Source organism: Pongo abelii, chromosome 20 (assembly GCF_028885655.2).
Source record: "Pongo abelii isolate AG06213 chromosome 20, NHGRI_mPonAbe1-v2.0_pri, whole genome shotgun sequence".
NCBI lineage: Eukaryota > Metazoa > Chordata > Mammalia > Primates > Hominidae > Pongo > Pongo abelii.
In genome coordinates, this window is record NC_072005.2 from 18,156,190 (window position 1) to 18,295,228 (window position 139,039).

General features: G+C 53.8%; 4 protein-coding genes and 1 pseudogene across 12 annotated transcripts in view; 4 read left to right on the forward strand and 1 right to left on the reverse strand.

Annotated features, from left to right (window-relative positions):
• The first annotated feature begins 2,780 nt into the window (after nucleotides 1–2,780).
• Nucleotides 2,781–14,863, forward strand: CCDC124 (coiled-coil domain containing 124). The gene is made up of 5 exons (XM_002828909.5): nucleotides 2,781–3,110; nucleotides 7,272–7,441; nucleotides 13,536–13,725; nucleotides 14,139–14,253; nucleotides 14,386–14,863. The coding sequence occupies exons 2-5, from the start codon at nucleotides 7,283–7,285 to the stop codon at nucleotides 14,591–14,593; spliced, it is 672 nt and encodes a 223-aa protein (XP_002828955.1). The 5' UTR covers nucleotides 2,781–3,110; nucleotides 7,272–7,282; the 3' UTR covers nucleotides 14,594–14,863.
• Nucleotides 14,864–21,900: 7,037 nt separating this feature from the next.
• KCNN1 (potassium calcium-activated channel subfamily N member 1) lies at nucleotides 21,901–71,037 on the forward strand. Of its 7 annotated transcripts, none has more exons than XM_054538750.2 (11): nucleotides 21,901–22,273; nucleotides 25,422–25,542; nucleotides 35,125–35,635; nucleotides 44,429–44,911; nucleotides 45,830–45,925; nucleotides 52,065–52,483; nucleotides 55,687–55,828; nucleotides 58,703–58,813; nucleotides 59,991–60,118; nucleotides 63,753–63,822; nucleotides 68,417–71,037. In XM_054538750.2, the coding sequence occupies exons 3-11, from the start codon at nucleotides 35,561–35,563 to the stop codon at nucleotides 68,669–68,671; spliced, it is 1,779 nt and encodes a 592-aa protein (XP_054394725.1). In that variant the 5' UTR covers nucleotides 21,901–22,273; nucleotides 25,422–25,542; nucleotides 35,125–35,560; the 3' UTR covers nucleotides 68,672–71,037. The 7 variants fall into 7 exon arrangements, 6 of the variants coding, with proteins under 6 accessions (XP_054394725.1, XP_024093625.1, XP_054394724.1 ...); XR_008516190.1 differs by lacking the exon at nucleotides 21,901–22,273 and adding an exon at nucleotides 23,095–23,203 and having other exon boundaries at nucleotides 59,991–60,093; nucleotides 68,417–68,549; XM_054538749.2 differs by lacking the exon at nucleotides 21,901–22,273 and adding an exon at nucleotides 23,095–23,203.
• Nucleotides 71,038–71,185: 148 nt separating this feature from the next.
• On the forward strand, nucleotides 71,186–82,763 carry ARRDC2 (arrestin domain containing 2). Of its 2 annotated transcripts, none has more exons than XM_024237859.3 (8): nucleotides 71,186–71,863; nucleotides 77,362–77,428; nucleotides 77,622–77,769; nucleotides 78,239–78,341; nucleotides 78,429–78,685; nucleotides 78,842–79,004; nucleotides 79,218–79,375; nucleotides 81,574–82,763. In XM_024237859.3, exons 1-8 carry the CDS (start codon nucleotides 71,605–71,607, stop codon nucleotides 81,625–81,627), a joined length of 1,209 nt encoding a protein of 402 aa, XP_024093627.1. In that variant the 5' UTR covers nucleotides 71,186–71,604; the 3' UTR covers nucleotides 81,628–82,763. The 2 variants fall into 2 exon arrangements, with proteins under 2 accessions (XP_024093627.1, XP_024093626.3); XM_024237858.3 differs by lacking the exon at nucleotides 71,186–71,863 and adding an exon at nucleotides 74,232–77,234.
• An 8,315-nt stretch (nucleotides 82,764–91,078) lies between these two features.
• Nucleotides 91,079–106,802, forward strand: LOC112130099 (NAD(P)H-hydrate epimerase-like; annotated as a pseudogene).
• Nucleotides 106,803–124,962: 18,160 nt separating this feature from the next.
• Nucleotides 124,963–139,039, reverse strand: part of IL12RB1 (interleukin 12 receptor subunit beta 1) — a 28,355-nt gene continuing 14,278 nt past the window's right edge. The window contains exons 1-8 of one of the 2 annotated variants that reach the window (XM_063719347.1): nucleotides 138,063–138,453; nucleotides 135,469–135,636; nucleotides 134,319–134,456; nucleotides 132,486–132,641; nucleotides 129,808–129,942; nucleotides 128,135–128,231; nucleotides 127,076–127,151; nucleotides 124,963–126,040 (exon numbers count right to left, since the gene is read on the reverse strand). In XM_063719347.1, the coding sequence (XP_063575417.1) occupies nucleotides 125,597–126,040; nucleotides 127,076–127,151; nucleotides 128,135–128,231; nucleotides 129,808–129,942; nucleotides 132,486–132,641; nucleotides 134,319–134,456; nucleotides 135,469–135,636; nucleotides 138,063–138,222 (1,374 nt within the window). In that variant the 5' untranslated portion in view covers nucleotides 138,223–138,453 and the 3' untranslated portion in view covers nucleotides 124,963–125,596. Of the gene's footprint in view, nucleotides 126,041–127,075; nucleotides 127,152–128,134; nucleotides 128,232–129,807; nucleotides 129,943–132,485; nucleotides 132,642–134,318; nucleotides 134,457–135,468; nucleotides 135,637–136,481; nucleotides 137,256–138,062; nucleotides 138,454–139,039 lie in introns of those variants that run through there. The other variant, XM_024237241.3, reaches the window with a different exon arrangement.

A 139,039-nucleotide genomic window follows, 5' to 3' on the forward strand; every position in this document is an offset into this window, starting at 1 on the left:
CTAGGGCAACTGTGGGGTGATCTGAGTTCAAGGGAGTGAGATTCTGCCCTGGATTGCATGCAAACAGCTAGTGGGGACAATTCTCTAAGTATTTTCATCATCTTTTGTTTTTTGTTTTTGTTTTTTGTTTTTTTTTGAGATGGAGTCTTGCTCTGTCCCCCAGGCTGGAGTACAGTGGCGTGATCTCCGCTCACCGCAAGCTCCGCCTCCCGGGTTCACGCCATTCTCCTGCCTCAGCCTCCTGAGTAGCTGGGACTACAGGTGCCCGCCACCACACCCGGCTAATTTTTTGTATTTTTAGTAGAAATGGGGTTTTACTATGTTAGCCACGATGGTCTCAATCTCCCGACTTCGTGATCTGCCTGCCTCGGCCTCCCAAAGTGCTGGGATTACAGGCGTGAGCCACCGCGCCCGGCCTTTAATAATCTTTTTACCTAGAAGGCAGGGGAACCTGCTGGGAATTGGCGAAAACTAGCAGTCACACCCTTTGGCCAGGAGATAGGGAGGTTTGGCCATTTTTGTGGTTTGGACAATGCTCTTGTATTCTCCTGTGCTAAGACTCGATTACGGAAGGGTTTTGTTTTTCTATGGCCAAGTGTCACTGGTCTGAGTGTCCCTGTCTGATGTGGACATTCCGTGAAATTGGTTTGGTGAATCAAAAAACTCCACAGCTTAGCTGTGACTGCCAGGCCAACTGCTAGCTGACTGTGGTCCAGGGCTACTTTTTTATTCCTCACTTTATATTCACCTCCTTACCTTTGCATATGCTGTTCCCTCTGCCCAGAAGACCTTTCCCTCTCTTTTTCACTCAGCTTTTTCCTTCTCAAGCTTCAGAGCTCTGCTTAAATGCCACCACCTCTGAGAAGCTCTCTTTGATCACCCAGGCTGTGGGCCTCCACAACCCTATTTCAACCCCAGGCACATCTTTTAGTCACAATTAGGAGCATTATTTTATTATTATTATTATTATTACTTTTGAGACAGAGTCTTACTCGGTCACCCAGGCTGCAGTGAGTGGTGTGATCTCAGCTCACTGCAACCTCCGCCTCCCAGGTTAAAGCGATTCTCCTGCCTCAGCCTCCCAAGTAGCTGGGATTACAGGCGCATGCCACCACGCCTCGGTAATTTTTAGATGGGGTTTCACCATGGTATACAGGCTGGTCTTGAACTCCTGACCTCAAGTGATCTGCCCGCCTCAGTCTCCTGAAGTGCTGGGATTACAGGCATGAGCCACCACACCTGGCCTTTATTATTATTTATTTATTTATTTATTTAGAGATGGAGTTATGCTCTGTAGCCCAGGCGGGAGTGCAATGGCACGATCTCGGCTCATTGCATTCTCTGCCTCCTGGGGTCAAGTGATTCTCCTGCCTCAGCCTCCCAAGTAGCTGGGATAACAGGCATGCGCCACCACGCCCAACTAATTTTTGTGTTTTTAGTAGAAACAGGGTTTCGCCATGTTGGTCACAGCGGTCTCAAACTCCAGACCTCAGGTGATCTGCCTGGCTTGGCCTCCCAAAGTGCTAGGATTACAGGTGTGAGCCACCATGCCTGGCCTTTATTAGTATTTTTTAAGAGACAGGCTCCTTCGCCCAGGCTGGCTGGAGTGCAGTGGCGCTATCATAGCTCACTGCACCCTCCAATTTCTGGGCTCAAGTGAGTCTCTTGAATGGGAGGATGAGCATGCCACCATGCTCAGCTAATGTTTTTATTTTCTGTAGAGATGGGGTCTCATAATGTTGCCCAGGCTACTCAAACACCTGGCCTCAAGCGATCCTCCCACCTTAGCCTTCCAAAGGGTTGGGATCACAGGCATGAGCCACTGCGACCAGCCAGGATAATAATCTTTCATGTGATTTTCTGACTTTAAGCCCCCTGCAACCAGAGACCTTTCTGTCTCATGCCTGAAGGAAAGGAAGGAATTGGCCACGGAAAAACCTGGGAAATTCCTGGGGGAACTCCCTGAGGCAAGACTGCGCCTGGCAATTTGTAAGAAGGGGGCTGGTGCGACCTGAGCAAAGAGCTAACGGGAGGATGAGGGAAGGCAAGGGAGATGGGGTGGGAGGTGGGAGGAGTCTTGTGGGACAATGGGAACCCGGGGGAGGCGTTAGACCAGGGGAGGTGCATCGCGCACTGGGATTTAGGTCCCAGCAAGGTCGCTGGGGGGATGCCTTTTAGGGAATGGACTCTGTGGTCAACTACTCCTACCTGAACTGCCCCCAAAGCATTTGCTTTTCCCTCTCCACAGTCAGGACCAGTGTGACCTTAGACCCCTAATACTGCCATTTTTACTGTTGAGGACACTGAGAAGTAGTAAATGCAGAAAATCTAAAGTATAGTGCCTAAGACAAATTGGCGCCTCGAACCTAATTTCTAAATAAAATTGATAAATAATACTGCAGAAGTGGGGAGCAGGTCAGCAATCCAGGAAGAGGCACTGGCAGGAGCAAGAGACGGAATTTGAGCCTACTCGCGGTTATGAGCCTACTCGCGGTTACATTTTGGCCAAACTCAATTCCTGGTCTCTCTGAGCCTTGGTTTCCCTACCTGGACTGCGCGGTGTGTGTTAATTTCTCTGCCCCATTTATCTCCCCTCTCCTAGCCCCGCCCCAGCGTCACCAGTGGGACGCAGAGACTCAGGACTAGGAAGGCACTTTTAAAGCGCTAAGGGATTGCGAAGAGCTACAGAGAGGCTTCCTCAGGGCTCTGCTGGGTCCACCTCCCCTCATGGACCGCGGGCGCGCTCTAGCGGCCGGGCCGCTCCAGGCTGAAGCCGCCCGACCACGTGTGTAGTCGCAGCTGCCATCTTTCATCCGGGCATCGGCCATCTTGGTAAAGGCAGTGTTCTAGATTTTCGCCTCTGCCCGCCCCTCTTGGTTCATCAATATATTAAATGAGCGTAGGGAATGAGGGCGTATTAAGTGTCCTCTTTTTGAAGAGACAAAGAAGTGGCCGACTACCCTGGCTTGGGTCCGAGGCCCAGCCATCTTTTTCTTTACCAAAATGGCGGCGGTACCGAGGCGCAATGAGTGCGCGCCGCCAGGAGCTCAGCGCGCAGGCCCCGTGATGACGTCACGGAGGCGCGACCGGGCCGGCGCTGGGGTAAGAAGGTAGGAGCGTCTGCGGCGCGGGCGGAACCCGGGTTCGGGGAGCAGAGGCGCGGGGCGGGGGCTGCTTGGCCTGGGACCATCCCCTGGGAAGGCTGGAGGAGGGGTGCTGGGAGGCGGGAGCACTTCCGGCGTCCAGTCTGAACCGCACCTAGTTGGGGGTGATGCCCATTTCCAGACTAGACGATTGAAGCCCGACGCAACAGCATAGTGTTCGAGGCCACCTGGCCCCGGACTGCCCCAGGGCAGCTTCTGGTCTCGAGAGGGACAGAGTTGGGTGCGGACGCCTCCGGCCTCTTGTAGGGGGATTAGTGGTGGGGGACCTCAAAAGGGATAGCCGGGAGGGCTGCTTGGAGGAGGCATTGTTGAATTTTGTATTCTGTTATTTTACCTTCACATCCGTGGGGTCTTAATCCCCGTGGGTCTTGATTCGCTTCTAAGTGTGCCCCTCGCCCAGCCTGAGCCACTCCCTGGGTCCCGCCTGGGCTCCCAGCTCCTGCCATCTGGGGAGTCCACCTCCTTACTAACCCTAGAGGGCTTGTGTGACCCATAGATTGGGCCTCCCGGCTCTAACGCCCTCCACACCTTCCCATCTCCCTGGAATACAAATCGTCCCCTTTTCCAGCCTACCTCCTGCATCCCGCGTGCAGGCTGCGCTCTCCCCCACTCATTCAGACTTTTCCTTAGATGTCTCCTTTAGGAAGCCCTTTGACCCAGGCTGGGTCAGAAGCCCTCTCCGGGCTTTCCCAGCGCCCTGCGTGTCCTTATTAGGACTCTGATTGCATGTATTGGCTCTTCTCTGGGAGTCCCATGCAGGCAGGAAGCTCATTTGTGCCACCTCTTTCCCCAGCATCGCACATGTATTAGGTGCCCAGTACATATTTGTTGAATGACGTGTGTGCAAGTGAGTGAGTGTTTACCACACAGAGAAAAGTGTCTGTATTTCCACCTTGGGCTGTCATAACTAATGCCACAGACTGGGTGGCTTAAACAGCAGAAATTGCCAGGCACTGTGGCTCACGCCTGTAATCCAGGCACTTTGAGAGGCCGAGGCAAGCGGATCACTTGAGGTCAAGAGTTTGAGACCAGCCTGGCCAACATAGTGAAACCCCGTCTCTACTAAAAATACAAAAATCAGATAGGCATGGTGGCACATGCCTGTAGTCCCTGCTACAGGGGAGGCTGAGGTGGGAGAATCACTTGAACCCGGGAGGCGGAGGTTGCAGTGAGCTGAGATCATGCCACTGCACTTCAGCCTGAGTGAAAGAGCAAGACTCCATCTGAAAATAAAATAAGAAGAGTGCTGAAGTCTCATGCCCTAGATGGCACAGCGCTGGCATCCTCAGTTAGCACCCTGGTGGAGTGCTGTTAATTTCTCAGATGGTAGCCTTCCCCCCCTTCACCTGAAAACAGGCTTTTGAGATAAGGCTCCAGGCTCAGCCCTGTGTGACCTGGCCAGAGACCTCGGCTTCCCCTCCTTAGAATGGGGATAAATGACAGTCTGCACATTTGTTTTGGGGACATTTCATTGATTTGGTCCTTGTAAAGCACTTCGCCAAGGGCTAGACATTTGGTAAATGGTGGCGCCTACCATTTGTGTGTGCCTTGTCATTTCCTGGCTTCCCACGTGGGCCTCACACCAGGTAGGGACCAGGTGCCCAGGGGCCCGCAGCTTTAGGATTATTATAACATCTCCCAGCGATGCAGGCCCCAAGCCATCAGGAGCAATTTATAGTGGCTTTATTGTTCACCGAGCTCTAGGAAATTTAGGGACTGAAGCCTCCCAGGTGGTAGACAGGGGAGGGGCCCCACACAGACCGCCACATGGTCACAGAAGCATGACTTGTAAGAGACCTAATGGGGCCAGGTGTGGTGGCTCACGACTGTAATCCCAGCACTTTGGGAGGCCAAGGTGGGTGGATCACCTGAGATCAGGAGTTCGAGACCAGCCTGTCCAACATGGTGAAACCCCATCTCTATAAAAATACAAAAATTAGCCGGGCGTGGTGGCGGGTGCCTGTAATCCCAGCTGCTTGGGAGGCTGAAGCAGGAGAATTGCTTGAACCGGGTGGGTGGAGGTTGCAGTGAGCGGAGATTGTGCCACTGCATTCCAGACTGGGTGAAAGAGCGAAACTCCGTCTCAAAACAAAGCCCCAATGTGGAAACAGCCCAAATGTCTAGCTGTGGACAAATGGATAAACAAAATGTGGCGTATCCATGCAGTGGAGGAATATTCAGCCATAAAAAGGAAAGAAGGGCCAGGGGCAGTGGCTCAGGCCTGTAATCCCAGCACTTTGGAAGGCTGAGGCGGGAGGATCACTTGAGCCCAGGAGTTCAAGGCCAGCCTGGGCAACATAGTCAGACCCTGCCTTAAAAAAAAAAAAAAAAGCTAGGCATGGTGGCCTGCACCTATAGTCCCAGCTACTTAGGAGGCTCAGGTGGGAGGATCGCTTGAGCCCAGGAGGTCAAGGCTGCAGTAAAGCCGAGATTTCGCCACTACACTCCAGCCTGGGCGACAGAGTGAGACCCTGTCTCCAAAATAAATAAATAAATGTACTCTCACACTGTGTGGCCTTTTGTGTCTGGCTTCTTTCACTCAGTATTGTGTTGTTGAGGTTCAACCACATTGTATCATGTACGTATTGGTGCCTTGTTTCCTTGTTGTTTTCTTTTTTCTTTTAAGAGACAGGGTCTTGTTCTGTTGCCCAGGCTGGAGTGCAGTGGCACAATCATAGCTCACTGTGGCCTCAACCTCCTACGCTCAGGCGATCCTTCCACCTCAGCCTCCTAAGTAGCTGGAACTACAGGCACAAGCCACTGTGCCTAATTATTTTTTATTTTGTAGAGATGGACTCTTGCTATGTTGCCCAGGCTGGTCTTGAACTTCTGGCCTCAAGCAGTCCTCCTGCCTCAGCCTCCCAAAGCACGGGGATTACAAACGTGAGCGATCGCACCTGGCCTGTGATTCCATTGATATGGACTGAAATATCCAGAACAGGGAAAGCCATAGAGGCACAAAGCAGATTGGTGGTTACCAGGGGCTAGGGGAAGAGGAATAGGGAGAGACTGCTGATGGTGATGTGGCCGCTTTTGGCGGGGTGCAAGTGTTCTAGAACTAGACAGAGGTGGTATTTGCACAACGCTGTGAATATACTTAAACACTGAATTGTACACCTTTTTTTCTTTTGAGATGGAGTCTCGCTCTGTCACCTAGGCTGGTGTGCAGTGGTGTGATCTCAGCTCATTGCAACCTCCGCTTCCCGGGTCCAAGTGATTCTCCTGCCTCAGCCTCCTGAGTAGCTGGGATTATAGGCATGCGCCACCACACCCAGTTTTTTTTTTTTTTTTTTGAGAGGGAGTCTCACTCTGCCGCCCAGGCTGGAGTGCAGTTGCACAATCTCGGCTCACTGCAACCTCTGCCTCCCAGGTTCCAGTGGCTTTCCTGCCTCAGCCTCCCGAGTAGCTGGGATTAAAGGCGTCCGCCAACACACCCAGCAATTTTTATTTATTTTTAGTTGACACAGGGTTTCACCATGTTGACCAGGCTGGTTTTGAACTCCTGACCTCAGGTGATCTGCCCACCTTGGCCTCCCAAAGTGCTAGGATTACAGGCGTGAGCTACCATGCCTGGCCGGAATTGTACACCTTTAAATTGATTCTTTTTCCTTTCATTGAGACAGAGTCAGAGTCACTCTGTCGCCCAGGCTGGAGTGCAGTGGCACGATCTTGGCTCACTTCAACCTCCACCTCCCGGGTTCAAGCGATTCTCCTGCCTCAGCCTCCTGACTGGCTGGGAATACAGGTGCACACCACCATGCCCAGCTAGTTTTTGCGTTTTTAGTGGAGATGGGGTTTTGCCGTGTTGGCCAGGCTAGTCTAGAACTCCTGACCGTAAGTGATCCGCCCGCCTCGGCCTCCCAAAGTGCTGGGATTACGGGTGTGAGCCACCAGACCTGGCCTAAATGAGCTCATTTGGTGTCATGATGTGAATTTTGCCTTAATAAACTTTTACAAGGAGAGCGCTAACTCCAAAGCCCTTGTTTTATACAGAGAAGGCCACGGAGGCCCCAAGAGGGTCCTGGCTGCCCAGGTGTGAGTCTGGGGGTGCTGAGTGCCGATGTCCCCACCGGCCCCTGCTCCCCTGTCCCCATCCTCTTCCCGCAGCCTGCTGAGGGATGCCCAAGAAGTTCCAGGGTGAGAACACCAAGTCGGCAGCGGCCCGGGCACGGAGGGCAGAGGCCAAGGCGGCCGCTGATGCCAAGAAGCAGAAGGAGCTGGAGGATGCCTACTGGAAGGACGACGACAAACACGTCATGAGGAAGGAGCAGCGCAAGGTGCGTGCACTCCGAGTCCCCACGGCCCACGTGCCCTGTGGCCAAGGCCAGTGGTCCTTATGTCAATGTGGGTGAATAGCAAGAGGCCCCTCTAAGCTTTGGTCTGAAAGGCCAGGAGAGACCAGGCGCTGTGGCTCACGCCTGTCATCCCAGTACTTTGGGAGGCCGAGGCAGGCAGATCACCTGAGGTCAGGAGTTCAAGACCAGCCTGGCCAACATGGTGAAACCCCGTCTCTACTAAAGATACAAAAATTAACTGCGTGGTGGTGCACACTTATAGTCCCAGCTACTCTGGAGGCTGAAGCAGGAGAATTGCTTGAACTGGGAGGTGCAGGTTGCAGTGAGCCGAGGTCTCCCCGCTGCACTCCAGCATGGTCAAGAGAGTGAGATTCCATCTCAAAAAAAAAAGAGGCCGGGCGCAGTGCCTTATACCTGTAATCCCAGCACTTTGGGAGGCTAAGGTGGGCGTATCACCTGAGGTCAGGAGTTCAAGACCAGCCTGGCCAAAATGGTGAAACCCTGACTCTACTCAAAATACAAAAATTAGCCAGGCGTGGTGGCAGGCTCCTGTAATCCCAGCTACTCGGGAGGCTGAGGCAGGAGAATTTCTTGAACCCGGGAGGCGGAGGTTGCAATGAGCTGAGATCGTGCTGTTGCACTCCAGCCTGGGCAACAGAGTGAGACACTATCTCAGAAAACAAAAAGCAAAATGCCAGGAGGCACTGGAGATGGCAGAGGGGAGGGAGGCAGAGGAAATGGTGTGTGGAAAGGCCCTGGGGTGGCACGGTCTTGCTTGTTTGTGGACAGTGAGGCTGTCATTGCTCTCTGTGGACGTTTCTCTCCTTTGAGTAATGTCAGGATTAGGCTAGATGGTCATTCTCACCGTGGAGCTACTCTGCCCCTGAGGACGCTTGGCAACACCTGGAGATGTGTTTGGTTGTCATAACTCGGGGAGAGGGGGTGTTGCTGGCATCTAGAAGGTGGAGACCAGAGATGCTGACACCCTAGAATGCACAGGACGCCCCCACAGCAAAGAATGAGCCAGCCCCAGATGTCAGCCGTGCTGAGGCTGAGAAACGCTGTGATCAGGCCCCCATTTCCAACCTGTTGACCCAGGTCCACAGGTTCTTCTAGGTGTTTATTTTATTTTTGTTGTTGTTGAGACGGAGTCTCCCTCTGTTGCCCAGGCTGGAGTGCAATGGCGCGATCTCAGCTCACCGCAACCTTTGCCTCCCGGGTTCAAGTGATTATCCTGCCTCAGCCTCCTGAGTAGCTGGAATTACGGGCATGTGCCACCATGCCCAGCTAATTTTGCATTTTTAGTAGAGATGGGGTTTCTCCAGGTTGGTCAGGCTGGTCTCGATCTCCCAACCTCAGGTGATCCGCCTGCCTTGGCCTCCCAAAGTGCTGAGATCACAGTCATGAGCCAATGTGCCTGGCCCAGGTGTTTATTTTTTAAAAGCCGTGGTTTGGTGTGGTAGCTCATGCCTGTAATCTCAGTACTTTGGGAGGCTGAGGTGAGAGGATTGCTTGAGGCCAGGAGCTCGAGGTCAGACTGGGCAACATAGCAAGACCCCATCTCCACAAAACATGTAAAAATTAGCCATGCATGGTAGTGTGTGCCTGTGGTCCCAGCTACTTTGGAGGCTGAGGTGAGAGGATCACTTGAGCCTGGGAGTTCAGGGCTGCAGTAAACTATGATCGTGCTACTGTACTCCAGCCTGCGTAACAGAATGAGACTGTGACTCAAGATGGATCAAAAAGCCCAGGGCCAAGCCCCGTGCTTCATTGGTGTCTGGGTTGTGGTTTAGGGCTGATGCTGACCTGCTTGGCCCACTAGGTGGCGCCAGTGACCCATGCTAGCCACAGCTCCTAGTTTCCACACCCTGGTTAGCTGAGACACCCGCCCTCTAGGCAACCCCCCAGCTTAGGGGCTGCTATCCTGACAACATGCCCAGTTCTTGGGAGGAATCTGGACATTTCCACCTGTTTTACCCATCATCTTTTTTTTTTTTTTTTTTTTTAAAGACGGTCTTGCTCTGTCGCCCAGACTGGAGTGCAGTGGCATGATCACAGCTCAGTGCAGTCTTGACCTCCTGAACTCAAGCAAGTCTCCTGCCTCAGCCTCCCAAGTAGCTGGGACTATAGGCGTGCACCACCACGGCCAGCTATTGTTTGTATTTTGTGTAGGGGGTGGGGGTCATCTCACTGTGTTGCCCAAGTTGGTCTCAAACTCCTGGGCTCAAGCAATCCTCCCCCCTCAGCCTCCCAAAGTGCTGGGATTACAGGCATGAGCCACTGCGCCTGGCCTCCCATTGTCTTTCTGTGAAGGGGTAGATCCTGCCTTGTTTTTAGCACACATTCAATGTCCCTAGCTTTCTTCCAGCCGCACCCCTACCCACCCTGCTGCACTGGGTCCATGGAGATATTTATAGTTTGGGGGTTGGGGGGTCATCAAAATTTTGACACTATAGGAAAGTTGAAAACTCAAAAGGAAAAACAATGTTTGTCAAAGATCCAGTATCCATCCGGGTGCGGTGGCTCACGCCTGTCATCCCAGGACTTTGGGAGGCCGAGGCAGGCGGATCACCTGAGGTCAGGAGTTCGAGACCATCCTGGCCAACATGGTGAAACCCCATCTCTACTAAAAATAAAAAAATTAGCTGGGCGTGGTGGTGCGCACCTGTAGTCCCAGCAACTCGGGAGGCTGAAGCACAAGAATCACTTTTACCTGGGAGGTGGAGGTTGCAGTGAGCCGGGATTGCGCCACCGTACTCCAGTCTGGGCGACAAAGCAAGAGTCAGTCTCAAAAAAATAAAATAAAATAAAAAACAAAAAGATCCAGTATCCAGACAGAATTCAGAGACCTTTCCGCCCATAGTGTCAGGATCATTGGACTAGTCCTCCCTGTGGCCTGCATCTTGGCCACTGGGGTTGGCCCCATCCTCTGGATGAGGAAATTGAGGCAGAGAAGGCAGAAAGCCCAGATCATGTGGCTATGAGGAAGAGCTGGAGCCAGACTGGCACCTTCTCGTTTGTTAAGAGGCTTTTTTTTTTTTTTTTTTTTGAGGCAGAGTTTCACTCTGTCACAGAGGCTGGAGTGCAGTGGCGCGACCTCGGCTCACTGCAACCTCTGCCTCCCAGGTTCAAACAACTCTCCTGCCTCAGCCTCCCAAGTAGCTGGGATTACAGGTGTGTGCCACCATGCCAGGCTAATTTTTGCATTTTTAGTAGAGATGGGGTTTCACCATGTTGGTCAGGCTGGTCTAAAACCCCTGGCTCCAAGTGATCTGTCCACCTCGGCCTCCCAAAGTGCTGGGATTACAGGTGTGAGCCACTGTACCTGGCCTTGTTTTTTTTTTTAAGAGAGTCTCTCTCTGTCGCCCAGGCTGGAGTACAGTGGCGTGATCTCAGTTCACTGCAACCTCCGCCTCCTAGGTCCAAGCGATTCTTTTGCTTCAGCCTCCCAAGTAGCTGGGATTACAGGCATGGCACCACGCCTGGATAATTTTTGTATTTTTAGTAGAGATGGGGTTTCACCATGTTGGCCAGGCTGGTCTCCAACTCCTTACCTCAAGTGATCCGCCCACCTCGGCCTCCCAAAGTGCTGGAATTACATGCGTGAGCCACCGCCTCTGGCCTGTTAAGAGGTTTGATTAAGGGACAGCGAAGCGTGCCTGTCCTAGGAGTGTGGGTCAGAAAGCACGTACCTCTGAGCACACCTGTATTGCATGCATCCGGGACAAGGTATGGAGCAGGTTGGACAGGCAATTGGGGCCAGGTGGTGAATAGCTTAGACTTCACTTAGGGGCCAGACAGCAAGCCACTAGACCCTATCATTGAGCACGAAGGCTACCACTGACAGTAGGTTAGCAAATAGGTGTGGCTGCGTGCCCATTAAACTTTACCACAGGGGCCGGGCATGGTGGCTCACACCTGTAATCCCAACACTTTGGGAGGCCAAGGCAGGTGGATTACGAGGTCAGGCGTTCGAGACCAGCCTGGCCAACATAGTGAAACCCCATTTCTACTAAAAATACAAAAAATTAGCCGGGCGTGGTGGCAGGCGTGTGTAATCCCAGCTACTCCGGAGGCTGAGGCAGGAGAATCGATTGAACCTGGGAGGCGGAGGTTGCACCACTGCAGTCCAGCCTGGGCAACAGTGCAAGATTCCGCCGAAAAAAAAAAAAAAAAAAAAAGGGCCGGGCACGGTGGCTCATTCCTGTAATCCCAGCACTTTGGGAGGCCGAGGTGGGCGGGTCACAAGGTCAGGAGATCGAGACCATCCTGGCTAACACGGTGAAACCCCATCTCTACTAAAAATACAAAAAATTAGCCGGGCATGGTGGCGGGCACCTGTAGTCCCAGCTACTCAGGAGGCTGAGGCAGGAGAATGGCTTGAACCCGGGAGGAGGAGCTTGTGGTGAGCCGAGATGGCACCATTGCACTCCAGCCTGGGCAACAGAGCAAGACTCCGTCTCAAAAAAACAAACGAACGAAAAAAACACAAAAAACCTTTACCAAAGCAGGCAGTTGGCTAGTTGGCTATAGTTTGTCAACCCCTGCTCTCTAGAACATTCTCAGCCCCTGTGAGTTTCCCTCATACCCCTCCTGGTCAGTCCCCCACCAGTGATACCTCTCCTCACTTCAAACATCATGCATTGGCCAGGCACAGTGGCTCACACCTGTAATTCCAGCACTTTGGGAGGCCAAGGCAGGCAGATCACTTGAGGTCAGGAGTTCGAGACCAGCCTGGGCAACATGGTGAAACCCCATCTCTACTAAAATTACAAAAGATTAGCCAGGCATGGTGGTGGGCACCTGCAATCCCAGCTATTTGGGAGGCTGAGGCAGGAGAATTGCTTGAACTCGGGAGGCAGAGGTTGCAGTGAGCCGAGATCGCACCACTGCACTCCAGCCTGGGCGACTGAGAGAGACTTTGTCTCAGACAAAAAAAAAAAAGTACCCTGTCTAAGGCAGAATGTGTGTGTGACATGCATCGGTCGGGGAGCCTCGGGATGTTGCCTCTGACCGAGGGGGAAACTGAGGCTCCTCAGCACAGCAATGGGAGCCCAGTTTGTGTGCTCCAACAGCCTTGACTTTAACCACTCCCTCCACTTTCCTGCTGTGCAGGTGGGGGTGGGGGTCAGGCCCTGGCAGTGTCCTTAGGTGCGTCCACCCGTATTCTGCGACATTCCCTTCTGTCAAATCTATCTGGAGATGCAGTGGTAGTGTCCCAGGGGGACACTGCAGGTGTGGGGATCGTCCCTGGGAAGGCTGAAGGTGTGAGAGTCAGATGGTGGAGTCTCAGGCAGTGAGGGGGCAGGCAGGGGTGTCCGAGACCAGGGCCCTGCGGGAGTGCCAGGCAGCGGGCAGAGTACTGCCATGAGCCTCCAGCAGCACTGTATATAAACCATGGGCTCGCTCGGCCCCCTGGGGTCCGTGCAGGCCAAGGCAAGGGCAAGTCCCGTAGCCCAGATGTCCTTCATCCAGCCAGCATCAGGGCTTCCCTGGGCGGCCGATGTGGAATCAGTTTCAGCCTCAGTGACCCACCGCAGGGAAACCTGGACAGTGCTGCCCGACTCATAAGGGCAGAGCCCCTGCCCTAGCCTGAAACCGGTCCAGGCCTCCCACGGCTCTTAGAATCCAACACGAACCCCTCCCTGGCCCCCAGAGGCTCCGCATGGCCCAGCCGTCTCCCTCCCGACCTCTTCCCCCTCCCGCTTCACTCCCACTCCAGCCTCCAAGCTGTTCCTGTTATAACAAATGGCTCCTGCCTCGGCGCCTTTGCACTGGTACCCCTGCTGCTAAGGACGCTCCTGTTCCCCAGCTCTCCCCATTGGCCGGCCCTCTTCGGACCTAGGAGCGTCACTTCTCCTTCAAGAGCCACCCACCTGCCCTGTCCAAGGTTCCCCTGTTGGCCTCACATCCCCCGCCCAGGGCAGCACCGGGACCTATCTTGTTCCTGGCATGTCCCCTGCACCCAGCACAGAGCCTAAATCCTCGTTGGCTGAGATGAAAACTCGAACCCCAGGCTAGTGGGTGGCGCGGGGGTGTGGGGTCCTCTGCCTGACCGTGCACGCGGCCCCCGCAGGAGGAGAAGGAGAAGCGGCGCCTCGACCAGCTGGAACGTAAGAAGGAGACGCAGCGCCTGCTGGAGGAGGAAGACTCCAAGCTCAAGGGCGGCAAGGCGCCGCGGGTGGCCACGTCCAGCAAGGTCACCCGGGCCCAGATCGAAGACACGCTGCGCCGAGACCATCAGCTCAGGGAGGCCCCGGACACAGGTCGGGGGGCATCCCGCTCTGGAGCTGCACTTTTGCCCACTGCAGAGGCTGGACCTTGAGTCCATTAGCCCCCTCCTGGCCCCTAGAGAAGCTGCCGGGGCTCCACGTGGTGCAGGGTGGGTGGGTAGGCCGCCTCCTGGTAGGCCCGGCCGTGAGCAGACAACCTCAGGGCTTGTGCCCCCCGGGGTCCTCTTGTTTGCAGGGCTGCCGGAAAGTAAGGCAGAGAACTGGGCGCCGGGAGGGTAGGACCTGTCCCAAGAGGGCTTATCAGCTCAAGTCGCGATTCCATCCCCCCTCATCTCTCCCGCCTTCCTCCCGCCCCTAGCTTCTCTTGCCAGTCTCTATCTCATCTCCTTGGAACTGTGCATCTTTGCTTATCTCTCTCTGTCTCTGTCACCCACCCACCCGCCCAGCCGAGAAAGCCAAGAGCCATCTGGAGGTGCCGCTGGAGGAGAACGTGAACCGCCGCGTGCTGGAGGAGGGCAGCGTGGAGGCGCGCACCATCGAGGACGCCATTGCGGTGCTCAGGTAACGGGGCGGGGCCTGGGGCTTCCCAGGGGTGGAGCTGGTCCTCGGGGGCGGGGCTACCGGGGGGGCGGGGCCGGGCTTTTCGGGGCGAGGCTGAGCCCAAGGTCCCCTGACGCTCATGTCCACCTCCAGCGTGGCGGAGGAGGCGGCCGACCGGCACCCAGAAAGACGCATGCGGGCAGCCTTCACAGCCTTTGAGGAAGCCCAGCTGCCGCGGCTCAAACAAGAGAACCCCAACATGCGGCTGTCGCAGCTGAAACAGCTGCTCAAGAAGGAGTGGCTCCGCTCTCCTGACAACCCCATGAACCAGCGGGCCGTGCCCTTCAATGCCCCCAAGTGAGCCCAGAACTTGGGGAGCCAGTTCACCCACGGGTGGTCCAGGTTACGACTCTGCACGCCTTTAGGCCAAGTCAGCTGCGAGGGTCACAGAGCGTTCTGGGGGCCAAGGCGCCGGGCCCCGGGGCCATGCTCTTATCACCAGCCACCCGTCCTCCCGCCAGAGGGTCCCTGCCCCGAGTGACACCCCATCCCCTCCCATCCCCCAGCGCGTGTGTGTAGAGCCTCAGGGCTGAGTGCCCAATAAAGGTGGCGGCAAGGCTGCGGTGAGGCACTTGAAGCCTAAGTGAGTGGGTGGGGAGAGGCGGGCGGAGAGCGGGGAGAAGGAACAGCTTTGGGGACCTGCTGTGAACCGCACTGGGATCATAGCTAGAAAAGACAAGAGCCCCCAACAGCGCGCTCCTTCCTGCTGCCAGCTGTGCCTCATCGGCTCCTGCCAGTACCCCTCCTTGGCTGTCCCGCTTGTCCAGTGAGGGACCTGCTCCACTGTCCCCTGCACACGCTCAGAGAGGTGGAGGTGGAGGCGCTGGCCACACTTCAGGGGCAGAACCAGAGAAGAGCTGGAGCCTGTCTGCCTCCTGAGATTCCAGTTCAGGGTGGGCCCTAGGACTTGATTGGGGGTACTATGCTGTGTTTGGGGTCAGGAAATGCTGGGTGCTCTGCTGTTATTCCTACAGGGGAGGCATCTGGGCCAAATCCTTCTGTGCTGAATCCTGGGCAGGCTTCCCAGTGGAGGATTTCTTCCTTAGTGGGGGATGAGTCAGATCTCATTGCAGAGGGAGGAGGAAGGCACTGGGCCGGGAAAGGCCTGGAGGCTGCAGTGAACAGGTGGATCGGAGTGGGTGTGAGCAAGGGTCCCGTCGGAGACTGCACATCTGGGAAGGGTGGAGTGGGATTTGAACCTAGTTCTGGCTTCCTAGAACTTAGCCAGCCCGGAAGAATAGAGGAAGGGCATCTGGGAGATGGGCCTGTGGGGCTGTGTGCGCTGAGCAAATTGCTTGGACTCATGAGGGCAGGCAGGGGATGGAGGTGCCCCCAGAAGTTGCAGTGGTCAGGGCCGGGTGCGGTGGCTCATTCCTGTAATCCCAGCACTTTGGGAGTCCAAGGTGGGCAGATCACCTGAGGTCAGGAGTTCGAGACAAGCCTGGCCAACATGGTAAAACCCCATCTCTACTAAAAATACAAAAATTAGCTGGGTGTGGTGACACATGCTTATAATCCCAGCTACTGGGGAGGCTGAAGCACAAGAATTGATTGAACCTGGGAGGCAGAGGCTGCAGGGAGTCAAGATCACAGCACTGCACTCCAACCTGGGCAACAGAGCAAGACTGGCAACAACAACAACAAAAGTTGCAGTGGTCAGATCATCTGCAGCACTTACCCAGTGGGCTTGGGTAGAGGTTGGAGCAGCCCCCGGTGCAGGAAATGGTCATCAAGGCCCCACTGTGTGCCTGGCCTTGGACAGCCCTGCTGTCCAAGGTCATCCATAACAGTTGGGGGGACTGAGGCACAAGGGTAGAGGGTAGGGTTGAAGGCCTTACCAGGCCACTGCTATGGCTCTTGCCCAGGTGATACCCACTTCTTATGCCCACAGGGCTGTCCCCTGACTCCCCATTACCCTCTCAGTTCAGTACTTCCAGCCTCCTTACTCTTGGCTTCTCAAGCCTCCAACACAGCAGGCTTGATCCCTCCACCAACAACGCCATCCTGCCGGGCGCAGTGGCTCATGCCTGTAATCCCAGCATTTTGGGAGGCCAAGGAGGGCGGATCACCTGAGCTCAGGAGTTCGACACTAGCCTGGGAAACATGGTGAAACCCTGTCTCCACTAAAAATACAAAAAGTTAGACGGGCATGGCGGCAAGTGCCTGTAGTCCCAGCTACTCGGGAGGCTGAGGCAGGAGAACCGCTTGAACCTGGGAGGTGGAGGTTGCAGTGAGCCACTGCACTCCAGCCTGGGCAACAGAGCGAGACTCCATCTCAAAAAAAAAAAAAAAAAAATCACTGTCCTCCCAGATCACAAGGCTTAGGTGCATGCAGGTCCCCACAGAGGTCCTCAGCTCTGTGTAGTCAGGGCTGGAGGGCTGGGCAGGCTGGAAGGGGCTAGGCTCTGCCCAGAGGTGGGAGATAGAATGTATCATGGAGGACGGGACTTTCAGGATGCATAGGAGCTCTCCACACAGACAAGGGACAGAAAAGTCGAAGAAATCACACGTGCAAAGGTCTGGAAGTCACATTGAACGCTTCCTGTTCAATGGAGGGTAAAAGGTGCCAGGAATAACTAGGTACAGGTGAGGCACCGTGGCTCACGCCTATCTATAATCTCAGGACTTTGGGAGGCCACAGTGGAAGGATCTTTTGAATCCAACAGTTTGAGACCAGCCTGGGCAAGAAAGCAAGACTTTGTCTCTATAGAAAAAGTTTAAAATTAGGGCGTGATGGCATGCGCCTGTGGTCCCACCTTCTTCGGAGGCCGAGGTGGGAGAATCCCTTGAGGTTGAGTTAGGGGTTGCAGTGAGGAGGTTGCAGTGAGCCATAACTGTGCCACTGCACTGCAGCCTGGGCGACGGAGCGAGACCCCGTCTCTAAAAAATAAACTGGGTACAGCTGAAGTTAACATAAAAACTAACCAACATATGTTGGGCACTAGCTTAGTTTGGAGGTCCCCCAAGAACCAACCCTGAGACAGTGACTGTAGGAAATGTGGGATATCTGGGAGAAACCTTTGGTGAGGGTTAGGGAAAGGAGAGGAAGGTAAGGCATCCTGCAGGGGGCACCAACGAGCAGAGTCCCCCACGTGGGAGGAGACAGGCACTGGCACCACTGGGTGCCAGGCCTTGGCCAAACAGGTGGCAGCCCCTCACTGAGCCCTGGGGACAGCCCCTATGAGATATTGATCATCTTTGTATATAAGAAAACTAAGGCTGGGCACAGTGGCTCACGCCTGTAATCCCAACACTTTGGGAGGCCCAGGTGGGTGGATCACCTGAGGTCGGGAGTTCGAGACCGGCCTGACCAACATGGAGAAACCCCGTCTCTACTAAAAATACAAAATTAGCCAGGCGTGGTGGTGCATCCCTGTAATCCCAGCTACTCGGGAGCCTGAGGCAGGAGAATCGCTTGAACCCGGGAGGCAGAGGTTGCAGTGAGCCGAGATCACGCCACTGTACTCCAGCCTGGGCGACAGAGAGAGACTCCATCTTAAAAAAAAAAAAAAAAAGCCAGGTGTGGTGGTGGGCGTCTGTGATCCCAGCTACTTTGGAGGCTGAGGCAGGAGAGTCACTTGAACCCAGGAGGCAGAGTGAGCCGAGTCCACACCATCGCACTCCAGCCTGGGCAAGGAGAGCAAAACTCTGTCTTAAAAAAAAAAAAAAAAAAAAGAGAGAAAGAAAACTGTCACCTGCCTGTGTCACATAGCCGGGAAGCACCCAGAGCCGCCGGGAACGCAGCAGGGGTACTTTTGGGGCCCAGAATCGGGGCTGAAGATGCCAGCCAGGAAATGAATGGAATAGCCCATCTAGCTCCCCACAAATGGAGGCCTGGGTTCGAATCCCGCCTCTGACTCTTCTGAGACCTTAGACAAGGTTCTGAATGATCTAAGCCTCAGTTTCTCCTGTAAAATAGGACTAAAAACCGCGCCCAACCCCAGGCTATCTGGAGAATCAAGGAGATGGTACCTGGGAAGGGTACGTGGGGAAGGGCTTGGCCCACATGACCATGTTAGGGTCTTTGTGGCTGGGGATGAGAGAAGGTCGGGGACCAATGGTAATCGATCCGAGGGAAGAAGCCGACGGGAGGGCCAGCCAGCCACGACTGGGCACACAGGGCCTCGGACGCCAGGCAAAGGAGTGGGGCTTCACCCCAGGACGGTGGGGAGCCCCGGTGGGGTTATGAGTAGGGCAGGGAGCGGATCAGAACGGCGCGCGGCAGGCTCTTCCGGGCGCCTGCAGAGGGACAAGAGTGAGGATGAAACTCAGGACAGGAGCTGAGAGGGTAGTCGTCAGCCCTCGGGCACAAAGACAAGGTGATGACGTTTGTTCCCTGTTACAGAAAGGCCCTTACTCGCTTCTGCCCCTAGCCCCGACCCCGGCCCCGGCCCCGCCCCCGCCCCCGCCCCGCCCCCGCGGAATCCCGGGCCCGCGCGTGCGCACTGGCAGCAGGGAATCCCCAGCTCCGCCGCAGAGAGCGGGAGGGGGCGTGAGAGGGGAGTTCCGTGCGCGCCCAGCCGGCCCCGCGTGCGTTGCCAGGACGACCGGGCGGGGACGCGGGGCCGCCGGTCGCTCACTGCGCCTGCGCGGGGGTGCTCGCCATTTGCGCCGGGGCTTTCCCGTCGCGCGCCCGCCGAAGAGGGGATGCCGCGCCCAGCGCGCATGCGTTGGCCCCACCCGACCCCCCCCTACCCCGCCCCCAACCCACTCACCCTGAGGGCCGGGGAATCCTCACCCGCCGCAGTGCGCATGGGGGCGGGGCGGGGAAACCGGCTCAAACCGGAGTGGGGTTTGCCGAGGAGGTGGCGGGGGAGGGAGCGAGAGCGGGGTCTTCCCGAGGTTCCCACTCCGGCCCCCGCCGTTGCCTTAGCAACCGGGCGCGCGGGCCGCAGTGCGCGGGCGGCGGCGGCCTCGGGGAAGCCGGGTGGCTCTGCGCCTGCGCGGGGCTCCGCGCCTGCAGCCGGGGTTCCCCCTCGAGCACCGGGGGGACGGCGGGGGAGTAGAGGATGGGCGTGGGGGAGCGGGTGCTGGGGAGGAAGAGACCGTGGGGGAAGAGACGGCGCGGCAGGAGAGAAGGGGAGGAGGGGTGGGTGCCGAGGAGGGGGCGGTGGGGGAAAACGCAATGGGTAGGGACTGTAGGGAGGGGTGCAGGGAGAGGCGAGCCTGGGGATGTGCGCCAGGGAGGGGGTGACGGCGGAGAGCGTAGAGGGAGGGGGACGACAAAGGCGGAGGGGAATGGGAGGGGGAGCTTAGGGAGTAGACAAGGGATATGGACAAGGAGAGGGGTACATTGGGGCAGTGGGGGCGATGGGAGGGGGCGCTGGGGGACACCTTAGGCACCAGCAGTCTCCCGCCCAGCAGATTGGTCTGCGAGGGTGAGGGTTGCTGTGCCAGAAAGTCAGGATCTTCGAGTCCGAGCTTAAGGTTTCCAGACTTAGAAAATAATAATAATAATAATAAAAAATTACAGGTCGCCCACTTAAACTTGACTTTCAGATAAACGAGCAATTTTTTATTATAAGTATGTCCCATTCTGTGTCCTCTACTTTATCCCGCAGCCCTAATCTTGGCTATTGTCGTCCCCCCAACCCCCAATTTACACACCACCTGTCCCTATCCTTTGCGAAAGCTGTGCGGACCCTCGTGGAAGACGCCTTTGTCTCCCGCCTGCCTAGCGCCCCACAGCCCGGCATGTGGGGTGTACCCCCGGCCACCGCCATCCCCTCCCCCAGCCATCTGCTGTCCTCCTGGCCTTGAACAACAGCCTGAAGTCGAGTCCGGGCTAGGCAGGGGAAAGCGCAAAGGTGCAGCACGCACCCTCGGGGATTTTCTAAGCGCTCCTCACCTCCCACGACCTCCAAACCCTCCGCTATGGGCCTGGCCCTGCCGATGCCGCATCGCCCCGCGGGTCCCAGACACCCGCACCTTCTCCTTCTCCAGGAACCTCCAGGGCTCTGCTTTCGGGCAGCCTCCCTCACTCTCTGGGCACAAAAGCACACAGGCACGTAGTAGGTGCTCATGAAAAAAAACATTTGAGGGTGATTTTATGGAGGCAAGTGCAGGTGAGGGAGTGTTGCATTTCTCGACACGGACAACTGCGTCCTCATCCCTTGGGGACATATACCCTCTCTGGGCCTTTGTCCCCTCCAACAAAGCAATTTCCCTTTTATCCTTCCCTTTGGTTTCAAAAAGTGTAAGATAACAAAACACTTTGTTTTGTTATCAAAACAAAATCAAAGGGGGAAAGGTCAGCCCCCCAGGGGTCCCTGGCCCTGGGCTGCCCCCAGCGTCTCCCCCAACACTTCCCCAACTTGCCACGTTCGCTCCTTTTACTTATTCGCCATCGGAACAGTGGAACATTTGCGCCTCCGGCCTGGCTTCTGCTCAACCGGCCAGGAGCTCGATCCCTGCGGATCATTTTCCCCAGGGGCATATTATTCCGGAAACGGGCTGAGCGGTCCCGGGTTGGGGACACGTCGGCTCCTGTGTTTTTAGTTTCGCTGGCCTAGGTGACGCCCCTGCAGAAGACGGCTGTGGATCTGCTGTGCCGTGTCTTGGAGGCATTTCTAGGGCGGCTAGCTGGGCAGAGGGTGGTGCTGTCCCTTTATTTGGAACTAGGTAGCTCCTGGGGTGGTGCTGGGTCGGGAGCGGCCCTCTCCTCCCATCAGCCAGGACCAAGTTGCACCTGGCCCCTCATTCCCAGGGGCGGAGAGAGGAGAAGAGAAGATGAAAGAGCAAGCAAGTTCATACCAGGGGTTGAGGGCAGTGAGAACAGTAAACCAGGGCGACGTGCCCAGAGAAGGGGCGACTCTAGGGAAGAGGCGACCTTGGATGGAGCCCTGAAGACCACGGGTGGGAACAGGGGGTAAGGAGAGCCAGGGAAGGGCGATCCTGGCCCAAGAAACCGCAGATGCAAAGGCTCTGAGGCTGAACCGGTTAGGGGGAGACGCTGGGCGTGTCCAGAATCTGGTGGGCGGTCCAGGGAGACCGCGGAGGGATTGGAACAAAGGGTGGGCGTTGGGGGGGCAGACCGCGCCGGCCTGTGAGGAGTCAGGGTGCTCCTCTTGGTTCAAGAAGAGAAGGGAGGTGGGGGGAGGGCGATCATGCGGGACAGGGACGTGACCTGTCACACGGGTGAGGACTGAAGTCTGTGGCTGCGTCAGGGAGAAGGACTGTGGCGGGGACAGGAGGAGTCGCGGGACTGGGGAGGGTTTTCGGGCTCCACTGGGCGACTTGGGGTCCACAGGGCGTGGGGGAATCCCCTGATCATGGGTGTCCTTGTCACCTCTGCAGCCTGACTCTCCTTCACCGTGTCTGACTAAAGCATGGGTCGCAGCCTTCCCCAACAGGGGCGAGAAGTCTCCCCCGGGGATGGTGCTGGGTGGCACCCCTTGTCCTCGGCTCCTGCGAACCCACCGGCTCTCTGCCTCCACGGTGCAGACCCGAAGGCCTCCTCCCCTTTGTTCTTTTTCCCTCCACACGGTCACGGTCACACCGGCGGCTCCCTCTGAGCGCATCTCACACACAATGGGGGTGGGGGGTGCGCTCCCAATTTCCCCTCCCCTCAGTATCGGCGTCCCCGAGCCCCGCCCGCGCCACGGAATCCCGGCCTCCAGACCCCGCCCGGGAAGCTCGTTACCTTTCCAGAGAGGCTCCCCGCCGGGGGGCTGGGGAGGGGGGAGGGCTATTTTTGGAATGAATGGAAGAAAAGAGAGGAAAAAAAACAAAAAACAAAAACCAGAATGGAGGTTTGTAGAAGCCTCCCCGCTTCCAAGAGGAACCCCCCTCCCTGTCCCCCGCCCCAGACCAAGGCTGAAGGTGGGTGGGGGTTCAGAGACGGGGCGGGGCAGGGGACTTCGGGGAGGAACACGGTGGTCTGAGCTGGAGCCACGCTTTCTGTTGGAGGGGGCAGCTGAAGGAGAACAGTAAGACATATCCGGCGGCCCCACGGACTCGGAGAGCTGGAGGGACCCCGGAGGTGGGCACTTGTCCAGTCGCTAAAGGGAAACTGAGGCTCAGAAAGGGGCTTGGCAGGGCCGAGGTCATGGGAAGGGCTTGCCCCTGGACTTCTCCCTCCCATCGCCTACCGAGCCAGACCCCGGGAGCCACATTGTTCTAAGGTGGCAGAGTGACCTTCACAACTCTGCCACCCAAGCCCGGGCCAGTCAGGCTCAAGGGGTCCCTAATCGCGCAGGTTGGGGGGAGGGTGTCACCAGCCCAACAATGAAATAGAGAAGTTTTCTGTGGTTTGGTTCTGGCCACCCAGGCTTCCCCTTCCTAGCTGGGACCTTCCAGCCCGGTCAACGTCGCCAGCTGCCCGAAGCCTCTGGGTCCCCCGATCCTCCCCAGTGGCGTGGTGGGGAGGCTTTAATTGTCTGCCTTCCTCTCTCCCTGACTCTCTTCTTTCCTGGAGCTGGGAGAGCGGCCCCCCAGAGTGAGGGGAGCAGCCCTGTTCCGTGCTGCTGGGACACTGGGCCCTAGCCAGGGGCTTCCGCTCTCCGGGCCTCAGTTTCCCCGTCTGTAAGATGAGCACCTTGGGCCAGAGGCGGCAGAGGGTCCTCCCGTCTCTTTGACCGTTTTCTAAGATTTGCTGTCACGCCCCTGGTTGGAGGGGGGGAGAGTGGGCTTTGGCGAGAGACCTGGAGGGGGATTCCATCCCTGCTCTAGAGGAGACGCCTTGCAGGGGGGAGGGCCCGGGCTGTGGCCGCGACGGGCTGCCTCCCTCGGCCTGCGGGGTCCGCGCCCCCTCCCCGGGCGGCGGGGCGGGGCCCAGGTCGGCGGGGAGGGGGTCGGCTCTGCGGCGGCGCGCGCACACCCTCCCGGCTCACACGCCCTTGCCCGGCCGTGCACTTGTCTTCGCGCTCGGGCAGGGCGCAGGGACTCCGGCTGCGGCGGCCGACTCCGGCCGGTGAGTGGCAGTGGGGGGCACGGCGGGGAGCGTTCGGTCCCGGCGGCGGTCCCCTTCTCTTTGGTGGGCGGATTGGTCAAAGCTTGCCGGACTCCGGGAATTCAAAGGGGAGCTGCGGGAGGAGGGGGGCATCCCTTCTTCAACCCCTGCCTCCAACACCGATCCCGGGAGTCAGCTCCTGACCCCACCCCCATGCCCTGTGAGGAGGGGGTTCCTGCTTCCAGGTCTGGGGATGCGCAGACATCCCCCTCCTTCCGCGAGGTGAAGGTGGGGACATGGGGATCCTCCACGCCTGCACCCTCCTCAGTGGTGGGGGGAAAGGAGCGCTGGTTCCCGTTGCCCCCTCCTCCCTCTCTGTCCCCTCAGGTTTCTCCCTTTCTCCTTGCGTGGTGGCGGGGATTCCCTGTGTTGGCCCCGCTGCGCAGTGGAGGGAACCCCCCACCTGCCAGCCTACTGTGCGCTGGGCTCCGGGCTCCTGTTCTTTTCCCTAAGCTCCCTCCCTTCCCCCCTCCCCTCTCCCGGACAGGAGGAGGGGCCGAGGCCCAGAGAGGGTTACCACTTGCCCAAGGTCACCCAGCTGGGCTGGGGCAGAGCAGGTTTCTGGTCAGATCCACGAATCCCGGGACCCAGCTGGTGAGGTCAGCTCTGGGATCCCCTGCCCCCGCCGCCGTTTAACCCTGAGCGTGGCGTGCCAGGGCCCCAGAACTGGGGGGATTCCTTACTTTCTCCAAGTTTCTCCTCCGGCTAGAGACCCAGACAGGACTGAGCCAACAAGCCCCGGCCTCGCTCTCTTCCGGGGCTCCCAGATCTCACCTCTTATTGTCCCCCCTGTGCCCCCCCCCCAGCCTCCTCAGGCTGCCCAAGACCTCATCAAAGGAAATCCCTGGGGGGAGGGGGCTTATAGATGGGGAAGTCAAAGCTTCTGGAGCCACAGAGGAGAGAATTTTTACTCCGACGCGGCAACCTGCTGAGTGACCTTGGACAAGGCCCTGCCCTCCCAAGGCTAGGGTCAGCACCAAGCCCTCCAGGCTGGAACAGGTGGCCCCTGAGCCATCCAGGGTGACCATTGCCCGGATCCCAGGTCCTGGTGAGAGAAAGGGCAGCTGGGGGTTTCCCCTTCAGTCCTGTTCTGGGGTCTGGCATTGCCCCTGCCCACCATGGGGGTGTCCTTTTCTGCCCCCTTCTCCAGAATCGGACTTGGGTACCGTGTGCTTCCATAAGCCGTCTGCAGACAGCGCTAAATAGATGGAGGGAGTACCCCAAGGGAGCTACAGGCCCCTAGGGCAGCTTCAGAGCTGGGGAGCAAGAGTTCAGCTGGTCTGCCAAGCGAGGTAGTTCACAACTGTAATCCCAACGCTTTGGAAGGGCGAGGCAAGCTCAGGAGTTCGAGACCAGCCTGGGCAACGTACTGAAACCCTGTCTCTACAAAAAATAAAAAAAATTAGCCAGGCGTAGTGGTGCACACTTGTAGTCCAAGCTACTTGGGGGCCGAAGGTGGGAGGATTGCTTGAGCCCAGGAAGTCAAGGCTGCAGTGAGCCATGTTCATGTGACTGCACTCCAGCCTGGGTGACAAAATGTCACCTCCCTGAATGTCACCCACCTAGATCTCCCCATGGTAAAGGAACTAGGGGCAATGTGAGGGGGTGAGCAGGAACAGCATTGGGAAAGACAAAGCATTCAGTGTCTAGCGTCCGGAGCCCAGTGAAAGGAGGAGTAGCCTTAGGTAGGGGACATGGAAGAGGTGGGGCTAGCCCAGGGCCCCATTGGAGCGATAAAGCCACTGATCTTAAGCTTCCTGAAAGCTTAGGAGATGACCCAGCTCAGCAACACCAAGTCGGAGCGCAGATCTGCTCTAAAGACCATTGTATGTAATAGGCTGAAGCAGGTGGGTCCCCTTTGGCCAGGAGTTCGAGTCCAGCCTGGCCAACACAGCAAAACCCCATCTCTACTAAAAATACAAAAAGTAGCCGGGCATGGTGGCAGGCACTTGTAATCCCAGATACTTGGGAGGCTGAGGCAGAAGAATTGTTTGAACCTTGGAGGCAGCAGTTGCAGTGAGCTGAGATCATATCACTACACTCCAGCCTGGGTGACAGAGCAAGACTCTGTCTCAAAAAAATAAAAAATAAAAAAGACCATTGTAGTCCGGGAGCTGTCTGCACCCTACTGTTTTGGGTCCCCCGCCTCCACCCCGCACCCCCTGTCTGATCATTACAGATCTCAAAGGGACAGGAAAGGCAGCAGCAACCACCCTCTCTCCCAGTCAAGTGGTCACCAGCAGGACTGAAGGGGACAGCCCCTTTGCAGTGGCTCGGCGAGGAGACCCCTGCACCCTAGGGTGAGTGAGTCCCAGACTTGGGTCACCTTTGGGGATGGGGGTTGCTCAGGGGATGGATAGAAAAATTGGTAACTGGGCAGGCTAGGTGGCTCATGCCTGTAATCCCAGCACTTTGGGAGCTGAGACAGGTGGATCACTTGAGGTCAGGAGTTCGAGGCCAGTTTGGCCAACATGGCGAAACCCCGTCTCTACAAAAAATACAAAAATTACCCGGGGATGGTGGTGGGCACCTGTAATCTTAGCTACTTGGGAGGCTGAGGCAGGAGGACCACTTGAATCCAGAAGGCAGAGGTTGCAGTGAGCCAAGATCGCGCCACTGCACTCCAGCCTGGGTGACAGAGCAAAGCTCTGTTTCAAAAAAAAAAAAAAGGTGACCTGAGGAAAAAGTGCCAGCTTTTGAAATAATAACAAACTGGGTACAGTGGCGTGCACCTGTGGTCCTAGCTACTCGGAAGACTAAGGTGGGAGTATCAAGAGTCCAGGAGTTCGAGGCTGCAGTGAGCTATGATCATGCTTGTGAATGGCCACTGCACTCCAGCCTAGGCAACAGAGCGAGACCCCCATCTCTTTAATTAAAAAAAAAAAAAAAAAAAAGGCCAGGCGTGGTGGCTTACGCTTGTAATCACATCACTTTGGGAGGCCAAGGCAGGCAGATCACCTGAGGTCAGGAGTTCGAGACCAGCCTGGCCAACAGGGTGAAACCCCCATCTCTACTAAAAATACAAAATTAGCCAGGCATGGTGCTGCATGCCTGTAATCCCAGCTACTTGGGAGGCTAAGGCAGAAGAATCGCTTGAACCCAGGAGGTGGAAGTTGCAGTGAGCCGAGATTGCGCCATTGCACTCCAGCCTGGGCAACAAGAGTGAAACTCCATCTCCAAAAAAAAAAAGAAAGCAAAATAATAATAATAAAATTATTATTATATCATATATATCATGATGATGATAGCAAGGACTATGCTTTCTAGAGCCTCTGGGGAGTTACTGTCCACTTTCTTTGATCACTGGAGTTGGGGAACCTATTCAGAGAGGCCAGATGACCTAGAAGTGGGGTGTTGAGCCAGGTTGGAAGAGCTCTGTCCCACCACTCCCGCCCCCTACCCCCCACACACAGCCTCTACCTCCCGGCTCTCGTGGTCTCGCTGGAGACAGCCCCCAGGGTAGGCCAGCTCTGTGGAAGGCAGCTCCTGTGCTCCTTTCTCCAGTGAACTTTTTTTTTTTTTAGTTTTGTTTTGTTTTGTTTGTTTGTTTTGAGATGGAGTCTGACTCTGTCGCCCAGGCTGGAGCGCAGTGGCATGATCTTGGCTCATTGCAACCTCTGCCCCCCACCCCCTGGGTTCAAGCGATTCTCCTGCTTCAGCCTCCCAAGTAGCTGGGATTACAGGCATGCGCCACCACGCCCAGCTAATTTTTGTATTTTCAGTAGAGACAGAGTTTCACCATGTTGGCCAGGCTAGTCTCAAACTCCTGACCTCAGGTGATCCACCTGTCTTGGCCTCCCAAAGTGCTGGGATTACAGGCGTGAGCCACTGAGCCAGGCCTCCTTGGTGAACATTGACTGACATCCAGGGTCAGCACTAAGCTGCCCATGGGGGTGTGGAGAAAACAGAGGTGGTGGTCATTTAGTCAGTCAACAAACACCGAGCAAGCTAGCTACTGTCTGCCAGGCCCTAGGCTGGATGCTGGGATGCAATAAGGACAAAGGCCAGCCCAGGTCAGCCCTTGTGGAATTTCATGGGGCATCAATTAAGCAAGTGTTTTGTGCTGGATACAGTGGCTGATGCCTGTGATCCCAGAACTTGGGAGGCCAAGACAGGAGGATCACTTGAGCTCAGGAGCTTGAGACCAGCCTGGGCAATGTAGCAAGACCCCATCTCTACAATTTTTTTTTTTTTTTTTAATTAACCAGTGGGATGGTGCATGCGTGTGGTCCCAGTTACTCTGGAAGCTGAGATGGGGGGATCACTTGAGCCCAAGAGGTCGAGGATACAGTGGGCTATGATTGCACCAGTGTACTGTAGTCTGTAGACTCAGAAAGAAAGCGAGAAAGAGAAAGGGGGTGGGGTGTGGTGGCTCATGCCTGTAATCCCAGCACTTTGGGAGGCCGAAGTGGGCAGATAATGAGGTCTGGAGATAGAGACCATCCTGCGTGGTGAAACCCCATCTCTACTAAATACAAAAAATTAGCCAGGGGTGATGTCGAGAGTGCCTGTAATCCTAGCTACTCAGGAGGCTGAGGCAGGCAGGAGAATCGCTTGAACCAGGGAGTTGGAAGTTGCAGTGAGCCGAAATCGCGGCACTGCACTCCAGCCTGGCAACAGAGCGAGACTCCGAGACTCTGTCTCAAAAAAAAAAAAAAAAAACAGAGAAAGGGAGGGAGGGAGGAAGGAAGGAAGGAAGGAAAGGATGGAGGGAGAGAGAGAGAGAAAAAAAAGGAGAGGAGAGGAGAGAGGAGGAGAGGGGAGGGGAGGGGACGGTGGGGAAGGGGAAAGGGAAAAGGAAAGGGGAAAGGCAAAGGGAGAAAAGAGAGAGAGGGAGGGTGGGAGGGAGGGAGAGAGAAAAAAAGAAGGAAGGAAAGAAGGAAGGAAGGAAGAAAAGAAAGAAGAAAGAGGAAGGGAGAGAGGGAAGGAAGAAAATTGTTTTATATTAAGAAGAAAATAGAATATAAGGATGTATTAGTGACAGAGGAGCAGGCAAGCCTCTTGTAAAAGTCAGAGAGGCCTCTCTAGGGCAGTGATCATGAGCTGAGCCTGAAGGACGAGGAGGAACTGGCCTGCTGACAGCTGGGGGAACAGCATACCCAGCAGAGGGAACCACATGTGCAAAGGTCCTGAGGTGGGAATGAGCTTGGCGTGTTTGAGGAACAATGAGGAGGCTGCTGTGGCTGGAACAGAGTGAGTGGGAGAGAGGAGGAAGATGAAGGCAAGAAGATCGGCAGGTAGGAGCCAAGCTACAAGGAACTCAGGGGCTGCGGTGAGGGTGTGGACTTCAGAGCAATGGGGAACCATGGCAGGTCTGTGAGCAGGGGAGAGGCATGGTCTCAGTTAGGATTTTCAGAAGCCTTGTGGCTGCTGTGGAGAGCAGGGCAGGAGTGGAGGTGGCAGGAGCCCAGAGTGGAGGCCCGGGAGATGTCTGGTGGTTTTAGCTGGGTTGGTACCAGGGTAGGGCCTCAGATGGAAAAAAGTGGGCACATTCTGGGACTGGGTTGGGGATGGAGGATGAAATGTGGCCAGGTTTCCATCTCATGCCAAGGAGCTACTGTGAGAGAAGGGAGCACTCATTGTGCTTGGGGAAACCTGGGAAGGCAGCCTGGAGGAGGTGCTCTTTGGGCTAAGTCTGGAAGGTCAAGTAGAAGTTTGCCAGCAGATAAGGCTGGGGTCATGTGGGATATAACTGCTCAAATGCCAGGGGGTCACTGAGCACCCAGAATCTGGGCGACATGATCAGATTTGTAATCAAGAAAAATCCCTGTAATCCCAGCACTTTGGGAGGCCAAGGTAAGAGGATCACTTGAGGACAGGAGTTCAAGAACAGCCTCAGCAACATGGCAAGACCCCATCTCTACAAAAGGAAAAAAAAATAGCCAGGCATGGTGGCACACACATGTAGCCCCAGCTACTCAGGAGGCTGAGGTGGGAGGATCACTTGAGGACAGGAGATCGAGGCTGCAGTGAGCTCTGACTGCACCACTGCACTCCAAACTGCTGTGAGACAAAGGGAGACCCTGTCTCTCTTTTTTTTTTTTTTTTTTTGATACAGGGTCTCGCTGTGTCATCCAGGCTACAGTGCAGTGATGCAATCTCAGCTCACTGCAACCTCCACCTCCCAGGGCTCAAGTGATTCTCGTGCCTTAGCCTCCTGGGTAGCTTGGGACTATAGATAGGTGCCTGCCACCGTGCCCGGCTAATTTTTATTTTATTTACATATATTTTTAATTGTATTTATTTATTTATTTATTTATTTTGAGACGGAGTCTTGCCTCGTCACCCAGGCTGGAGTGCAGTGGCGCTATCTCGGCTTACTGCAAGTTCCGCCTTCCAGGTTCACACCATTCTCCTGCCTTAGCCTCTTGAGTAGCTGGGACTACAGGCGCCCGCCACCATGCCCGGCTAATTTTTTTTTTGTATTTTTAGTAGAGACGGGGTTTCACCATGTTAACCAGGTTGGTCTCAGTCTCCTGACTTCATGATCCACCCGCCTCGGCCTCCCAAAGTGCTGGGATTACAGGCGTAAGCCACCGCGCCCGGCCCTATTTATTTATTTATTTATTTTGGAGACGGAGTCTTGCTCTGTCGCCCAGGCTGGAGTGCAATGACGTGATCTCGGCTCACTACAACCTCTGCTTCCTGGGTTCAAGCGATTCTCCTGCCTCCTGCCTCAGCCTCCCGAGTAGCTGGGATTACATGCATGCGCCACCACGCCCGGCTAATTTTTTTTATTTTTAGTAGAGACGGGGTTTCATCATGTTGGCCACACTGGTCTTGTTTTTTTTTTTTTTTGACACAGAGTCTCGCTCTGTCGCCCAGGCTGGAATGCAGTGGTGCGATCTTGGCTCACTGCAACCTCCGCCTCCTAGGTTCAAGTGATTCTCTGCCTCAGGCTCCCGAGTAGCTGGGATTGCAGGCGCCTGCCACCATGCCTGGCTAATTTTTGTATTTTTAGTAGAGACGGGGTTTCACCATGTTGGCCAGGCTGATCTTAAACTCCTGACCTCATGATCCACCCACCTCGGCCTCCCAAAGTGCTGGGATTAAAGGCGTGAGCCACTGCACCCGGTTATATTTTTTAAATTTATTCTTTATTTTAGTAGAGACGGGGTTTCATCATGTTGCCCAGGCTGGTCTTGAATCCCTGAGCTCAGGCAATCAGCCCAACTTGGCTTCCCAAAGTGCTAGGATTACAGGCATGAGCCATGGGACCCTGTCTCTTAAAAATAAAAAAAGATTCCCTCTAGGTGGGGGGGCTCTGGGGGAGGTTACACCCGAGTGAAAGAGTTCAAGAGGTGCTTTTGAAATAGTCCAGGTCAGCTGGACGCGGTGGCTCAGGCCTATAATCCTAGCACTTTGGGAGGCTGAGGTGGGTGGATCACGAGGTTGGGAGTTTGAGACCAACCTGGCCATCATGGTGAAACCCCGTCTCTACTAAAAATACAAAAATTAGCCGAGCGTGATGGTGGGCGCCTGTAATCCCAGCTACTCAGGAGGCTGAGGCAGGAGAATCGCTTGAACCCAGGAGGTGGAGGTTGCAGTAAGCGGAGATTGTGCCACTGCACTCCAGCCTGGGCAACAGAGTGGGACTCCATCTCAAAAAAACAAAACAAAAAAACAAAAAAAAAAGAAAAAGAAATAGTTCAGGTAATGGTCAGGCCAGTAGCAGCTGTAAGCATTCATGTAGCGCTAGTGCTGAACCTCATGCCACTGGCCTCCAGTGAGGCTGTATCATTGCCTTGCAGAGGAAATGGAGGCTCAGAGTTGCCAGTCCCTTGTCCGCAATCACTGCCTTCATTGCTGTGGCTGCCACCACAAATGACCATGAGCTGGATGACTTACAACCACAGAAAGTTGGCCGGGCAGGGTGGCTCACGCCTGTAATCCTAGCACTTTGGGAGGCCGAGGCGGGCGGATCACCTGAGGTCAGGAGTTCGAGACCAGCCTGGCCAACATGGTGAAACCTTGTCTTTACTAAAGATACAAAAATTAGCCAGGCGTGGTGGTGGGTGCCTATAATCCCAGCTACTCGGGAGGCTGAGGCAGGAGAATCGCTTGAACCTGGGAGGCGGAGGTTGCAGAGAGCCAGGATCTCACCACTGCACTCCAGCCTGGGTGACAGGAGCGAAACTCTGTCTCAAAAAAAAAAGAAAAGAAAAACATACAAAAAGTTGTGCTCTCACAGTTCTAGAGGCCAGAAGTCCAAAATCAAGGTGTTGGTGGTGTCGCCTTCCCTCCGGAGGCTCTCAGGAGGATCCTTTCCTGCCTCTTCCAGCCTCTGGTGGCTCCTGGTGTTCTTTGGCTGTGTCACCCCTACCTCTGCCTCTGTTTTCACATGACCTTCTCCCTTTTTGTCCATCTGTATCCTCATATGGGCTTCTTATTAAAAAAAAACAGTTGTTGGATCAGAGGCTGCCCTAATCTACCATGAGCCCCTCTTCATCGGGTGGGCTGAGGCGGGTAGATCACTTGAGGCCAGGAGTTCGAGACCAACCTGGTCAACATGGTGAAACTCCGTCTCTATTAAAAATATAAAAATTACCTGGCTGTGGTGGTGCGCGTCTGTAATCTCAGCTACTCAGGAGGCTGAGGCAGGAGAATTGTGTGAACCCAGGAGGCGGAGGTTGCAGTGAGCCGAGATCACACCACTGCACTCCAGCCTGGGCAACAGAGTGAGACTCTGACTCAAAAAAAAACAAACAAACAAACCCAGAAACCAGTTATTAGATGAGAGCCAGAACTAACCCACTATGACCCCCTCTTCATTTAACTACATCTGCAAAAACCTTATTTCCAGGCCAGGCACAGTGGCTCACGCTTATAATCCCAGCACTTTGGGAGGCCGAGATGGGAGCCTCACTTGAGCCCAGGAATACGAGAGCAGCCTGGGCAACATAATGAGACCTCGTCACTACATTTAAAAACAAAAAGAAAAGAAAAAGAAACAGGAGAATCTCTTGAGCCCGAGAGATAGAGGCTGCGATGAGCGTGATGGTGCCACTGCACTCCAGCGTGGGTGAGAGAGTGAGACCCAGCTTCAAAAACAAAAGAAAAAAAAAGAAAAGAAAACCCTATTTTCTTTCTTTCTTTCTTTTTCTTTTCTTTTTTTTTTTTTTTTGAGACAGAGTCTTGCTCTGTTGCCCAGGCTGGAGTGCAATGGCACAATCTTGGCTCACTGCAACCTCTGCTTCCTGGGTTCAAGCAATTCTCCTGCCTCAGCACCCCCTAGTAGCTAAGATTACAGGCACATGCTACCATGCTCAGCTAATTTTTATATTTTTAGTAGAAACAGAGTTTCACCATATTGGCTAGGCTGGTCCTGGTCTGGAATTCCTGACCTCAGGTGATCCACCTCGGCCTCCCAAAGTGCTGGGATTACAGGCATGATCCACTGAGCCTGGCCAAAAAAAACCCTATTTTCAAATAAGGTCTGAGGTTCTGGGGAGGACTTAAATTTTGGGTGGACACCATTCAAACCAGTCCACCTGTGTAGCAAGACATTGGGCTTTGGAGTCAAACCTTTGTTCCTCTATGGGGCTGCCATAGTGGGGAGAGAGGGGTGCCCTGGAGCAAATTTATGGGATCGGTTGGACCCACTGGATGTAGGGGTGGTAGAGGAAGGAGGCTAGAGCCTTCTAGCCTGAGCATGAGGAGGGAGGGGCGCTCATGTCTGAATGGACAGGATGGGACAGTCCCAGGGTGGGGCCCCTGGTTGGCATGACAGGGGCTCCCCGACAGCCTTGGATGCTTTTTGGGGACTCCTTGCTTATGATGGAGCTGCTACCCTGCCTGCCTGTCGCCCCTAGGCCCCCACCTCCTCCTCTAGGGCTGAGAACACAGCAGGCAGCCCATGGGGAGGACTGGGAAGGATCAGGCCCAGTCCCTCCCGTCCCATCCTGGGCCCCTTTTTCCTCCATGTTCTGTCTGCAGGGCCCTTGTGTATTTATCATATCAAAGCCGGTCTTGTCTTCTGGCCTGAAACTGAGAGTTTGGGGAACTTTGTGTGTCTTTATCACCACAGTGTCCCTGCCTTAGAGTACAAGTCCTGCATACAGGAGGTGCTCAGTAGATGTTGATGGAAGGAATCGCAGGTCCCTGAATCCCAAGAGCTCAGGAACAAGCCCTCTGCGACACCTGCCCCAGCTCCCACCCTGGTATTCCTGCTCCCCTTCCTGCCCCTGCAGTTCCCAGGAGCCCGAGGGAGCCAATACTCCAGATCTTGTTGTTTTTTTTTTTTGAGATGGTGTCTTGCACTGTCATCCAGGCTGGAGTGTAGTGGCATGACCTCGGCTCACTGCAACCTCTGCCTCCCGGGTTCAAGCGATCTTCTGCCTCAGCCTCCCAAGTAGCTGGGATTACAGCGCCACCACGCCCGGCCAATTTTTTGTATTTTTTAGTAGAGATGGGGTTTCACTATGTTGGCCAGGCTGGTCTTGAACTCCTGACCTCATGATCCGCCTGCCTTGGCCTCCCAAAGTGCTGGGATTATAGGCATGAGCCACCACGCCCAGCCTTTTTTTTTTTTTTTTTTTTTTTTTGAGGCGGAGTCTCACTCTGTCAAGCCCAGGCTGGAGTGCAGTGGCGCGATCTCGGTTCACTGCAAGCTCCGCCTCCTGGGTTCACGCCATTCTCCTGCCTCAGCCTCCAGAGTAGCTGGGATTACAGGCGCCCGCCATCACACCACGCCCGGCTAAGTTTTTTGTATTTTTAGTAAAGACGGGGTTTCACCGTGTAGCCAGGATGGTCTCGATCTCCTGACCTCATGATCCGCCTGCCTCAGCCTCCCAAAGTGCTGAGATTACAGGAGTGAGCCACTGCACCCGGCTGCCTTTTTTTTTTTTTTTTGAGACAGAGTCTCACTCTGTCACCCAGGCTGTAGTGCAGTGGCACAATCTTGGCTCACTGCAACCTCCACCTCCCAAGTTCAAGCGATTCTCCTGCCTCTCAGCCTCCCAAGTAGCTGGGATTACAGGTGCCCACCACCACGCCAGGCTAATTTTTTGTATTTTTGGTAGAGACAGTTTCACCATGTTGGCCAGGCTGGTCTCGAACTCCTGACCTCAGGTGATCTGCCCTCTTTGTCCTCCCGAAGTGCTGAGATTATAGGTATGAGCCACCACACCTAGCTCAAATGATTTCTCTTCTAAGAGATCTCCCCGACCACCCTAACTCAAGTCTCCCTGTCCTCGTTCTTAGTTCTTTCAACTTTATTGGATCTCTTCCTGATACTTCTGATACTTTTTTTTTTTTTTTTTTTTGAGGTAGGGTCTTGCTTTGTTGCCCAGGCTGGAGGGCAGAGGTATGATCACAGCTCACTGTGGTCTCCACCTCCTGGGCTCAAGCGATCTTCCTGCCTCAGCCGCCCCGAGTTGCTGGGACTACAGGCACATGGCTCCACGCCTAGCTAATTTTCAAAAAATTTTTGTAGAGACAGGTTCTCGCTATGTTGCCTAGGCTGGACAGTACTTTTGTGTATCTAAAATTCTCAGTTTTATTTCCATTTTTGGAGAGGGTTGTCCCCCTCTTCTAGAAAGCCAGCTTCAAGAGGGGCACGGTTTGTATCTCTCTAGGGTGCTGCATTCCCCAGCACCAGGCTCAGAGAAGGGGCTACGTGGATATGTGAATGAATGAATGAATTAGTGAATGAATGAATGAATCAGTGAATAAATAAATGGCTGAATGAGTGAATATCTTACTCACCCTTGCCATCCTGACACTCAGTGGGGCCCAGGTTCCAGCTTCCATCCAGGCAGCCCGGGCTGGGTCCAAGATTTCGGTGGATGCACATGTGGAGGGGTGCTGGGGATGGAGGTGTAGGGAGATGCTCATGTGGCCAGGCCACTCCCTGCTCAGGCCACTACCTTTGTGTCCCTCAGCTCCTGTGAACATCTTCCAGTTCTCCTGCACCCAGACCCTGAGTCACTGCCCAGAGACCAGAGGCCCAGCCCTCAGGCCCCCTGCGGAGGGGCTTGCTGTCCAGCCGCCTCCACCATGCTTGACGTTTGCAGAGGACACAGCCTGTGCGCAAGGCAGTTTCCCAGGGCATGAGTCCCGGGGGCGTCTTGGCTGCCTGACAGGCTCACTTGCAGGCTTCTTGGGTCTCTTCCAGCCAACCATGGGCTGGTGAGAGGCTCTGCCTGGAACGGAGACCCAGACGGCCCCCACCAGAAGTCCCACCTCCATCCAACCTGACTCCCATTCATGCTGCCGACCTTGTCTCTGAGGGGTGGGATTCCAGCAGGTGGCAGGACTGACTCAGGTGGGAGGCAAGGCCGTTGATCACCAGATTGATTGTCCAAGTTCCACTTCTTGATGGGGGCAGTCCCCGATCCCTCAGGGCAGGTGAATGCAAAGGAGAACAAACAGAGGTCTTTTCAGAGGGAGAAGGTGGGTACAGGGGCTTCAGGGCGTGGGCAGGGATGCAGGAGATTGGGGGCAGTGGAGTGCTGTGGCTGATGTTTTTGTGAATTTCGGGACAGTTACATGTTAGACTTGAATTCAAAAAGCATCTGGCCGGGCGCAGTGGCTCACACCTGTAATCCCAGCACTTTGGGAGTGGATCGCTTGAGGTTAGGAGTTCGAGACCAGCCTAGCCAACATGGTGAAACCCCGTCTCTACTAAAATTACAAAAATTAGCCAGGTTTGGTGGTGCATGCCTGTAATCCCAGCTACATTGGAAGGCTGAGGCATGAGAATTGCTTGAACCCTGGAGGTGGAGGTTTAAAGGTTGCAATGAGTGGAGATCGTGCTGCTGCACTCCAGCCTGGGCGACAGAGTGAGACTCTGTCTCAAAAAAAAAAGAAAAAAAAATGTCAGATGCTACAGCCTGTGCAAGCAGACCAGGGTCAGCCCGTGGGCATGGTATGCTTCTCGTGGCTCAGGGACCCCTGCAAGGGCTGGGTTGAGCTGTCAGGGGCCAGGAGCATTGAATGTGGTTCAGGGATGTGCCCAATCCTGAGGGAGCTGTGGGTGGCTCCAATGTTGTGCTTTAGAAAGGATTCCTGGTGGTCCAGGCAGGAGAACAGCAAGTGCAAAGGCCTGGAGATGGGAACCGTGGCGAGGGGAGACTGAGAAGGCTTGGCTGGAGGTCGGAGTGCTGGTGAGTCCGTGGAGAGATGTAAGACGGGTGGCTGGTTCTCAGGTGTGGGTGAAAACCCACCCCTTCGGGGTCCCCACGACCCCTTTCTTGCTCTGCAGTGACTCTCAAAACTGCTTGTGTCTGGTCAGATCACTCGTAACAGCCCCCTGTTACTGATCCTATCTGGCCCTGCCTGGTACCTCTGTGGATCTGACCGGGACCACCCAGGCCTCTATTTCCTGATTGTCACAGCCCTGGGTATTGTCACCACGGCCGGGCCTTGTGCAGAGCAGTCTGGACAGGCTGGGATGAGGAACAGGCTCTCCAGGGGAGGGAACAAAGGTCCTGTCTGAGACTCTGAGCCATCACCTGGCCCTTCTGTGACTCACCGCCACCCTCAGCCCATGCAGCTATCCCTCATTCATGCATTCCTTCCTTCCTTCCTTCCTTCCTTCATTCAGTCCAACTGTTTTCTGAGCTCTGCAAAGGAAACACAGAAGACAGCCTCCCTCAGGAATAAACACTCAGATGTTCCTGACCTGGGCCAAAGCTCTGGGCTGGGAAGAAAACAGATGGAGGGTGTGGGAGAGAGATAGGGGGTGGGATCTGCTGGCTCCAGGAAGCCCCCAGGCTGGTGGGGGACAGAGCTGAACACAGTCACCCTAAGCCTGGTGGGAACAGGGTGAGGCAGAGGCAGAGGCAGTAAGACTGGAAGAGGAGGAAGGAAGAGCTCCCTACCCACTGGTCCCCAAAGCTCCCTGGAGCCGCCATTAACTTTGAATGAATGAGTCGGCCAAGTTCAGCCTGGGTGCTGGGGGAAGGAGCACTGTTTTGGGGACCCCCAGCCCTGGTGATCTCAAACTCCCTGGGGCTCTGGCTTCCTGTCATCCTGGAAATGGGTGTTGGAGGTTAGGACTGGGTGGCCTGATCCAGACGGGCGTCTCTCCTCCCACAGAAGGTGGCCTCTAACCGAGTGCCCCAGCATGTACCCAGTCCCACCCCTGGAAGCCCCTACACCTGGCTCCCAGGCACCCCCCAACTTGTAATCACCCTAGTCCCCCTCACGGCTCCCCTATGCAGAGCTAGACCCCGGAGGAGGTCGTTTGAGGGGCAGGCATTGAGTTGCTTTGCAAAATTGTCTTTCAGCTGATGCTTACGGGGAGGACAGTCCCCAGGCGTGCAAAGGTTGACAGAGCGGCTGAAGTTTGGGACCTAATTTTGGGGAGGGGGTATAGTTAGGAGGTCCGGAGGGCTGTTGGGGGCGGGGGTTGGAGCTTCACCAAGGTCCTCCCCGTCGTACGGGGCAAGAGGGGGAGTTCGAAGACCAGCCGCATGCCGGGGGGTTGCAGGGGGCGCCGGGGAATGTGGGATCTTTAAATGTGGGCGGGGCTTGCGGGGTCGTCGAAGGCGGTGCCAACCCGGGCTCGGCCAATCGGCGGCGGCTCCCGCGTCGCACCGCCCCCTTCTCTCCCGGCCCGGGCGGGCGCTCGCCCCCCGCCGGGCCCGTGGACTGGGCGGCGGGGGATGCGCCTGCCGCCGCCGCCCCCGGCCCCGCCGCCCCCGGGCCCCGCGCCCGCTCGCTGCTGCCCGCCCCGTCCGCGACCCCGGCTCCGGCTCCCGACTGGGGGTCCGCGGCCACGCGGGACCCTCTCCCCTCCAGCCTTGTCCGCCCGCTCGGGCCGAGCCCCGCAGGTACAGGGTGGGATGGGTGAGGGTGCGGGAGGATCCAGGTTCTGCAGCTCAGGGCGCCCAAGGAGGGAGGCACGTCTCAGAGGGGGACGCGGTTTGGGGCAGGGGCCAAGAAGGAGGGTCTCCGTGCGGTCCGGAGCCTAGGAGACACAGGAAAGGTGGGGGGAATGAATGCATGTACATTGCCCGAGTGAGTGAGGATCCACGCACCCCCATCCTGGGAGGGGGAGGGTGCAGGGTTCACTTTGGGGGAGGGCAGAGCTGTGAGTCTCCAAACTCCACAGATAGGGTTGGAGGTCGGGGAGCTCTCAGGGATGGACAGTGACCCGCAATGACTTGGGAATGGGAGGGAGGCGACCCACCACTGGCCCCTGGATCCAGGGGTTGGGGCACTCAGGGAGGGGTCAGGAAACCGCGTCTTCCAGCTCTCCCTGGACAGAAGTCCCGGACCCAGCTCGGGGCACTGCCCCTGCTGTTCTGGAGGGCTGGCCAGCAGATAGGAGTTCCCGAGGCTGGGGTCTGAGCGGAGAGGCTGATGGAGATGCATCAGAATGGAGGGCCCCCGAGGGAGGCAGCCTCCGGGAGAGCAGGCTAATTGCACCCTGCTGGCTGCTGGCAGGCTCCTGGCGGGTGGTGATGGGGGGATCGGGCGGGCAGCCAGCGCCTTGCTGCACTGGCTCCTGGGCGGCCCATGGGACAGGAGGGCAGGCAGTGGCTGTCTGCCCTGCAGAGCTAGGGCCCTAGGATTATTGGGGGAAGGGAGGGGTGGGGGTGGTGGCGGGAAGGGGGATCCTCGGAGACCTTCCTCAACCTCAGCAGGGACACCCGGACTCTGGCTGCGCCCGCTGGGGACTCACAACAGGCCCACATGTCCCAGAAGTTTCTGCTGTGTGCTGATCTGGTTGTGGTACCCGGAGGCCCCTGGGTGTGCATCTGGGGGGCAGGGGCGGTCTGCCTTGGGGACTGAGGAGCAGGGAGCACCTTCTCTTGGTCCAGTTCTGAAGAACAGAAATCAATGGCACGAAGCTCTTACAGCCTGCAAAGCATTTGCCATGCGAGATCTCACTCTGTTCTGACACCAACACTCGTAGTGGGGGGGTGGGGGGGAGGCACCATAAGGAACCTTTTACAAAGCAGGTGGCTGAGGAGTGGGCAGTAACTTGCTCCCTGGCAGGGGTACCTAGGGCCCCTCCTCAGTGGCTGCCTCAACCAACCTGTCATTTGTAAAAATGCTCGCTGGAGGGCCCTGGGGACCTGGCTGGGATTCTGTCTCTTCCCATGTCCTGTTGGGTGGGGAATCTAAGGAGCCATCAGCCCTGCTCCCTGCTACCCTCATCCTCTCCTCAAGAGCTCTCTTGGGTCCCCCCAGGCCCACCAGATTCCCCCAGAAGTGTGTGTCTCCAGGGAGGGTGTGGAAGTGGGTCTCTGCTCATCCCCCCCACCCCAGGCTTCAGGGAAGGGAGCTCTCATGACAAGACACAGTAGTAAAAGTAAGGCAATATCAAAGACCTTCCAACCCAAATACACCCCATAGGATGTTTGTTTGTCGTTCGTTAGAGACAGAGTATTGCTAGTTGTCCAGGCTGGTCTCGAGCTCCTGGGCTCAAGTGATCTCCTGCCTCAGCCTCCTGAATAGCTGGAACTATAGGTGTATACCTAGCTAATAGGGTGGTATTCCTCACTTGGCAAACCCAGGGCTGTTACCCAGAAAAACATACCCTTTCATGGACATCCAAACCTTGGCTGAGGGTTCCCAGGGGCTCCTGGGTCTCTGGGAATCCCTGAGGGTCCCAGGGACTCCAGTGTTAGGCCCAGATTGCAGTGGGGGAGGGGATGTGCACTCAGGAATGGGGAAGGCCCAGGCACTCATCAGTTCTGTGCTCCAAGCTAGTGGCTTCTCGAGGGCAGGACCAGGCCGGTTCCCCTCCCAGAAAGCAGACCCTGCCACCTGCCACGCCTGGATGGCACTAATTTAGTCCCTGCTTTTGCTGGCTGGGTGACCTTGGGCAAAAGGTGCTGAGCTTCTCTGAGCTCTGTCTCCTGTCTGTAAAATGGGAATGGGAATGGAATGCCACCTTGCTCACCGGTGGTGATAGGGATTAAATGTGATCATTCTGATCTCAGGCTCAAAGCACAGTAAGAGCCCGGTCCACAGTAACGTGGTGGGTGCCAGGAAAGCCCTCCACCCCTCCACCCCACCACCCCTCCACCCTCTTGGAAGCCACCTGCCATTTCTCTCCTCCTCCCCACCCCCTCCCTGCCCAGGGCACCTTAGGACGCAGCTGCCAGGCGAGGAGGAACATGGCAGACACACGGCTGAATTTGGCCCATGCGTCGGGTGGCTGAGTCACATCCCCAAATTGCATCTTCATTGGTGCGTTTCAGAAGGTCGTTTGCAGAGGCCCTCGGAGGCCTACACCCCCTCTGGGTTCTGTCTGCCAGGCCACCCGCTTCTCATCCCTGTGCCCCCAATCCCCAGCCGGGGAAATTTTGCACCCTCGGGGATGGTGGAAGGGGTGCCTGGGTTTTCCTGGGCCCCCTGGAGGAGGGCAGGATCTAGGGTCCCTGTGTGCACCCTAGTGCAAGCTCCCAGCCCCACCTGGTAGCCAGCGGATGTTCAGGCGGTGGGCAGGAGTTTGAGCCTCGGAGCAGAAGGCCCACCTAAGTGTTTGTGAGGTTAGGGAAAGATCAGGTCAGCCTCATAAACTGTCAAATGCTGGACCCACGAAGCCAGGCCTTATAGACTGTGAAGTGCTGGGCCGGCAGGAGGTCAGGCCTGATAAACTGGGAAGTACCAGGCCACATGATGCTAGGCCTCATAAACTGGGAAGTGCTGGGCCTGCGGGAGGTCAGGCCTTACAAGCTGTGAAGTGCCTGGTCACAGGAAACCACAGCCTGATTGATGTGACGGGTGAGGGTGGGAAAGGGTGGGACAAGTTCTGAGACTCATGAGGTCACCTGACCATCGAAGGAATGATTTTTTTTTTTTTTGGTGACAGGGTCTCTGTCATCCAGGCTGGAATGCAGTGGCATGATCTCGGCTCACTGCAACCTCCACTTCCCGGGTTCAAGTGATTCTTGTGCCTTAGCCTCCCAAGTAGCTGGGATGACAGGTGCCCACCACCACACCCGGCTAATTTTTGTATTTTTAGTAGAGACAGGGTTTCACTATGTTGGCCAGGCTGGTCTCAAACTCCTGACCTCAGGTGATCCACCCGCCTCGGCCTCCCAAAGTGCTGGGATTACAGGTGTGAGCCACCAAGCCCAGCTGGTTTTGCCATGTTGGCCAAGCTGGTCTTGAACTCCTGACCTCAAGTGATCCACCCGCCTCAGCCTCCCAAAGTGCTGGGATTACAGGCATGAGCCACCGCGCCTGGCCACGAAGGAATGATTCTTGCACTCCTGTGTGCTGACACCAGTATCAGGAGACACATGGTGAGGGAAAGACACAGTGTGGGGGGTGCCGGACAAAGGCATAGGTGGTCCTGCAATGTGTGCGGCGGCCAAAGTCACCCATGTCCCACCCAGCAGTGTAGCTCACTTTTTCTTTTTTTTTTGTTTGAGACAGAGTCTCACTCTGTTGCCCAGGCTGGAGTGCAGTGGCGTGATCTCAGCTCACTGCAGCCTCCACCTCCCGGGTTCAAGCAATTCTCCTGCCTCAGCCTCCCAAGTAGCTGGGATTACAGGTGACCACCACCACACCCAGCTAATTTTTGTAGTTTTAGTAGAGACAAGATTTCTCCATGTTGGCCAGGCTGGCCTCAAACTCCTGACCTCAAATGATCTACCCACCTCGGCCTCCCAAAGTGCTGGGATTATAGACGTGAGCCACCGCACCCAGCCAGTGTGGCTCATCTTGCTGTGTCCTGGAATGACGATCTGTTAGTCTGTCACCCCCAGTGGGGGTGGGAAGTGTCCTGCCTGTGCACACAGCTGCCCCCCAACCCTTCTCCCAGGCCTGGCACATGGGGGACCTCCAGTGCATGCTATTGTGACCATTTCAAAGGGGATAACACTTGGCCCTCCACCCACCCCTGCCCAGCTTGTTGGGAAAATCTCACAAAGGAGCCGGGTCCAGAATCTTCCTTGCAAGGAGAAGGTGTGTCTTCAGGCAGGTTTTTTTTTTTTTTTTTTTTTTTTGAGACGGAGTTTTGATCTTGTTGCCCAGGCTGGAGTGCAACGGCATGATCTCGGCTCACTGCAACCTCCGCCTCCCGGGTTCAAGCGATTCTCCTGTCTCAACCTCCTGAGTAGCTGGGATTACAGGCATGGGCCACCACGCCCGGCTAATTTTTTGTCTTTTTAGTAGAGACGGGGTTTCACCATGTTGGTCAGGCTGGTCTCGAACTCCTGACCTCAGATGATCTGCCCACTTTGGCCTCCCAAAGTGCTGGGATTCCAGGCGTGAGGCACCCCGCCCGGCCCAGGCAGGTTCTTTCACAACATCATGCCACAGTTTCCCCATCTGTAAAACTGGCCAAATCCCAGGACCCACTTCTTGGCAGTATTAGGATTCAGGAGAACATTTACATAAAGAATGGAGCCTGGGACCGGGCTCAGTGGCTCATGCCTATAATCCCAACACTTTGGGAGGACGAGGAGGGAGGATCACTGGAGCCCAGGAGTTCCAGAGCAGCCTGGGCAATGTAGCAAGGCCTGATCTCTACTAGAAATAAAAATAAATCATCTATGGCCATACCACCCCGAACACTCCTGATCTCATCTGATATTGGAAAAATAAATCATTAGCTGGGGGTGGTGGTGCATACCTGTAGTCCTGGCTACTTCGGAGGCTGAGGTGGGAGGATCGCTTGAGCCCAGGAGTCTGAGGCTGCAGTGAGCTAGGATTGCCCCACTGCACTCCAGCCTAGGCTACAGAGCAGGCAAGGGGTGCATTTGAGGGTCTGAGATACTGGGCTGGGCAGGGCAGGGGAGAATCTGACAAGTTGGATCCAGAGACTCAGAGAGCCTCATCAGTGCCTTGGTGAGCATGATGACTGTGTCACCGTCATTGAGGTCCCTGCTGTCACACATGATACCACAGGACATTGCTCTGTAATCACACAGGGTGCTTTTCAAATAGCCTGGCAGGGAAACAGGCTGGCCTGAGATCATAGAGCCCAGCCAAGCATGTCTTATGTCTTACAAAGCCCTGCAGAATCGATTCCAGATCTTGGAGTTAAATCCTGCATTGCCACACTAGTCCTGGAATCTGTTTGGAGATTATGGATCCCCTCCTGCCTGGGCAGGAGGGAGCCTCAGGATCTCTGTAGCCACAGCTAGGGTCCCTAATGTCCCATAGGCCACAGTGCAGGAGCCTACAAATGCACGAGGCACAGTGAGGTGAGGTTAACTCATCTAGGAGTCTGAAGGTTGGAAGAGGATGAGCTCAGATGAAAACCACCTTGTAAGCATAATGTTAGCCACCCTATCCCCCCAGGCAAGCCCGTTGGTAGATTTCATCTTCCAGCATTCAGCAAGTGTTTCCTGAGTGTCATCTGTTTGCTAGGCATTGTTCTAGGTGCTTGGATACACATAAAGTCAGCAGGCAGAGGGCACAGCCTGTGCAAGGGCTCTGAGAAGGATGAACTTGTTGGAATCTGGTGATTGGGAGACCATTGTGTCTGGAGGGATTGGGTCTGGGGAGAGTAAGAAGGACGAGATAGGTGGGAACCAGATACAGAGGGCCCCTTGGCCATAGTGAAGAGTTTGGTGTTTTATTTTGTTTTTGTTTTTTTTTTAGAGATCAGGTCTTGTTATGTTGTCCAGGCTGGATTTAAACTCCCAGGCTCAAGTGATCCTCTAGTCTCAGCTTCTAAGTAGCTGTGATTACAAGTGTGCACCACTGGGCCCAGCTCTGGAGTTTCTTTGTTCTTTTTCTTCTTTTTTTTTTTTTTTTTTTTGAGACATAGTCGCACTCTGCCACCCAGGCTGGAGTGCAAGGGCATGATCTTGGCTCACTACAGCCTCTGCTTCCTGGGTTCAAGCGATTCTTCTCTCTCAGCCTCCCAAGTAGCTGGGACTATAGGCATGCACCACTACGCCTGGCTAATTTTTGTATTTTTAGTAGAGACTGGCTTTCACCATGTTGGCCAGGCCAGTTTCAAACTCCTGACCTCAAGTGGAGTTTCTGCCTTGGCCTCCTAAGTAGCTGCAATTACCAGAGCTGCACCACCGTGCCCGGCTCTCTGGAGTTGATTTTTTCAATGAGATGGCACTGGGGAGCCATGGCAGGGCTTTGAGCGGGGGAGGGATTCAGGCTGACTCGGATGTTTCTGAGATGGTAAACCCACGTGTCAGCACTCTGGGCCACTCCCAAACTTAGAACATTCTGGGATGGCCGGGATGGTCCTTGCCTTTCTGATCAGTAAGCTGGACCCTGCTGTGACCATGTCCATCTGTGCCCTTGCAGGTCAGTGCAGGAGCCCAGCCGCTGAGCCATGCCGGGCCCCGGGCGGCCTGCAGCGAGCCCAACCCCTGCACCCAGGTAGTCATGAACAGCCACAGCTACAATGGCAGCGTGGGGCGGCCGCTGGGCAGCGGGCCGGGCGCCCTGGGACGAGACCCTCCGGACCCCGAGGCCGGCCACCCCCCACAACCCCCGCACAGCCCGGGCCTCCAGGTGGTAGTGGCCAAGAGTGAGCCAGCCCGGCCCTCACCCGGCAGCCCCCGGGGGCAGCCCCAGGACCAGGACGATGACGAGGATGATGAGGAAGATGAGGCCGGCAGGCAGAGGGCCTCGGGGAAACCCTCAAATGTTGGCCACCGCCTGGGCCACCGGCGGGCGCTCTTCGAGAAGCGGAAGCGCCTCAGCGACTATGCCCTCATTTTCGGCATGTTTGGCATCGTCGTCATGGTGACAGAGACCGAGCTGTCCTGGGGGGTGTACACCAAGGTAGGCGTGGTCCTCCCCCAGGCACTCCAGGGAGGTTCCACTGAGCCCGCCTAGCTTTCTTGACATGGAGTTGGGGGTGGCAGGGCCCCCCAGGAGATAGGGAGTGTTAGGGGGCTCCCGGAGGTGAGGGCTCCCTGGCCTTCTGCATACCCACCTCCGGGAAGGCAGCAGGGAGGCTGCACATGGGGAGGGAAGGTTCCAGCCCATTCCCTGGCCAGGTGTCAAGGGGCTGCACCCTGGCTTAAGGCGGAGGGGGGCTTCCCCCCAGGACAGGGGTTCCCCAGAGTAGGCCTGCTCTGGGGAGCAACAGAAGAGCTTCCTCCCCTTCCGAGAGTGAGTGCGTCCAGGTTACAAGCCTGGCTGTGGGTTCCCTCATGCCACCTAGAATGTGTGAGGATGGAGAGATATCAGGGCTGTGTCAGCCTATAAACTGTGAAGTGCCGAGGCTGGATGAGGTCTGGCCTTGTGAACTGTGATGTGCTGTGCCCATGTGAAGCCAGGCCTTATAAAGTGTGACGTGCTGTCCCCATGTGAGGCCAGGCCTTATAAACTGTGACCTGTCCCCATGTGAGGCCAGGCCTTATAAACTGTGAAGTGCTGTGCCCAAGTGAAGCCAGGCCTCATAAACTGTGAAGCACTGGACACATCTTGCTGTCAGCCCAGTCCCTAGGAATAAGGACAGGAGAGCACCGCTTCCTGAACACAGCACCTGCTGCACGCCCAGCCCTGATAAGCTGTTTCACACACAGTGGCCCCAGGACTGGGGAACTAGCAGAAATTCGGGGTACAGTGGGAGAAGCCACTGGGAAGAGCCCCATTTGGGTGACTCTCATGCCCGGGAGCCAGGGTAAGGGGATGGGAGGGCCGCCGGCCCACTGCCTCCAGCGTCCATCCGGCTGTGTCCTGTCTCTTTACCAGGAGTCTCTGTACTCATTCGCACTCAAATGCCTCATCAGCCTCTCCACGGCCATCCTGCTGGGTCTCGTTGTCCTCTACCATGCCCGGGAGATCCAGGTCAGTGCTGAATGCTGCAGGAAGCAGCTCCTCTCCTCAAACCCCAGATCCCCCCACGCCAGCCCACCTTGGACCCCAAAACATAAAAGGATGAATAATTGGCTTCTGATAGAAAAAAGATCTCCATAAAGACACACAGTTTCCATCATTCTAGATTTCCTTGAAACACACATCTGTGTTTTAATTTTCATTGATTATTTACAAAAAAGAACAGGTAGTGAGAAAGTGAGGGGATGAGCTGGGACCCTGGGACACACGAGTTGTTTCCAGGCTGGAGTGCAGTGGTGCGATCTTGGCTCACTGCAACCTCTGCCTCCTGGGTTCAAGCGATTCTTCTGCCTCAGCCTCCCGAGTAGCTGGGATTACAGGTGCATGGCACCACACCTTACTAATTTTTGTATTTCTAGTAGAGACGGAGTTTCACCATGTTGGCCAGGCTGGTCTCGAACTCCTAACCTCCAGTGATCCACCCATCTCAGCCTCCCAAAGTGCTAGGATTACAGGTGTCAGCCACTGCTCCTGGCCTATTTGTTTAGTTTTTGAGACAGGGTCTCACTCTGTTGCCCAGGCTGGAGTGCAGTGATGCAGTCATAGCTTTGACCTCTTGTGTTCAAGAGATTTTCCTGCCACAGCCTCCTGAGTAGCTGGGAATACAGCTACGCACCACCACGCCTGGCTAATTTTTGTATTGTCTTATCGGTGTCTCGCCATATTGCCCAGGCTGGCCTCAAACTCGTGGGCTCAAGTGATCGGCCCACCTCACCCTCCCAAAGTGTTGGGACTTTACAGACATGAGCCACCATGCCCGGCTGCACAGGCATGTTGATAACAGCACTGTTCAAAGTAGCCAAAAATCACACCTGTGATCCCAGCACTTTGGGAGGCCGAGGCGGGTGGATCACTTGAGGTCAGGAGTTCAAGACCAGCCTGGTCAACATGGTGAAACTCCGTCTCTACAAAAATACAAAAATTAGCTAGGCATGATATCGGGTGCACGTAATCCCAGCTACTCGGGAGGCTGAGGCGGGAGAATCACTTGAACCTGGGAGGCAGAGGTTGCAGTGAGCTGAGATCGAACCATTGCACTCCAGCCTGGGTGAGAGAGCAAGACTCCATCTCAAAAAAACAAAAATACAAAGTAGCCAAAAAGCAGAAACAACATCCAAATGTCCATCCAGGCATGAATGGATAAATAAAATGTAGTACACCTGTACAATGGACAATTAATCAACCTTTTTCAACCTTTTTTTTGAGACGGAGTTTCACTGTTGTTGCCCAGGCTGGAGTGCAATGGCATGATCTCCAGCTCACCGCAACCTATGCCTCCTGGGTTCAAGCAATTCTCCTGCCTCAGCCTCCCGAGCAGCTGGGATTACAGGCATGTGCTACCACACCCAGCTAATTTTGTATTTTTAGTAGAGACGGGGTTTCTCCATGTTGGTCAGGGTGGTCTCAAACTCCCAACCTCAGGTGATCTGCCCGCCTCGGCCTCCCAAGGTGCTGGGATTACAGGCGTGAGCCACCACGCCCAGCATAACCTTTTTTTTTTTTTTTTTGAGATGGAGTCTCACTCTGTTGCCCAGGCTGGAGTGCGGTGGCGTGATCTTGGCTCACTGCAACCTCCGCTTCCCAGGTTCAAGTGATTCTCCTGCCTCGGTCTCCTGAGTGGCTGGGATTACAGGTGCCTGCCACCACGCCTGGCTAATTTTTGTATTTTTAGTACAGATGGGGTTTCACCATATTGGCCAGGCTGGTCTCGAACTCCTGACCTCAGGTGATCCTCCCACCTCGGCCTCCCAAAGTGCTGGGATTACAAGCGTGAGCCACCATGCCTGGCCTATTCAACCTTAACAAAAGAACGAAACAGCAAAACAGCAGAAATGTATTGTCTGAAAGTTCTGGAGTACAGAAGTCTGAGATCAAGGTGTTAGTAGGGTTGGTTCCTTCTGATAGCCATAAGAGAGAATCCGTCCCAGGCCTCTCTCCTAGCTTTTGGTTGCTGCTGGCAATTTTGGGGGTTCTCAGCTTAGGAGATGTGTCACTCCAGTCTCTGCCTTGAGGATCACATGATGTTCTCCCTTTGAATGTCTGTGTCCAAATTTCCCCTTTTTAAAAGAAGAACTCCAGTCATTATTGGATTAGGGCCCACTGTAATTAGATGATTCCACTTTTTTTTTTTGAGACAGAGTTTCGCTCTGTCACCCACACTGGAATGCAGTGGCTTGATCACAGATCACTGCAGCCTCGACATCCTGGGCTTACACAGTCCTCCCACCTCAGCCACCAGGTAGCTGGGATTACAAGCACTTGACACCATGCCCAGCTAATTTTTAAATTTTTTGCTTTTTTTGTAGAAAGGGGGTCTTACCGTGTTGGCCAGGCTGGTCTTGAACTCCTGGGCTGAAGCGATCCTCCCGCTTCAGCTTCCCAAAGTGCTGGGATTTCAGGCGTGAGCCACTATGCCTGGCCTGATTCCAGCTTAACTTCATTTTAACTAGCCGACCTCGTTACAATGACCTCATTTAACGAGATGACCTCCATAAAGACCTTATCTCCATATAAGAGCACATTCAGAGGTACTAGATGTCAAGATGCCAACGTGTCTTTTTCAGCAGAACACAAATCAACCTATAACAATTTCTGATACTGAACATGGATGAATCTCAGAAATACGATGATCAGCAGAAGAACCCAGACATAAAAGGCCAGAAATCGTATGCTTCCATTTATGTGAAATTTTCAGAAGATGCAAATCCGCAGAGACAGAAAGGAGATTAGTGGTTGCCGGGGGCTGGGAAAGGAGCGACTGCTAATGGGGACAGGGCTCCCTTTTGGGGTGATGGAAGTGTTCTGAAATTAGATAGAAGAGGTGTACTAAATGCCACTGAATTGTGCACTTTAAATGGGAGAATTGTACGGTTTGTGAATTTCATATATGTATACTTGTTTTTTTTTTTTTTTGAGATGGCGTCTTGCTCTGTCACGGAGGCTGGAGTGCAGTGGTGCGATCCCAGCTCATCGCAACCTCTGCCTCCTGGGTTCAAGTGTTTCTCCTGCCTCAGCCTCCCAAGTAGCTGGGATTACAGGTACCTGCCACCACACCTGGCCAATTTTTGTATTTTTCGTAGAGATGGGGTTTCACCATGTTGGCCAGGCTGGTCTTGAACTCCTGACCTCGTGTTCCACCCGCCTCAGCCTTCCAAAGTGTTGGGATTACAGGCGTGAGCCACTGCCCAGCCTGTTTTTTTTTTTGTTTTTTTTTTTTTAAACACAGGATCTCGTTCTGTCGCCCAGGCTGGAGTACAGTGGTGCAGTCAGAGCTCACTGCAGCTTATACCTCCTGGGATCAAGGAGTCCTTCTGCCTCAGCCTTCCAAGTAGCTGGACCACAGGCACAGACCACCATGCCCAGCTAAATGTAAAACCTTATATATACAGATATATAAAATCATACATATATAAAGACAGGATTTTCCTATGTTGCCCAGGCTGGTCTCGAACTCCTGGGCTAGAGTGATCCTCCGGCCTCGGCCTCCTAAAGTGTTGGGATTATAGGTGTGAGCCACAGACCCGGCTTTTTTTTTTTTTTTTACTGTAATTCAGGCTGGACACAGTGACTCACGCAGGAGGATCACTCGAGCACAGGAGTTCGAGATCAGCCTGGGCAACATGGCAAAACACCATCTCTACACAAAAATTTTTTAAACAGTTGGCCAGGCATGGTGGTACACATCTGTAGTTCCAGCTACTTGGGAGGTTGAGGTGGGAGGATCACCTGAGCCCAGGGAGGTCAAGGCTGCAGTGAGCCATGATCACGCCACTGCACACCAGCCTGGGGGACAGAATGAGACTCCCTCTCAAAACAAAAAACAAAACAAAACAAACAAACAAACAAACAAAATGGAGGCAGTATGGAAGGCAACATAGCAAGACCCCCTCCTCTTAAAAAAAAAAAAAAAAAAAGGCCGGGCTCACGACTGTAATCCCAGCACTTTGGGAAGCCGAGGCGGGTGGATCACGAGGTCAGGAGATCGAGACCATCCTGGCTAACACGGTGAAACCCTGTCTGTACTAAAAATACAAAACATTAGCCAGGCGTGGTGGCGGGCGCCTGTAGTCCCAGCTATTCGGGAGGCTGAGGCAGGAGAATGGCGAGAACCCGGGTGTAGGAGCTCGCAGCGAGCCGAGATCGCGCCACTGCACCCCAGCCTGGGCAACGGAGCAAGACTCCATCTCAAAAAAAAAAAAAAAAGGGGAGAAGTTAGAGGCTCCAGTAAGCTATGATCCCGCCAGAGCAGGACCGGGTCTCAAAAAAAAGGGCGGGGGTTGGGGGAGGGGGCGTGGCCGCATTCCTGATGATACCTTTTGCCTCCAGCTCCAATATGATTGGTCCCGGCTCCGTAACTGACAGATGTTATGTATCTTGGCGCTCCGCTCACCTCCCCTAGGACTGACCCTGGACATGGCCAGGGTACCCCATGGAGGGCCCGGGGGAGCAGTGGCGCTGCAGGGTGTCCTTTATGTCAACGCTTAGCCGATGTGCGAGCGGAGGAGGCCCCTAGAACGCGCGGCCGCCACATTTTAAGGAAGTGACTTTTTTTTCTTTTTCTTATTTTAGAATGACTTTATTGCTTCTTATTTTTAAAATGACACGTGAAAAAGGAAAAAAAGATACTTAGGAGTTATGCACACGTTCAGAAGGAAGAGAAAAGTACAGTGAAGGGCTGGGCACGCACACCTGGAATCTCAGCACTTTGGGAGGCTGAGGTGGGAGGACTGCTGGAGCCTAGGAGTTCAAAACCAGCTTGCGGAACAGAGCGAGTCCCCATCTCTGCATAAATTTTCTTTTTCTTTTCTTTTTTTTTTTTTTTATCGAGACAGAGTCTCACTCTGTTGCCCAGGCTGGAGTGCAGTGGCGCAATCTTGGCTCACTGCAACCTCTGCCTCCCAGGTTCAAATGATTCTTGTGCGTCAGCCTCTCAAGGCTGAAGATTACAGGCACCCGCCACCACACCTGGCTAATTTTTTTTTTTTTGTATTTTTAGTAGAGACAGGGTTTTGCCATGTTGCCTAGGCTGGTCTCAAACTCCTGGCCTCAAGCAGTCCTCCTGCCTCCCAAAGCACTGGTATTACAGGCAGGAGCCACTGCGCCCATTCTGTTTCCACTTTTGGAGGCTGTGAATAGTGCTGTTGTGAATGTGTCTGTCCAAGGGTTTGCTTAAACACTTGTTTTAATTTCTCTTGAGTCTGTCTAGGAGTGGGATTGCTGGGTCATTAGTAACTCTATGTTGAACTTTTTGGGGAACACTCATCTGATATTTCGTTCGAATTGTGGCCAGTGCTGAGAACTAGAGAGTTTTGCATACGAGGTCACGTTTCTGACTTCTCTTGGAAAAATTTGAAGCTGGTGCAGTTGCTCACACCTGTGATTCCAGCACTCTGGGAGGCTGAGGCAGGAGGACACCTGAGGCCAGGAGTTTTAGACCAGCCTGGGCAAAATAAGGAGACCCCATCTCTACAGGAAATTTAAAAAATTAGCCAGGCATGGTGTTACATGCCTGTAATCCCAGCTCCTCAGGAGGAGGCTGAGGCGGCAGGACCACTTGAGCCCAGGAGGTCAAGATTGCAGTGAGCTGTGATTGCACCACTGCACTCCAGTCCAGGCACAGAGCAAGACCTTGTCTCCAAAAAAAGGAAAAAGAAAAGAAAAATCCTCGCCAGGCACAGTGGCTCACACCTATAATCCCAGCACTTTGGGAGGCCGAGGCATGTGGATCACTTGAAGTCAGGAGTTCGAGACCAGCCTGGCCAACATGGTGAAACCCGGTATCTACTAAAAATACAAAAATTAGCCGGGCATGGTGGCAGGCACCTGTAATCCCAGCTACTCGGGAAGCTGAGGCAGGAGAATTGCTTGAACCCGTGAGACGGAGGTTGCAGTGAGCAGAGATCGTGCCATTGCACTCCAGCCTGGGCAATAAGAGCAAAACTCCATCTCAGAAAAAAAAAAAAAGAAAGAAAAATCCGAGCCTGTGGGGTTTCAGGCCAGGCTGACGTCACTCTCTGGGGGCACGTGGGGCTGGGCAGGGAGCGCGGCGCGTGTCTGACACCCATGGCTGGCTCCCTCCCGCCCTCCACAGCTGTTCATGGTGGACAACGGGGCTGATGACTGGCGCATCGCCATGACCTGCGAGCGCGTGTTCCTCATCTCACTGGAGCTGGCAGTGTGCGCCATTCACCCGGTGCCTGGCCACTACCGCTTCACGTGGACAGCGCGGCTGGCCTTCACGTACGCGCCCTCGGTGGCCGAGGCCGACGTGGATGTGCTGCTGTCCATCCCCATGTTCCTGCGCCTCTACCTGCTGGGCCGGGTGATGCTACTGCACAGCAAAATCTTCACGGACGCCTCGAGCCGCAGCATCGGGGCCCTCAACAAGATCACCTTCAACACGCGCTTCGTCATGAAGACGCTCATGACCATCTGCCCCGGCACCGTCCTGCTGGTCTTCAGCATCTCCTCCTGGATCATCGCAGCCTGGACCGTGCGCGTCTGCGAGAGGTGCGACCCCCGCCCCTGGAGCCCCCCATCCCCCAGCCCCCGTCTCCCTGGACCTCCGTGCCCATTCGTGATTTCACTGACCCTGGGCCCCTCCGGACCCTGGCCATTGCTTCTGTCTCCCCGACTGCAAGACACGTGTGGTGCCTCCTGTCTTCCAGTTTGTGGCTTCAGTAATCATCCTCCCTGGGGACCTAGCCCTGTGTCCCCAGCTGCCTTCAACCAGGGAGGGACTCCAGCTCCCTCTCCCTCATCCTCTCTGCCAGAGTCTCCCAAGCCTCCTTCTCCCAGCCCCTCAGCTCCCTGGGAGGCTGACTCCCGATCTCTGGGAGGCTGACTCCTGATCTCTGTCCCCCGGGGGGCGCAGGCAGCAGGCACAGGGATGCCTCCCTCTCCCCTCTGTCTCCCACCTCCCACGTTTAACCAGCTTTCATTTTCCCCTCTGCCCGCTTCACTGGACTTTAGGGAAAACATGTGAGTCCCACCCTCGGCTGAGCTGTGTGCGCAGAGCAGCCCCTGCCACCACTGCCGCCATCCCTGACCCGCTAGGAATTTAAGATTAGCTGCCGCAAGGGGAGGGAGGCAGGGAGAACGGCCCGGCAGGGTGGGTCGTGGTAAGTCCCCCCATCGCGGGGGCAGGCCACTCCGCTGGGCGTCCTCTCCGAGCCTCGGGGCCCTTGTATCCGAAGGGTGGGGGATTAAGGAAGGGCTTGGCTCTGATGTTGTGTTTGGGCAGATGACCCCTGGGAGCTCTGTTGTTTCCTCCCAAGACTTAAATGGATCTGGGGTGGGCTGGGTGCGGTGGTGGTGCCTGTGATCTCAGCTACTCGGGAGGCTGAGGCAGGAGAATCGCTTGAACCTGGGACGCGGAGGTTGCAGTAAGCTGAGATTGCGCCACTGCACTCCCGTCAAAAAAAAAAAGACAAATAAATGGGTCTGGGGTGAAGGAAAACCGGCTGCGCCTTTGGGACCTCCAAGCAGGAGGGAGTCTGTTGTGAATACCCCTAGGAGGTGATGGGCCATCAACCCGATTTACAGAGAGGGAAATTGAGGCTCTGGGGGGCAAAGGGACTTGCCCGGAGGCCTGAGTCCCGGCAGTCTCAGAGGCAGGAGGGGCTCCGCCAGGCCTGGGATGTGAGGGTGACTTATCTGGGAAAGGGTCTCCCTGCCATGTGCCTAGCTGGTGGAGGCCCTGGACGGGTCCCTAGCTGGACCCCTGCTTGCCCTCAGCACCCTATCCTCATCTCTCCACCCAGCCCCCACCCCCCATACTCCCACGGGCCCGGCCTGGGCCTGAGGCCTGGCTCTCAGGGATGAAAGGCCCAGTTTCTCCGGCTGTCAAGGCTTCCAGGGGTCTCCTTGGGCCCTTGATGTTTCCCCATGCAGCTCCCACACCCCTGATGGGTGGGGTCAGAACTAGGGTCAGGGGTATGGGGTGCCCCTCATCAGGTATCCCTGAGGTCCAAGCTGGGTCCTTGCAGGGCTCTGGGGGGTTGGGGCACGGGGCAGGGCTGGCAGGCAGCCAATCCTAAATTCTGAGCCTGGCGACAAAATGCTTGAAGCCCCCTTGCCTGCCTCGCTCGGACCCACCCCCGCCTCCCGCATGTCCCCCAGCCCTGCTCCTGGGTGGTCCCGCGGCACCCCCCACCATCGCTCTGTCTGGATCTGGGGCTCACCCACCCACCGACTAGAGGGCACCCCCTCCCCGCCCCTCCTGCCCTCTGGGGGTCAGGCAGCTTGGGACTCATATGTTTTGGTGTAAGATGGGGGTCAGTCAGCTGGGCGCTGTGGCTCATGCCTGTAATCCCAGCACTTTGGGAGGCCGAGGCGGGTGGATCACGAGATCAGCAGATTGAGACCATCCTGGCTAACGTGGTGAAACCCTGTCTCTACTAAAAATACAAAAAAGTATATTAGCCGGGCATGGTGGCGGATGCGTGTAGTCCCAGCTACTCGGGAGGCTGAAGCAGGAGAATCGCTTGAACCCGGGAGGTGGAGGTTGCAGTGAGCCAAGATCATGCCACTACACTCCAGCCTGGGCAACAGAGAGAGATACTGTCTCAAAAAAAAAAAAGATGGGGTCAGTCCCTGGGCCTTTACCCAGCAAGCGTCCTAGAAGCCCAGACTGGAGGTGCCTGGAGTGGCATTCGACTTCCGCGGGAGTGAAGACCCCCAAATGCCAGTCTTTGGGGAGCCTACATCTCCTTCCCTCTGGAGCCTGACCCCAGCCCTATCCTTGGGCTGTGTCACCCACTGTGCCTGGCACAGGCCTCCCCTGAAGATCCTGCTCTATCCAGGCCACTTCCTTAGTGCTACCCCAGTTGGCCTCTGACCTTGAACCCCCCAGAGGCTGGCTTGGGGCTCAGATGATCTAAGCCCTGGGAAGGAGTGGGTTAGCTGGAAGCCAGGTCAGAGGGGGCCTAGTCCCCAGAAAAAGGCCAAGGGGATTTGGGGACTGAGAGCTGAGTGGAAACAGATCCTAGAGCCACCCCCAGACCCAGAGAGCCAAGCCCTCCGCCCCCTGGCATGGCCACAGGCAGAACCTCTTTGCAGCCCCTCTGGCCGAAGTCCCAAACCCGGCTGTGACCAGGACTAAGTTTTCAGTCTTGGGGCCTGTCTCCCTGGGTCCCAAATATAGCCCCAGGCATCTCCCCAGCGCCAAAGCCGATGCCCCTCTCTTCCCAATCCCCAGATGCAACATAGGTTGAGTTGGGGGACTCATGCTGTCCTCCAGTCTATGTCCTTCCTATATGGGCGTCCCTTCTTCGCTCGAGCCCCAGGTGGTGATCCTCCAGCCTCCCACCTCCTCCAGTCCTCCTCCCTCCTTGGGGCCTCGCTGGCTGGGGAAGTTCTTCCTGGTGTCTGACCTGAATCCTTGCCTCCACCTTCTGCCGCTTCTGGTGCTGTGGTCACCCGTCCCCCTATCTGTGTGTGTCTGTCGTTGGGAGGGGGATTGTATGTTCATACAACCTCACCTGGGCCCCTCTCTGCCCCATTCAGGGAAGCAGCTTGGGGGGCAGGCAAAGGGAATGTGGAAGGGCTGTAGAGGGGAGAGGGTGCGCCTGTCCTGTACCCACAGGACATGGCCCCAACACAGCGAGGTGGACTCAGGGCCCTCCAGCCCTGGCGCCGCCCCAGGGGGTGTGATGAAGGCAGAAGGGATGGTATAGACTGAACCCTCCCTCTTCCCACTCTGGCTCCCCCAGGTACCACGACAAGCAAGAAGTGACCAGCAACTTCCTGGGGGCCATGTGGCTGATTTCCATCACCTTCCTCTCCATCGGCTACGGCGACATGGTGCCCCACACCTACTGTGGGAAGGGTGTGTGCCTGCTCACTGGCATCATGGTAAGGGTGAGGGTCCATGTATATGATCCTGGGAGGTCCAGCCAGCCGCCCGCTCCAACAGCCCTTGCATACGCCTTGCTGACAGGGTGCTCACCCCATCACGAGCTGTGCCTGATCAGCGTCCCTCCGTCTGTCAGTCCACCCCTCCTCTGCTCTGCTCTTTTCCTCTGACGTCACATGGAAGCCACACCCACAGGCTTCCTGGGACATCTCCCTGCGGTCCTTCCAGATCTAGATATGCAGCTCCCACCATGCCTGCCCAGTAAGAAGCTGCGGTCCACTCTGACCAGAGAGTCACTGTCACCCCTTTATTCTCTACAGCCCGATTTATTCACAGCCTTTGGATCCAGGGCAAGGGGCTTGATGCTGATGTGCCTTAGTTTCCTCAGCTGTGACCAGTGCTACTTCCTCTGCTTTGCAAGGGCTAAGTCGGTTATTTATGTGAGAATCCCAGAGCTGTGAATGCCATGGACACGCTATAAATACCTGCTGGGGGCCGGGGGTGGTGGCTCACGCCTGTAATCCCAGCACTTCGGGAGGCCAAGGTGGGCAGATCAACTGAGGTTGGGAGTTTGAGATCAGCCTGTGACCAACATGGAGAAACCCCGTCTCTACTAAAAATACAAAAATAGCCAGGAGTGGTGGCTCACACCTGTAATCCCAGTACTTTGGGAGGCCAAGGCGGGTGGATCACGAGGTCAGGAGTTCGAGACCAGCCTGGCCAACGTGGTGAGACCCTGTCTCTACTAAAAATACAAAATTAGCCGGGCATGGCGGCGGGTGCCTGCAATCCCAGCTACTAGGGAGGCTGAGGCATGAGAATTGCTTGAACCTGGGAGGTGGAGGTTGCGGTGAGCAGAGATCACGTCATTGCACTCCAGCCTGGGCAACCAGAGTGAATTAAGTCTCAAAAAAAAAAAAAAAAGTGGGCTGTGTCCTCTGCAGCCCAAACCCCGTTCCTTAGCTGACTTTCGGGGTGTTCCCTGAGTTTTTCGTGACAGTGGGCGCAGGCAGCACCCCGTCTCCCTGAAGGATTCTCAAGTCTGCCGTGGGTCCCTGTGAACACCCTTTCACGCTCATTGCTTTCTCTTTTCCCTGATTCAATCATCGGGGTCCCTGCCCATCCCCTCTTTCCAGAGCCTTCTTTCTCTCCAGACATGTTTTATGCCCATGCCAACAAATGCTTTTCCATGTTTTATTTTATTTTTATGTTTTTATAAAGATGGGGTCTCACTATGTTGCCCAGGCTGGTCATGAACTTCTGGGCTCAAGTGATCCTCCTGCTTGGGCCTCCCAAGGTGCTGGAGTTACAGGCCTAAGCAACTGCACTTGGCCCATGTCCGACTCTTTTTTTTTCATTGAGATGGAGTCTCACTCTGTTGCCCAGCCTGGAGTGCAATGGCACGATCTCAGCTCACTGCAACCTCCGCCTCCCGGGTTCAAGCCATTCTCCTGCCTCAGCTTCCTGAGTAGCTGGGATTACAGGCACCTGCCACCAGGCTCGGCTAATTTTTCTATTTTTAGTAGAGACAGGGTTTCATCATGCTGGCCAGTCTGGTCTTGAACTCCCAACCTCAGATCATCCACCTGCCTCAGCCTCCCAAAGTGCTGGGATTACAGGCATGACGCCACCACGCTGGCCCCCTTTTTTTTTTTTTTTGAGATGGAGTCTCGCTCTGTCGCCCAGGCTGGAATGCAGTGGCGTGATCTCAGCTCACTGCAACCTTCGCCTCCCAGGTTCAAGCGATTCTCCTGCCTCAGCCTCCCGAGTAGCTGGGATGACAGGCACCTGCCACCAGGCCTGGCTAATTTTTGTATTTTTAGTAGAGACAGGGTTTCACCAGGTTGACCAGGCTGGTCTCGAACTCTTGACCTCAGGTGATCCGCCCACCTCGGCCTCCCAAAGTCCTGGGATTACACGTGCAAGCCAATGCACCTGGTCCACGTCTGGCTTTTTGCTGGCAGCCCAGCGTGGGTCCCTCCCTGCTGTTGCAGAGCCGTTGTCCATTCCTTTTCCTTGCTGTCTAGTATTCTAGGTGGAGGTTTCCAGCAAGTCGCTCTGTCTCAGTTGACAGGGCTTTTTCTGAGAACAGGCTTCTGGGTCCTCTCAAAACCTTTGTTCTGGCCTGGAAACCGAGACAGGGTTTCCTCCGGGAGCCCCTGCTTGTGCTCTAGGCCAACCCTGCTCAAGCTCAGGGTGTTGGCATCTAAATGGCTCATGCCTGTAATCCCAGCACTTTGGGAGGCCGAGGTGGGTGGATCATTTGAGGCAAAGTGTCCGAGACCAGCGTGGGCAACATAGTGAGACCCCATATCTCTACCAAAAAAAAAAACAGGGCCAGGCACAGTGGCTTACACCTGTACTCCCAGCACTTTGGGAGGCCAAGGCGGGTGGATCACCTGTCAGGAGTTCGAGACCAGCCTGACCAACATGGTGAAACCCCCCTCTCTACTAAACACACACACGCACACACACACAATTAGCGAGATGTGGTGGTGCATGCTTCTAGTTCCAGCTACTCAGGAGGCTGAGGCAGGAGAATCGCTTGAACCTGGGAGGTGGAGGTTGCAGTGAGCTGAGATTGTGCCACTGCACTCCAGCCTGGGCGACAGAGGGAGACTCCATCTCAAAAAAAAGAATCGTCCTACCTCCTGGAGTTGTTGGGGGTCCAATGAGCTAACGTGTGGGACATGGTTCCCCCTGACATTTGATGAATAGGAAACGAGTAGACCTGGAGTCAGTGAGCTCAGCAGATAGAATCCACTCACACTGCTGGCTCAGAGAATGGGGAGGCTGCAATCTGGGCAGGCTTCCTGGAGGAGGGAGTGACCTCAAGACAGGACGCTGATGTGCCCCCTCTGCCCTGCACACAGGGAGCTGGCTGTACCGCGCTCGTGGTGGCTGTGGTGGCCCGGAAGCTGGAGCTCACCAAGGCTGAGAAGCACGTGCACAACTTCATGATGGACACTCAGCTCACCAAGCGGGTGAGGACCGCGGTTCCCATGGAGGCCGCCTCCTGGCCTTGTCAGCGAGCGTAGAACTTCCCTGCTTTCCCTCTGTATGTGCTGGGCACACTCATGTGCCCATGGGTTACCATGCAGCCCCGTGTCAAGACTGTGCTGGCTTTGGGAGGCCAAGGCAGGTGGATCACCTAAGGTCAGGAGTTCGAGACCAGCCTGGCCAACATGGCGAAATCCCATCTCTACTAAAAATACAAAAATTGGCCTGGCATGGTGACGGACGCCTGTAGTCCCATCCACTTGGGAGTCTGAGGCAGGAGAATCGCTTGAGCCTGGGAAGCGGAGGCTGCAGTAAGCCAAGACAGCACCACTGCACTCGAGCCTAGGTGACAGAGCAAGACTCCGTCTTAAAAAAAAAAAAAAAAAGACTGTGCTTGGCTCTGCCACCACGCACCCATCTGTGAGTAATGCACAGAGAGACATCATGGTATCTACCCTTGTGCCCAGTCATGTCCAGCCATGGGCATTCAGCAAGAGGCTTGGGCCGGACTGCCATATGCAATTTGAGAGCTGCCTGACCCTAGCAGGTTGACTGCTCTGTACCTCAGCTTCCCCATATAGAAAATGAGGGAAATAAAAACACACGCCGATTCACTGAGTTAACATCTGCATCATGGCCGGGCGTGGTGGCTCACGCCTGTAATCCCAGCACTTTAGGAGGCCGAGGTGGGCGGATCACTTGAGCTCAGGAGTTCAAAACCAGCCTGGCCAACATGATGAAACCCCATCTCTAGTAAAAATACAAAAATTAGCTGGGCATGATCGCAGGCGCCTGTAATCCCAGCTACTAGGGAGAGTGAGGCAGGAGAATCATTTGAACCTGGGAGGTGGAGGTTGCAGTGAGGCAAGATCGTGCCACTGCATTCCAGTCTGGGCCAAAGAGCCTCAAAAAACAAACAAACAAACAAACATAAAAAACATTTGCATGGTGCATAGAAGGGGCCTGGCCCATCATGAGTGATGTGTGTTAGGTATACACACGCTGCACAGACACTGTGCAAGCATGGCCCTGCCTTATAGCCCAGGGACCCTGAGAGGCATTTCCAGAAGTTTCTAGAGGTTTCTGGAAGATTCTAGACATTTCTGGAGCCTTTTGGAATTTCGTGCCAACCCTGAGGAATTGTTCCTTTTCTGGCCCCAGGTCAAAAACGCCGCTGCTAACGTTCTCAGGGAGACGTGGCTCATCTACAAACACACCAGGCTGGTGAAGAAGCCAGACCAAGCCCGGGTTCGGAAACACCAGCGTAAGTTCCTCCAAGCCATCCATCAGTAAGTCCAGCACCTTTCCAGCTCACATTTCTGTGTCCACATGGCGCGGAGGCAGCCCTCGCAGCTCTGTGTGGCCTCTTCATGGCTCCCTGCCAGGGACGGGTGGTCAGTTGGTTGGGGCCTGCATCTTCTGAGCTGGGTGGATGGGAGGATCTTCAGAGGGAGGCAGATGATGAGGTCTGCTAAGTCATGGACACGACTCAGTAAGTGGCAGGACGTATATTTTATTCTCTGGAATAACCAGGATAATTCTTACCCTTTAGACTTTGAAGCGATTTCCTCTTTTTGCTTTGTCTGCCAGGAAGCTCATAGTTAAATCCATGGTCTGATCCATGGGATCATGTGGGGTAACTAGAAATGAATTGGGCCAGGTGCGGTGGCTCATGCCTGTAATCCCAGCACTTTGGGAGGCAGGAAGATTGCTTGAGTCCAGGAGTTCAACACCATCCTTGGCAATACAGGGAGACCCCATCTCTACAAAAACTAAGAACTTAGCTGGGTGTGGTGGTGTGCCTCTGTGGTCCCAGATACTCGAGAGGCTGAGATGGAAGGATCACTTGAGTCTGCAGGGTCAAGGCTGCAGTGAGCCATGATTACGCCACTGCACTCAGCTGGATTACGGAGTGAGACCTTGTCTCAAAAAAAAAAAAAAAAAAGAAAGAAAAGAGAAAGAAAAAAAAGGCCAGGCGCGATGGCTCACGCCTGTAATCCCAGCACTTTGGGAGGCCGAGGAGGGTGGATCACGAGGTCAGGAGATCCAGACCATCCTGGCTAACACAGTGAAACCCCGTCTCTACTAAAAATACAAAAAATTAGCCAGGCGTGGTGGCGAACGCCTGTAGTCCCAGCTACCCGGGAGGCTGAGGCAGGAGAATGGCATGAACCCAGGAGGCAGAGCTTGCAGTGAGCCGAGATTGTGCCACTGCACTCCAGCCTGGGTGACAGAGTGAGACTCCGTCTCAAAAAAAAAAAAGAGAAAGAAAAAAAAGAAGAAAGAAATTGCTCGATTTCCTATGTTGTTTCTTTGCCCTGAGAATTATTTAATAAAGTAGCTCTAAATCCTTGGCTGCTCATTGAAGTCACCAGGGGGCTTTTCAAAAATCCCAAGAGCCACATCCAACATCAGTTACTTAGTAGAGTCTGGGTTGCGGTCTGGGTTTACATTTAAATTCCTCAAATGACTGCTTGGTTGGGCATGGTGGCTCACACTTATAATCCCTGCACTTTGGGAGGCCAAGGAGGGAAGACTGATTGAGGCCAAGATTTGGAAACCAGCCTGGGCAACATAGTAAGACCCCACTCTATGTAAAAATTAAAAAATAAAGCTCGGTGTGGTGACTCACACCTCGTAATCCCAGCACTTTGGGAGGCTGAGCCAGGAGGATCGCTTGAGGCCAGGAGTTTGCAACCAGCCTGAGCAACAAAGTGAGACCCCGTCTCTACAAAAATAAAAAAATTAGCCCAGTGTGGTGGCATGTGTCTATGGTCCCAGCTACCCAGGAGGCTGAGGTGGGAGGATAACTTGAGCCCAGAAGGTCAAGGTTGCAGTGAGCTGTGATTGCGCCACTGCACTCCAGCCTGGGCCACAGAACAAGACCTTGCCTTCAAAAACTATATATGGCTGGGCGCAGTGGCTCACGCCTGTAATCCCAGCACTTTGGGAGGCCGAGGCAGGTGGATCACCCGATGTCAGCCTGACCAACATGGTGAAACCTTGTCTCTACTAAAAATATAAAAATTAGCCGGGCGTGGTGGCACGTGCCTGTAGGTTGCGGTGAGCTGAGGTCGCACCACTGCACTCCAGCCTGGGTGACAGAGTAAGACTCAGTCTCAAAAAATAAAAAATAAAATATATCAAAATAAGTAAATAAATAAAATTTCCTCAGGTGAGTCCAATATGCAGCCAGTCAGCAAACTTTTTCTGTAAAGGGCCAGATGGTAAATCTTTCAGGTTTTATGGGCCAGACCGTTTCTGTCCCACTCTTCAACTCTCTGCTGCTGAGGCAGGGAAGCAGTGAGGATAACCTGGTGTGGCCATGTTCCAAAGAAACCTTATTTTCCAAGACAGGCGGCCAGCTAGATTTGACCCACAGGCCATAATATGCTGACGACGATGCTGTCCACTAGAATATCATGTGAACAACATATATAATTTTAAATTTGCTAACAGCCACATTAGAAAAAAGTACAAAAGGCCGGGCACGGTGGTTCACGCTTGTAATCCCAGCACTTTGGGAGGCCGAGATGGGTGGATCATTTGAGGTCAGGAGTTCAAGACCAGCCTGACCAACAAGGTGAAACCCCATCTCTACTAAAAATACAAAAAAATTAGCTGAGCGTGGTGGCATATGCCTGTAGTCCCAGCTACTCGGGAGGCTGAGGCAGGAGAATCACATGAACCTGGGAAGCTGAAGTTGCAATGAGCCAAGATCACGCTGAGACAGTCCCCTGGACTGGCTTAGGTACAGAAGGGAGTGCAAGTGGGCGCAGTGGCTCACGCCTGTAATCCTTTTGGAGGCTGAGACGGGCGGATCACATGAGGTCAGGAGTTCGAAACCAACCTGACCACCATGGTGAAACCCCATCTCTACTAAAAATACAAAAATTAAACCAGGTGTGCTGGTGAGCGTCTGTAATCCCAGCTACTCAGAAGGCTGAGCCAGGAGAATCGCTTGAACCGGGGAAGTGGAGGTTGCAGTGAGTTGAGACCGTGCCACTGCACTCCCACCTGGGTGACAGAGTGAGACTCCGTCTCAAAAAAAACAAAGGGATGGCCAAAAGAGGCGAGGGCATACACTAACCAACTCCCCCTGTGGCCAGCTGTCCAGAGACCAGGGTCACCAGTGCCAACACCAACACCAAGTAGCAAGTGTGGGTTCAAATCCTGCCGGGGTGCGGATGGGCAGTGGCTTTACCCCTCTGAGCCTCAGTTTCCCCCTCAGGAGATGGTGTGGGCATAGTTTTCTGAATGAAACACCGCCTCTGGTGGTGGACAGAGGAGAGGCGTGCCCCTGAGGGGCTGGCACAGAACCCTTAGAGGCTGGGCACCTCCCCAGAGCAACGGCAGCCCCTCGGCCATCTGGGAACCCCGCGCGGGGCCCTAGGGTGGCACCCTGGGAGGTGGGCAGGGTTGGGTACATGCCGAACAACTGTGCTGAGGTTAAAATTGCCTTGTGATTTTTCTCCTGCTCTGCTCGGTCCTGCCAGGGCTCAGAAGTAAGTCTTCTCCCAGGGGCTTGGTGGGGCTGGGAAATCAGGGGTACATGGTGGTCACAGACGGGGTACACCCGGGGCATGCCAACCCCAGCCTCAGAGGCGGGCAGGGTTCACATCTGCCCCATGGATCCGTGCAGGCTTCACCTTGGTCTGGGATCCAACTTCCTGGGGCAGTCCTGAGTTGGGCTGGAGACAGGACCAGCCAATGGGTGGTGTGGGCGGTGGCCAGGCTGACTTCTGGCCCTGGCGCACCGGCTGTGTACTGGGAGGGAACAGACTACAGGGAATCGGCCTCCCAACTCATCCTCTGATGCATGTCCCATAGGTGACCCCGGGTGGGTGCATGAAAGTCCCTGCCCCCACTGCAGCCTCCACGGGAACCTGCCTAACCCCCTCCCCCAACCCCGTGTCCCCACAGGCTCCGGAGTGTGAAGATCGAGCAAGGGAAGCTGAATGACCAGGCTAACACGCTTACTGACCTGGCCAAGGTGAGTGGGTTGGGGCAGGGTGGGCCGGACAGGGCAGGTGGGGCCCCGGAACAGATGAGATGGGGCTCAGCTCCTGCCGGAGGAGGGCACAAGGACCCACTGTGGGCTGAGTGCAGTGGCAGGCGGATCGCTTGAGCTCAGGAGTTTGAGACCAGCCTGGGCAACATGGTGAAACCCCGTCTCTACAAGAAAATACAACAATTAGCCAGGCATGGTGGCGGGCGCCTTTAATCCCAGCTACTTGGGGGCTGAGGCAGGAGAATTGCTTGAACTTGGGGGGTTGAGGCTGCAGTGAGCCAAGATGGCACCACTGCACTCCAGCCTGGGTGACAGAGTGACACCCTGTCTCAAAAAAATGATAATAATTTAAAAAATAATTTAAAAATTTAAAAGTATACAGTTAGGGGGCTAAATGGGTGAAGAGGTATTTCTAGATTTAGGCATACCACCTCAATTCAAGATCTGAAACGGAAGAGAAAAACAAAATTCCTTTGCTATGGGTATAAATTCAAATGATAGCCTTGGGAGAAAGCTTATTTGCATAGCAATTAAACATCTGTCAGGAAATTTAAATTGATTTCAAGAGACATTGGGGCCGGGTGCCATGGGTCATGCCTATAATCCCTGTACTTTGGGAGGCCGAGGCAGGCAGATCACTTGAGCCCAAGAGGTTGAGACCAGCGTGGGCAACATAGAGAGACCCCATCTGTACAAAAAGAATAAAAAAGTTAACCAGGCATGGTGGTGAGTGCCTGTAGTCCCAGCTATTAGGGAGGCTGAGGCGGGAGAATCACTTGAGCCCAGGAGGTCAAGGCTGCTATGAGGTATGATCACTCTGCTGCACTCTAACTTGGGCAACAGAGCGAGACCCTGTCTCAAAAAAAAAAAAAAAAAAAGCAAGAAAGAAATCAGTTTGTGTTATACATGGATCTGTGTGGTGATTCGAATATCAAGTCATCTCCCACTTTTTTTTTAGCTTTATTTATTTATTTTTTGAGACAGAGTCTTGCTCTGTCGCCCAGTCTGGAGTGCAGTGGTGCGACCTCGGCTCACTGCAACTTCCACCTCCCGGGTTCAAGCAATTCTCGTGCTTCGGCCTCCAGAGTAGCTGGGATTACAGGCATGCACCAGCATGCCCGGCTAATTTTTGTACTTTTAGTAGAAATGGGGTTTCGCCATGTTGGCCAGACTGGTCTCGAGCTCCTGACCTTAAGTGATCCACTCCCCTCAGCCTCCCAAAGTGTTGGGATTACAGGCCTGGGCCACCGTGCCCAGCCCATTTCCCACTTTTTGAATTCTTCCACTGGAAGATGTGTCATTGGACCAGTTGCAATTAATCAAGTGCTTGAGATCTTTGCAACACTGATTTGAATTCCCTTCTGACCAATGACATAGTTTCAGAAAATAGCTTTTGCTCAGTGGCTACATCCCCTGATCTATCAGTCAGCCTTAGGCTAATTTCATGTTATCTTTAGAAAATGTTAAGTCCTATTCTATTTTATTTCTTGTCCCCAGTGCATTTTGGACTCACTTTCTCCATCACTAGGAAGAGAATGCAATCTAGCTTAATATTAACCTACAATAAATTTAATTTGGAAAGGAATCTTTTTTTTTTTTTTTTTCTGAGACAGAGTCTTGCTCTGTGGTACAGGCTGGAGTGCAGTGGCAAAATCATGGCTCACCGCAGCCTCAACCTCCCCAGGCTCAAGCAATCCCCCCACCTCATCCTCCTGAGTAGCTGGGACTACAGGCGCACACCACCAGGTCCTGCTAATTTTTGTATTTTTTGTAGAGATGGGGTTTCACCATGTTGCCCAGGCTGGTCTCAAACTCCTGAGCTCAAGTGATCCTCCCGCCTTGGCCTCCCAAAGTGCTGGGATTACAGGCGTGAGCCACCGCGCCGCCCAGAAAAGAATCTTACAGAGAGAAAAACATATTCTAGACCCCTGAAGATATACAGTTAACTCTCGAACAACATGGGGGTTATGGGGTGCTGACCCCTTAAAAGTCAAATATTCCCATATAACTTCTTTTTTTTCTTTTTGAGACAAAGTCTCACTCTGTTGCCCAGGCTGGAGTGCAGAGGTGCGATCTCAGCTCACTGCAGTCTCCATCTCCTAGGTTTAAGGTATTCTTCTGCCTCAGCCTCCTGAGTAGCTAGGATTACAGGTGTATGCCACCAGGCCTAGCTACTTTTTGTATTTTTAGTAGAGATGGGGTTTCACCATGTTGGCCAGGCTGGTCTCGAACTCCTGACTTCAAGTAATCCACCTGCCTTGGCCTCCCAAAGTGCTGGGATTACAGGCATAAGCCACTGTGCCCGGCCTCATATAAGTTTTGACGCCCCCTCACTCCAAATTTAACTACTGATAGCCTACCATTGACCGAAAGCTTATTGATAAACAGTTGATTCACATGTATTTCATATATATATATTATATACTGTATTCTTACAATAAGGTACGGTAGAGAAAGGAAAATATTAAGAAAATCAGGCCAGGTGCAGTGGCTCATGCCTGTAACCCTAGCACTTTGGGAAGTTGAGGAGGGAGGATCACTTGAGCTCAGGAATTCAAGACCAGCCTGGGCAACATGGCAAAACTCCATCACTACAAAAAAAAAAAAAACAACCAAAAATTAGCAGGAGGCTGAGGTGGGAGGATCGCTTGAGCCCGGGGGGTAAAGGCTGCAGTGAGCTGTGATTGCACCACTGCACTCCAGCCTGGGAGACACAGCAAGACTCTGTCTCTAAAAAATAAAATTTTAAGGCTGGGTGTAGTGGCTCATCCCTGTAATCCCAGCACTTTGGGAGGCAAAGGCGGGCGGATCACCTGAGGTCAGGAGTTCAAGACCAGCCTGGCCAACATGGTGAAACTTTGTTTCCACCAAAAGCACAAAAATTAGCCGGGTGTGGTAGTGGGCGCCTGTAATCTCAGCTACTCGGGAGGCTGAGGCAGGAGAGTTGCTTAAACCCAGGAGATGGAGGTTGCAGTGAGCTGAGATCATGCCTCTGCACTCCAGCCTAGATGACAAGAGCGAGACTCCGTCTCAAAAATAAAAATAAAAATAAAAATAAAAATTTTAAACCTCAGAAAAGACTAAAAAGAACCACCCGAAGGTTGGACGCTGCTCTGGGCTCTAGGTGTCACCCTCTGGCTCTAGGGACTGTGGCGCCTGAGAGAGGCCAGGGTGAGGTCAGTGGTGCTAGGAGGGGCGGCCCCCACAAGGTGTTTGCACTTGGAGTGGGGTCTGCCTTGCAGTGATGGAAGGAAAAGGGTAGAGGGCACAGTGGGGGAAGCTGGGAGGAAGAGGCTGGGTGTGAGAGGACAGAGGAGCTGGGGTGGGCACCTCGTCCTGTCCTGTCTTCCTTCCACCACTGCCTCCATCCTCCCATGGAGGCCTCCGCAGGGTGGCAAACCGGTGTCCTGACCCAGCTGCGCTCAGAGCCGTGGAGTGATGTTCCAGTGCCACCTGGTGGCCAGAGTGGTGTCTGCACCCAGGACTGTCCCTGCCTGGCCGGCCTCCCTTGCCCATAGCGGGACAGTGCCAGAACCGGGCAGTTGAGGTGGTGGGGACGCCCCACTGGCTGCTGTAACAGTGATTGTGGCTGTCGTGTTCCCAGTCTGTGATTGTGTCAGATTCTCAGGGCAGTCACCTTCCTCATCAGACCCCTGTCCCCTCCCCAGCCTAATGGGAGGGGTAGCAGTTTACAGCTGAATAGGGTACCCCCTCCTTTTCCTCCTAGGCAGCCATGTCCCCAAGCTCCTGCTGTTCCCCAGCCTGGAACAACGTCAGCCCCAAACATCCCCCAGGTCTGTGGGTACCACTTGAGCACCGCCTGTGGCTGTGTGTGCCCTGTGGCCACTAGACCCCCAGGGCAGCTCTGGGCATGTCCCCCCACCCCAGGACCTCACTAGGCCTTTCCCAGGCCTGCCAGCCCTGAGCTTGGCTTGCTTTCTTTCTTTTTCTTGAGACGGATTTTCCCTCTTGTCACTCAGGCTCACTGAAACCTCCACCTCCTGGGTTCAAGCGATTCTCCTGCCTCAGCCTCCCGAGTAGCGGGGTTTACAGGCGCCCACCACCACGGCCTGGCTAAATTTTGTATTTTTAGTAGAGACAGGGTTTCACCATGTTGACCAAACCGGTCTCAAACTCCTGACCTCAGGCGATTTGCCCGCCTCAGCCTCCCAAAGTGCTGGGATTACAGGCGTGAGCCACCACACCCAGCTGAGCTTGGCATTTAAGACCTGTCTTTCAGGCTGGGCGCCTCCTGGGAAGAGGAGGTTGTAGTGAGCCGAGATTGGGCCACTGCACTACAGCATAGGTGACGGAGGGAGTCTCTGTCTCAAAGAAAAGAAAAAAAAAAGAAAAGACCAGTCTCTCCCCTCATCCACTCTCCAATCCTTCCCTGGGCCCAGCAAGGGACCTCTGGGGCTGGGAGTGTCCTCCCAGCCACCCCTCACATGGGCCCCATTAGCGGCCGCCACCCACCTGGAGCATGTGGGCTGTCCCTCTCTGTCATTGGTGTCGTGGTATCGTCCTTTCCTCTCTCACTCAGCGGCGCCTCTCTCCTGCCCCTCTCTGTCTCCGGCAGACCCAGAACGTCATGTATGACCTTGTATCGGAGCTGCACGCTCAGCACGAGGAGCTGGAGGCCCGCCTGGCCACCCTGGAAAGCCGCTTGGATGCGCTGGGTGCCTCTCTACAGGCCCTGCCTGGCCTCATCGCCCAAGCCATACGCCCACCCCCGCCTCCCCTGCCTCCCCGGCCCGGCCCCGGCCCCCAAGACCAGGCAGCCCGGAGCTCCCCCTGCAGGTGGACGCCCGTGGCCCCCTCGGACTGCGGGTGACGGCCCTGCCCGCCACCAGACCCCTAAATCTTGGCCATCGTGTGGCCGCCACCTCCGGGAAGCCTTGTACAGTGGTGCCTCTTGGAGTTCAAGAAGCCGACGCTGAGTCAGGCTGAGTGGACTGAGGCCTGCCCCGCCCAGACTGCCCGGGCAGAGGGCAGGGCTGGACCATGGGTGAGGGCAGGGGAGCCCGGAGCTTCCTCTGGTCACCTGGTCCCCCGACTCTCCCCAGGCCCCCGGTGGGCATGGAGCAGCCCGGGGAGGGGTCCGTGCTGGTTCTGAATAAAGCAGGACCCGCCTAGTGGCTGCCTGTGTGCGTGGCTGGAAAGCACTGGTGATGTCCCAGGAGGTAGACCCCAGCCCCGGGTACCAAGATGAATGTGAGAATCAAAAAAAACCTGTTCCCATCACCGGCCTAGCCTAGAATCCTAGCCTAGAAGCCCCCTGTCCCTCTGGGCTGGAGCTCAGTGAGGGACAACTCTCTAGGGACACCTGTACCAGCCCCACCTGGTGCTGAGATCCTTCAGAGACTGTGGCCCAGCCCTGGCCGGAAGCATCTCTCCCATTCAACCAGCCACATTGATGGACACCCACTGTGTGCCAGGCCCCAGCAGGGCCCATGGGGGAGGTGACCTGGGTGAGGAAGGTCATTTGGGTTTTTGTGAGATTTGTATTGAGCACCTGCTGTCTACAGAGAATGTGATGATGTCAATTACCACACTGATTCCTCATCAGAACTTGACCACGGTGGGATGGGGGGAAACTGAGGTGCAGAGAGGTGAATCTACCTACCTGGGACCAGATTGCGAGGAGGGATGGTGCATTCAAACTGGAAATCCCCTAGGCCAAAGTAAAGAACCAGACTGGCTGGGCACAGTGGCTCACACCTGTAATCCCAGCACTTTGGGAGGGTAAGGCGGGCGGATCACCTGAGGTCAGGAGTTCAAGACCAGCCTGGGCAACATGGTGAAACCCTGTCTCTACTAAAAATATAAAAATTAGCTGGGCGTGGTACTGCATGCTTGTAATCCCAGCTACTCGGGAGGCTGAGGCAGGATAATCCCTTGAACCCAGGAGGTGGAGGTTGCAGTGAGAAAAAATAGAACCTGGACTTGGTGGTAGGGACTCCATGGAGGAGCCATGGGGACATCAGGAGGAGGGGGTATTTGGTGACATCCAGGGGTCAGAGAGACCCTTCAGGGGTGGGCTAAAGGGGAGGATTCCAGACAAGTAGAATCAGAAAGGTTCCTGGAGGCCGTGGGCTTGGGTGCTGGGAGCAGCAGGCACTTACTTGGCAGATGCCGAGCCCTGGGTGGGGCGAGGAGGCCTGGCTCCTGGGGAGACGATGCTGTGCATAGCCGAGGAACCTGAGGTCCTGGCAGCCTCTGATAAGGCTGTCCATCGCCTGGCTCAACGAGATAATTAGGCCGTGGCTGGTGCATGAATGACAAGCTTGGGCCCAAGCACGAGAAGGGTATAAGGAGGTGCTGGTCAGACCGGGGTTCGAGTCCTGACTCTGCCACTGCTGGGTGACTCTGGGCAGTGGCTGCCCCTCTGGAGCCTCGGTTGTTTCATCTGTAAAATGGGGTGACAGTCTATTTAACCAGAACTCCCTAAAAAGGGCCAGGCAACTGGTAGGTGCTCAATAAATGCTCCTTCCCACCTGAGGGATCGGAGTCTTTGGCAGGACTCATCCTTTCTACCCTGTTGTCTGGCTGGGGAAACTAAGGCCTGAGAAGGAAAGGGGCTGTCCTTCAAGGTGAGAACCCAGGGTTCAGTTAAGGAACATCCATGGGTGTACCTTCCATGCCAGTGGTAGCTCCTAGGTCTGACGGCAGAGGCACAGTAAACCCATAGTACTTAAAAAACAAACAAACCAAAAAAACCCCAAAGCCATAAAGTTATAAACGGGCCGGGCATGGTAGCTTACGTCTGTAATCCCAGCACTTCGGGAGGCTGAGGTGGGAGGATCATCTGAGGTCAGGAGTTGGAGACCAGCCTGGCCAACATGGTGAAACCCCATCTCTACTAAAAATACAAAAATTAGCTGGGCATGGACAACTCCTGTCGTCCCAGGTACTCAGGAGACTGAGGCAGGAGAATTGCTAGAACCAGGGAGGTGGAGATTGCAGTGAGCCAGGATCACACTACTGTGCCCTGGCTTGGGCGACAGAGCGAGACTCTGTCTTAAAAAAAGAGAGAGAAAGAAAGGGAGACAAAGAAAACAAGGCAAGAAAGAAAGAAAGAGAAGAAAGAAAGGAAAAGAAAAAAGGAAGGAAGAAAGAGAGAGGAAGGAGGGAAGAAAGGAAGGAAGGAAGGAAAAAACAAAGAGAAAAGTAAACAAGGCCAGAGGTGGCAAGGGGACTCTGAGGAAGTGGCATTTGGGCGTGGGCGGGATGGGTGGGAGAACCGATCTGGTAACGGAACAGCCCAGTGCGGAGGCGAAGAGGGCTACTCGAGGTGGATTTTGTTTGGGGGACAGCCATGAAGTGACAATGACGGGGAGACTGAGGCGGTGCCGGGTTCTGGGCGAGGGGGCAGGGGGTGGCGAATGAGACCATAGGGCTGAGATCTGCGGCCGCCTCGGTGCCTCCCCAGCCACCTCCGCCCCTGCCTGCCTCTGATTCAACAGCGCCGACCCTACAAAAACAGGGCCCGCCCATCTCCGAGAATGGCAAAGTCAACAGCGCGGGCACGCGGGCGGCCAGTCCCCGGAGGCCCGCGTGCGTCACGGGGGCGGATGCAGAGGACCAGGAAGTTCGCCGACGACGCGCCCGCCCTGGGCCACCGGCGCCGGCCCAAGTTCGCCGGGGGGGCCCGGAGGAAGCTCGGGGGACGCGACGGGGGAACGCGGAAACCCCGGGGATCGGCAGGCGCGCCCCGGCTGTGCGCCTCCTCGCCGCGTGTCCAGGCCGTGTCCCCAGCAGCGCGCCATGCGCCCTGGGGGCGTGCGCAGCTTCGCGCTGGAGCTGGCGCGGGGCCCGGGCGGCGCCTACCGCGGCGGGGAGCGGCTGTGCGGCCGGGTGCTGCTGGAGGCGGCGGCGCCGCTGCGGGTGCGAGCGCTCGAGGTGAAGGCGCGCGGCGGGGCGGCCACCCACTGGCTGGAGGGTCGCAGCGTGGGCGTCAACGCCGTATCCAGCGACTACGCGGCCGCGGAGACCTACCTGCGGCGTCGGCAGCTGCTGCTCCGAGGTGAGACACTCGTCGCGCCGCCCCCCGCAGCAGCCGGGACCCTCTCGGCCGCGACCCTCTTCATGGCCGGAAGCCTCTCAACTTAGAACCTCTGCGGTCGGGTGATCGTTTTCAAGGAGCGGGAACCCCCCTTCCCGGGGTCCTGACCCTCCCACAGGTCAGGAGTTCAAGACTAGCCTGGGCCACATGGTGAAACCCCATGTCTCCAAAAACTACAAAAATTAGCCAGGCTTAGTGGCGCGCGCCTAGAGTCCCAGCTACAGGCTGAAGTCGGAAGATCGCTTGAGCCAGGGAGGTAGAGGTTGTAATGGGCTGAGATCGCACTATTGCACTCCAGCCTGGACACCCACCCCGCCCTGGTCAGGACCCCCACTAACCGGGAACGTCTACCCAGGGTCTGGGTGTTCCCTTCTCTGGAGCCAGACGCCCTCGACTTAGAGGCTGTGCGGTGGGGAGACCCCTTTCAAAGCAGGGGGACCCTCCTATTAGAGTCCAGGAAACCCCAGGGAAATAGAGTGGGAGATCTCCCTGGTGGACCCCAGTGTCCCCGTTGATCCCAGGCCAGGAGTCCCTGATTCTCAGAGAAGGCCCCCAACTCGTGTTACCCAGGGCCCCGCCTCAGTTTACCCCACAGGGTCTGCAGCGCTGCGTTCTTCCCTGGGGTAGGGTTGGGGGTCTGGTGGTATTTCCCGGTGAGGAGGTGGAAATGCATCCCAGAGGGGAAGAGATGAAGTGGGGTCACATTCTCCTGGGAGTCTGGGTCTTGGGCAGGTCCCTACTCTTCCCCGAACCTCAGCCCTTCTCGCACCCCAAGCGCCCCTAGGCCACACAGCCGGTCACCAGCGAGCCAGGGGTCACAGAAGGAGGCAGTCCATACCCTCACACCCTACTGTATGGCTGCGGGAGGGCATCATCCTCTCTGGGCCGCCCTGGATATTCCTCTAGGCCAAGCCAGACCTCACTATACCCGTCTGTAAAATGGGCCGGGAGGGAGGCAGCTCAGATTCCCGACAGCCCCACTTTTTTCCCAGCGCTGCGGGCAATAGAAGCTTTGGGCACACAAGAGCCACAGGTGCGGGGGACCCTTCCCTCCCCAGCGGTGGAAACAGAAGCAAGTGCGGTGGGGCAGGGCAGGAAGGGGCCCAGGAGGCACTTCCCTTCCCCAGCGACTCGGAGAACTATTGGGACCGCTTTCACCCGAAGGCTGTCCCAGACACTCAACGGCGACTTCTTTAACACACTGGAGAGGCAGCCGGGTGCGGCGGCTCACGCCTGTAATCCCAGCACTTTGGGAGGCCGAGGCGGGCAGATCACCTGAGGTCAGGAGTTCGAGACCAGCCTGGCCAACATGGTGAAACTTTGTCTCCACTAAAAATACAAAAATTAGCCGGGCATGCTGGTGGGCGCCTGAAATCCCAGCTACTCGGGAGGCTGAGGCAGAAGAATTGCTTCAACCCGGCAGGCGGAGGTTGCAGTGAGCTGAGATGGCACTACTACACTCCAGCCTGGGCAACAGAGCAAAACTCCGTCTCAAAAACAAAAACAAAAACAAACAAACAGAAAACACTGGAGAGGCGAGCCTGGTGGATCCACCTGTGGTCCCAGCTACCACAGAGGCTGAAGTGGAAGGATTGCTTGAGCTAAGTTAGAGGCCAGCCTGGGCAACATAACCAGACCTCCCACCCTCCACCCCCTTTTTGTGTTTGTTTTTGTTTTTGAGGCAGGGTCTTACTCTGTTGCTCAGGCTGGAGTGCAGTGGCACGATCTCCGCTCACTGCAACCTCTGCCTCCCATGTTCAAGCGATTCTGCAACCTCAGCCTCCTGAGTAGCTGGGACTACAGGTGCCCGCCACCACACCCGGCTAACTTTGTTTTTGTTTTTGTTTTTGTTTTTGTTTCTGAGACAGAGTCTCACTCTGTCACCCAGGCTGGAGTGCAGTGGCGCCAGTGCAATCTCAGCTCACTGCAACCTCTGCCTTTCGGGTTCCAGTGATTCTCCTGCCTCAGCCTCCCGAGTAGGTGGGATTATAGGCGCCCGCCAACACGCTGGCTAATTTTTTTTTTTTTTTTGAGACGGAGTCTCCCTCTGCTGCCCAGGCTGGAGTGCAGTGGCACGATCTCGGCTCACTGCAAGCTCCGCCTCCCGGGTTCACATCATTCTCCTGCCTCAGCCTCCCGAGTAGCTGGGACTACAGGCACCCGCCACCACGCCTGGCTAATTTTTTGTATTTTTAGTAGAGACAGGGTTTCACCGTGTTAGCCAGAATGGTCTCGATCTCCTGACCTCGTGATCCGCCCGCCTCGGCCTCCCAAAGTGCTGGGATTACAGGCATGAGCCACAGTGCCCAGCCAATTTTTGTATTTTTAGTAGAGACGGGTTTCACCATGTTGGCCAGGCTGGTCACGAATTCCTGATCTCAGGTGATCCATCCACCTCGGCCTTCCAAAATGCTTGGCTTACAGGCATGAGCCACCATGCCTGGCCCCCATCTCTCAAAATACATAAAAATTGGCTGGGCGCAGTGGCTTACGCCTGTAATCCCAGTACTTTGGGAGGCTGAGGCCGGAGGATCACTTGAGGTCAGGAGTTCAAGACCAGCCTGGCTAACATGGTGAAGCCCCGTCTCTACTAAAAATACAAAAATTAGCCGGGCTAACTTTTTTTTTTTTTTAGGCGGAATTTCACTCTTGTTGCCCAGGCTGGAGTGCAATGGCGTAATCTCGCCTCACTGCAACCTCCGCCTCCTAGGTTCAAGTGTTTCTCTTGCCTCAGCCTCCCAAGTAGCTGGGATTACAGGCATGCGCCACCACACCCGGCTAATTTTGTATTTTTAGTAGAGACGGGGTGTCTCTGTGTTGGTCAGGCTGGTCTCGAACTCCCGAACTCAGGTGATCCGCCTGCCTTGGCCTCCCAAAGTGCTGGGATTACAGGCGTGAGCCACCCCGCCCGGCCAAGTTGGGCTAATTTTTAAATTCTCCCAGCTACTCAGGGGGCTAAGGCAGGAGAATCGCTGGAACCCAGAAGGTGGAGGTTGCAGTGAGCCAAGATGGCGCCACTGCACTACAGCCTGGGTGTCAGAGCAGAGTGAGACCCTGTCTCAAAAAAAAAAAAATTAAATTAAAGTTTTGGCTGAGTGCAGTGGCTCACACCTGTAATCCCAGCACTTTGGGAGGCTGAGGCGGGCAGATCGCTTGAGCTCAAGAGTTCAAGACCAGCCTGGGCAACATGGTGAAACCCCATCTCTACAAAAAATACAAAAATTAGCTGGGCGTGGTGGTACACACCTGTAATCCCGGCTACTCGGGAGGCTGAGGTGGAAGGATCGCTTCCTTCCACCTGAGGTGGAAGGGAGGCAGAGGTTGCAGTGAACCTAGATCGCGCCACTGCACTCCAGCCTGGGCGACAGAGTGAGATCCTGTCTCAAAAAAAAAAAGAAAAAAAAAATTAAAAAATTGTTAAATTGTTAAACATTTAAGGAAAAAAAAAACAGTGACACTGGAGGGGCGAGGCCAGTGGAGCTGCTGTGTGACCTCGGGCAGAGCCCCACCCCTCTCTGGGCCTTTGGGGTCCATCTGTGAAATGAATTGAGGGAGGCGCTGGCTCAGTAGTCCCTTCAGGGTTACCTCATCCCGCTTCTCCTCCCGGACTTAACGGCCTACTGTCTCCCCTCTAGTATCCACTGAAACCTGGCCTAAGGTCCCAGACCTTCCTTTCAACTCCAAAGACCCATCCTCCCAGGCAGCCTTCCAGGCTGATAACTGTGCCTCCAACTCCGTCGCTCCTGTTCTGATCCCCATCACGGGCTGCGGGTGACCGTGTTTGTTTATGACCGCCCCCTCCACCCACACACCTCACTGAGGTGGTGAAAGTCTCGTGCTCTCCTGAGCCAGGCTCAGAGGCGGACAGTCAGGGCAGGGGATGGGTTCAGCGGCAGTGCATTCCGCTGCCACGAGAGGGCGCCAGCGTCCCGCGGACGACGCAGAGGCGACTCCCGCTGGAGAAACTCCACGCGACTTTTCTTTGGGGAAACTGAAGCCCAGAGAGAGGTCACGCCGTCCCGAAGCCACACTGCAGCTGTGGACCTGGGGGTGCCCGAGCGTCCGCCTGCATTCAGCTCTGTGGCGGGACTGGAGCAGGCACAAGGGCTACGGGGAAGGTAGGGTTTGCCAGAGGCTGAAAATTGGGAAGGGAACATCAGGTCGTAGGTACCGCTCCTGGGCGAATGCGCCGAGGCGCGACCGAGTGACGATATGTCAAGAGCAGGTTGATGACCCGGGAGCGAGGCTCTTGGAGGAGTCCAGCTGGGGCTGCACGATGATCCATGCACAACCTTCTGAGGTCAGGACTGATTTTTACTTTCTCTCGGCTCTACAGAGGTGGAAACTGAGGCTCCAAGAGGTTGTCATTTGCCCAGAGCCACCAGCTAAGCGGGACTTGAATCAGGCAAGGGGTGCAGCAGGCACCAGTGTGGAGGGCGGTCCCACCCACCTCCTCCTCTTCTCCCTTTGCATAGCGGGGGAAAACAGGCCTGGAACAGTCATAGGCTCTCTGGCCCTCAACTGGGGCGAGAGTCCCCTGCCCCAAATCGGGCTGGACATGCCTCGAGTCATGTCTACGAGGGGCGGCTGGTGAGCGATTAAGCCGAGAGGCTGAAGGCTCTGCTAGGTGACCTCAGGCCTGGGCCCTGCCTCTAGACCTCTTTTTCCCCTCTTTGCCCCCGGGGTCCGCGAGAGACCAGCTGTGGCCGCCTAAGGGCTTCAGTTTCTCCCCGGGGTCCGCGAGGGAAGGGGGCAGCCGGCGGTGAGGAGGGGCGTTTGTTATTTTGCTCCACGCCTGGGCAGAGCCACGCCCCTTGTCGCGCTATTGGTGGAGTCCCTTCCGGGGGCGGGGGAGGGACGGTGACCCCACCCCACCCCGCCCTGCCGTATAAAAGCGGCGCCGTCGCACGGCGCGGGGATTTTCTGCTCCGGTTGGTGAGCGCGCCTGCGCGTTGACGGCGATTTTGCGTTCTGAGGCTGCAGCGTCGGCATCTTGAGCTGCCGGTTCGCGGGTTCGAGGCCAGGTTCCGCGTGTCGTGGGTTCGCACCCCGGACGCGATGCTATTCGACAAGGTGAAAGCATTTTCGGTGCAGTTGGACGGCGCGACCGCGGGCGTCGAGCCCGTGTTTAGTGGCGGCCAGGCCGTGGCGGGCCGGGTGCTGCTGGAGCTGGCAAGCACCACGCGCGTGGGTGCCCTGAGGCTGCGCGCGCGGGGCCGCGCCCACGTGCACTGGACCGAGTCGCGCAGCGCGGGCTCGAGCACGGCTTACACGCAGAGCTACAGTGAACGCGTGGAGGTCGTGAGCCACCGCGCCACGCTCCTGGCGCCAGGTACGGATGGGGGACCCCTGCTCGGCGCACCGGTTGTGTGCTTCCCAGCACCTGGACGGCGGTACCTCCGTCAGCCCTGGGACCCCAGCACAACCGCTCAGTCGCCTCCTTTTGCTCCTACCTGCAGATACCGGGGAGACCACGACGCTGCCTCCTGGGCGCCATGAGTTCCTGTTCAGCTTCCAGCTGCCCCCGTAAGTCCTCTGGGGTGCAGGGTTGCCCTCAGCCTGAAGCCCCTTCCAGATTTGTACCTCCAATACTGGGTATCTGGGCATCTCTGAGCCCCAAGACTCTCCCCCTGGGAGGCCCCCGGAGTGTTTGTGTCTCCTTCTCCCTGCCTGCTTGTCTCTGTATCTTGCCCCCTGAAGTCCCGTCCCTCCACCCTAGGACCCTGGTGACATCCTTCGAGGGCAAACACGGTAGTGTCCGCTACTGTATCAAGGCCACCCTGCACCGGCCCTGGGTCCCAGCACGCCGGGCAAGGAAGGTGTTCACTGTCATCGAGCCTGTGGACATCAACACGCCAGCCCTGCTGGTGAGTGGCCGCCCTTGGGGAGGTAGGACGGGAGTATTGTAGGAAGGGGCCTGGCTGCTGGGTGACACCAACCAATAAGATGGAGGTCATAGGTGGGCCCTGGCAGGGAGGGAGGCAGGTGTGGGAATGCGTGTGGAATCCACTGGGGTCTGCACCCATTTGCCGTGTGACTCTGGGCAAGTGTCTTGAAGCCGTCTCTGAGCCTCAGATGCCTCTTCTGTGAAATAGTCCAGAGCTAGGGCTTACCAAGTGCGAATTACACACCAAACACTTGGCTTATACATTTCATTTCTGGCTTTATAAGATGGGTTGTGTCCCTGGCTCTATTTAACAGATAGTTCCTGGATTGTTAAAAAGAAACCAAGCCCTGCCCAAAGTCCTCCCTCAGCTGGGGGTGGTTTGGAAGCTCCACAGCGACTGTGGTTTGCACAAAGTGACTCATCCATGTCACTTTCCTCTACACCGACAGGCACCTCAAGCGGGGGCTCGGGAAAAGGTTGCCCGATCCTGGTACTGTAACCGTGGCCTAGTCTCCCTTTCGGCCAAGATCGACCGCAAGGGCTACACCCCAGGTAGCAGGGGGACCGGACTGGGTCGGGACGGGGGCTGATGTTGGGGCTGCGGAGGGGAAACTGAGGCCCCACTGCTCCTCGCTGCAGGAGAGGTCATCCCTGTCTTTGCCGAGATTGACAACGGCTCCACACGTCCTGTGCTGCCTCGGGCAGCCGTGGTGCAGACACAGACGTTCATGGCCCGAGGCGCCCGAAAGCAGAAACGGGCAGTGGTGGCCAGCCTCGCGGGCGAGCCGGTGGGCCCTGGGCAGCGGGCGCTGTGGCAGGGCCGGGCACTGCGGATCCCCCCAGTGGGTCCTTCCATCCTGCACTGCCGTGTTCTACACGTGGACTACGCACTCAAGGTAGGGCATCCTGCTGGCCCTGGGGGACAGTGGCTACATTCACCCTGTATTCCCTCAGACTGGGGGAAGCTGAGGCCTCAGTCTCCCCAGGCATAGGAGGGAGGTGGGGGTTGGGGAGGCTGCCTGGGCACCCTCCCTTATGGTTCCTTCCTCCAGGTCTGTGTGGATATCCCAGGAACGTCCAAGCTGCTGCTAGAGCTGCCACTGGTGATCGGCACCATTCCCTTGCACCCTTTTGGCAGCCGTTCCTCCAGCGTGGGCAGCCACGCCAGCTTTCTGCTGGACTGGAGGCTGGGGGCCTTGCCGGAGCGGCCTGAGGGTAAGCTCCCACCCTGCTTACATACAGAGGGGGGGTGGATACATGGAGAGGTGGATGCCGGGTCAACTGTCTCACCACGAGTCCCCTGGAATCCCAACCAAAGGACATACAGCCTGGCATCCCCAGAGCTGGCATAAGCCAGCTCCTGGCCCCTGGTCCCTTGGAGCAGGGCTCTCTCCTGCCAACCTCACCCACCCTGTCTCTTGCTTCCAGCTCCTCCTGAGTACTCGGAGGTGGTAGCCGACACCGAGGAGGCAGCCTTGGGGCAGAGCCCCTTCCCGCTTCCGCAGGACCCCGACATGAGCCTTGAAGGCCCGTTCTTCGCCTACATCCAAGAGTTCCGCTACCGCCCGCCACCCCTGTACTCTGAGGTGAGCTCAGGGGTCTGAGAACCACCCATGCCTCTCTGGGCCCTGGGAGCCTTGATGGGGTGGCAGACATAGTAGATGGTTTTTTCTATTTTTTGTTTTTTTAGACAGGGTCTTGCTCTGTCACCCAGGCTGGAGTGCAGTGGCATAATCGTAGCTCACTGCAGCCTCGACCTCCCGGGCTCAAGCAATCCTTTCGCCTCAGCCTCTTGAGTAGCTGGGACTACAGGCGCACGCCACCACATCCTGCTAATTTTTGTGTTTTGTTTTGTTTTGCTTTGCTTTTTGAGATGGAGTTTCAGTCTTGTCACCCAGGCTGGAGTGCAATGGTGCGATCTCAGCTCACTTCAACCTCCGCATCCCTGGTACAAGCGATTCTCCTGCCTCAGCCTTCTGAGTAGCTGGGATTACAGGTGTTAGCCACCACGCCTGGCTAATTTTTGTACTTTTAGTAGAGACGGGGTTTCACCATGTTGGTTGGTCAGGCTGGTCTTGAACTCCTGACCTCAGGTGATCGCCTGCCTCAGCATCCCAAAATGCTGGGATTACATGCGTGAGCTACCACGCCTGGCCAATTTTTGTATTTTTTGTAGAAATGGGGTCTCACTATGTTGCCCAGGCTAGTCTTGAACTCCTGGGCTCAAATGATCCTCCCACCTTGGCCTCCCAAAGTGCTGGGATTACAGGGGTCAGCCACCGCACCCAGCTGGCAGTGGATTTTAATTGTTGACAGAATTTCTCTACATACAGTCGGCCCTCTGCATTAGCTGGTTTGGAATCTGCAGATTCAACCAAACATGGGTCAGAGACATTTGAAAAATAAATACATACATGGATAATACAGATTAAAAATATGATAGGCTGGGTGCGGTGGCTCATGCCTATAATCCCAGCACTTTGAGAGGCCAAGATGGGAGGACTGCTTGAGGCCAGAAGTATAAGACCAACCTGGGTAACATAGCAAGACCCCCATCTCTACTGCATATAATACAAAATTACCCAGGCTTGGTGGAGCCCATCTATGGTCGGGAGACTGAGGCAGGAGGATCGCTTGAGCCCGGGAGTTTGAGGCTGCAGTGAGCAATGATTGTGCTACTACACACTCCAGTCTGGGAGACAAAACAAGACCACTCATCTCAATACTACTATTAATAGTAATAATGCAGTATAACAGTGATTAAATAGTATTTCTATTGTGTGTGTATATATATACGTATATATGTATACATATATGTATATATATACTTTTTTTTTTTTTTTTTTTTTTTTGAGATGGAGTCTTGCTGTGTCACCCAGGCTGGAGTGCAGTGGCACAATCTCGGCTCACTGCAGTCTCCACCTCCCAGCTTCAAGCAATTCTCCCTGTCTCAGCCTCCTGAGTAGCTGGGATTACAGGCGTCCACCACCATGCCCAGCTAATTTTTGTATTTTTTAGTAGAGACGGGGTTTTGCCATGTTGGCCAGGCTGGTCTCAAACTCCTGCCCTCAGGTAATCTGCCTGCCTTGGCCTCCCAGAATGCTGGGATTACAGGCGTGAGCCACCACACCCAGCCATAAAGTATTATAGGTAATCTAGAAGAGATTTAAAGTACACGGGAGGGCTGGATGCAGTGGCTTATGCCTGTAATCCCAGCACTTTGGGAGGCTGAGGTGGGCAGATCACTTGAGGTCAGGAGTTTGAGACCAGCCTGGCCAACATGGCGAAACAGGTATCTACCAAAAATACAAAAATTAGCCGGGCGTGGTGGCGTCCACCTGTGATCCCAGCTACTCGGGAGGCTGAGGCAGGAGAATCGCTTGAACCCAGGAGGTAGAGGTTGCAGTGAGCCAAGATCGCGCCACTGCCTTCCAGCCTGGGTGACAAAGCGAGACTTTGTCTCAAAAAATAAAATAAAAATAAAGTACACAGGAGGATGGGCTTAGACTATCTGCAAATATTATGCCATTTTATATCAGGGACCTGAGCATCTGTGGATTTTGGTATCCACGGGGTTCCTGGAACCAATCCCCTGTGGATACCAAAGGACAGTATACACTCAGCTCCAAAACCCTCCTTGCACCCCAGTCTGCCCTAGACACCACCTCCTGATGGCCTCTTCCCTGGTCAAGGGTGGGAGTTGGGAGACAGCTGGATGGGGAGCGGTATTTCTGAATTTCTGTTTCCAGTGTCCCCTGAGGCTTAATGGGAACATTTCTCTTAGGAGGATCCAAACCCACCCTCGGGGATCATGAGGCCGCGCTGCATGACTTGCTGAACGGCACAGGGATCCCTCAAGGAACGAGGTTGCACACCAGCTTTCAGCCACCGTGACTGTGGGGAGTGGCTGGACCAAGGGCTGACCTCCCCAACTGCATCGAAGTTGGGGAACCAAGTCTCAGAGTGAGGCGGGGCCTTTCGGATATCACATGGGACAGAGGAAGAGCCCGGCTGGAATCTGACTTATCTGGACCACTGTCCTTGTGAGGCATTGAACTCCCAGTGCAGTATCCGAGAGACTGTTTAATAACCTGTCTTCCCAGCCTGTTGGTGGTGCCGGAATCCCCGAGGAGCCTTCAGTCTGGGAGAAACAGAGCCAGACATAGACAGTTCCAGCATCACGGAACCAGAAGAAGAGACCTGCAGCTGTGAGAGTCCAGACAGGAAGCAGAGAAGGCGTCCTTGCGGAAAGGGTATTTTAGCTGAGGCTTTGGAGTATGAATAGGAGCTCAGCAGGCAGACGAATGAGGAAGAAAGGTCAGAGAAGGTCAGAGCTGAGTGATGTTTGGAATCCACCCCGTTTATTGTAGAATTGGGGGTTCAGAGGGCAGGTGCCTCAGAGTTGAGGCCACACAGTGAGGTCCGGTGGGTGAAAGGACCCAGGAACGAGGCGTTCAGAAAAGCAGGTTGTCAGAGCTATGTGGAGTCTGTGGGTGGCAGGGGCAGCCGCTCCAGCCTTTGAAGACTTTGAAAGCCAGAGATTCCCGGCGTAGGCTTGGACTTCTTGGGAGCTCCTCCAAGTACCCAGGGGCATCAGAGCTGCCTGGGTGTTACATGGCCCAAGGAATGCAGGTTCAGGGTAGGACAGGCAAGACCAGATACCTAATGTGCAAAGTGAAAACACTGGGCTCCCAGTTAAACGATGAAGAATTCAAGACAGTGACAGCATTACATCACCCCTGGGGGCAGAGGTCAGCCTAAGGTGACACACGGGGACTACTGTGCTTCCGGAGGCTCCCTGTGTCCTGGAGGAGAAGAGCATTAGAGGGGGCAGCTGGACAAGCTCCCAACTGCAGAGTCCTAGACCTGGCTGGGGCAGGGCCCTGGCCTGGGACTCAGCATTTCTGATATGCCTTAAGAATTCATTCTGTTTTGTACAATTATTTTTTTAAAAGTAAACGTGTGGAGAAAGAATCCGGGCTTCTTGGTTTATTTCCCCCGCCCCCCCCCCCCCCCCATCTGGCTGCTGACGGAACTGGGACTGCCATCCCTGGTCACTATCTTGGAGACTAAATTCCTGGCCAAGGAAGGCAAAGGGGCCCATGATTCAGAAGGGGAAACTGAGGCCCAGGACTGGGAGGGGGTTGGCCCAAGGACACATGAGGAGGCTGAGTTGGGGTGGGAGCCGAGCCCTGGGCCCCATACCTGCACTCCCTATGGGAGTCTCAGAGGCTGGCGGGGGCTGAACAGTGGAGGACAAGCAGAGAACTCTATCCTCAGAGAGTGGGGAGCAGGGGGCTGGGGCTGGGAGGAGCTGCCTGAGTACGGGAACATCCTGTCACCTGAGTCTAGGTTTGGTTTTTGTGGGGTTTTTTCTGTTTGTTTTTGTTTTTTAGAAGGAGTCTTGCTGTGTCGCTCAGGCATAGTGTAGAGTGTAGTGGTGTGATCTCAGCTCACTACAACCTCCGCCTCCTGGGTTCAAGCGATTCTCCTGCCTCAGCCTCCCAAGTAGCTGGGATTACAGGTGCCTGCCACCACACCCGGCTAATTTTTGAATTTTTAGTAGAGACGGGGTTTATTTTTTTCTTTCTTTCTTTTTTTTTTTTTTTAAGACAGAGTTTCGCTCTGTCACCCAGGCTGGAGTGCAATGGCTTGGTCTCGGCTCACTGCAACCTCCGCCTCCCGGGTTCAAACGATTCTCCTGTTTCAGCCTTGAAAGTAGCTGGAATTACAGGCATGTGCCACCACGCCTGGCTAATTCTTCTATTTTTTTTAATAGAGCCAGGGTTTTACCATGTTGGCCAGGCTGGTCTCAAACTCCTGACCTCAGGTGATCTGCCTGCCTCAACCTCCCAAAGTGCTGGGATTACAGGTGTAAGCCACCATGCCTAGCCCTGGATTTGTTTTTATTGAGGTGAAATTCACATATTATAAAATTCACCATTTGAAAGTGTTCAATTTAGTACACTTTACAATGTAGCATTTAGTACATTCATAATGTTTCTTTTGTTTGGTTTTGAGATGGTCTCACTCTGTTGCCCAGGCTGGAGTGCAATGGCCCAATCACAGCAGCCTCAAGAGATCCTGGGCTCAAGAGATCCACTTGCCTCAGCCCCGCGAGTGGTTGGGACCACAAACGTGTACCACCACACCCAGCTAATTATTTTTTTGTAGAGACACGATCTCCCTTTGTTTCCCAGGTGGGTCTTGAACTCCTGGGCTCCAGCAGTCCTCCTGCCTCAGCCTTCCAAAGTGCTGGGATTACAGGCGTGAACCACCACAGCCGACCTGGCTATTTACAATGTTATGCAACCATCACCACCATCTATTTCCAGAACATTTCTATCCCTGCCAAAGGAAACCCCATCCCCACTAGTGATCAATCCCCATTCCCACCCCCCCCCGACCCCCACCTCCGGCAACCACTTTCTGTCTCTGGATTTGCCTATTTTGAACATTTCACATCAATGGAATCATGCGGCCTTTTGTGTCTGGCTTTTATCACTCAGCATGTTTTCCGGGTTCATCCACATTGTACCATGTATCGGAACTTCATTCCTTTTTCTGGTTGAATAATATTCCATTGTGTGCGTAGACCACATTGTGTTTAGCCATTCATCCGCGGATGGACATCTGGGTTGTTTCCACGGCTTGGCTATAGTGAATCTTGCTGCTAAGAACATGCGTGTTCAAGGATTACTTTGAAAACCCACGGAGCTGTTAGGTGGCCTTAGTGGCGTGGGGCTGTTATTCTTCTGGAGTTACAGGTGGGGATAGTGAGCTCAAGAGAAAGAGACTAGTCTGGCCGACATGGTGAAATCCTGTCTCTTCTAAAAAGAATACAAAAATTAGCCAGACGTGGTGCAGGCAGCTGTAATCTCAGCTACTCCGGAGGCTGAGGCAGAAGAATCACTTGGACCCGGGAGGTAGAGGCTGCAGTGAGCTGAGATCATGCCACTGCACTCCAGCCTGGGTGACAGAGTAGTGAGACCCTTTCTCAAAAAAAAAAAGGAAAGAAGAAAGAAAGAAGGAAGGAAGGGAGGGAGGGAGGAGAAAAGAGAAGAGAAGAAGAAAAGAAAAAGAGAAAAAGAAAAGAAAGGGGGGAGGGAGGGAGAGACAGAGAAACAAAGGGAAGAGGAAGGAAGGAAGGGAGGGAGGGAGGGAGAGAGATACCCCACTCAGGGTCCCACAGTCAGGACTGAGACAGCCAGCACTCAAAACTGTCCCTTGGGCCAGGCACAGTGGCTCACACCTGTAAATCCCAGCACTTTGGGAGGCCGAAGCAGGAGGATCGCTTGAGCCTAGGAGTTTGAGACCAGCCTGGGCAACATAGCAAGATCCTGACTCTACAAAAAAAAAAAAAAAAAAAAAAAATCTAAAAAATTAACCAGGTGTGGCAGTGTGGACCTGTAGTTCTAGCTTCTCAGGGGGATGAGGTTAGGAGGATCACCTGAGCCTGGGAAGTCACGGCTGCAGTGAGCTATGATTGCACCACTGCACTCTAGCCTGAGCGACAGAGCGAGATCCTGTCTCAAAAAAAATATAAACACTGCCTCTTAGACTCCAGAGTCCATGCCGCCCTCGGGCCACATGATACTGTGTCCCTCAAGCTCCCGCTGAAGCTCCGCCTGTCTCACCTAAGCCCTCATGCCCCTCCAAGGTTGGGCAAGGCCCTATTGAAACCCTAGTCTGGGCCGGGCACGGTGGCTCACGCCTGTAATTCCAGCACTTTGGGAGACTGAGACGGGTGGATCACAAGGTCAGGAGACCAAGACCATCCTGGCTAACATGGTGAAACCCCGTCTCTACTAAAAATAGAAAAAAATTAGCTGGGCGTGGTGGCGCGTGCCTGTAGTCCCAGTTACTCGGGAGGCTGAGGCAGGAGAATGGTGTGAACCCAGGAGGCGGAGACTGCAGTGAGCTGAGATCGTGCCACTGCACTCCAGCCTGGACGACAGAGCAAGACTCCGTCTCAAAAAAAAAAAAAAAAAAGAAACCTTAGTCTGATAGCCCAGCCTGTCCCAACCAGCCTGCCCAAGGCAGCAGAAATTAACTGGCAGGCTGGAGGCTGGAGTGGCCATTGTCAGGGCCAGGAGCCAGGGATGAGGACTGGGGGACCCAGGGGCTGGACATGAGGAGATCTGGGTTAGGGCTTGGCTGTCTGTGTGACTGCAGGCAGGTCACCTTGTGTCTGAGCCTGTTTTGTCATCTGAGACTCTGGGAGACAGCCCATCCCCACACCCTACCACAGTCCTCAATCACGTCCTTCCTCTGGCCTGAGGGTGAGCCCTCCTTTCCTGCTACCCCTGGTCCTAAGGTCCACCAAGACCTCCTTTGACCTGGCATCAAGCTTGGAGCATGCCATACATGGGAGGTCCCTGGGGCCAGGCAGAGGGGAAGCATTCCCACAGCACAGTCACTAGAAGCCGAACTGACAGTCTCAGTAGGAAATGAGTTATTTGTCATGCGGGGTGTGCAAGACATATCAGTTTCCAGATCCATGTTCCCAAACAGAGGAGAGTCTAAGGTATTTATTCCAGCAAGGGATGTGGGTACAGTGCGACAAAAAGATTCCACCCAGTGGGGGCGGGAGGACAAGACGCCCCGTGTCCTCAGGACTCATGAATCTGCAACTATGGGGAACTTGATCCCGACAGAAGGAGAACTTTCCGGTTCAGATGATGGACAACCAGGATAAAGCTGGCCCAGGTAGTCCCAATTCAGGAAACTTCCTGAACATGGGGAGGGGCCTAGGGAGCCCAAAGGCAGGTGGTCAATTTCTATCAAACATGAAATGAGGCCGGGTGCGGTGGCTCACGCCTGTGATCCCAGCACTTTGAGAGGCTGAGGTGGGAGAATCACGTAAGGCCAGGAGTTTGAGAGCAGCCTGGGCAACAGAGCGAGACCCCATCTCTACAAAAAAAAAAAAAAAAAAGTAAACATTAGCTGGGCCTGGTGACATGTGCCTATGGTCCCAGCTATTCAGGAGGCTGAGGTGGGAGGATCACTTGGCCCAGGAGGTCTAGCCTGCAGTGAGCGGTGATCAAACCACTGTACTCCAGCCTGGGTGACGCAGCAAGAATTTTTCTCAAATAATAGTAATAATAATAATAATAATAACAACAACAACAACAGGCCAGATGCAGTAATTCCAGCACTTTGGGAGGCTGAGGCGGGTGGATCACGAGGTCAGGAGATCAAGACCGTCCTGGCTAACACAGTGAAACTCTGTCTCCACCAAAAATACAAAAAATTCTCCGGGCGTGGTGGCGGGCGCCTGTAGTTCCAGCTACTCTGGAGGCTGAGGCAGGAGAACGGCATGAGCCCGGGAGGTGGAGCTTGCAGTGAGTGAGCGGAGATTGCGCCACTGCACTCCAGCCTGGGCGACAGAGCAACACTCCATCTCAAAAATAAATAAATAATAAAAAAAACCCAACAAACCCCAACCCTCTCCCCTGCTCATCTCTCCCTCCAGCTCCCCATCCCTCCCTGTCTGCTACTCAAACACTCCAAGCTGATTTTTATTTTTATTATTTTTATGTTTTAGACAGAGCCTCACTCTGCTGCGCAGGCTGGAGTGCAGCGGCTCGATCTCGGCTCACTGCAATCTCCACCTCCCAGGTTCAAGTGATTCTGTCTCAGACTCCCAAGTAGCTGCAACCACAGGTGCCCACCACCATGCTCAGCTAATTTTTGTATTTTTAGTAAAGACAGGGTTTCACCATACTGGCCAGGCTGGTCTTGAACACCTGACCTCAAATGATCCACCTGCCTCGGCCTCCCAAAGTGCTGGGATTACAGGCATGAGCCACCGCGCCTGGCCCTCCAAGCTGATTTTTACCATGGGGACTTCTCATATACTATTCCCCCTGCGAAAAGGCTCTTCCCCCATTGGTGGTTTCTCTTTACCCCCGGTCTCACTTTTTCAGAGCCACTCCAACCTCCTGGCCAAAGTTGCCACCCCCTCCATCACTCCCTCGCCTATCTCTCTGTTCTGTAGTCTTCCTAGCCCTCATCACGCTCTGAAATTACTACTTAGATGTTCATTTGTTTGTCTGACCCTTTGTGGGCAGGGCCAGATCCAGGCTCTGACCCCCGCCCCAGCATACAGCAGGCATGAAGGTGGTTGACTAAGTGACTGGGGGACCACTGCTCTGCCTACTTTGATGTAGATGAAGACTCCTCTTTTTTTTTTTTTTTTTTTTTGAGACGGAGTCTCACTCTGTTGCCCAGGCTGGAGTGCAGTGGGGTGATCTCTGCTCACTGCAAGCTCCGACCCCCGGATTCACACCATTCTCCTGCCTCTGCCTCCCGAGTAGCTGGGACTACAGACGCCAGCCACCATGCCTGGCTAATTTTTTATTTTTTTATTTTTAGTAGAGACGGTGTTTCACAGTGTTCGCCAGGATGGTCTCGATCTCCTGACCTCGTGATCTGCCCACCTCGGCCTCCCAAAGTGCTGGGATTACAAGCATGAGCCACCGCGCCTGGCCTTTTTTTTTTTTTTTTTTTTTTTTTTTTTTTTGAGATAGCATTGCCCAAGCTGGAGTGGAGCGCCTCGATCTCGGCTCACTGCAAACTCTGCCACCTGAGTTCAAGCAATTTCTCGTGCCTCAGCCTCCTGAGTAGTTGGGATTACAGGCACCCATCACCACGCCCAGCTAATTTTTGTATTTTTACTAGAGACAGGGTTTCACCATGTTGCCCAGGCTGGTCTTGAACGTCCGACCTCAGGCGATCTGCCCACCTTGGCCTCCCAAAGTGCTGGGATTACAGGCGTGAGCCACCGCACCCAGGTCGGATGAAGATTCTGATGGGGGTGGAGGTGTCACCCCTTGCACTTGCTCCCAAGACCCCCTAGAGTCAGACGTGTCCCCCATGCAGAGTCAAATGCTAGGTCTCTATCTCTCAGTGTCTCTGTCTGTTTAATTCTGACTCTCACCATCTTTTCTTTCCCATCTCTGTCTCTCTCTCAATGTCTCTCTTGCTTACTGTCTGTCTCTGTCAGTCTTGTTGTCTCTGTACTTCTGTCTCTTTCTCCCTGTCTCTGTCTCCCTCTGCCTGATTCTCTCACTATCTCTCTGTCTCTTTGGGTCCCTGACACTCTCACCATCTCTGCCTCCTGCCCTGGCCCGGCCAGCTGGGGGACAAGGGGTGACAAGCAGTCAGGGCGCCCGCTGCTTGTTTTCCCACCCACACTGGCAAGGAGCCCAGCCCAGCCGGGCCACTGTTCAGGAATCCTCCAGCCTCCCCGCTCCAGCCACCAGGCGCGGCTACCGCCAGCCTCTCCTCCCAGCACATTCTGTCCCAAGCAAAGAGTGCCAGGGGTGGGGTGGGGTGGGGGTGGGGGTGGGGGTGGGAGGGGGACGCATTCCTGCTGAGCTCCAGTTACAGGACAGCTTGTCCTGGTGGCCCCACCAGCACAGCCTCCTGATGGCTCCCCGTCCTGCTCTGGGGTTAGACCTTCCTGAATGAGGCCAAATCCCCTCTGCCAGTTCGTGCCCACCTCAGGGACTTTGCACCAGCCATGCCTTCCACCTGGCACTCTGTCTCCCTAGATCTCCCCAAGACCTCCTCCGCCTGCACATCTGAGACCTCACATCACCTTCTCAGCACCCTCTGTCCCTAGGCCCGGGCACCCCAAATTCCCCTCCTGCTGCTCCAGTGCATTTAACTTCCTGGTCCTCCCCACCTCCCTGGGGTTACATATTCACTTGTTTGTTGATGTGGTGTCTATTACACCAGGTCCCCACTGTGTCCCAGCACCCTGAACACACAGTAGGTGGCTCAGTGAAGGTTTTTACAATTGACATCTTTTCCTCCCAAAGCTCAGCCCGCCCAGGCTCATCCATGTGGCTCCACAGTTCTGACCTACCCCACCCCTGCCTCGCCCTGCCTCCGCCACCCCTGCACCCCAATGCACCAGGATTTCCCAAGCCCCCCTGCCTTGGCCCAGGGAGTTCTCTTCACCAGATGCACCTTTCTGAGCGAGGGGCTGGGTGCATTGAGGGGCAGGGGCAGCTGGAGTTCAGATGCACCTTTTGAGCGAGGGGCTGGGCCTCTCTGTCGCTGGGCTCTAGGCACACGGCAGTCATGATGTACACACACACGTGCAAACACACACGCACACACATAAGCCTGTCAGCAACACAGAAACACCAGCCAGTGAACTCGGGCACAAGCAGCTGGGCACATGGTGTTCACCTGGTGCTCACATGTGGAGTCCCCCAACTCCTAGGGGGTTGGCGGTTATGGCCTGGATCCTACAGGTAGGGCCCAGACGTGGGCTTTGAACCCATGCCAGGGTATGCACAAACCTATCCAAACACACGCGTCTGCCCTCGCTTCCCCCACCCGGGAGTCACCCCCCCACGCACCTTGTTTTTGATGTTCAGGAAAGTCCCCAGAAAGCATTGGGCCCGGGCAAGGGGCCAGGAGGAAATGGTGACTCAGCCGGTGGCCATCAGTGCCTGCCACGCTGGGCTGGGTGGCCTGATCTGGACTGCGCGGCCCGATCTGGGAGGATCCACAGAAAACAACAATAAAAGACGAGGGCGTGGGTGCGGGGTAAAAAGGACTCAGCCCAAGAACGATCAGAGAGGGGATGGATCCCCCTGTGCTCCAACACTTCAACCCTGCTGGGCCTGATTGACAAGTGGGGAAACTGAGACACAGGGAACAAGTGACTTGGCCAAGGCCCCCCAGCCAAGATGGTACAGGCAAGGGGATCCCTAAATCCTTAACACAGGGGTCTGGAGGAATGTCTACCTGCCCTAACTTTTTTTTTTTTTTTTTCTGAGACAAGATCTCACTCTGTCCGTCAGGCTGGAATGCAGTGGCGTGATCTCAGCTCACTGCAATCTCTGCCTCCTGGGTTCAAGTGATTCTCCTGCCTCAGCCTCCCAAGTAGCTGGGATTACAGGCGCCTGTCCCCATGCCCAGGTAATTTTTGTATTTTTAGTACAGACGGGGTTTCACCATGTTGGCCAGGCTGGTCTCAAACTCCTGACCTCAGGTGATCTGCCCACCTCAGCCTGCCAAAGTGCTGGGATTACGGGCATGAGCCACAGTGCCCGGCTCCCTGCCCCACTTTCTGAGACCCAGATCCACTTCCTGGTTTCCTGTGTGGTCATGTGACCAGGTTTGACCAATTAGAGCCTTTTGTTATCACAGACACAGGGATTGGGTCAGGGCTGGGCACGTGATCCTGGCTGGGCCAGTCATGCTACGAGTTTGGAGACTTCCCTGGAAGAAGGCCTAGAAGTAAGGAAAACCATCTTGGACGCATGATGAGGGCAGTGGTTCGGAGTCCCAAGGACACTGGTGAAGAGCAGAGCAGGACTCACACAACCTCAGATCCCTGTGGAGTCAGGGTGGAGCCAGAGGGAAGGCTGAAGGCTGGAGGGTCCTGAGAGGCCTTGCAGAAAGAGAGGACATTGGAGTTGGGGCTTTGATGGATGAAGAGGAACTAGGGAAAGGCATTCCAAGCACAGGGAACAGCCTGTGCAACCACAGCAGGCAGGTGGGAGCTAGGCCTGTCGTCAGCCACCCCAGTGGCCCCATGGGGCTGGAGCATAGAGAGGCATCTGCAAATATGTTTATTTGTTTATTGAGAAGGAGTTTTGCTCTTGTTGCCGAGGCTGGAGTGCAGTGGTGCGATCTTGGCTCACTGCAACCTCCGCCTCCCAGGTTCAAGCGATTCTCCTGTCTCAGTCTCCTGAGTAGCTGGGATTACAGGCGCACGCCACCACACCCACCTAATTTTTTGTATTTTTAGTAGAGACGGGGTTTCACCATGTTGGCCAGGCTGGTTTTGAACTCCCGACCTCAGGTGATCCACCTGCCTTGACCTCCCAAAGTGCTGGGATTACAGGCATGAGCCACTGCGCCCGGCTATTTATTTATTTTTTTAGATGGAGTCTCACTCTATTGCCCAGGCTAGAGTGCAGTGACACGATCTTGCCTCACTGCAACCTCTGCCTCCCAGATTCAAGTGATCCTTCTGCCTCAGCCTCCCGAGTAGCTGGGATTACAGGTGCCTGCCACCACGCCCGGCTAATTTTTGTATTTTAATAGAGACGGGGTTGGCCAGGCTGGTCTTGAACTCCTGACCTCAAGTGAGCTGCCCACCTCAGCCTCCCAAAGTGCTGGGATTACAGGCGTGAGCCACCGTGCCCGGTTTAAATGTGTTTATTTGTCTCTGTGCTCAATTCTCCCACCTACAAGCCCCCTAAGGGCAGGACCGGGTTTGCTTTGTTGGTGGCCAGCAACTGTCCATTAATATTCGTGATACAGGTGAACCAGGTCACGTGAAGCCTTGAACCGGGGCTGAGAGCCAGCGCTTTCTTTTGGGGACACAAAACAGGCAGGATGGGCAGGGGGTGGTGAATAGAAAGGATTGGGTACATGAGGCAGAAGAGCCTGGGGCTTTATGGGGGTGGCCCCTGAAGCCTGTGACCCGGGAGGGACCAGGCCCAGGCCACAGTCCAGGCAGGAGAGGGCGTGTCCCCATCTGTGAACCCGCACCCCCAGACCCTGGCCATGGTGCTTAGGAGGGAGGCAGAGTGGAGCTCCGGGTCTGGGCTCTGGGACCACCTCTTCCTCCCTGTGTGACCGTGGGCAAACGACAGCGCCCCTCTGAGCCTCAGTTTCCTCATCTGGAGCTTGACTTCACTGTACGTCAGTGTCAGGACTGGGCACAGAGTGTGCAGCGTCTGTGGGGCAGCATGGGGGTGCTAAGGCAGCGGGTGAGGGGTAGGCTCGTCTGGAACATGCCGTTAGCAGTTCCCAGCCTCTTTGAAAACAGGAAACCGGCTCTCGTGGGAGCCCCCAGCTGTGCTTCCTGAGTCTCCGCGTGACGTGCGCGTGCTGGGGCAGTGTGGGCAGGCAAGTGCGTGTTTGCGTGTTTGCAGGCGGCCTGGAATATAGGTGGACCCCCCTGCGTGTGCATATGTGTGTGTGTGTGTGTGTGTCGGGCCACCCGTGGCATTGCCCAGAGGCGTGTACACACACAACCGTTACCTGTGCTTGAATGTGGATCTATGGATCTCAGCCAACGTGGGAAGCAGACAGTGGGTTGGTTGGGGCACTTTTGAGTCTGGGTCTAAGTGTTAAGTCTGTGTGTCCGTCAGCAGCGGTGACTGGTGTGTGCTGGGACTGACTTGGGCCGGCAGAGCCTGTATGGCAGCCCTAAGGCCTCTGAAACCCCAGATCAGCCGTGATTCAGCTGCTGATGTTGGCTTTATTTATTTATTTATTTTGAGACAGGGTCTTGCTGTGTTGTCCAGGCCGGAGTGCAGTGGTGCCCTGATAGCTCACTGTGGTCTCGACCTCCTAGGCTCAAGCTATCCTTCCACCTCATCCTCCTGAGTAGCTGGGACTACAGACACACACCACCACACCCAGCTAATTTTTGTATTTTTTGTAGACACGGAATCTTACTATGTTGCCCAGGCTGGTCTCCAACTCCTGAACTCAAATGATCCTCCTGTCTCAGGCTCCAAAAGCACTGAGATTACAGACATGAGCAGCGGCCACTTTTTTTTTGAGACAGTCTCACTCTGTTGCCCAGACTGGAGTGCAGTGGTGCAATCATGTCTCACTGCAGCCTCGACCTCCCAGGCTCAAGTAGTCCTCCTCCTGCAGCCTCCCAACCATCTGGGACCACAGACACAAGCCACCATGCCCGACTAATTTTTTTTTTTTTTTTTTTTGAGATGGAGTCTCACTCTGTCACCCAGGCTGGAGTGCAGTGGCAAGATCTCGGCTCCCTGCAACCTCTGCCTCCCAGGTTCAAGTGATTCTCCTGCCTCAGCCTCCAGAGTAGCTGGGATTACAGGCCTGCACCACCACATCTGGCCAATTTTTAATATTTTTGGTAGAGACGAGATTTCACCATGTTGGCCAGGCTGGTCTCAAACTCTTGAACTCAAGTGATCATCTTGCCTCAGTTTCCCAAAGTGCTGGGATTACAGGCTTGAGCCACCATGCCTGTAATTTTATTTTTTTAATTATTTTTATTTTTGTAGAGAAACATAGGTTTCCCTGTGTTTCCAGGGCTGATCTCAAAATGTGATCCTCCTGCCTCAGCTTCCCAAAGTGCTGGGATTACAGGAGTGAGCCACCACGCCTGGTCTACAACAGGTTCATTGTCACCTCAGGGCCTTTTTTTTTTTTTTTTTTGAGACTGAGTTTTGCTCTTGTTGCCCAGGCTGGAGTGCAATGGCACAATCTTGGCTCACCGCAACCTCTGCCTCCAGGGCTCAAGTGATTCTCCTGCCTCAGCCTCCCAAGTAGCTGGGATTACAGGCATGTGCCACCACACCAGGCTAATTTTGTATTTTTAGTAGAGATGGTTGTCCTCCATGTTGGTCAGGCTGGTCTTGAACTCCCGACCTCAGGTGATCTGCCCGCCTTGGCCTCCCAAAGTGCTGGGATTACAGGCATGAGCCACCACGCCCGGCACCTCAGGGCCTTTCTACGTGTTGTTCTTTCTGCCCAGATAGCTCTTCCTCTCACTCATTACAAAGCCTGCACTTTCTCTTCCTGAAGATGTCAGTTTAAGCATCCCCTCCTTGGAGACCTTTCCACCTCTTCTTGTTTTTTGTTTTAATTTTTTGACAGAGTCTTGCAGGCTGGAGTGCAGTGGCGTGATCTTGGCTCACTGCAGCGTCTGCCTCCCGGGTTCAAGCAATTCTCCTGCCTGAGCCCCCCAAGTAGCTGGGACTACAGGCATGCGCCACCACAGCCAGCTAATTTTTGTGTTTTTTTTTTTCCGAGACGGAGTCTCGCTCTGTCGCCCAGGCTGGAGTGCAGTGGCACAATCTCGGCTCACTGCAAGCTCTGCCTCCTGGGTTCACGCCATTCTCCTGCCTCAGCCTGCCGAGCAGCTGGAACTACAGGCGCCTGCCACCACGCCCGGCTAATTTTTTGTATTTTTTTGTGGAGACGGGGTTTCACCGTATTAGCCAGGATGGTCTCGATCTCCTGACCTCGTGATCTGCCCGCCTCGGTCTCCCAAAGTGCTGGGATTACAGGCGTGAGCCACCGCGCCCGGCCTAATTTTTGTGTTTTTAGTAGAGACGGGGTTTTAACGTGTTGGCCAGGCTGGTCTCGAACTCCTGACCTCCAGTGATCCACCCACCTCGGACTCCCAAAGTGCTAGGATTACAGGTGTGAACCACTGTGCTTGGCCCCTTTCACCTCTTTCACGAAAGCTGCCCTATTCTCTCAGTTCCTTTCAAGTCCTTGCTTTGCCTTTCTCACAGTTTGTAATTACAATGTATTGACAGGTTCACAGCCTGTCTTCCACCTCCCCTTGGTACTGGGAGCTCCAAGAGGGCGGGTCATAGCATGCAGTAGGTGCTCAATAAATTTACTGGCTGGGTGTGGTGGCTCACGCCTGTATAAAGCGATTTGGGAGGCTGAGATGGGAGGATCGCTTAAGGCCAGGACTTTGAGACCAGCCTGAGCAACATGGTGAAGCCCCATCTCTACTAAAAATGAAAATAAAAAAAATTAGCCAGGCGTGGTGGCACACACCTGTAGTCCTAGCTACTGGGGGGACTGAGATGGGAGGATTGCTTGAGCCCAGGAGGCTGAGGCTGCAGTGAGCCGTGATTGCACCACTGCACTCCAGCAGAACGGGACCCTATCTCTAAAATAAATAAATAATATAAAAATAAATGCAGTATGCTAAATGAGAGCACGGAGCCTGCACAAGATGCAGTGAGCCAGGAATGGGGAGGTGGAAGACAAGGGCCCTCCCTCAGTAGCTGCTCAATTAGTGTATGATGGATTAATGAAGCTCAGAGTGAGACCCTGACCCACTGATTCTGGCCTCCTAAAGAAGAGTCTTCTGGCCTCATCCCTAGCCTCCTGGCCCCAGATCACACTGTGTGAGCAGCCCCTGGAGCCTGCTTGGCAGGGGAGGAACAGAAGTCCCTGCTCAGTTATTTGCACACTGGCTTCTCCCACAAAGTCCTAACATCACAAATTCAAGTGCCCTTTCCTTTCAGACCCCAGGCCTGGAAAGGTCTTTATTTTGGCCACCTCAGCGCATTGCACAGAAGGGATATCCAAAGTCAGAAGCAATCCCGTCCCTGTGTCCAGGTTGAGCATGTCCCTCCTTTGCTCACACACCCTCCATGGCTCCCTATTACCCTCAGGAGAAAGTCCAGCTCCTCAGCTCAGCAGTCACTGTCCAGCCTGAGTGTGGCAAGATCTTTTTTCCTTTGTCTAATTTTCAGTCACTCTTTGGGTCTCATCTTGGTTATGTTTCCCAGTATTGACCATTGACACAGTCCCAGGGCACACTAACTGCTGTCAGAAACCAAATGTTCGTTGCATTAATCATGTGAGACCATCAGGCTGAATGTGACTTTTATTGTTGTTGTTAAGAGACTGTGTCTGGCTCTTTCACCCAGGCTGGAGTACAGTGGTGCAATCATGGTTCACTGCAGCCTCAACCTCCAGGCTCAAGCGATCCTCCTACCTTAGCCTCCCGAGTAGCTGGGACTACACACACTACCACACTCAGCTAATTTATTTATTTTTTATAGAGATGAGGTCTCACTCTGTCACCCAAGTTGGAGTGCAGTGGTACAGTCATGGCTCACGCAGCCTCGACCTCTGGGCTCATGCCATCCTCCTACCTCAGCCTCCTGAGTAGCTGGGACTACAGGCACACAGCACCACACCTGGCTAAGTTTTTTGTTTGTGTGTTTGTTTGTTTAATTTTTTATAGAGACAGGTCTCACCATGTTGACCAGCCTGGTCTCGAACTCCTGGACTCAAACGATTCCTCCCCACTCTGCCTCCCAACGTGCTGGATTGCAGGCATGAGCCGCCACGCCCATTAGGATATGACTTTTGTTTGTTTGTTTGTTTTGTTTTTTGAGACAGAGTTTCGCTCTTGTTGCCCAGGCTGGAGTGCAATGGCATGATCTCAGCTCACTACAACCTCCACCTCCCGGGTTCAAGTGATTCTCCTGTCTCAGCCTCCCGAGTAGCTGGGATTACAGGCATGTGCCACCACGCCCGTCTAATTTTGTGTTTATTTTTAATAGAGACCGGTGTTTCTCCATGTTGATCCGGCTGGTCTCAAACTCCCGACCTCAGGTGATCCACCTGCCTTGGCCTCCCAAAGTGCTGGGATTACAGGCGTGAGCCACCGTGCCTGGTCTCGGATATGACTTTTACAAAGTAAAAAGACTCACAGTTTGCATTGCATGTGAACACTGTGGACCATTGACTATTAACAGAGTATTAAATTCAATATAAAGAACAGTGACTGCCCAAGAGCTTAGATCAGGAATTGGCAAACATTTTCTATAAAGGGCCAGATAGGAAATATTTGAAGCTTTGCTGGCTCCACAGTCTCTTTTGCAATTACTCTACTCTGCGGCTGTTTGAAAGCATTCATATACACAAATAAGTGAGCATGGCTGTATCCCAGGAAAACTCTGTTCATGGACACTGAAGTGTGAATTTCATGTAATTTTCACATGTCATCAAATAGTCTTCCTCTGGTAGTTTTTCAGTCATTTTAAAATGTAGGCCAGGCATGGTGGTTCTTGCCTCTAATCCCAGTGCTTGGGGAAGCTGAAGTGAGAGGACCTTTTGAGGCCAGGAGTTCAAGACCAGCCTGGGCAACATAGGGAGACCCCCCCACCTCATCCTTACAAAAAGTTTTAAAAATTAGCTGGGATGCCTGTAGTCTCAGCTATTCAGTAGGCTGAGGTGGGAGGATCACTTAAGCCTGGGAGTTCGAAGCTGCAGTGGGCTATGATCCCGCCACTGCACTCTAGCTTAGGTGACTGAGAAAGATCTTGTCTCTAAAAAAAGGAGGGAGCCAGGGCCGGGCATGGAGACCAGCCTGGCCAACATGGTGAAACCCTGTCTCCACTGAAAATACAAAAAAGAAAGAAAAAAAAAAAAACCCAAACTAGCCAGGCGTGGTGGCAGGCGCCTGTAATCCCAGCTACTCAGGAGGCTGAGGCAGGAGAATTGCTTGAACCCAGGAGGTGGAGGTTAGTGAGCCAAGATGAAGGCATTGCATTCCAGCCTGGGAGACAAGAGTGAAAGCCATCTCAAAAAAAAAAAAAAAAAAAAGGAGCCAGGAGCGGTGGCTCACACCTATAATCCCAGCAGCACTTTGGGAGGCTGGGGCAGGCGGATCACTTGAGGCCAAGAGTTCTAGACCAGCCTGGCCAACATGGTGAAACCCTGTCTCTACTAAAAATACAGTAATTATCTGGGTGTGGTCCTAGCTACTCGGGAGGCTGAGGTGGAAGATTTGCTTGAGCCTGGGAGGCAGAGGTTGCAGTGAGCCGAGATTATGCTGCTGCATTCCAGCCTGGGCGACAGAGTGAGACTGTCTCAAAAAAAAAAAAAGGGAAAAATAAGTGAATACTGTTTTGGGGTCATGGTTAAAGCTGAAGTTTGCCAACGCCTGATGGATCATAAGTGTCACGATTTGTGTTTACAGAGTATCAGAACTTTGTTTAAAGTTACCAGCTGATAAAGTATGAGGACAGATTTATGGCTAACAGGGTTTCATCACTGACAGATAGCAAGTATCAGGATTAGTCTTTTTTTTACAAAGTATCAGAACACAGCAAGCGCTGATGGCTAATCAGGTGTCAGGACCTGGGTTTAAGTCCAACCCTGCCTGGGGGCCCCCAGCACCGTGTTAACCACCAACTACTGTCCACTCTCAGGATACTGTTTACTAAGTATCGAGTGACAGGCTGATGGCAAAGTATCGGGTCACGGATAAGTCACACTGCGAGTTGGGCACTGTGACAGCGTCTCTAGATGCCAGCTGTTTACAGTGACAGGAGACTGGCTGTTTACAGGGGATGAGTCAGCCCCACTTCCAGATACCCAAGTCCAGATGGTGGATAGGACTGGCACCTCTCCAGCTGTTTACAGGGTACTGAGGTCCTGGCAAGTTGGGCTTCTCTCCTGCGGCCACCTCTAGCCAGGGTGGGGAATGAGGCAACCCTGAAGGCTGTGGGACCCATGATCTTGGTTAGATTCTCCTTCTGCTCATCCCTGGCTGTGCTGCCTCAGGCATATTACTTAACCTTTCTGGGCCTCTGCCTCCTCGTCTGTAAAATGGGCATGATGATGAAGCCAGGTAGCCAGATAAAAGATAGGCTACTCAGCTAAATGTGAAGTTCAGATCAATGTTGAATTTGGTTTTAGTGTAAGTATATCCCATGCAACATTTGGGATATACTTATACTAAAAAAAAAAATTATTCATTGTTGCTGTGGTTTGAATGGTCCCCCAAAGTTCATATGTTTGAAACTTAATCCGGAAAGCAATAGTGTTGAGAGGTGGGACCTTTAAGAGATGATTCGATCACTGGAGTGGGTTTGTCATTGTGGGAATGGATTTGTTATAAAAGTGAGATTGGAGGCTGGGCATGGTGGCTCACACCTGTAATCCCAGCACTTTGAGAGGCTGAGGCAGGCAGATCACTTGAGGTCAGCAGTTTGAGACCAGCTTGGCCAACATGGTGAAACCCCGTCTCTCCTAAAAATACAAAAATGAGCTGGGCGCGGTGGCAGACGCCTGTAATCCCAGCTACTTGGGAAGCTGAGGCAGGAGAATTGCTTGAACCTAGGAGGCAGAGGTTGTAGTGAACCAAGATCCTGCCATTGCACTCCAGCCTGGGGGACAGAGTGAGACTCTGTCTCAAAAAAAAAAAAAAAAAAAAGTGAGATTGGAGGCCGGGCACAGTGGCTCATGTCTGTAATCCCAGCACTTTGGGAGGCCAAGGCAAGCAGATCACCTGAGGTCAGGAGTTCAAGACCAGCCTGGCCAACATAGTGAAACCCCGCCTCTACTAAAAAAAACAAAAATTACCCAGGCATGGTGGCACATGCCTTTAATCCTAGTTATTCAGGAGGCTGAGGCAGGAGAATTGTCTGAGCCAGGGAGGCAGAGGTTGCAATGAGCCGAGATCGTGCCACTGCACTCCAGCCTGGGTGACAGGACAAGACTCTGTCTCAAAAAAAAAAAAAGAAAAGTGAGATTGGGCTGGACACAGTGGCTCACACCAGTAACCCCAGTGCAAGGCAGGAGGATCGCTTGAGCCCAGGGGTTTGAGAACAGCCTGGGCAACACAGTGAGACTCCATCTCTACAAAAAATTTAAAAATTAGCTCAATGTGGTCGTATGCACCTGTAGTCCCAGCTACTCAGGAGGCTGAGGTGGGAGGATCGCTTGAGCCTAGGAGTTCAAGGCTGCAGTGAGTTATGATTGCACCACTGCACCCCAGCCTGAGAGACAGAGCAAGACCCTGTCTCTGTTTTAGAGACAAATACATGTCTCTAAAATATATATATAATATATGAAAATATATATCATACATATAAATACATACATGCATATATATTATATATTTATAGTATATATATGTATAGTGAGACCCCATCTCTACAAAAAAGAACAAAATTAGCTGGGTGTGGTTGTGTGGGCCTATGGTCCCAGCTACTCAAGAGGCTGAGGCAGGAGGATTGCTTGAGCCCGGGAGGAGGTCAAGGCTGCAGTGAGCCAAGATTGTACCACTGCACTCCAGCCTGGGCAACAGAGTAATAACCTGTCTTTAAATTTTTTTTAATGTAAAAATAAATAAATATTTAAAAGAAAAGCCTGGCCAGGTGCCATGGCTCATGCCTGTAATCCCAGCACTTTGGGAGACCGAGGCAGGCAGATCACTAGGTCAGGAGATCGAGACCATCCTGGTTAACACGGTGAAACCCTGTCTCTACTAAAAATACAAAAAATTGGCTGAGCATGGTGGCATGTGCCTGTAATCCCAGCTACTTGGGAGGCTGAGGCAGGAAAGTAGCTTGAACCCAGGAGGCGGAGGTTACAGTGAGCCAAGATCATACCACTGCACTCCTGGGCGACAGAGCAAGACTCTGTCTGAGAAAAAAAGGCAAGGCAAGGCAGGGAAAGGCAAGGCAGGGCAGGGCAGGGCAGGGCAGGGCAGGGCAGGGCAGGGCAAGGCAGGGCAAGGCAGGGCAAGGCAGGGCAAGGCAGGCCAAGGCAGGGCTGTTTGGGGCTTCCCTTGCTCTCTGGCATGTTTCTCTTACCAGATGATGCCTGCACCACGTCATAACACAGCAAGGAGACCCTCGCCGGATATGGCCCAATCTTGGACTTCCCAGCCTCCAGAACCACAAGCCAAATAAACTTCAATTGTTTATAGATTACCCAGCCTGTGGTATTCTGTTATTGCAAAGCAGAAAGCTGACTAAGACAGTTGTTTCTCTGAAATTCAAAGTTAACGGGGTGCCTGGATGTGTATTTGCTAAACCTGATCCCCCCTGTGATGAAGCCTCCCACATCACAAAAAAAATCTTAGGAATTTAAAACTTAGCCAGGTGTGGTGGTGCACACCTATAGTCCCAAACTCGGGAGGCTGAGGCAGGAGAATCCCTTGAGCACAGAAGGTCAAGGCCGCAGTGAGCCATGATTGCACCACTGCATTCCAGCCTGAGTGAGAGAACAAGACCTTGTCTCTGTCTTTTTTTTTTTAGACAGAGTCTTGTTCTGTCGCCCAGGCTGGAGTGCAGTGGTGCGATCTCGGCTGATTGCAACCTCTGCTTCCTGAGTTCAAATGATTCTCCTGCCTCAGCCTCCCGAGTGGCTGGGATTATAGGCGTGTGCCACCATACCTGGCTAATTTTTGTATTTTTAGTAGAGACAGGGTTTCACCATGTTGAGCAGGCTGGTCTTGAACTCCTGGCCTCAAGTGATCAGCCCGCCTCAGCCTCCCAAAGTGCTGGGGTGACAGGCGTGAGCCACTGCGTCTGGCCTTCACCTTTCTCTTTTATCCTTACCTTTTATTTTTTTTAGGCCGGATCTTGCTCTGTCGCCCAGGCTGGAGTGCAGTGGCACGATCGCAGCTCACTGCAACCTGGACTTCCCAGGCGCAAGTGATCCTCCTGCCTCAGCCTCTCGAGTAGCTGGGACTATAGGTGCCTGTCACCGTGCAAGGCTAATAACTTTTTTTTTTTTTTTTTAAAGAGATGGGATCTTGCCATGTTGCCCAGGCTGGTCTCAAACTCCTGGGCTCAAGCGATCCTCCTGCCTCGGCTTCCCAAAGTGTTGAGATTACAAGTGTGAGCCACTACGCCTGGCCTTATCCTTGCTTTTGAGGTGAGAAGATGGAGGGCCAGGATCCAGGGCCACATTTGAGCCCACTGGGTCCTTTGTCTCTAGCCTCAGTAGCACTGGCCATGAAATGGGACTTTAGCCAACTGCAGGTGACCAAGAGCCAACCTTGCATCTCAGGCTGCTGGGCCCCTGTGAGCTCAGCCCCGGGGGCTTGCTGCAGGAAGGCCCCTCACTTTTATTTATCCCCCCACCCCCGTTGTATATGTAACTGTCTGAAACTCACTGTTAACCCCATAAGGAAAAATGTGCTTCGCTGGGCACCATGGCTTATGCCTGTAATCCCAGTACTTTGAGAGGCCGAGGTGGGAGGATCACTTGAGGTCAGGAGTTCGAGACCAGCCTGGGCAACATGGTGAAACCCCATCTCTACTGAAAATACCAAAATCAGCCGTACATGGTGGCGTGTGCCTGTAATCCTAGCGTCTCAGGAGGCTGAGGCGGGAGAATCTCTTGAACCCGGGAGGCAGGGGTTGCAGTGAGCCAAGATCACATGACTGCATTCCAGCCTGGGTGACAGAGTGAGACCCTGTCTCAAAAAAACAAAACAAAACTCATTCAACTGTACTTTATTGGATATAAGTTACACCTTAATACACTTGACTCAAAATTTATGTATTTAATATTTTATTTTGAGAACGTGAGAAAAAAAAAAACATAAGAATAAAATCCAGGCCAGGAGTGGTGGTTCACACCTGTAATCCCAGCACTTTGGGAGGTGGAAGGATCACTTGAGCCCAGGAGTTTGAGACCAGCCTGGGCAATGTAGGGAGACCCCCCATCTCTACAAAAAAATTTTTTTTAAATTAACCAGGTGTGGCAGTGGACACTCAGAATGTTACACAATGGTTCTTGTGACTAGGCCTTTAGTCACAGCTACCGGAGAGGCTGAGATGGAAGGATCACTTGAGCCCAGAAAGCTGAGCCTGCAGTGAGCTGTGATGGTGCCACTGCGCTCCAGCCTGGGCAATAGAGTGAGACTGTCTCAAGAAAAAAAAAAGAAGCCCGGGTGTGGTGGCTCACGCCTGTAATCCCAGCACTTTGGGAGGCTGAGGCAGGTGGATCAACTAAGGTCAGGAGTTTGAGACCAACCTGGCCATCATGGTGAAACCCCATCTCTACTAAAAATACAAAAATTAGCCGGGCATGGTGGTGGGCGCCTGTCCTACCAGCTACTTGGGAGGCTGAGGCAGGAGAATTGCTTGAACCCAGGAGGTGGAGGTTGCAGTGAACTGAGATCGCGCCATTGCACTCCAGCCTGGGTGACAGAGCAAAACTCTGTCTCAAAAAAAAAAAAAAAGAAAAAAATTCAAATGCTTTATACAAAGTCTTCTGTTTTGGAAAACTCGTGTTATTAGTTCCAGCTCTGGAATGATGAAGAGTGGTCTCTTGCTACATACCCTAGCTATCCAGATGTGTCTGTTCATGTTCTTTTTCTTGCTTCAAAATAAAACACATCTGTGTTTTAAGTATTAACTTGCTATATTCAAAGCATTCATGAAACATATGTGAGCATACCATTAAAGAAACACAGAAAAAAAGGAGAAAGCAGTCAATTTATTTATTTATTATTGAGACAGGGTCTCAGTCTGTCAGCCAGGCTGGAGGGCAGTGGTGTAATCATGTCTCACTGCAGCCTCGACTTCCTGTCCTCAAGCGATCCTCCTGCCTTAGCCTCCCAAAGTGCTGGGATTACAGGAATGAGCCACCACACCCAGCCTTAAAGCAGTCAGTTTAGAAGTGGAGATAGTATGGCGGTTACAGCCATACTGAATCAGGCACCATGGCTCCGGTTCCATGCGTAATAGCCCTGGAACTATCAATCTGGATAAAACAGTCCTTTTTATTTATTTATTTTTTTGGGGTAGAGATGGGATCTTGCTATGTTGCCCGGGCTGGTCTTTTTTTTTTTTTTTGAGACAGAGCCTTGCTCTGTCTCCCAGGCTGGAGCGCAGTGGCGTGATCTCGGCTCACTGCAAGCTCCACCTCCCAGGTTCACGCCATTCTCCTGCCTCAGCTGCCCCAGCAGCTGGGACTACAGGTGCCCACCACCATGCCCAGCTAATTTTTTGTATTTTTAGTAGAGACTGGGTTTCACCGTGGTCTCGATCTCCTGACCTTGTGATCCGCCCGCCTCGGCCTTCCAAAGTGCTGGGATTACAAGCGTGAGCCACCACGCCTGGCCTGCCCGGGCTGGTCTTGAACTCATGGGCTCATGCAATCCTCCTGCCTCAGCCTCCCAAAGAGCTGGGATTACAGGTGTGAGCCATGATGCCCATCAGTCTCAGACATACAGATGCGTGCCTCAGTTTCCTCATCTGGACAATGAGGTTCATCACCCCCTTGCGCATGGGGTCATTGTGAGGACAGGGTGGGTTGGGCCTGGTGCAGTGGGCATTGTCAGAGCGGGAGAAATAAGTCCCAGGTTGGATTTAGTGTCTTTTGTCTTCTCAGCTGCGTTCATTTGTTTTACGCTGGTGTGAGCCAACCTAAAGTCTCACTCTGACATCTTGTCATCATCCAAATGGCCAACTGCTAATCATCAAGCACTTCCCTGCCAGCGCAGCGAGGCAGCAGCAGCGATGTCCCAGGATCAGCCAGTTCCTGGTCACATCCCATTGCACACCTGCCCCTTTGAAATGTCCAGTCCTGGGGCTGCTTAGATTCTAGAACAATCTTGGGAGCGAGGAGCCCAGGCCAGGGTGGCATCCTGTGGTCTTGATCCCGATACCATGCTGTTCCAGGGTCACCTGGAAGCTGGACTCAGTGTCCCAGTCGGGGAGCTGGTGGCTCAGGCAAAGGGACACAGAGGAGCCCCATTGGGGACTCAGCAATGTGGCCCTAAGGGAGCTGGGTGCAGCGCAGTGGCCCACACCTGTAATCTCAGCACTTTAGGAGGCCAAGCGGGAGGATCACTTGAGCCCAGGAGTTCGAGACCAGCCTGGGCAACATGGCGAAACCTCGTTGCTACAAAAATACAAAATAGAGCCGGGTGTCGTGGTTCACCCCTGTAATCCCAGCACTTTGGGAGGCTGAGGAGGGTGGATCGCCTGAGGCCAGGAGTTTGAGACCAGCCTGGCCAACATAGTGAAACCCTGTCTGTAATAAAAATACAAAATATTAGCTGGGCGTGGTGGTGGATGCCTGTACTTTCAGCTACTTGGGAGGCTGAGGCAGAGAATCGCTTGAACTTGGGAGGCAGAGGTTGCAGTGATCCAAGATCGCGCCACTGCACTCCAGTCTGGGTGACAAAGCGAGACTCCGTCACACACACACACAAAAAATTAGCCAGGCATAGTGGCATGCACCTGTGATCCTAGCTACTTGGGAGGCTGAGGCAGGAGAATAGCTTGAACCTAGGAGGTGAAGGCTGCAGTGAGCCATGACTGTGCCACTGCACTCCAGCCTGGGAGACAGAGTGAGACCATGTCTTTAAAAAAAAAAAAAAAAAAAAAAGGCAGAAATAGCAGGTGTGAGAAAATCTAGTAGAATCAGGAACATAGTGGAGAAGAAATCATCTGGTGCCGTGGAAGCTCAGGACAGACCCCTGCATCAAGAAAGAGGAGACTGTGCCACTGCATCCAGCCTGGGTGACAGAGTGAGACTCCATCTAAGAAAAAAAAAAAAAAGGCTGGGCACGGTGGCTCACACCTGTAATCCCAGCACTCTGGGAGGCTGAGGTGGGAAGATCACGAGGTCAGGAGATCGAGACCATCCTGGATAACACGGTGAAACCCCGTCTCTACTCAAAATACAAAAAATTAGCTGGGCGTGGTGGTGGGCGCCTGTAGTCCCAGCTACTCGGGAGGCTGAGGCAGGAGAATGGTGTGAACCCAGGAGGCAGAGCTTGCAGTGAGCCAAGATTGTGCCACTGCACTCCAGCCTGGGTGACAGCGAGACTCTGTCTCAAAAGAATAAAGAAAGAAAGAAAAGAAAGAGGAATAAAGGAATCAAAAAGTGTTTCCAACTCTGCAGGGAAAGAGACACAAACTGTATTAAGAGAGATTAATGATGTAAGATGGATGTCCAGGACACACCTGCTGGGGACCACAGTGGCTTAACTCCACTGTCTGTGGGGACTTGGAGGTCATGGCAAGCACAGCAGTGAAATTCCTGCACCAGGAGGGGGCCCGGGCCATGGATGAGGAGTTGTTTCATGAGTACCAGCATGGCCCAACTTACAGAATTGGCTGGGCTCAGCTGTTCCACTGTCATTGCCAAGGCATATCCTCCCATATCCATGTCCCGATCATCCATGGCCCAGGGAATAATGGAGAAGGTAGCCTGCTCTGTGCCTGACACCCCAAACATTTTGGTCACCAGCCAATCATCTTTGACCCCAAAAGACCCAACAAGCCACCCTACACTATGCTGGTGACCCACCGTCAGGAAAGGGGCATTCTTTTGCTTGGTGAAATGCCCCCAGAGCCCATGCTGATCAATGAGCTATATGGGCTGGGGGTGGATGCCATCTTTGGCTTCAGCTTCAAGGGCAATGTTTGAAAGCCATTCTGTAACATTCTGAGTGTCCTGAATGGACTCACTATGCCACTGCCAATGCTGACATTCCCTTGGGATGGGACATGGAGAAGGAAAACTCTGGAGGGATCCAGCCAGACCTGCTTCTCTCCCTGATAGCACCCAAAAAGTCTGAAACCTAGTTTACAGATTGCTACCACTACTTGAGGGGTTGTTGACTGCCACCTGCTTTGGAAAAGAAGTACCAGCTAAAACCTGCCATTGTACCCTAACCCTGAGTATGTCTCATCATCTGCAGCGAGGGAAGGTGGATGGACATTCTTCCCAATAAAGACTTAGTGCCTCTGTCTCCCAGAAAACACACACATGCATACACACACACACACACACACACACACACACACACACAATGTGGAGAGAGACTACTGAGGCTAAAGAGATGGTGGGTATACCATGTTCATGGACAGGAAGGCTGAGGTTCATAAAGATGCTGATTAACTCATTTAATAGTCCCAACCCACCAGAAGGAACCAATCTTGCAGATACCTTATTTCAGACTTCTATCTTCCAAAGCTGTGAGAGAATAAACATATTAAATTAATTTCCCCCTCTGCAGTTTCAACACAGTCCCAATTAAAGTCATGTCAGAGCTTTCCCTGGAACTCAATATGATAATCGAAACATTTAACTGGAGCAGCAGAGGGTTGCAAATAGTTGGGACATTACTGCAGAAGAACAGGGCAGTCCTACCTGACATACCAGATATTGGAACCATGACAAAGCCTGTAATTAAGTCAGCAAAATACTGGCACAGAAAGAAGCACATTGACCAATGGATTAGAATTAAATGCCCACAGACAGCCCTATGCAGGTCAGGAATTTTGCTTCAAGAAGGAGAGGGTCTGTCCCAGCAGTGGGGAGGGGAGGCTATCCCATAAAAGGATCTGGGAAATGGGAGACCATGTTGAAAACAATATTGGTTCTCTACTTCACACAATATGTAAAACAAAACTCCACATGGGTTAAGGAGTTACACACAAAAATATAACAAAATTAACCTTTTTATTTTTTTAGACAGGGTCTTGCTTTGTCACCCAGGCTGGAGTACACTCACTGCAGCCTCAAACTTACAGGCGCACATTACCACGCCTGACTACTCTTTTTAAATTTTTTTTTGTAGAGACAGGGTCTTACTATGTTGCACACGCTAGTCTTGAACTCCTGGTCTCAAGTGATTCTCCTGCCTCAGCCTCCCAAAGTGCTGGGATTACAGGCATGAGCCACTGTGCCTGGCCCAAAAGAAAGCTTTAATGTCTTGGTAGAAAACAGGTGAACTTGAGGGCAAGGCTTGGTGGCTCATGCCTGTAATCCCAACATTTTGAGAGGCCAAGAGGGGAGGATCAATTGAGCCTAGGAGTTTGAGACCAGCCTGGGCAACATAGGGAGACTCCATCTCTACAAAATAAAATTTAAAAATTAGCTGAGTGTGGTGGTGCATCCTGTAGTCCCAGCTACTAGAGAGGGTAAGGTGAGAGGACTGCTTGAGCTTGGAAGGTTGAGGCTGCAGTCAGCCATGGTCACACCACTCTACTCCAGGCTGGGCAATAAAGTGAGACACTGTCTCATAGAAAAAAAAAAAAAGAGAGAGAGAGAGAGAGAAAAGAAAATATTGGCGAACTTGGGGTAAGAAAAGACTTTCCACATAAGAGCCAATGGGCATTGTCTATATAAAGAAAAGATTAGTTAATTTGCATATATTAAGGGTAGGACTTTTATTCATCAAAAGGCACACTGAAGGAAGTGAAAAGACAAGTTACCTGCCAGCCACAGTGGTCCACATATGTAATCTCAGAGCTTTGGGAGGCTGAGGCTGGAGGAATGCTTGAGCCCAGGAGTTCTAGACCAGCCTGGGCAACATAGGGAGACCCCCTCTCTACAAATTAAAAAATTAGCTGGACATGGAAGTGTGTATCTGTAGTCTCAGCTACTCAGGAGGCTGAGGCAGGAGAATTACTTGAGCACAAGAGTTTGAGGCCGCAGTGAGCTATGATCATGCCACTGCACTTCAGCCTGGGCCATAGAGTGAGACCCTGTCTCCAAAAAAAAAAAAAAAAGGCCAGGTGCAGTGGCTTACACCTCTAATCCCAGTACTTAGGAGGCCAAGGCAAGCAGATCTCTTGAGTTCAGTAGTTCAAGACCAGCCTGGCCAACATGGTGAAACCCCATCTCTACTAAAAATACAAAAATTAGCTGGGCATGGTGGCAGGCACCTGTAATCCCAGCTACTCGGGAGGCTGAAGCAGGAGAATCTCTTGAATCTGGGAGGCGGAGGTTGCAGTGAGCCAAGATCACACCACTGCACTCCAGCCGGACCACAGAGGGAGTTTTCACCTCAAAACAAAATGAAAAGACTAGTTACAAATTAGGGGAAGATATTTGCAATATACTCAACAGATGGAGGAATACTATCAAACCTACATAAATAATTCCTATAATGCCATCCAGGCACGGTGGCTCACGCCTGTAATCCCAGCACTTTGGGAGGCTGAGGTGGGTGAATCACCCGAGATCAGGAGTTCGGGACCAGCCTGGCCAACATGGTGAAACCTCATCTCTACTAAAAATATAAAAATTAGCCAGGCATGATGGCAGGCACCTGTAATCTCAACTACTCAGGTGGCTGAGGCAGGAGAACCACTTGAACCCAGGAGGTGGAGGTTGCAGTAAACTGAGATCATGCCGCTGCACTCCAGCCTGGGTGACAGAGTGATACTCAGTCTCAAAACAAAACAAAAAGACAAGTTACAAATTAGGGGAAGATATTTGCAATATACTCAACAGATGGAGGAATACTATCAAACATATATAAAGAATTCCTATAATGAACACCACAAAGAACATGAGTACGATTTCACGAAGGAGGAAACACAAGTGGCAAAGAGATGATCAACATTTACTGGGGATCAGGAAGATGCAAATTAAAACACCAAGTAGATGCCATTTGATTGGCAAAAGCTACAAAATCCACCAATACCAAGTGTTTCCCAAGATGTATTCATGAGAAACTCACAAATGGCTGTGGGAGGGTGATGGTGCTGACACTTGGGAAAAACCTCTGGAGTTTCCAAGTGTCTCTGAGTCCACAACCCACATGCTCCAGAAATCCCCAAAGAGAAATACACACCTTCCTGCTCCTAGCCAGAGTGCCGGAGGTAGGCACTACCCTCTCAGACCTGGAGGATCTGCAGGAAGACAGGTGAGTTTTTACTTGGGGTTGGAGAGGGGGCTGTGTAAGTTTCCTGGGGCTAATGTAACAAACTTGCACAACCTGGGGGGCTCCAGACAACAGAAATTTATTCTCTCCCAGTTTTGGAGAGAAGTCTGAAATCAAGATAATTGCCTGGGTTGATTCTTTCCAGTGGTTTGAGATGTTTAAATGAGCTAATACCTGGTACACACTAAACACTTAGTATATGCTCACTGGGAGAATAATAAAATGCAGGAATACAGCAAAGCATAAAATAAGCATTAATTGTTGATTGGATGAGTGATTAAGACTAAGTGAAGGGCCGGGCGCTGTGGCTGATGCCTATAATCCCAGCACTTTTAGAGGCTGAGGATAGCGGTTCAGCTGAGGTCAGGGATTCGAGACCAGCCTGGCCAACATGGCAAAACCCCATCTCTACCAAAAATACAAAACTTAGCTGGGCGTAGTGGCGCATGCCTGTAATCCCAGCTACTCAGGAGGCTGAGGCAGGAGAGTTGCTTGAACCCAGGAGGCGGAGGTTGCAGTGAGCCGAGATCACGCGACTGCACTCCAGCCTGGGCGATGAAGTGAGACTCTGTTTCAAAAAAAAATAAAATAAAATAAAAAATAAGTGGAGGCCAGGCGCAGTGGCTCATGTCTGTAATCCTGGCACTTTGGGAGGCTGAGGCGGGCAGATCACTTGAGGTCAGGAGTTTGAGACCAGCCTGGGCAACATGGTGAAAGCCTGTCTCTACTAAAAATACAAAAATTAGCCAAGCGTGGTGGCGTGTGCCTGTAGTCCTAGCTACTTTGGAGGCTGAGGCTGCAATGAGTTTGAACCTGGGAGGCAGAGGTTGCAGTGAGCTGAGATCGCGCCACTGTACTCCAGCCTGAGCAACAGAGCAAGACTCTGTCTCAAAAAAAAAAAAACAAGACTAAGTGGAGATGAGGGTTCAGTGCACCCCCATCCCCTGGCCCTGCTGCCCACGAGCCAGACCCTGAGCTGACAGATTGGTGCCCATTTCCTCTTATGGATTGATACGGGGCTCTTACCTCTGGGTTTGCTCAGCCCAGCAGCAGGCAGTCAGAGCCAGAAGCTGTTTGCAAACCGAAACCAGTCTGCGGCTTGGGCCACCTACTTGTGAAACCAGCTGTCGCTGTTTCCTCCCTGTGAGAAAGTCCCCCAGTAAAGCTGCGCGGGGGAGGAGAAGGAGGGTGGAGGAGGGCCGAGTAGCTTCCTGGGAGACCTTGGGGTGTGGCGGCGCTGCTCTGGACTTTGGTTTGCCCATCTGCAACTGGGCACCATGGGGAAAGGGGATTGCAGGCTCCTGGCTAGGGAGTTTGGATTTGGGGATGCTGGACAAGTGACTTCACCTCTCTGAGCCTCAGTTTCCTTATCTGTGAACTAGTGAGAAACACATGGCCACCAGAGCTGCTGCAAAGGGGCATGTCCCTCTCTTCATTGAGGCCTTGGCCCCAAATGTCACCTATTCCAGGAAGCCCTCCAGGACTGCCTGATCAGGAAACACGCTCCCTCTGCTGCATCTGGTCACGTATTCTACTTTATTCATCGTAATTTTCAACACCTGATTCCACATTACAGATGCATCGCTTCAGGTGCATAATGTCCTCTGGGTCCCACCTTTGTCCCTAGACCATGAGTCCTACAAGGGCAAGATTGCTCTCAATTGTCCCCGGCTGTGTCCCCAGACCACAGCCCAGGGCCTAAAGCACAGCAGGCATCTGGGGAAACATTTCTTTTTATCAGCATATGATTATTATCTGTGAGCACACTCATTAAGCCCCAGCTGTGTACAGGAGCCAGAGACATCACCATGAATGAGATACAAATTCTTTTTTTTTTTTTTTCTTTTTTTTTTTAGACGGAGTCTCAGTCTGTTGCCCAGGCTGGAGTGCAGTGTGGCACAATCTCAGCTCACTGCAACCTCCACCTCCCAGGCTCAAGTGATTCTCCTGCCTCCGCCTCCCAAGTAGCTGGGATTGGTAGCTGGGACTACAGGCTCCCCCCACCACACAGTTAATTTTTGTATTTTCAGCAGAGATAAGATTTCACCATGTTGGCCAGGCTGGTCTTGAACTCCTGACCTCAAGTGATTCGCTCACCTCAGCCTCCCAAAGTGCTGGGATTACAGGCATGAGCCACCACGCCTGGCAGAGATACAAATTCCTGATGGCAGAGGAGGGAGAGAGAGTGTGGGCGACGATGATATTTGAACTGAGACCCAAAGGAGGTAGGGGAGACATATGGGCGTCTCTGGGAAGATGGTCCCTGGGAAAGCACAGCCTTTGGACAGGCCCCGAGGCAGGAGCCTGTCTGACTCACTGGAGGAGCTTGGAGGAGGCTGAGGTGGCCTAAGTCGATTAAGCAGGGTGGGGAGGGAAGAGGCGATGGTGCAGTGAGACCAAGCAGGGCCTTGAGGTCTGGGGGAGAACTTTGGCTTTTACTCTGAGGAAGGTGGGAGCCACAGAGGTTTCTAGACAGAAGAAGGACAAGCCGGACTCAGGATACCAGGGTCAGGGTATCTGTGGGGGATAAAGGGAGAAGTGAGGAGACCACAGAGGGGTGCCTGTGCTGGTCCTAAGGAGCAATGATGGTCTGGACCAGGTAAGGGACCTTCATGAGAAGGGATTGGATGTGGGAGCAATTTTGATGGTGGATGGGTGGAGGAGGAAGATTCAGGGTCGCCAGTGTGAGCCCATCTCACAAAGGAGGAAACTGAGACTCTGGGGGCAGAGGGATCTCAGTAAAGGAGAAACTGGAAGAAACTGGTGGGACATTCAGAGGTGACCAGGGTCCAGGAGGGAGCCCCCGCACCTCCCTGAGTCACAGAGATTGCCAGCTTCCTCCTGATGCAACCTGACCTTCCATCTCTCTCTCTGTTTTTTTTTTGTTTGTTTGTTTTTTGGTTTTTTTTGAGACAGAGTCTCACTCTGTCACCCAGGCTGGGGTGCAGTGGCACGATCCCGGCTCACTGCAACCTCCACTTCCCATGTTCAAGCAATTCTACTGCTTCAGCCTCCAAAGTAGCTGGGATTACAGAAGCACACCACCATGCCCGGCTAATTTTTGTATTTTTAGTAGAGACGGGGTTTCGCCATGTTGGCCAGGCTGATCTTGAACCCCTGACCTCAAGTCATCTGCCTGTCTTGGCCTCCCAAACTGCTGGGATTACAGGCGTGAGCCACCGCACCCAGCCTCTCTTTGATTTTATCTCTATAATTTCCAACCCTGTCAGAGGGAAGAGGCTCCACCACCTACAGACACCGATAGGCCTGACTCAGCTTCCACAGATTCATTTACTAACCCCCAAACCCCAAGACATGGGTACCAACCCTGTTTTACAGGTGAGGAAACTGAGGCTCATATAGGCGAAGTGGTTTTCCAGATTGACTAATGGCAGAGGCAGGATTAGAACCCCGAGCCTTGGCTCTAGACCCCTGCTCTTGAGATGGCACTCTGCTGGGGGTTATCAAACATTCCACCCCAAGATGCATTATTCAGTTCCCTGCTTCTGAGAACGTGGGCTTGGGTGGGAGCCTCCTGCAATGTGCTAAAAATCCAGGTTTAGGCATTTTTTTAATTTAAAAAAATATTTACTTATCATCCAGGCACGGTGGCTTACGCCTGTAATCCCAGCACTTTGGGAGGCCGAGGTGGGCAGATCATTTGAGATCAGGAGTTCAAGACCAGTCTGGACAACATGGCGAAACCTCGTCTCTACTAAAAATACAAAAATTAGCCAGGTGTGGTGGTGCATGCCTGTAATCTCAGCTACTACAGAGGCTGAGGCAGGAGAAATTGCTTGAGCCCAGGAAGTGGAGGTTACGGTGAGCCGAGATCCTGCCACTGCACTCCAGCCTGGGCAACAGAGCAAGACTTCATCACAAACAAATGAACAAACAAAACTTATTTATCTATTTTCTAGAAACAGGGTCTCGCTCTATCACCCAGGCTGGAGTACATTGGCATGATCATAGCTCATTGCAGCCTCAAACTCCTGGACTCAAGCGATCCTCCCACCTCAGCCTCCCCGAGTAGCTGGGACTACAGGCACCTGCCACCATGCGCAGCTACATTTTCTCAATTTTTTGTAGAGACAGGATCTCACTATGTTGCCCAGGCTAGTCTTGAACTCCTGGGCTCAAGCAATCCTACAGCCTCGGCCTCTCCCAAACTGCTGGGATTACAGCCTTGAGCCACCAACCTTGGCCAGATTTAGATTTGTATGGCCTTACGTTTCTGAGTTTGTAAGATTATATACGATTCATTTGTTCATTCATGTTCATTTATTCCTGGCCACCTCCAGGTGCCTGCCTTATTTGGGGTAATGCTCGAGGCCCCAGCTTGGGAAGGTCCAGGCTGGATAGAGATATTCTTGTTCCCATAGGGTCAAGACTAGGCTGGAGGGAGGTACCCAGAGCTGGGGGTCCCCAGTGATCCAGGAAGTGGGGGGCTTGCTAAAGAAGGGAACCTCATGCCAAAGGCCTGGGTCCTTTCCGCCTCATACCCACCACCCCCATGACGAAAGCCAGAGAGGATGAGGGCAATGTGGGGCTTCCAGACCCCAAATCTGATCCTGGTGCCTGGCGTGGAACCCCAGAGCCTGCCACCGTGTCTCTAGTGATCCTTGAAAAGTTCCAGCGTATTTTGGGAGTACTCAACACCAACATCGATGGGTGGCAGAAAATAGCCTTTGCTATCACTGCCATTAAAGGTGGTGGATGGAAGATACACTTACGTGGTGTTGAGGAAAGCAGACATTGACCTCACCAAGAGGGCGGGAGACTCACAGAGGATGAGATGGAATGGGTGATCACCATTGTGCAGAATCCGCAGCAGTACAAGATCCCAGACTGGCTCTTGAACAGCCAGAAGGATGTAAAGGATGGAAAATATAGCCAGGTCCTAGCCAATGGTCTGGACAACAAGCTCCATGAAGTACAAGATCCCAGACTGGCTCTTGAACAGCCAGAAGGATGTAAAGGATGGAAAATATAGCCAGGTCCTAGCCAATGGTCTGGACAACAAGCTCCATGAAGTACAAGATCCCAGACTGGCTCTTGAACAGCCAGAAGGATGTAAAGGATGGAAAATATAGCCAGGTCCTAGCCAATGGTCTGGACAACAAGCTCCGTGAAGAACAGGAGCAACCGAAGAAGATTCGGGCCCGTAGAGGGATGCGCCACTTCTGGGGCCTTCGTGTCTGAGGCCAGCACACCAAGACCATTGGCCGCCGTGGCCGTTCCCGTACCGTGGGTGTGTCCAAGAAGAAATGAGTCTGTAGGCCTTGTCTGTTAATAAATAGTTTATGGCCGGGCGCGGTGGCTCACGCCTGTAATCCCAGCACTTTGAGAGGCCGAGGTGGGCGGATCATGAGGTCAGGAGATTGAGACCATCCTGCTAACACGGTGAAACCCTGTCTCTACTAAAAATACAAATAATTAGCCAGGCGTGGTGGCACACGCCTGTAGACCCAGCTACTCTGGAGGCTGAGGCAGGAGAATCTCTTGAACCCGGAAGGCAGACGTTGCGGCGAGCTGAGATCGTGCCACTGCGCTCCAGCCTGGGCGAAAGAGCAAGACTCCGTCTCAAAAAAACAAATAGTTTATATACCAAAAAAAAAGGAAAAAAAAAAAACCTGAGCCCAAAGCCTAGCCCTAAACGTCACCTCCGGTCCCCATTCCCGGCTTGCACTGGGCAGCAGCCAACACCACAGGGACGTGGCCTGGGCTTCCCGCCAGACTGCCTGCTGGAAAACCAGCTCTGGGAGGTGGGGGTGTCACCGTCCAGTATGTGAGGGTGGAACCTTCTGGGCTGACCATTTATGGGACAGGCCCCTAGAATGGGAGGCCCAGGACAGCCGGAGAGCCACAGAGCCCAGCAGCTGGACCAGGGTGACCGTGATGCCACTGAGGCTGGGACACCTACACGAGACTCTTCAGGAATAAGCCCCTATTTCCCCACCTAAAAATGGAAGTGGGGCCGGGCACAGTGGCTCACGCCTGTAATCCCAGCACTTGGGGAGGCCAAGGCGAGTGGATCACTTGAGGTCAGGAGTTCGAGACCAGCCTGACCAACATGGTGAAACCCCGTGTCTACAAAAATGCAAAAATTAGCCAGGCATGATGGTGGGGGGCCTGTAATCCCAGCTACTCAGGAAGCTGAGGGAGAAGAATCACTTGAACTGGGAAACAGAGGTTGCAGTGAGCAGAGATTGTGCCACTGCCCTCCAGCCTGGGCCACAGAGCGAGACTCTGTCTCCAAAAATAAAAAAAGAGACAAAGAAACAGGGAAACAAGGAGAGACAGAGGCAGTGAGAGACAGAGACACACAGAGATACACAGGGAGAGACAGAGACAGGTGAAACAGACAGAGAGAGATGAGACAGAGACACACGGAGAGACAGAGACACAGAGAAACAGGGAAAGAGAGAAAGGGAGACACAGTGAGACAGAGACAGACAGAGACAGAAGTGAGACAGAGACAGAGAGATGAGACAAAGAGACAGAGAGAGACAGGGAGAGAGGTGAGAAATGAGATAGACGAAGAGAAAGATGACACAAATATTTTGGGTGGCTGAGGGGGGAGGATTGCTGGAGGCCAGGAATTAGAGACCAGCCTGGGCAACATAATGAGACCCTTATCTCTACAAAAAGAAAAAGAAAAAAAAAAAGATGGCATAGAAAGAGACAAGGAGAAAGACAGAGACAAGACACAAAAAGAGTGAGAGAGAGGCACAGGGAGAAAGAGACAAAGAGAGGCAAGACAAGCCAGGTGCGGTAGCTCACTCCTGTAATGCCAGCACTTTGGGAGGCCGAGGAGGGCGGATCACCTGAGGCCAGGAGTTCAAGATCAGCCTGACCAACATGGTGAAACCCCGTCTCTACTAAAAATACAAAAATTAGCATAGTAGGGTGGCGCATGCCTGTAATCTCAGCTACTCAGCAGGCTGAGGCAGGAGAATCACTTGAACCTGGGAGGTGGAGATTGCAGTGAGCCAAGATCACGCCACTGCACTCCAACCTGGGCAATAGAGTGAGACTCTGTCTCAAAAAAAAAAAAAAAAAAGCAAGACAGAGAAATAGAGACAGGAAGAGATGAGAAATGAGAGATAGGGAGAGACGGGGAGGGAGGAAGGAAATAGGAAGCTGGGGGTGGGGCCAGGGCACAGTGGCTCATGCTTGTAATCCCAGAACTTTGGGAGGCTGAGATGGGAGGACTGCTTGAGGTCAGGAATCTGAGACCAGCCTGAGCAGCAGAGTGAGTGCTCTTTCTACAAAAAATACAAAATTTAGCTGGGCTTGGTGGCACACACCTGCAGTCTCAGCTACTTGGGAGGCTGGGGTGGGCAGATTGTTTGAGCCCAGGAGGCTGCAGTGGGCTATGATCACACCACTGCACTCCAGCCTGGGTGACAGACAGAGACAGTGTCTCAAAATAAAACAAAATGAAAATTAGCCAAACATGGTGGCAGGCACTTGTAATCCCAGCAACTCGGGAGGCTGAGGCAGGAGAATCGCTTGAACCTGGGAGGTGGAGGTTGCAGTGAGCCAAGATCGCACAGCCTGGGAAAGGAGAGCAAAACTCCATCTCAAAATAATTATAAAATAAAATAAAGATCACTCCTGTTTAGTTGGTTAAGAAGGAAAAAAAAAGAGGTTAGGGGTACAGGACCAGCCACTGGGAGAAGAGGGCCCTCCTACCGGGCCAGAGGAGCCCCTGCCTGGAGCTCCTGATCCCAGCACATAAGGTTTAATATTATTAAAGGTGATGATATCTTGGAGGGTTGGGCTCCTCGTTCACCTAGCTCCCTCTCACCTCTCATAGGCCCCCCGGGGGGGGCTAACTACCCCATTGCACCGATGGGGAAACTGAGGCTCAGACAAGCCCTGGCTGCACAGCTAGTTGGAAGCAGAGCCAGGACTCGGCTGAATCCTTGAGACGTCTGTCGACTGACTGTGTGACCCCTGGCCCCTCCAGTCTCCAACCCAGAGGAGAAACCCGCCCCTCTTCCCATCTCCCACCCACAGCCCGCCCGGCGGGTAGTTTTTTTTTTCCCTCCTCCTGGGTATTTTGGTTTCGGCAGGAACCGCCCAGGGGAGCAGGCGGTTCCCGCTGGCAGGGTCAGCCCAGGGCGGGGACTGGAGCCAGGAGCAGCTCCAGGCCAGGGAAGGTGGGGAGGACTCGGGGAGGGAGGCTGGCCGTGGCCCTGACCACTGGGACCAGGCAGGTCGCGTCCCCATCCCAATCTTCCGGTGCCTCAGTTTCCCCACCTGGAAAGCGGGGCCCTGCGTGATCGCGGCACGGCCCATGGAGACGCATCGCACATGGGTCCGGGCGGGGTTTCCCCGTCTCCATCAAGGTTCTGTCCGCTCAGTTATTAAACATTGATGGATCCGGGACAGAGCCAGAGGCCAGTGCCCCAAACCAGGGCGGGAAGTGGGGAGGCGAGGAGGAGGGAGGGACAGGCCAGAGGTGGGGGCTGGGGGTGGGGAGGATGGGGAGAGGTGCCCGCAAGAGGGGTTTATCAAGATCAGGAGGATTCTTAGGTAGCACACCCAAAGCACAAGCCAGCAAAGGAAAATAGATCAACCCGACTCCATACAATGCAAGACTTTTCTTCTGCAAAGGCCACTATTAAGAGAGGCCGGGCACAATGGCTCATACCTGTAATCCCAGCACTTTGGGAGGTTGAGGCAGGAGGATCGCTTGAGTCCAGGAGTTCAGGATCAGTCTGGACAACATAGTGAGATGAGACCTTGTCTATACAAAAAATATTTAAAAATTAGCCAGGCATGGTGGTGTGTGCCTGTATAGTCCCAGCTACTGGGGAGGCTGAGGTGGGAGGATCGCTTGAACCCAGGAGTTCGAGGCTGCAGTGAGCTATGATTGTGTCGCTGCACTCCAGCCTGGGCAATAAAGGGAGACTCTATCTCAAAAAAAAAAAAAAAGGAAAAAATGACAACCCACAGAATGGGAGAATATATGTGCAAATTATGTATCTGATAAGGGTCAAAAAGATAAATAATCCAGCCAGACATGGTGGCTCACGCCTGTAATCCCAGCACTTTGGAAGGCTGAAGCAGGCAGATCACTCAAGGTCAGGAGTTCAAGACCAGCCTGGCCAACATGGTGAAACACGGTTTCTACTAAAAATACAAAAATTAGCCGGGCATGGTGGCTAGCGCCTGTAATCCCAGCTACTTGGGAGGCTGAGGCAGGAGAATCGCTTGAATCTGGGAGACAGAGATTGTGGTGAGCCAAGATAACGCCACTGTACTCCAGCCTTGGCAACAGGACAAGACACCATCAAAAAGAAGAAGGAGGAGGAGGAGGAGAAGGAGAAGGATAAGAAGAAAAAGGAGGCCAGGCGCAGTGGCTCACGTCTGTAATCCCAACACTTTGGGAGGCTGAGGTGGGAGGGTTACTTGAGCTCAGGAGTTCCAGAACAGCCTGGCCAACATGGTGAAACGCCGTCTCTACTAAACATACATAAATTAGCCGGGCATGGTGGCAAGAGCCTGTAATCCCAGCTACTTGGGAAGCTGAGGCACGAGGATGATCGCTTGAACCCGGGAGGCAGAGGTTGCAGTGATCCGAGATCACGCCACTGCACTGCAGCCTGGGTGACAGAGTGAGATCCTGTCTCAAAAAAAAAAAGAAAGAAAAGAAAAGAAAAAGGAAAATAGCAAGTGTTGATGAGGATGTGGAGAAATCTGAACCCTCATGCCTTGCTGGAGGGAATGTAAAATGGTACAGCTGACGTGGAAAAGTTCGGCAGATCCTCCGGAATTTAAACACAGAATTACCATATGACTCTGTGATTCCACTCGTAGATATATACAGAGAAAACTGAAAACAGGTGTTTACGCCAAAACTTGTACACAAACGCTCAGAGTTGTGTTATCCACAATAGCCAGAAAATGGAAACCACCCAAATGTCCATTGATGGCTGAGTGGATAAATAAATGGTGACACATCCACACAACGGAATGCTATTCAGCCATCAAAAAGAATGAAACCCTGACACACTATAACGAGGATGGGTTTCAAAAACATCTGAGTTTCTTTCACAAAAGAACAGACAGAAAGGCCACGTATTGTATGATTTCATTGATATGAAATGCCCAGAACAGGCAAATCCATACAGACAGGAAGCAGATGAGTGGCTGCCAGGGGCTGGGGGAGGGGAATGGGGAGTGGCTACGATGGAACGAGGTTTTCTTTTTGGGGAGATGAAAATGTTCTAGAATTAGGTATGAGTGATGGCTGCACAACCTTGTGATTGTACAAAAACCACTGAATTCTACTTTTTTTTTTTTTTTTTTTGAGACAGGGTCTCCCTCTGTCACTCAGGCTGGAGTGCAGTGGTGCAATTATGGTTCACTGCAGCCTCAACCTCTTGGGCTCAAGTGATCCTCCCGCCTCGGCCTCTCAAAATGCTGGGATTGCAGGCATAAGCCACCATGCTCAGTGTCAGCTGTACACTTTAAGAGGGCGAATTGTATGGTGTGTGAATGCATCTTAAAAAAGGAGGAATGGCCGGGAGCAGTGATTCACACCTGTAATCCCATCACTTTGGGAGGCCGAGATGGGCAGATCGCCTGAGGTCAGGAGTTTGAGACCAGCCTGGCCAACATGGTGAAACTCCATCTCTAGCAAAAATACAAAAATTAGCCATGCATGCGTGGTGGTGGGTGCCTGCAGTCTCAGCTACTCTGGAGGCTGAGGCGGAAGAATTGCTTGAACCCAGGAAGTGGGGTTGCAGTGAGCCGAGATCACGCCACTGCACTGCAGCCTCCTGGGTGACAGAGTGAGATTCCATCTTAAAAAAAAAAAAAAAAAAAAAAGAGGAATAAGGCTGGGGCTCAGTGGCTCGTGCCTGTAATCTCAACACTTCGGGAGGTGAGACAGGAGGATCGCTTGAGCCCAGGAGTTCAAGATCGGTCTGGACAACATAGCAAGACTCTGTCTCTAATTTAAAAATTTTTTTTTAAAAAAAGAAATGAGTTAAAAAAGAGACAGAAATGGGCAGGGGGCAGAGTTGGAAGAAGGGCCTTCCTGGGCAGAGGGCCTGGCATCTGGGGCACAGATAATAAAGTATCAGGGGCAGGCCAGGGGCTACCCTGAGTCCAGGGGGTCATCTCCTTGCAGCTTATGGTCCCCAGAAACCTGACACCTCAGTCCCATCCTGGCTTAAGGGCAGAGGCAGAGACAACATCTGTTTCTGACCAAACCCAGAGGCTACTGGAGAGATAGAGAAGGAAGGTACCTGGGGAGATAAACTGAGGCAGCCTATCTCCCTGATGGAGACACGCTTCCCACCTATTGGTGGGAGCCGTGGAGAAGGGAAAAGATGGATCAGGAATGACAGAGACAGAGGAAGGGAGGTGGGAAGAGGGGCACGAGCTCTGGAGAGGCTGCCTGACCACATCCATTTTATGGACCAGAAAACTGTGAGGCCCACAAGATCAGTCACCTACTCCCAGCTGAACTGCAGCCAGAATAAACTCTGAACCTCTCACCAGTCAGGTCCTGATTCTCCAGCTCCAGGACCCCACAACCCAAGAATAAAACCCTAGCACGCTGGGCGCGGTGGCTCACGACTGTAATCCCAGCACTTTGGGAGGCCGAGGCAGGAGGATCATGAGGTCAGGAGATCGAGACCATCCTGGCCAACACGGTGAAATCCCATCACTACTAAAAATAGAAAAGGATTAGCCAGGCGTGGTGGCGGGCGCCTGTAGTCCCAGCTACTCGGGAGGCTGAGGCAGGAGAATGGCATGAACCCGGGAGGCGGAGCTTGCAGTGAGCCGAGATCACGCCACTGCACTCCAGCCTGGGTGACAGAGCGAGACTCAGTCTCAAAAAAAAAAAAAAAAAACCCTAGCCCACAGGTGCGGTGGCTCATGCCTGTAATCCCAGCACGTTGAGAGGCCAGGGCAGGAGGATCACTTGAGCCTAGGAGTCTGAGACAAGCCCAGGCAATATGGTGAGACTCTGTCTCTACAAATAATCAAATAAACTGAGAGTGGTGGCACATGCCTGTGGTTCTAGCTACACAGGAGGCTAAGAAAGGAGAAACAGTTGAGCCCGAGAGGTCGAGGCTGCAGTGCTCTGTGGTCACGCCACTGCACTCTAGCCTGGGCGACAGAACGAGACCCTATCTCAAAAGAAAAAAAACAACTCTGGCCCATATGCCCCCAGCCTCACATGGGCTACAACTTCTTCCGTCCCCTGTCCATTCCCCACCAGCCACCTCAGGGCCTTTGCACTCCCTCTTCTGGCCCCTCTTTACCACCTGGGTCCTAGTATTGCCTCCTCCAGGAAGCCCTCCCTCACTAGCTACTCTTCACATCCCCACTCATCACTCTTACGGTTTCTCATAACTCTCTGTGTGATAATTAGATTAGTGTCTGCCTTCCCCACCCAGCTAAGAGCCCCTCATGACCAAGAAGATCCTGACTTGTGCAAGATGGGGCCTGGTATACAGTAGGGACTCAATGCTGACTTTTTTTTTGTTTTTTTTGAGACAGGGTCTTACCTTGTCACCCAGGCTGGAGTGCAGTGGCGCGATCTCAGCTCACTGCAACCTTGACCTCCCCAGGGTCAGGTGATTCTCCCACCTCAGCCCTCAGCCTCCCAACTAGCTGAGACTACAGGCGTGTGCCACCAAACCTGGCTAATTTTTGTACTTTTAGTAGAGACGGGGTTTCACCATGTTGGCCAGGCTGGCCTCGAACTCCTGAGCTCAAGCGATCGGCCCGCCTTGGCCTCTCAAAGTGCTGGGATTACAGGTGTGAGCCACCACGCCGGACCCTGATTTCTTAAATGAATGAATGAAACTGAGCTGTGAAATAGGGGCTAACACCGTCCTGACCCCTGGAGCTGCTGGGAGAAGCTGAGGCATGGCTGCTCTGAGGAGCCCTGGAGTAATAGTTGCATAGTAGTTGCTCAATAAATACCCGGCCAGGGCCCTGCTAAGCAAACTTGCCGGGCCCATTGAGAAAAGGACTCCAAACCCCTTCCTATTTTACAGACAGGCAAGCAGAGGCCCAGAAAGAACCTCTTGTTGGTCATTTTCTCGGGACAGAAGAAGGACTCAAAGTGGCTTCATCAAACAGGGAACTGAGGCTGGGTGCAGTGGCTCATGCCTGTAATCCCAGCACTTTGGGAGGCCAAGGCAGGTGGATCATTTGAGCTCAGCAGTTTGAGACCAGCCTGGGCAACATGGCAAAACCCCGTCTCTACCAAAAATACAAAAAAATTAGCTGGGCGTGGCGGCTTGAGCCTGAGGCTGAGGCTGAGGCTGGAGGGTCACTCCATCCTAGGAGGTGGTGGTTGCAGTGAGCCAAGATGGCGCTACTGCACTCCAGCCTGGGCAACAGAGTGAGACCCGTCTCAAAAAAGAAGTAAAAAATAAAAAATAAAAATAAAACATTTATTTATTTATTTATTTATTTTATTGTATCTTTTTTGAGACGGAGTCTCGCTCTGTCTCCCAGGCTGGAGTGTAGTGGCACAATCTCGGCTCACTGCAACCACCACCTTCCAGGTTCAAGCGATTCGCCCGCCTCAGCCTCCCAAGTAGCTGAGATTATAGGCGCTTGCCACCACGCCCGGCTAATTTTTGTATGTTTAGTAGAGACGGGGTTTCGCCTTGTTGGCCAGGCTAGTCTCAAACTCCTGATCTCAGGTGATCAGCCCACCTCTGCCTCCCAAAGTGCTGGGATTACAGGCATGAGCCACCGCGCCTGGCCTAGAATATTTTTTTAAAAAGAGGAACCGGATGGAAAATATTGGGTTTCAGGTATGGCTGGATCCAGGAACTAATGCTTCATCTTGGTGCTGCTGTCCTCCCGGCAGGCTCCTCTCTCAGACAGGCGTCCCCACGGTGGGAAGGAAAGAGGCTCCAAGCTCCAGGCTTCCTTCTGTCCAGCTCAGTCTCCCGCTAGTGGAAGCAGGGTGTGCATCTTCCCCATGCACTCTGGCAAGAGTCCCAGCTGCTGCACAGTAAACATTGCCTGTCTCCTACTTCTCGCACCCAAGGGACTGTGCATAGGGATGGGTTTGCGGCCAACTCCAGGGACCTCCAGGGCTCACACCTGCAATCCCAGCACTTTGGGAGGCCGAGGCGGGTGGATCACTTGAGGTCTGGAGTTCAAGACGAGCCTGGCCAACATGGTGAAACCCTGTTTCTACTAAAAATACCAAAAATTTTTAGCTGGTCATGGTGGCGGGCGCCTGTAATCCCAGCTACTTGTGAGGCTGAGACAGGAGAATCACTTGAACCCGGGAGGTGCAGGTTGCAGTGAGCCAAGATCGCGCCATTGCACTCCAGCTTGGGCAACAAGAGCGAAACTCCTCAAAAAAAAAAAAAAAAAGGAGGATAAACGCTCAAGGGAGGGCATGCCTGGTGGAGGGAACGGCTTGAGCAGAAGCTGGGATGTGGCAGATCCGGAGCGGGGCGGGGGGCATTTGCAGAACTCTGACCAGCCACCGCGTGGCTGGGGCACCGGGATCCAGGCCTCTGTTTCCCTATCTAGATGCATCGATGGGGAAAGGGAGGCCCTCCCACCAAAGGGGCGGGGCCTGGGCTTCTTGCCTCTTGGCCCTATTGGCTGCCAGGGGTCTCTCCCCGAGAGGTCTCATCGTTTTTTTGCCACAAAATTCAGTAGTTCTGGGCTTTTTAACTCCCCTCCTCTATCTGAAACCGGAAAAGTCTGTTTAGCAAACGCGGTGGGAGGAGGCAGGGCGGGCCCGGCCGGGGAAACGCGCGCCGCTGTTGCCACCTGGTGGCCATGGGGGGAATCTGGACTACCCGCTAATCGCCAGGGCTGGGGTGGGATTTCAGGAACCCCTTCACACCTCGGCTCAGACCGCAGTGGGGATCAGGGGGAGGCGGCTGCAGAACGCGAGGGAGGTGGGGTAGTGTGGGCAGAAAGAGAGAGGATTCAAGGTGTGTAAGGGGGCAAGGGTCCTGCTGTGAGTTGGTGGGCGTGAGGAGGAAGGAGCGTGGGGACAAACCACGGTTCCTGTTACGGGAGTGCCCGGCTGCTCCACTCCCCCTAGGCCGTCCCTTCCCCTGCTCAGTCCTAACTTAGTAGGGTTCCAAGCTCTCATCCGGCTCTGTCTCCCCCAGATTAGGTGCTCCTGGAGGAGACCTAGAGGAAGAGATTAATAAACATATGTGGAATGAATGAATGAATGAATGAATGAATTCCAAGGCTCGTGTTTTGAGATTTTGAGCAGGACATTCAAGCTTCAAACAGGAAAAAAATACCCAAGAGGAGGCTCATTTACGATGATTTTGAACAGCTGTGTGAGGTCATTATCATCACCCCCATTTTATAGGGGGGTGAGGGTGGGGTGGGGGGTGGGATGGGAGGACCATCATTTTTCCCACAATGTTTACAGCCCCCTTCCCTATATGCCTGGATCCTCCAAGCTACAAGACCCCGCAATGCTGCAGGGAGCCCTTGAGTCCAGACTCCCCATCCAGTGCTCCTGGGGGTGAATGCCCAGCCCAGGGTCTGGGGATCCATCTGAGCCCCCTTTGCCCCCATTCCCAGTCTATTCTACTCCAGAACAGGTCAATGGCAGGGTCTGCTCCTGCCCCACAGACGCCAGGCCCAGCAGGGTGCAGCAGTTTCCATTTCATGGCAGCATCTAGGGTTCCCCCCGCAGGATGTGTGGCAACAGGCGCGGGGCACAGAGGAGGCAGGTGCACTGGAGCCTGGAGGAGCTCTGGGTTATTTGGGTCCAAATTTGACTCCTGTGTGTTCTATGTAGCCTCAGGCGAGTCACTCACCCTCTCTGAGCCTCAGCGATCACATCTGTAAAGTACAACAGTCATGGTTCCTTTCAGGGGGTGGTTGTGGGGATTTGGTAGGGAATCATGTGAGTGGATGGAATGGGCTGGGTATGCCGTAAGTGCTTAATAATCAGCCGTTGTGATTGAGATAGTCGCTCTTCCTGTCTGTAAGACAAAGTGGATGTTCTCGTTTCTCCCTCAGGCCTCCAGGCCCTGATATCCCAGGAGTGATGGACGTCTAGCCCCCCCACCTCCCGGGCAGGGTTGCACCCCTGACCGTCTGGCCCATTGGGCCCCAGCACCTTGGCCTTGCACCTGTCTCCATCCTCCAAGGACAACTCTGTATCCAGGGCCAGCTCAGAGGCACCCTCAGGTAGCTCTGTCTTCTTGAGAGGCTCAGTCCTCTCGCCTTTGTCCCAGGACATCTCCACCACCAGGGCCTCCTGCAGGGATGCCTCTTCCTGGAAGTCCACTGGGTTGATCCACTGCCAAGTCTGCAGAGGGAGGGTAGGGCCACAGCTGTGAGCAGAGCTCTACTTCCCATCCAGAGCAGGATGGAACAGACCAGGTCACTGCTGGTTAAATTCTCTAACATCCTGAGACCTGGACAGGTGCAGTGGCTCACACCTGTCATCCCAGCACTTTGGAAGGCTGAGGCAGGTGGATCACTTGAGGTCAGCAGTTTGAGACCAGCCTGGAGAACATGGCCAAACCCCATCTCTACTAAAAATACAAAAATTAGCTGAGCTTGGTTGCACACGCCTGTGATCCCAGCTACTTGGGAGGCTGAGGCAGGAGAATCATTTGAACCCGGGAGGCAGAGGTTGCAGTGAGCCGAGATGGTGCCACTGCACTCCAGGCTGGGTGACGGAGAGAAACTCCATATATCCTGAGACCGATTTGAGGATGGAGTCCGCCACACTGACTCCCATTCAGCCCCTCTTAGGAAGAGCACTCCCATCTGTCTTTGGGAAATTTCCCTCCCTCTTTTCACAGATGGTGTGGTTGACAGTGCAGTGACCCCACCGCAGTGCTAGCAATGGTCATGTGACCCTGGCCAGCCCACCCATCAGACCCTTCCCTACCCCTCTGGTTCTAGCCATAGGCTCAGGGAAGGGCATGTGACCCAAGCTGGACCAATCAGTGATGGCCCTGAGACTTTTGCCCCGGTTAACGGAGAAAATGGACACCCTGCTTCCAATCAGAGAAGGCTCAGCCTGCCTGGGGGAGAACCCTGAACGGGCAGCTCCCAGATAGATCCCAGTCGCTGGATTCAGCTATATCTGAAGCCCATTCCCTTGGGATTTTTCCATCAGGTGCCCTTTATAATAAAGCCACTTTGAGTTCTGTTTCTAGTGCCAGGAAATGGACCTCTGCCTGCCTGTCTTTAAAATGGGAAGGGGTTTGGAGCACTGGTTTTGGAGTCCTTACCTTAATGGATTGGGGGAGAATAAAATGAGCTAATGTGTGACCCTTGTCCAGCGTGTGCACCCAATAAAAAGACTTAGAATTAGAAAAGGCATCCTTACCTCCTTCCCTCCAGGGAACTCAATGGCGGAGCTGGCACAGGGTGTGGGCAGCGGCGGACACAGGTGCCGTGCGGCCCTGGGGAGGAAAGGGGGCCAGTGAGAGGAGCTGAGGTTTTTTTTTTTTTTTTTTTTTTGGAGACGGAGTCTTGCTTTGTTGCCCAGGCTGGAGTGCAGTGGTGCAATCTCGGCTCACTGCAACCTCTGCCTCCTGGGTTCAATTGATTCTCCTGCCTCAGCCTCCTGAGTAGCTGAGATTACAAACGTGTGCCACCACACCCGACTAATTTTTGTATTTTTAGTAGAGACAGGTTTCGCCATGTTGGCCAGGTTGGTGTCCAACTCCTGGCCTAAAGCGATCTGCCTGCCTCAGCCTCCCAAAGTGCTGGGATTACAGGCGTGAGCCACCGTGCCCGGCTTGAAAGCAGCTTTCAATCAGACATGCCACCGGTGTCACCGCCCCTTTCCATAGGAATGACCCCTTCCCTAGAAATTTCTGCATAGGATCACTTGAGGTCAGGAGTTCAAGACCAGCCTGGCCAACATGGTGAAACCCTGTCTCTACTGAAAATACGAAAGAAATAGCTGGGTGTGATGGCATGCACCTGTAGTCCCAGCTACTTGGGAGGCTGAGACAGGAGAATGGCTTGAACCTGGGAGGAGGAGGTTGCAGTAAGCCAAGATCGTGCCACTGCACTCTAGCCTGGGTAACAGAGTAAGACTCCATCTCAAAAAAAAAAAAAAAAGGAAAGAAAGAAAGAAAAAGAAATTTTGTATAAACTGCCCCCCTTAATCTGCATGCAATTAAAAGTAAGTATAAATCTGACTGCAAAACCGCTCTCAGCGGCTACTCTTCGCCTACAGGGAAGCCCTGCTCTGCAGAGGCAGTCACGGAGCTATAACTGCTGCTTCAATAAAGCTGTTTTCTTCTACCTCTGGCTTGCCCTTGAATTATTTCCTGGGCAAAGCCAAGGACCCAATCTGTGGGCTAAGCTCCACTTTGGGGCTCCCCTGCCCAGCATCATTACCATCGCTATGGTAACGGTAAGAGGTGTCAGTTACCTGTTCAGGCCAAGGTAGCCAAGGACGCCCACGAGAAGGATGCTCAGGAAGCTCCCCAGGGAGGCGAAGAAGATGAGCCAATCAGAAACCTGCACTTCTGGGGTGGGAGAGCGTGGGTTGGCGGAGGGCTACCTCCTGCCTCTTCCTCAGGGAAGGAGCTGGGAGGGCCTGGTTTCTCCAGGAACTTGCTGCTGATCCTGGTGCACATGCCACGGGCTTCTCACTGGGAGACCACAGAACCCACCTGCCCGGTAGCTGTCAAGGAATAAAGGCCTGGCGTGCAGGAAGTGTTCAAGACTCTGTAATTCCAGGCCGGGCACAGTGACTCATGCCTGTTATCCCAGCACTTTGGGAGGCCAAGGCGGGCTGATCACCTGAGGTCAGGAGTTCGAGACCAGCCTGACCAATATGATGAAACTTGTCTCTACTAAAAACACAAAAATTAGCCAGGCGTGGTGGTGTGCGCCTGTAATCCCAGCTACTTGGGAGGGTGAGACAGAAGAATCGCTTGAACCCGGGAGGCGGAGGTTGCAGTGAGCCAAGATCGCATCATTGCACTCCAGCCTGGGCAACAAGAGCGAAAATTTGTCTCAAAAAGAAAAAAAAGACCCCGTAATTCCAGGAGCCTGCACATAGGGCACATATGGCTGCCCCTCGACCCAGGCCTGCCTGCCCCACACCAGCCCTGACTCTTTTATTCTCTGGGTTCCAGTTGGTTCTCTTGGAACTGAAAGAACACCACGGCATAAACAGGGATCATTTGATCTCTGAATCTCTTATAACCATGCACCCCAGATAACAGAGCCTGTGTTGTTCTCTTCCTCCTCCTCCTTCTCCTCCTCCCTCTTCTTCTATTCCTCTTCCTCTTCTTCTTCTTTCTTCTCCTTCTTCAATTTTTTTTTTTTTTTTTGAGACAGGGTCTTGCTCTGTCACCCAGGTCAGAGTGCAATGGTGCAGTCATGGCTCACTGCAACCTTGAACTCCTGGTCTCAAGCCATCCTCCCACCTCAGCCTCCTGAGCAGCTGAGACTACAGGTGTGCACCACCACACCCCGCTATTTTAAAAATATTTTTTGTAGAGATGAGGTCTCACCATGTTGCCCAGGCTGGTCTTGAACTCCTGGGCTCAAGCAATCCTCCAGCCTCAGCCTCCCAAAGTGCTGGGATTACAGGCGTAAGCCACCACACAGGGCTTTGCCTATGTCCTCCTTATTTTTGCATTCATTTATTTGTCGCTCAATGAACAGATTCCTGCATCTTCCTCCTCCCCAAGAGCCCCTAGATACCTTGACACATCTACCCCCAACCCCGCAGTGTCAGACCAGGGAGGAGGGACAGTTGTAGACAAGGGCATGGCCAGAAGGAGGCAGAGAAGGCTTGCTGGAGGAGGGAACTTTTGAGCTGAGTTTTGAAGGATGAATAGGAGTTGGACCCTGTGGAAAACAAACATTCCAGGCAGGAGGGAGGGAAGGGCCTGCATGGGCAAGGCTCCTGGAGTGTGAGAGGAAGCTGCGAGAGAAGGCAATGGGAGCAGGTTGAGCTGCTACTTTCTCCTGAGGGCAGTAGGGAGCCATGGAGGGAGTGAGAGTGAGAGCAGGACTGCTAAGATCATTATGGGAATTGCAGTGCAATGCATGCTGGGTAAATAACTGGGTCCCACCCCCTCCACTTACCGATGCTGAAGCGCTGGGGCTGGCTCCAGACACCCATCAGCCACGCTGTGTCTGCTCGCACCTGCACCGTGTAGGCTACACCAGCCCGCAGGCCACTGAGGGTAACTTGGGTCTCTGTGGGCTGCACGGGATACTCTGCAGTGGGAAAGGCAACCCTGAGTCCTGGGACCTCTTTACTCCTCAGAGGCCAGGCTGGGCTACCACAGCCTGTGGGTGGGGCGGAGATTCATAGGCATTTTGCTAAAATCTCTACTCTGTCTCTTTTTTTTTTTTTTTTTTTTTTTGAGACTGAGTCTTGCTCTCTCGCCCAGGCTGGAGTGCAGTGGCGACATCTCGGCTCACTGCAAGCTCTGCATCCTGGGTTCACGCCATTCTCCTGCCTCAGCCTCCCAAGTAGCTGAGACTACAGGCGCCGGCCACCACGCCTGGCTAATTTTTTGTATTTTTAGTAGAGATGGGGTTTCACTGTGTTAGCCAGGATGTTCTCAATCTCCTGACCTCGTGATCCGCCCACCTCGGCCTCCCAAAGTGCTGGGATTATAGGCGTGAGCCACCGTGCCCAGCCTAAAATCTCTTCTCTTAATGTGCCCATTCATCTCAAAAGTTTTTTTTTTTTTTTTTTTGAGATAGAGTCTCACTCTGTTGCCCAGGCTGGAGTGCAGTGGCACGATCTCAGCTCACTGCAACCTCCACCTCCCAGGTTCAAGTGATTCTTGTGCCTCAGCCTCCTGAGTAGCTGGGATTACAGGCGCCCACCACCACAGCCAGCTAATTTTTTGTATTTTTAATACACATGAGGTTTCACCATGTTAGCCAGGCTGGTCTTGAACTCCTGGCCTGAAGTGATCCCCCCGCCTCAGCCTCCCAAAGTGCTGGGATTACAGGCGTGAGCCACCACGCCCGGCTGACTTGTTAGATCTTTGGGCAGGTGGATCTGAGGTTGGAGGCAGGATTGGACTCTGGAGGCAGGGCTTGGACACAGGACCAAATTGAGGACTAGCTAAAGCAGGACCTGGGCTTTCCGTAAGACACGCCCACCAGTGTGCCATGTCAGTTTACCATTACCATGGGAACACCCGGAAATTACCACCCCTGTCCATGGCAATGATCCCACAACACGGAAGTTACCACCTTCATCCTAGATATTTCTGCATAAACCGCCCCTTCATTTGCATATAATTAAAAGCAGGTATAAATATGAGAGGTAGCTGCCCTGCCTGTGGGGTGTCCCCGCACTGCAAGGAGCAGGACTTCTGCTGCTGCTCTACACGGCCACTTCAGTAAAAGTTTCTGTCTAACACCACCAACGTGCGCTTGAACTCTTTCCTGGGGAAAGCCAAAAACCCTCCTGGCTAAACCCCATTTTGTGGGCTTTCCTGTCCCTCATCAGATCCCCCCTCCAGGCCTCAGTTTCCTCATCTATGGAATGGAGACAGTCATCCCTGCTTGATGAGATTTCAGCTGCTGCTACATGTGAGGGGCAGCTTCCCATGGATGAACCCAACACACCATAAGCACTTGGCTGGTGCCCTCCCAGCCTTCTCCAGGGTCTGCAAGGGGTGATCAAGACCCTCAAGTTCAGCTGGGTGCTCATGACTAATCCCAGCACTTTGGAAGACCAAGGTGGGAGGATAGTTTGAGGCCAGAAGTTTGAAACCAGCCTGGGTGAGGCCAGACACGGTGGCTCACACCTGTAATCCCAGCATTTTGGGAGGCCAAGGCGGATGATTCACCTGAGGTCAAGAGTTCGAGACCTGCCTGGTCAACATGGTGAAACCCCATCTCTCCTAAAAATACAAAAATTTACCAGGCATGGTGGTGCGTGCCTGTAATCCCAGCTACTTGGGAGGCTGAGGCAGAATTGCTTGAACCCGGGAGGCAGAGGTTGCAGTGAGCTGAGATGGCGCCACTGCACTCCAGCCTGGGTGACAGAGCCAGACTCCCTCTCAAAAAGAAAAAAAAAAAAATCCCAGCCTGGGCAATATAGCAAGACCTCATTTCTGCAAAAAATAAAATATTAACTGTGCATGGTGGTGTGCACCTGTGTTTCCAGCTACTAGGGAGGCTGAGGTGGGAGGATCGCTTGAGCCCAGGAGGTTGAGGCTGCAGTGAGCTATGATGGCACCACTGCACTCCACTCCAGCCTGGGCACAGAGTGAGTCCCTGTCTATAAAATTAAAAAAAAAAAAAAAAAAAAAAAGACCCTCAAGTCTAATTCTCTTGTTTTTGTTTTTTGTTTGTTTGTTTTTGTTTTTGTTTTTTTGAGACAGAGTCTCACTCTGTCACCCAGGCTGGAGTGCAGTGGTATAATCTCGGCTCACTGCAATCTCCGCCTCCTGGGTTCAAGAGATCTCCTGCCTCAGCCTCCCGTGTAGCTGGGATTACAGGCATGTGCCACCATGCCCAGCTAATTTTGTATTTTTAGGAGAGACGGGGTTTCTCCAAGTTGCTCAGGCTGGTCTTGAACTCCTGACCTCAGTTGATCCACCCGCCTTGGCCTCCCAAAGTGCTGGGATTACGGAGGTGAGCCACCTTGCCTGGCCAATTCTCTTGTTTTAAGGGTTTGATAGCCAAGGCCCAGAGAAGGACGGCAAGGTGCCCAGGGTCACACAGCAAGACAGATCTCAGGCCAGGATCCTCCCTTCCTCCCCGAGCCAGGTCTGCACTGCCTCACATACCTGACACCTGGTTGCTGTCTTCATCTCGGCAGCGGACAACATACTCCTTTAGGACGCCGGGACAGGTGCTCAGCAGGGATGGTGCCCAGTCCACAGACACAGAGTCCAAGCTATGATTCTTCACCGAGACGTGGTGTGGTGTCCCAGCCGCTGAGGCTGCAACCAGTACCACTGTCAGAGTCAACTCCAAGAGTGCTGGTCGAGGCCTGGCACAGTGGCTCGCACCTGTAATCCCAGCACTTTGGGAGGCCGAGGTGGGTGAGTCATTTGAGGCCAGGAGTTCGAGACCAGCCTGGCCAACATGGCAAAACCCCTTCTCTACTAAAAATACAAAAATTAGCCAGGCATGGTGGTGGACACCTGTAATCCCAGCTACTCAGGAGGCTGAGGCAGGAGAACCACTTGAGCCCAGGAGGCAGAGGTTGCAGTGAGCCGAGATGGTACCACTGCACTCCAGCCTGGGCAACAGAGCAAGACCCTGTCTTTAAAAAAAAAAAAAAAAAGGCCAGCCACGATGGCTTATGCCTGCAATCCCAGCATATTGGGAGGCCAAGTTGGCCAGATCACTTAAGGTCAGGAGTTCGAGACTAGCCTGAGCAACATGGGGAAACCCTGTCTCTACTAAAACTACAAAAATTAGCCAGACGTGGTGGTGGGTGCCTGTAATCCCAGCTACTCGGGAGGCTGAGGCACGAGAATCGCTTGAACCCGGGAGGCAGAGGTTTCAGTGAGCCAAGATCGTGCCACTGCACTCCAGCCTGGGCCACAGAGAGAGACTCTGTCTCAAGAAAAAAAAAAAAAAAAAAGGAGTGCTGGTTGAGCACTTTCTGAATGCCCAGCCTCCCACTGTCCAGAGACGGGGGTAGCATTGGACACAGAGTCAGGTGGGTTGGGTTTTAATTCTGGTTCTGCCACTCAGTCACTGTCATTTGCCTTCCCTGGGCCTCAGTTTTCTTATCTATAAAATGGACAATGCTGGCCGGGCGTAGTGTCTCACACCTGTAATCCCAGCACTTTGGGAGGCCAAGGCAGGTGGATCACGACTTTAGGAGTTTGAGACCAGCCTGGCAAACATGCTGAAACCCTGTCTCTACTAAAGATACAAAAATTATCCAGGCATGGTAGTGCACACCTATAATCCCAGCTACTCAGGAGGCTGAGGCAGGAGAATGGCTTGAACCTAGGAGGCGGAGGTTGTATGATTGCAGTGGTGCAATCATAGCTCACTGCAGCCTTGATCTCCTGGGATCAAGTGATCTTCCCACCTCGGCCTCCTGAGTAGTTGGGACTACAGGCACATGCCACCATGGCTGGCAAATTTTTTTCTTTCTGTAGAGACAGGGTCTTGCTATGTTGCCCAGGCTAGTCTTGAACTCCTGGGTTCAAGTGATCCACCAGCCTCAGCCTCCCAAAGTGCTGGGATTACAGGGGTGAGCATTCTGTCTGCCTTAACAGCACTGTCCTTTTTTTTTTTTTTTTTTTTTTTTTGAGACAGAGTCTTGCTCTGTCACCCAGGTTGGAGTACAGTGGCACGATCTCGACTCACTGCAAACTCCGCCTCCAGGGTTCAAGTGATTCTCCTGCCTCAGGCTCCCAAGTATCTGGGATTACAGGCACCCGCCATCACACCCAGCTAATTTTTGTATTTTTGGTAGAGACAGGGTTTCGCCATGTTGGCCAGGCTGGTTTCAAACTCCTGACCTCAGGTGATCCACCCACCTTGGCCTCCCAAAACGCTGGGATTACACGCGTAAGTCACCGTGCCCAGCCTCTATTTTTAAAAATTATTTAAAAAGAAAAGATAATGTAAACCTGCAGGTTTGGATCACTTACCATTGCCCCCAAAGTGGTAGGTGGACAGGACTGTAGACCACAAGGTGAGCTTCTTGGGGTGCGCAGAGGCGAAGATGGTAATGTAGTAACACTTTTCCTGCCCCATTGCCCCAGACTCTCGACTCCAGCTGTATGTTGCTAGAAGGATAAGCAAAGGCCAGGCCATTCAGTAGATTGTGTTCCCACCTCTGCACCTTTGCACTGGCTGTGCCATCTGCCAGGAACCCCCAGAAAACTCCTACTCATGCTTCAAAGCCCTTGCACCAATAACCCCTCCTCCAAGATCTCTTCCCTATGCAACGCCCCCAACCCCATCCCCATCCCTCTCTAACCCAGCCCTTACTCCATGGAACTAGGGCTTTTTTTTTTTTGAGATGGAGTCTCGCTGTGTCACCCAGGCTGGAGTGCAATAGTGCAATCTTGACTCACTGCAATCTCCGCCTCCCGGGTTCAAGTGATTCTCCTGCCTCAGCTTCCTGAGTAGCTGGGATTTACAGGTGCCCACCACCATGCCTGGCTAATTTTTATATTTTTAGTAGAGACAGAGTTTCTCCATGTTGGCCAGGCTGGTCTCGAACTCCTGACCTCAGTTGATCCACCTGCCTCGGCCTCCCAAAGTGCTGGTATTACAGGTGTTAGCCACCTTCCCTGGACAATGGGGTCAGGGGTTCCGTGTCCAGTTCTGTGTCCTCAGGCTGTGTATTCCTCAAGGAACAGGCTGAGGCTGAGGCTTTCTGGGGCTCTGGCAAGGCCCAGAGTAGGAAGCGGAAGAGTGAGAGGGCACCTGAGCCTCACAGCCCCCCTTTCCCTAAAGACTCCTCATTAATTTGCCACCAGCATCTCGCGAACTGCCACCTTCCCTGGTGCGGTTGAATATTTAACAAACACCTTAGGATCTGAGATTCATTACCTGTAGGTGTGCGATCTGCCTGGAACTGAGCTCAGGATGCCAGCAAGAGGTTCCAGACCCATATGGGTGAAAGGCTCTGAACCTCACCCTGTCCCTACCTCTGTATGACATTGAGTAAGCAGCAACACCTCTCTGGGCCTTAGACACCCACTATGTGCCTTCCCTGCAGGTTTGAACCCACCAGGACCTAAAAGGGAGGGCACAGAGGAGGGGTAGAGGCAGGCCATTCCAGGCCATTACCCATTCCAGCCGGATCCGGGTCTTGCGGCGCAGTCAGGTTGCAGGTGGCAAGGCCCCCGTCCTGGCCCACGGGCTGCCATTCAATGCAATACGTCGTGCTCTGAGGCCGGGCTGGCCAATACATGGTGGTCCCGTTGGTTCCGACGCTGATATTCAGAGCCACTGGTTCTGGAAGGAGAGGAGAGAGACCCATCGAGACAGTTGCTGTCTCTCTCCCCAGCCCCCTTCTCTGGCTCCTGCAGCCTCTCTCCCACCCTCTCATCTATACCCCTGACCCTACAGGGCCAGGGATGTCTGTGTTTGGCTGTTTCCCTGCACTGGAGGCTGCCTGGGGGCCAGGCACAAAGTGGGTAGCAGATGGCGTTTGTTTTTTTGTTTTTTCTTTGGAGACGGATTCTTGCTCTGTCACCCAGGCTGGAGTGCAGTGGCATGATCACGGCTCCCTGCAATCTCAGCCTCCCGGGTTCAAGCAATTCTCCTGCCTCAGCCTCCTGAGTAGCTGGGACTACAGGCGCGCGCCACAATGTCTGGCTAATTTATTATTATTATTTTTTGGTGGAGATGGGGTTTCACCATGTTGCCCAGGCTGGTCTCGAACTCCTGACCTCCAGTGATCCACCTGCCTTGGCCTCCCAAAGTGCTGGGATTACAGGCGTAATCCACCGCACCCAGTCAGCAGATGGTGTTTGAATGAGCTGAGTCCTCCTCCAGCCTAACTGCTGTCTCCTCGCCAGGATAGTCACCATGAGGGCTTCCTGTACTGCCATTACACCCACTTCCAGCCTTGTAGGCGTCTCCGGCTGTGGCAGATACCTGGCTGCCCACCACTTGCCTCGCCTAGGCAGAGAGTGTGATGCAAGACCAGGCCTCCCCGGCGTGACCGGCCCCACTGGTGGTCTCATGCCAAACTCAGAAGCACGAGCACACACCCACTCAGTCCCTGGGCAAATCTCTCCCACACCCTCCCGCCAGGGCATCTGCATGAATGTCAGAGAGATGGATACTGCTTGCAATTCTGGGGATAGCAACTGCCATTTATTGAGTACCGAATGCATGTGCCAAGCCAATGCTGAGAGCTTTACAGGCACCATTTCACTATGATATGGGACCAGGCTGGGTATGGTGGCTCACGCCTGTAATCCTAGCACTTTGGGAGGTGGAGACGGGTGGATCGCTTGAGCCCAGGAGTTCGAGACCAGCCTGGGCAACATAGGGAGACCCCTGTCTCTACAAAAAATAAAAATAAAAAAATAACCAGGTGTGGTGGTGCATGTCTGTAGTCCCAGCTACTCCAGAGGCTGAGGTGGAAGGATCACTTGAGTCTGGGAGTTCAAGGCTGCAGTGAGCCATGATTGCACTCCAGTCTGCCAACAGACTGAGAACCTAGCTCAAAAATAATAAAAATGTAGGTCGGCCACAGTGGCTCACACCTGTAATCCCAGCACTTTGAGAGGCTGAGGCGGGTGGATCACCTGAGGGCAGGAGTTTGAGACCAACCTGGGCAACATAGTGAAACTCCATCTCTACTAAAAATACAAAAATTAGGCTGGGCGCAGTGGCTCACGCCTATAATCCCAACACTTTGGGAGGCCAAGGCAGGTGGATCACTTGAGGTCAGGAGTTCGAGACCAGCCTGGCCAACATGGTGAAACCCCGTCTCTACTAAAAATACAAAATTAGCCGGGTATGGTGGCAGATGCCTGTAATCCCAGCTACTTGGGAGGCTGAAGCAGGAGAATCTCTTGAATCTGGGAGGCGGAGGTTGCAGTGAGCTGAGATCATGCCATCTGTCACGAGAAAAAAAGAAATTAGATCTTAAATAAACACAGGGTCAACTCTAGCCTTTTTTCTTTCTTTCTTTCTTTTTTCTTTTTTGAAACAGAGTGTAGCTCTATCACCCAGGGTGGAGTGCAGTGGCTCAGCTAGTTTTTGTTGTTGTTGTTGTTGTTTAATATTACATAATAGCCAGGTATGATGGCACATGCCTATATTCCCAGCTATTTGGGAGGCTGAGGGAGAAAGATTGCTTGAGTCCAGAAGTTCAAGTCCAGCCTGGGCAATATAGCAAAACTCTGTCTCTTAAACAAACAAACAAACAGACCAACAACAACAAAAAACTGCATTATGGATCTTGATTATTGAATTTTTTTTTTTTTTTTTTTTTTTTTTTTTGACACAGTCTCGCTCTTTGTTGCCCAGGCTGGATTGCAATGGTACAATTTCGGCTCACTGCAACCTCTGGCTCCTGGGTCCAAGCGATTCTTCTGCCTCAGCCTCCCAAGTAGCTGGGACTACAGCCACCACACTCAGCTAATTTTTGTATTTTTAGTAGAGACTGGATTTCACCACGTTGGCCAGACTGGTCTCAAACTGCTGACCTCAGGTGATTCACCTGCCTTGGCCTCCCAAAGTGCTGGGATTACAGGTGTGAGCCACCGTGCCTGGCTGATTACTGAATTTTTGATACACCCCTAAATTAGGCACTCCTTTAAAATTTTCTGCCTCACTCCTCTCACCCTGGTCTAGCTGAGGCTCAGAGTAGGTGCTCAGCTCTGAGGGGCCCTCATACTGCCCTCCCCACCCAGAGGAGGCACCTGTGTGGGTGTCGGCAGGAATGTGCCACGTCTGGTTCAGGCCAGGACCAAATTGGTTCGAGGAGATGACAGCCACGTTGTAGGCAGCACCCGAGAGATAGGGCATCTTCCCCAGGTGCAGGGTCCTGGTGGCCTTGGCCTTACACGGGCAGGACAGCATGTGGAGCTGCAGTCGGTAGGTGACCTCTGTGCCAGGCGCCAGCCCTTGACAGCCTTCTGGAAGCTCCAGCTGGGTTGGCTGTCAGGAGTATGAAAGACAGCTTGTGGGGACCTGATCACACTCATTATCCCATAGGCAGACAGCAGGGCACAGCCTATGAAGACAGACTTGGACAAAGGCCACAGCCAATAACATGCATCAAAAATTTAAAAAATAATAAACCTCAATGCTGGCAAAGCTGCTGTGAGACAGGCATTCATCTCCAGCACACATCTAGCTTGGGGGAGGTGGGAAATTGACAAAACCCACTGACATTCAGGAAAACAAGAATGTTTCCATCTTTTAACCCAGTTACCTCAAGCAGAAAATTTTTCCTTAGAAAAGGAATTTGAGAGGCTGGGCGCGGTGGCTCACGCCTGTAATCCCAGCACTTTGGGAGGCTGAGACGGGTGGATCATGAGGTCAGGAGATCGAGACCATCCTGGCTAACATGGTGAAACCCCGTCTCTACTAAAAATACAAAAAATTAGCCCGGCGTGGTAGTGGGTGCCTGTAGTCCCAGCTACTCGGGAGGCTGAGGCAGGAGAATGGCGTGAACCCGGGAGGCGGAGCTTGTGGTGAGCCGAGATGGCGCCACTGCACTCCAGCCTGGGCGACAGAGCAAGACTCCATCTCAAAAAAAAAAGAAAAAGAATTTGAGTTAGAGGAACATAGGAATTAAAGGATTTTTGCTACAGCCTTATAGTAACAGCTCATTAGGGACCTGACTAAGATGACTATGGTAAAGTCAGTGAGTGAAGTATTTGTCAGTTTTGTC

Coding starts and splice junctions, on each gene's coding strand:
- ARRDC2 (XM_024237858.3), top strand. CDS start 76,961: ATGCTATTCGACAAGGTGAAAGCATTTTCGGTGCAGTTGGACGGCGCG. Junction 77,770..78,238: donor TCAACACGCCAGCCCTGCTG/GTGAGTGGCCGC, acceptor CTACACCGACAG/GCACCTCAAGCGGGGGCTCG. Junction 79,376..81,573: donor CGCCACCCCTGTACTCTGAG/GTGAGCTCAGGG, acceptor CATTTCTCTTAG/GAGGATCCAAACCCACCCTC.
- KCNN1 (XM_024237856.3), top strand. CDS start 37,852: ATGCGCCTGCCGCCGCCGCCCCCGGCCCCGCCGCCCCCGGGCCCCGCG. Junction 44,912..45,829: donor CCTGGGGGGTGTACACCAAG/GTAGGCGTGGTC, acceptor TCTCTTTACCAG/GAGTCTCTGTACTCATTCGC. Junction 63,823..68,416: donor CGCTTACTGACCTGGCCAAG/GTGAGTGGGTTG, acceptor TGTCTCCGGCAG/ACCCAGAACGTCATGTATGA.
- CCDC124 (XM_002828909.5), top strand. CDS start 7,283: ATGCCCAAGAAGTTCCAGGGTGAGAACACCAAGTCGGCAGCGGCCCGG. Junction 7,442..13,535: donor TGAGGAAGGAGCAGCGCAAG/GTGCGTGCACTC, acceptor CGGCCCCCGCAG/GAGGAGAAGGAGAAGCGGCG. Junction 13,726..14,138: donor CAGGGAGGCCCCGGACACAG/GTCGGGGGGCAT, acceptor CCACCCGCCCAG/CCGAGAAAGCCAAGAGCCAT.